This window comes from Capricornis sumatraensis, chromosome 2, assembly GCF_032405125.1.
Source record: "Capricornis sumatraensis isolate serow.1 chromosome 2, serow.2, whole genome shotgun sequence".
Classification (NCBI taxonomy): Eukaryota; Metazoa; Chordata; class Mammalia; order Artiodactyla; family Bovidae; genus Capricornis; species Capricornis sumatraensis.
In genome coordinates, this window is record NC_091070.1 from 166,896,424 (window position 1) to 167,040,602 (window position 144,179).

Below are 144,179 nucleotides of genomic sequence, written 5' to 3' on the forward strand. Positions count from 1 at the left end.
ATGACATTTAAAAATAAAATTATTCTAGGGTAAAAAGAAAGATGGTTAAGTCTCAAAAACATAACATTAAATGAAAAACATCAGTTGCAAAAGGGCACAGTCAGTGTGGTACAACTGGAGTTAATTGTAAGAACACAAATAGCAATGCTACATGTTGTTTATGGTCATATACATATACATTAAATGTATGAAAACTGGAAAAAAGAGCCTGGAAATAGGGCCATCAGAGTAATAAGCCAGATGTTCCAACTGATGAGGTAACACTCCTGCAGGACAACCAGCAATTCTGCTGACAGACAAAACCTTCACTAAACACTGATGATAGAAACAAATAGGGGATGGGAAGAACTGGCTCTGTGAAGCCTGGTGCTCTCTGGTCAATGATTCAAGCTTCCTCACAGGTCTTGGGTGCTCAAACACCACTCCCCACTATGGGTCTGTCTCCCTCTGTGCCATGATGAAAGATCAGGAATCTTTCAGAGAAATTTTGTTCCTGTTGGTCTAAACACTCCATCTAACCATAATTTGGCTGCAGGAAAACACAGTCCCATCCTCCTCTGTTTGGGCCCCTAAGACACTTCTCTCTCTCTGCCCTTCACACACACACATGCACACACACACTTTAGCCCATAGCCTTTAGTCTACCCCTGTGAAATTTCTTCATTCCCCTCCCCGCTTTAGTCTACACCTGTGAAAGTTCTTTGTCTTACCTCTGTCCCCCTAGTTCTTTCACAGTAGACTCTGTGAAACTTTTAGTAGAAGCTGAGTCATCCAAAAAATAGTGCCCCTTCCTTCAAAGAAAGAAAAGAGCTTAATGTCAAACCTTTTCAGAGAAGAAAAAAAAGGAGGTGCTGACACTTTCATTTTAAAGGAATCTGAACACTCATGTCCTGTTGTAAACCTCTTCAGAGCACCTTCATTACCAGTCAGCAAAGAGCCTGCTGGAGCAACCACGGAGAAATGATGTGTGGATAAAATAGGCGGCAGTGAAACTGGAAAGAAGTAGACATATTCAGTAAGTATTTTTTGGAATTGAAACAAATTGCTGCTGAATTTGACAAAGTAAAAGAGCAATGAGGTGAATTATGATGCCATTTCCTATCACAGAAAATTAAGGAAAGTAAGACTTTTTAGAAAAGTTTAATGTTTCATGCCAGACATGTTTCGGTTTTGACACACTTGGTGGAGCTGTCAAGGAAACAGTTGAATATCTGAGGGTAGAGCTCCGAGACAGGCCCATCCTGGTGATATTGATTTGGGGGTTGAAAATATAAAGATGTTTAAAGGCATAGGAACAGATGAGTCACCTAAGAAGAGGTAAAGGAGGGGAGAGGCCCAAGGCCTGAGGAACACCATGCGTGGAGGTCAGGTTCCCTGGTAGCTCAGCTGGTAAAGAATCCACCTTCAATGCAGGAGACTCCAGTTTAATCCTTGGGTTGGAAAGATCCCCTGACAGAGATAGGCTACCTACTCCAGTATTCTTGGGCTTCCCTGGTAGCTCAGGTGGTAAAGAATCCGCCTGCCATGCAGGAGACCTGGGTTCAATCCCTGGGTTGGGAAGATCCCCTGGAGGAGGGCATGGAAACCCACTCCAGTATTCTTCCCTGGAGCATCCCCATGGACATATGAGCCTGGCAGGCTACAGTCCATGGGGTCGCAAAGAGTCGGACACAACTGTACAACTAAGCACAACACCACACATGCTAAAAACACAAAGGCCTGGACAATCACATGTGTTATTCCCATCATTTATTTGGACAAAACTAAAGAGTCTGGCATTTAAAACCCAAAATTTTTGTTGTTTTCATCATAAAAACACTCATCACTTTTTTTCATTAAAAGTTTTTTGAGGACTTCTATTTTGAATATAAGAAATATAAAGTTATGTTAGCTTCACAAATAATTTATTTTTGATCAGTACATGAAATTTTATACATTGTAAGTAGAAATACAGCAAATATTGTTTTTAAACAATATCAAATATAATTTTAATTTCACATATTAATAGATTTCCAAGTTCAATTTCAAAAATACATCTTAAAGTATAAGATATGATTTTTATAAAAGAGAAAAAAATTTCTTTTCAAAAAAATAGAATATTTTACCTGTATATAGTCAATGCTGTATGCATGGCACAAACAGTTCAAAATATAAAATGTTTACCTAAAACTATCCTTCAGAATGTTTTTAATTTATTTTTTTCTATAGCTTGAAAATATTTATGACTGTACATAAGTGTCATGGAGATGTAATGCCTCCAATGAAATAAAGATGTCATTCAACTTTTGCTTGCCCTTCTAGCAGATAACAACCGTGAGTCACTTCTTAGAACTAGATTTTCAGGTAACAGGTAGGGACAGGCTGTGCCACTGGTACACTTCACAATCTTAGAAACATTTTATAATCATGATAAATTACTCTGATAGCTCTTTCAACCTGTGTCAAGAGGATAATAAAAGTGCATTTTACACAGAGCACCAATACTTGGGACTGTGAGTTGAATAGCATCTTCTATCTCTTTACTCACCCACAGCTTGAGTAAAATACTCATCTGTCCTTTTAATCTATTACTTCCTCCAGAATCACAGCATACTATTAGTATCCATATTTTTCAGCTGTATCACAGAGTGAAAGGGTAATCATATGATCATTCTTTTACATCTTTGGTGGATAATTGTGCTCTATTAGAAGAACCATTATTTTGAAAACACCATTTGCAGATGAAATTCATTTTGCTACTATGCTAAGGAGGCAGTAACTGAAGGAAACAGGAAGGCTCTCTCTGGACTTGATGGAGGTCTAGTAACAACAACGAGCTAAATAAAGTGTGCCTCACTTGGAAAATGTCTACCTGTTAAAGGTGTGGGGGAATACTGCAAATTAAACATTATTTGGAAAAATTATCTCTATTTAGCTAAATATCTGTCACATTAGGCTATTGGCTATAGCAGCTCCAAAAAGAGGTTAACTGATTACTTTTACCATTGAATTCTTAAAGAGTTTCACATAGTATAATTATATAACTGTTTATGAAACATCACTGAAACCCAAAATGTACTCATTTGTAATCATCAGAATGTGTAGACCTGGTCAGAGCCAAGCTATGCTCAAGAACCCAATGTTCAAACATCCTTTGATTTTCTCCACAAAAAAAAAAAAAAAAAAAAAAAAAAAGGAGTGAGCTCTCAGTGGCCACTAAACGGTGCTGTTTTGTGTAAAAGGAAAACAAGAATAAAATAAATAAATAAAACAAGAATAAAAATTTTAAGAAGAATAAAACAATCATCCTCCACTATGAAAAAAACGTTCTTTGAGAAAAAACAACAGAGTTCTGAAAATGTTTAGTGGTCCCCAGAAACACGGCACAGTTTAAAAAATGTCTGTGTCATTGTAACAGTAGAAGGTAGCCCCATCTTGTAGACTGTGAGACCTGAAAACCTGTCTTTTTAATGCACTGGGAATTTCACCAAAGGCACAAAAAGAGATATATTTTCAGGTAAGAGAACAAAATGACATAAAGAAACTGACCTTGTTATCAGTTTAGAGGAGAGGTGAGAGAGAACATTTCAAGGCAAAAATCGATTACTAAGAAAGCAACTATGCCCAGCTAAGACCCTTACTGATAAATGCTCATCTAATGTTAACAAGCAAGTTACAGTTGCAATTGTACATGACTGTCAGTACCTTACACTTCAAACTTCTAGAGAGATCATGGTAAGGACAACCACTTTGTAAATGTGAGGTTCCATGAATCACAGGGAATTTGTACCACGTGTCAGCATTCATCCATACCCAAAAGGGAAAGAGAACCAGACAGCATCAATAATAAACAATGCCTCATCATTTCAAATCTAACATCTAGTGCCAAAAAATTTGTTTTGTTTAAACTGAAATATTTCTGTGAACCTCCTAAGTCATCCAATAACTTTCTTATCCCAAAAAATATCAGCTCTTTTATAGTATGTTCTTCTACAAGAAATGGTATTAAGAATTAACAGGTACGTGGGAACCTCCAAAAGAAATTCACTAAACAAGTAGCAACAAATTACTACAGCCTGGGCTGGATCCTATTTCCAAATGATGGGCAAGGGCAGTAAGACAATCCACTTCCTATAAACTATTTTTGTTACATGTTAATGAAAAACAGTTTCTGTGAAGGTTTCAGATCAATGAGATAAAGAATATCAACCTTAAAGAATTAAATGTATGTGAAAAAGAGGGTGGAAGGCAGTAAAACTGAAGTTGCACCAGAAAACAAGTTATCTAAGCATTAACCCAGCATGAAAAGGGAACTAGTTCTGATTTCCTAGAATATACCTCACACAGGTTATTATTTTCGATTACTACGGCAGCTTGTAGCATTTTCCATCTAACACTTTAGAAAAATGCTTGGTCACACCATGCTCTGCCTTATTAAATGATCTATGTTGAAACCATTCATTTCCATTTCCCTTACATCTGTAAAATGTCAAGTAACAGTGATAAGACAGTCATTTACCCTCAATTTTCTCAATAATGTAAGGTTTTAGAGAGAGTGCATTAGAACTCCAAAATAATAGAACATATTTTTCTCAACTTTCCCTTCCTCCTGCATTTTCACTTGGAGGAAATCTATTCTGATAGCATCTCCTTAAAAGTTTAGGAGACTTAAAAGTTTTGCTCTTTAACCACCCCTAAAAATGTCCTCAAACACAGCTATTTTCTGAGTAAACATCTTTCAAAAGAAAAGTTCTACAAAGACTATAAAAAACTTTCTCTGGAATGCTTATAAAGGGTAACATAAGAGTAGGTATGAGTGGAAAATAAATAATGCTGTAAGAACTGCTAAAAAAATTAAATATTAGTGTTTTCTAACCTATCTTCCTCTTTTTCACCTTCTTCTACACATGCAAACACATTTACAACACAATAGATTTCAACAAGTTTAAGAATCAAGAAAGCAATTACAAAGAAGCAAAAAATAAAAGTTAATCAATCCTTGTTTTAATAAAGACAGAAAGTAGGCCATAGACTTTAATAGGCTGTAGGACTCTTCCTCCTCTTACTCAGCAGGTTTAAAAAAAACATGTTACTAGACATCTAGGAGGCATAATTCACATTTCTTGTTCTGAACCCATCCTGTTAAAACTAGTATAACAAAATGAAGACTCTATGAGGCAAACTATGCTGCAATCCTAGTTTTTACTACATTAAGATCTTGCAAAAGAACTACAAAGCTATTGCAATCAACTTTTATGTGAAAAACAAAACATGGCTGTCAATGGGGAACAAAATTATCTAGAAATACTCTCTAAAACTAACTTTTAAAAAGCTTTTGAACGAATATTAAAATTGGTTATATTTGAGGTAATTAATCTTAAGCATACTCCATATACAACTGCATTTAAAAAGTGCCCAAAAATCAAGACTATATTTCAGAAGAATGTATTCATACACATAAAACCAAGCCAGAGTCCATAACAGTGTCTGAAGGCAGATCTTACTTTTTTCTTAAGAAACAATGGTGCATTCTTCCAGAGTCGATCATTCACATCATAATCATTCTTGTTTGGCATCACCAATGACTCCCCAAACATCAAAGACAAATTCATCTGGGAACGCAAAGTCTCCAAGAGTTTCATCAAGTGCCACAGCAAATTCATCTGGATTACCTTTGTCCTTTCCAGCTTCAAACATTGTAGTAGCTATCAAAAATAATTTTTAAAAATTAATGATACATGAAACAGCATCAGAGGACTGAGAAAAAGGGCAACAGGAAAAGCATTTTCTAAAAGTTACACAGATACATATATACATACTTCTAGCACAAATTAAAATAACATGCTATCATCACATATCAAGTTAGCAAAGATGTTTTAAACCATCTATCTTCGGCACCCAGGTTTGCAGCTGCTACCCCAACCTCTCCTCTGTCTTGAAGTCCATCAGATAGGAACTTCTGGTGTTCCTGTGGGTGGAGCAACAATTTCTGAAAGAAAACCCTGTGGTTAACCCAGAGAGGAAACCCAGAGTACTCCCTTCCTCACTTCCCCATAGTAACTAGCTCTTTCTGTCCCCTCTGCCAGTCCCCCACCTGCAACTATGAAAAAAAGACAAAGAATAACAGTTTGGAGAAATCAAGCCAGAGAGAAGCAGGGGGAATCTGTCTACTCATGGAACTGAGGTAGCTCTTTTTGAGTCCATTTCCAGGTTGGGTTAGAAAGTGAAGATGGTGCCCTTGTTCTGTTTTTCTAATGAGTTGCCTGGACATATTTTATGTCTGGGAAACCAGCATCTTCAGGAGTAAACATTCCCACGAGACCTGCACCACCTGGCGGGGATCCCATAAGACTCAGCTGGCTTTTTGTAATTCCTCTAAAGCATTAGCTACCAGAAGAGAGAGTATGGATGCAATTAGGGACTTGGGTGAAAAACAGCTGGGTAAAGGGAAATACCAAAGCCCAGCCTCTTTTTTCCCCCAGGCTAATATTTATATAAGTATACATATATATATATACACATATATATGTATATATATGTATATATGTGTATGTATGTATATATATATATATATATATATATATATATATATATATGGTTGTGCTGGATCTTTATTGCTGCACACAGTCTTTCTCTAGTTGTATTAGCAGGGGCTACTCTTCATTATGGTGAGCAGGCTTCTCATTGCAGTGGTTTCTCTTGTTATAGAGCACAGACTCTAGGCACACGAGTTTCAGTAATTGCAGCATGCAGGCTCAGCAGCTACAGCTCATGGCCTTAGTTGCTCCATGGCACATGAAATCTTTCCAGATCAGAGATCACACTCATGTCCCCAGCATTGGCAGGTAGATTCTTATCTGCTATACCACCAGGGCAGTCCTCAGGTTAAGGTTAAACAAACCAAAGGTTATATGATTTCTATGAATGAGCCAAGAGGTTGTCCTTCCAATTAAAATCCACTAGGTCTCTTAAGGACATTTAAGAACTGTTTTTCATCTCAAACATTTCAGTACTAACATGGGTAGGCTGGGGGAAGGAAAGAGATGTGGCCCATAGAGGAACACCATAATCAGAGCAGAAGTGGGATGTGGATGAGGTGACCTGGGGCAGGGGTCAAAGTCCTAATTAAGTAGGAAGGGCTTCCTCTTGGCTGGACAGCCTGTTATAGGGTGGAGTCCAGGTGTGGTAAGGGGAGCATGGGAGAGGGGATAGGAAGACAGCAGCCACACTGATGAGAGATTGGTTATATACATGGGCACGGATCACATAAGCATATAAAAATTGAATAATGGGAAAGAAGTTTTGTCACTGTCAGAGAAAGATTAACAGGAAAAAGGAGAAAACTAGAATGAACCCTGCTAAATTAGAGTTGTAGAGATCAGTGAAATACGTATTTTTAGAAAGAGATGAAAAACTATAGAGGTAAAGACATGAACACATACATTCCCCAATCCACTGGGAGGGCCTGGGAGAAGCGGCATCCCAGTAGCAATGAGCAGACAAAACACCCAGATCTTGGTTGTTAAATATCATTCTCCACTAAAAAGAATCAGAGTTCCTCAGAGAAATGGCTGATTCCAGGGCTGGAGTAGACAAAGTACAATATGAACCAAGAATATCTCCTCCAGAAACTAATGTCTCCCAAAATAATGGTAGGAACATGTGAAAAGACACAGAAATCAGAACGGAAGAATTCCCATTGACCCAATGAGGGACAATCTGAGCATCAGAATTAGTGATGGTCATAGATTATAATCCTATTGAACAAAACAGGAAACCAAGAATCCATAATGAAGTGATTGGTTGACTGACAAACAGATGGGTAAAAGGTTGGTTGGTTGATTCACAAGGAACAGGATATTTACATAGCTTCAAAATATATCCTCACCAAATACTTATTATGAAGAGGATAACTTTACAGTGGAGAAGCTTAGCAGATACCACCTAAAGAAGTCATCAACATCATAAACAGAACAAATCGAAGTCTTGTGCCTCCAAGTAAAATATAATGAAAAGAACACATCACTACATTTGTGATATTTCTGCCAGAGGTGCAACCTGAATGCTATTATGAAAAAAGAATCCAAAACTGAGGCACATTCTACAAAATAACTGACTTGTACCCCCCAAAAGTATGAAGGTCATAAAAATTAAGGCTGGGAAACTGTTCCAAAGCGACACAAAGAAAAATAACACAGGATTTTGAATGTGCTCTTTTGCTGTAATGAATATTAAGGTACTTGGTGAAATAAGAACAGGATGTGATTAGATGTTAGTAATGTATCAATGTTAATTTCATGATTTGGATAGTTAGTCATTTTAGGGTTAGCTAGGAGAATACCTTTGTTTATAGGAAATACACACTAAAGTATTTGGGGGCAATAGTATGTTGTTCATTTATTCTCAAATGGTTCAAGAGAAAAAAAATTTGTACTGTATAACATTTCTATAAGTTTTGAGATTACCTCAAAAAATATTTTAAGCAATAAAAAGTGAGGGAACATTGAATCTCTTCCCTTCATCATCCCCCCGTCTCTCACCTTGCCTCAGGCTTCAACCATGACCCCAAAGCTTCTCCATTTACCATTAATCTAGAAATACATACTTCAAAAGGGAAGGAGGTCCAGCTGCAGGCAGCTCTGTTCCAACCCAAGGGCCCTGCCAAGTTTCTTAAAACTTTTATGTATTTTTAATGTGCGCCAAGGCTGGCCAGGATATAGTGAAGCAAACACTCAAATATACTGGTGTGGACCTTGATATTAATAAATTTGGCTTTTGAAAAACAGCTTGACAGGTATCTACCTTTGAAAATGTTCACATCCTTTGATCTATTATTACTATTTCCACTTCTGAGAATCTGTATGTTTTCTTCCAGTTTTATTAAGATAAAATTGACATACATTCCTGTACAGGTTTAAGGTACCAGCATAAAAATTTCACTTATATACATTATGAAATGATTACCACAATAAGTTTAGTGAACATCCATCATCTCACGTAGATACCAAAAAGTGGTTTTTTCCTTGTAATGAGAACTCTTAGGGTTTACCCTCTTAGCTTTCATAAACATCTTAGGGCAGTCAGCACGTGTGCATTCCTAGTACTTATCTATCTTACAGCTCAAAGCTTGTATCTTTTAACTACCCTAAGCCAATTCTCCCTCCTCTTACCCTCCACCTCTGGTGGCCACAAATCTGATCTTTTTCCACGAGCTTAGTCTTTGGTATTTGGTTTGTCTTCAGATTCCACACAGAAGTGAGGTCAGACAGTGTTTTTCTTTCTCTGACTTATTTCACTTAGCACGTCTTTAAGTCTCATCCACGTTGTCACAAATGGCAGGATTTCCCTTCTATGGCTGAATAATGTTCCATTGTATATATACCTCAACTTCATTCACCTGCCCGTAGGTACTTAGGTCATTTCCTAAATCTATTTTCTTAGACTGTTGTGAATAATGCTGCTACAAACACAGGGTACAGATATCTCTTCAACACAGTATCTTCATTTTCTTCACATAAGAGAATCTATACTTTTTTTAAAAAATCTTAAAAATAGAAAAAGAATTTAGCATTCATATTTTGTTTTAAAAAAACCTAAGATACAGAATCATTTTTTTATTTAATAAGACACAGGATCATGAAGTCACCTTTAGCATGATGAAATAAGTCACATGAACTATTTTGAAGTAATTTTAAACAATGTTTATAACTTTGCAATAATGTGAGGAAATATTTTTGTTTTAATATTTACTGAAAAAGAAGAACAAAAATTTTATATTATAATCACACTACATTTTTACAAAAATTTCTACATAGCATGGATAAAAAGAGAAGTGTACATTAAAACAATTGTAATAAAAATATTGTTAGAATCTAGGCAATTGCTATGAAGTACTATTTAAAAAGTCTTTTACCCATACTGTATGTTTGAAAATCACCATTATAAAATATTAGGGAGACACACACACAATGTAAGAAAATTTAAAATACAGTAGATAAATCCAAATAGGAGAGAAAGTTTTTGAGTTTTTTTTTTTTTTTTTTTTTTAGCTATGGCCTCTTCGATGCAGTAAAACTATATGCACTCATGGGTACCAGCTGTATTTTAGAAATTATTTCCTATGCCACTGAGAAACACTCTAATGTCTACAAGGAATGCTGCTCTCAATAGTATCACAGTCAAGAAAGGAGGAAAGCAGCCCTCAGAGTGCATTTCCACACAGTGAGAACCAAGTGCTCAGGAAACAGACTCGATACTCCCTGTTCACCTGGCTGTGTCCCTTCACTCCTTAGGCAGTCTTGCCTTGGGTCTTAACCACAGCACTAGCTTCACCCTGGCTGGCTGCAGAGAAGTCCCAAAGCTTTGCTCCATCTCTGACTTCTCTCGCAAGTTTACAGTATCCTTTCTGAATAAAAAGTGCACAAGTCTTCTAGCTTGTGTTCTGTTAGCATCTCAAGCAGCATGTCAAGAAACCAAATGACTTCTCTCTGAATGAACTGCTCCTCCTTCTGTTGCTACCAGCATCATTAACAGTGCGATCATTCTCCCAGTTACCTTTCTGCTCTTGCCTGGGTACCAAACACTGCCTCCCCTTGATTCTATTTCGGCAACCTCTCTAATCTTCACTCCATTCTCACTGCCACCATACTATTTCCTTTATATACATATACATATATGTACATATACATATCATATATATGTGTGTATATGTTATATATGTATATATAAAAAATACACAAACACACACATTGAAGGCTTGTTTTATTCCAGCCTGTGGGCTAAGGATTTAGCAAATAAAAATCTTCTTTTACCCTTGTGACAGTCCTAAAAGGTAGATGTCACCATCGCTTCCATCAGTTTTCTGTTGCTGCTCAGTAAACCACCCCCAACCTTTGTGGCTCACGGTTCTGTGGCTCACAGTTCTGCGGGTTGACTGTGCTCAGCTGGGCGGTTCTCCCTTCGGGTCTCTCCTGTTGTTGCAGTCAACACCAGGAGCTGGAGTTATATGAAGCCTCATCTGGCTTCTTCACTGACATGTCTGAATCTCAGCTGGAATGACTGGAACAGCTGGGGACTGGTGAGCATCTCTCTACCCTGCCTTTTGTTGACGTTATACCATGCTATTTCTTCAATCTCTGGGTCTAGTCACAAACCATCTCTCAGAGGCATTAGATTTCTCTTTCTAAAGGACAGCTCTAATCCTTTTAGGTAATAAGACGAGAGGACCAGGAAGCTCCTCTCCACCTCTGGACTGTGTCATTCACATATATGAAAATATTCCTTTGGTCACAGGTACAATCTTAAAAACTCTACACCCTAGTCTAGCACTCTGATCCGAAGTACCCCCACCTCCCAAATGGCTTACTCCTTTGCACTAATGCTGTACCTTAGAAATCTGACAACTCAAAAAAACCATCTTTCCTCTCCTTCCTACCTTTGCCCAGGACAGCCTCCTCCTAATCCCAGGTCCACCATTAAACTCCTTTGTCTCCCTCAAGGCTCCTTCCTCCATGAAATTCTGGGTCCCCAACTGGTGGAAGTGATATCTGCGTCCCCTAAAGCCTTCTGCCTTCAAAGTGCTATCGTACTTGAATGTGTAGACATATTGCCTGAGATCTTGGCAAAACGCAGATACTGCTTCAGTAGTTCTGCAGTAAGGTCTGAGATTCTGCATTTCCAATGACCCCCAGCTAACGCCAGTCCGTAGACCACACTTTGAGGAATAAGATCTTATAGAGCATATTTAACTTTGCTCTACATTGTCATTATTTTTGTCTACATATCACCCCTATTAAAAAAAAATAAACTCCCAATAGATCTTGAATACTTTAGTCAGCCTTTTATGCCCAGGGGAACTAGTTTGGAATCTTATATACAGTATGTGCTGGTAGATGGGTAGGTACAGAAAGAATCCTTGTAATTACATTTAAAGAATTTTTGCACCTGCACAGTTAGCATGCACTCAAGAAAATGAGGCCCAGAACTCTGATCCTGTAGCCAGGATGTGAAAAAGCAGCCAAAACTTAAAATACTGCAAAAGTAGGGTTCAAGCTCAGAATTTTGTTTAGGCTACAATGCTAAATATTTCTCATAGGGCCTACAGACAGCCTTTATTGACAGTTAGCTGAAGATCATACTGACATATGTGAGATATACAATCTCTTTAAGGAAGAAATAAGATGTACACAAATAAAAGATATAAGGGGAAGGGGACATTCATTTACTTATGACTGATTCATGCTGACATTTGGCAGAAACAAACATAATATTGTAAAACAATTATCCTCCAATTAAAAATAAATAAATATCAATAAAGCAAAAAATAAAAGATATAAGGAAATCTATAGACCATTCAGAAGCAGAAAATAATGGTGCATATGATTGATGCTCTTAAATGCTAGAGGAAACAATGACCAGGATCAGATGTTCGCTGATGGACACTGAATCAATCAGTCTCTCCCTCTTTCTCAGTCTCTCTCTCTCTCTCTCTCTCTCTCTCTCTCTCTCTCTCACACACACACACACACACACACACACACACACACACACAAGCTAAAAGAAACAACTTGCTACATGGTTCTGGTACCTCAAGAAGTTCAGCAGCACTGTCTAGTGCACTGAGCTCAGGAACCTGGACCTGATCTACCCTGACTTGCAATCTCTGATTTGTGTTCCTTAGTCACAAAATGGAAAAAAAGAAAAAAGAAGACGGTTTAAAATGCCCATACAACAACCTTAAAGCCCAAACTGTACAATCTCACTATGTTGGCACAGCAGAAAGAAAAACTCCCATCCTAAATACAGCCCCAGAGTTGGCCAGACCCACTACATGTTTCTACCTTTACTACCACTACCATTATTACTAGTAATAGTTGTTAGTAATCATTGCTAAGAATGATAATAGCTATACCTATTATTCATGATGCGACAGAAACTTTATACATATTTAATGTAATGCCTTGGCAACCCAATAAGGTGGTTTTTTATCATACCCTTTTACAAAGACAAATAAATTATGGTTCAAAGTTCAATAATTTGCCCAATGGCTAAAGCTTCAAAAATGATATCAGGACTCTTACTCCCAGTGGATTCACTATTTTTATGCCTCTTAACAGACATTCAGTCAGTAAACATTTACCAAGTATTTACTCTGGGAGAAGTACTGGGGTAGGAGCTGGGATTAAAAACTGAGCCAGTTATCTGCCTTCCATGAACCCCTGGTCTTGTAGAAGCAAGAAAAGTATCAATTAGGCAGCTTCATGGTTATGTTGGAAATATTGTATGTAATATAATGCTCCATAGATCTTTGCAAAACCTGTATTTTGCTATATATTTTAAAAAAAATTAAGAACAGAGCATGCTCTAAACAAATTATGAATTGTTTGTTAATGTTCATAAATTTGCTATATCTATAAATTATAAACACAGATTTTAAATATGTTTTACAGGAGAAATAAGCTGTTATTATAAAAGATTGAATCTCTGATTTAAGAGAAAAGCAAAAGAAACTTTTTAAAAAGGAAGTAATTTTTAGAAAGTTTTATTACTTTAACATAGTGACAGCTACTAAAATGCTTTTAATCTGTTAACTATATTATATCTGCAATATGCCACAATAATATTTAGCACCTGAATATAACGTAGCCAAAAAAAAAAAATACCATTAAAATGCAGAATTTGTTATACCACATAAAGCAGTTAAGTGCTGACCTCTAGTGGCCTTACAGAGAATATCTTTATATTAATATCGCTACTGAATAATCTTTGCGTGCTAAGTCGCTTCAGTCGTATTCGACTCTTTCAGACCCTATGGACTTTAACCCGCCAGGCTCTTCTGTTCATGGGATTCTCCAGGCAAGTATACTGGAGTGGGTTGCCATGCCCTCCTTCAGAGGATCTTCCCAACCCAGGAATAGAACTCACGTCTCTTACATCTCCTACATCGGTAGGCAGGTTCTTTACTGCTAGCACCTGGGAAGCTGGGAAATCTTGAGGAAAGTGAGGCAGTGAGCTATGGAAATATCAGGAGATGCATGTAACTACGAGCCATAGTTACATAAATATCTGGAGATCTCTGGGACAAAAGTGGTCCAGGAGGAAGTTCAAAGGCCCCACGAAGGATGCTAGCTAACATGTTCTGGTGGTGGTTTAGTCACTAAGTCTTGTGCGACTCTTGCAACCCCATGGAGTGTAGCCTGCCAGGCTCCTCTGTCCATGGAATTCTCCAGGCAAGAATACTGGAGTGGGTTGCCAGTCCCTTCTCCAGGGGATCTTCCCAACCCAGGGATCAAACCCAGGTCCCCCACTTTGTAGGCAGATACTTTACCAGCTGAGCCACCTGGAAATCAAACCTGAGTCTCCTGCATTGGCAGGCAGATTCTTTACCAACTGACCTATGAGGAACACCCTCAATAACCTTTACATCATTATTAATTACAAACCTATTTTGGTGATATAGGTCAATTTATATTTTCCATTTTTAAATACTTGAACATAACTTTTAGATATGATACCACTGCAGGTGAAAAATCTTGGAATCAAAGTCCCAAAACTAAATCTCAGTTCTTAACTTGTTAGCTGATTTTGGACAAGTTACCAAATGTGTCTGAATCTGTCCTCAAATCTAGAAAATGGCACATAGCAGGATTTAGATAAAGGTAAGCGACCACTATTGTTAATTTTAACCATTAAATCTATAACTGTGCCTCTATGTAAGGTCTCCAACACTTAGTTTCCCTAAGAGTTTCCATAAATATCGACCCATTTCAAGCAACTTACATATGTGTCAAACATCAAAAAACAGAGCCAGCATAGAATGTTTAAGGAAAATCTATTTCCAAAATTTCTTTGGCTTTATCTGAGAAGGATGACTTTCTATAGCGTTCATTGCTTTGAATTCACTGAAAAAACAGAAAAGAATTCTAGGAAGAAATGTCATTATCTCTAAATAATATTATCATACACTTCTAAAAGAGCTTTAAAGATTTTACAGGGTTTCCCAGGTGGTGCTAGTGGTAAAGAACCCGCCTGTCAATGCAGGAGACATAAGAGACATGGGTTCGATACCTGGGTGGGGAAGATCTCCAGCATGGCAACCCACTCCAGTATTCTTGCTTGGAGAATCCCATGGACAAAGGAGCCTGGCGGATTACAGTCCATAGGGTCACAAAGAGGCGGACATGACTGAACTGACGTAGCACATAAAAGATTTTACTGGAGAAAATTACTGAGAAACTATCATTCAGATTTCCTTCTGACACATTTCTAGATCTCTTTATAAATTAGAAATCCTAAAATTCTGAATTGCTGGAATGATCTCCAAACTCCTAAACTGGTATCATCAGAACCTACTGTAGTTCCATATACAATTTACACAACTGCCTTAAATAGTCATGAAGAAACTTGCATGACAACTTTCCTTTAAGTTAGGTCAATCCCATATAAGGTCTTAGAGGACTCACAATCTTCCAGAAACCATTTTCTCCAATGGATAACATTCCGAGGCAAGCCACATCAGCTGACATTGGGATGGTTGTAAAATAGATCACAAATTTACAACCAAATGAAGTACTATTCCCTTCCTAGTAGTAGAACACAGTGCTAGTTGCTCAGTCGTGTCTGACTCTTTATGACCCTGCCAGGATGTAGACTGCCAGGCTCCTCTGTCTGTGGAATTCTCCAGGCAAGAATACTGGAGTGGGCAACCATTCCCTTCTCCAGGGGACATTCCCCACCCCAGGGATCGAACCAGAGTCTTCTGCATTGCAAGTATTCTTTACTGACTGCATTGTTTACCAGCTGAGCCACCAGAGGAGCTCTTCGTAAACTCATTCAAATTATTTGCCATTTCCTAATGGAAAATACATACTGGTGCTTTTCTGAGGATAGTGTTTCAGGTTTTAGTCATTTTATTGCCATATTACTTCTTAAAATTTTTAACAAAAGCATATTAACAACTCCAAAATAACATGATATCAATGTAATTTGCATTGACTCAACATTTCTGAAAGCTAAGAAATACTTGGAATACAAACAAGCATATTCATTTGTCTGTTGAATCAGTGTCGCATTTGTGATTCATATTTCATGCTAATCAGATATGAATAACGAGGGAAATTTCTAATTTAACAATGGCTGACATTCTCCAAATAATTACTTTGTTTAAACTTTACCTCCCTAGGTGACTGATCACATTGCTAATCATGTATAATGATAATGACTTTTTGTGTCATTGGAGAATTTGCTACAGATGATTAATTAACTTTATAAAGTGATTACTAGTTAATTTACAAGGAATTTGTGAGAAATGTTTAGTGCCCTGAATTTGTCAAAGTGAAAGAAAATTGATCCTTAAAGTAAGGATCTTAAATTAAGATTCTTTCTTAATTCATCTATAATTATTGTACCATTGCCCAACACTCTTCCCTGTACAATTGTTATTTTAATAACAAAAGATTTATTGTTAAATATAATTTATTTAGCTATGCCAGTAGTCTTGCCTGGAAAATCCCATGGACGGAGGAACCTGGTAGGCTGCCGTCCATGGGGTCGCTAAGAGTCCGGCACGACTGAGCGACTTCACTTTCACTTTTCACTTTCACGCATTGGAGAAGGAAATGGCAACCCACTCCAGTGTTCTTGCCTGGAGAATCCCAGGAACGGGGGAGCCTGGTGGGCTGCCGTCTCTGGGGTCACACAGAGTCGGACATGACTGAAGCGACATAGCAGCAGCAATATACACTTAAGTAGCAATAGGACCTATGCCCAAAATCAAGTTCTAAAGCTGAGCACTGCTTTAAGTTCTCATTTTTGAAAAGTATGGTTCTCCTAAAGCTTATCAAGACCCAGCAACTGATACCCTAATGCCTGAATCTTACAATATTTATACAGAATACAATATGAAAACCTCTTAATTGAATAGAGATATATTATTTTTCTAACATATACTACCTGAGTTTAAGTGGGCTTCCCTGATAGCTCAGTTGGAAAAGAATTGGCCTGCAATGCAGGAGACACCTATTCGATTCCTGGGTCAAGAAGATCTGCTGGAGAAGAGATAGGCTACCCACTCCAGTATTCTTGGGCTTCCCTTGTGGCTCAGCTGGTAAAGAATCTGCCTGCAATGAGGGAGACCTGGGTTCAGTCCCTGGGTTGGGAAGATCCCCTGGAGAAAGGAAAGGCTACCCACTCCAGCATTCTTGCCTGGAGAATTCCATGGACTGTATAGTCTCTGGGGTAGTAAAGCAGAGTTGGACATGACTGAGCAACTTTCACTTCACCTAAGTTTAAGAACATTCACGTCTCTAAATCCCCTTTACTCTCATTGGCAACTTCATTTTATAACTGTTACAGGCCCACATCATTTATGCAAATCTCTATATTTTTCCAAATGCAAACAGGTTGGGAGAAATGTTTTTAAAGCACTTTCTTTCTATAAGGTCATCTCAGCTCTAACTTTGGGTCCGTGTATAGCAGGGAGGTATTATATGCAAATTTTATATTTCTCTTTAAGGAACTAGAAAAGAGTACCCTTTTTTAAAAAATTACATCATCTGTATAGCCAACATAAACTTTGTTTTTAAAGTTCAGATAGGCAGGGAAGAAATTAGGATAAACTCTATAAGAAAAGAGAAGATGAGTAGAAGTAGAAAAGGAAGAATGGATTTTAAACATTCCTAGCTGATGCAGAGTAAAATACTTTACCTGGTAGCAAGTAAATCAAATATTCCAAGTCTTTGACTTTAAAAAATTTATTAAATATCTGATACAAACACACTCATGCCGACACATGCAGATGCAGACAGGTAACAAACCCCACCACTATCATGCTCACTCACTATTTCCCCACCCAGCACCCACTTGCCCTTCTTAAAGGGAACCCTTAATTTATCACCTTGCTTCAACATGGGGAGGGGCCAGGACCTTCACAATCTCAGCCCTTCTACTTCAGAGTCTCTCTTCCACAGACAGAGGCTGTGACCCAGACCTAACCACTTCCTTGGTCTCTGTGACTGGTTCATTTGAGGCAATGAGACAATTCTGAGCATTTTGTTTGAATGACTTGGAAAAGGCCCTCCCCCTCTCCCATTGTGCTTGCCACCAGGAGGATGTAGAGGGTGGAGCCATGACTGTCATTTTGGCTCCATGAGGGGAAAGGTCTGAAGCTGTTAGGGGACACCATGGAGACCTGAAATGAAGCCAGAATTGAGAGAAGAGAACCACATCCTGATGACAGCATGAGAACTCCAGATGTAACCATTTTTGAAGCAGGATTTACCTCTGAACTTTTCAGCCATAAGAACCAAGACAATTTCCCTCCTTTTCCCCTTAAACCAGTTGGAGATTTCTTGAGTTCGTTTCATTTGTTATTTGCAACTGATAGAGTCTTAATAGATAAGTCAAGACTGACATTCTAGTGATGAAATAAGAAATGCACAGAATGCTCAAATGGCCTTGTTAGTCACACACCAAGTGTGTCTGCTTTCTTCATGTGATTCATTGTTCACAAGGTTTCAGTAATCTTATTAAGTGGGTACAAATTCAATATTGTAATAAATATATAATTTATCCATTAAATCTGATGTATTACATACTTTACATATGTCATTTACAAAATTTTTCATACATATTTTTAAATATGTACATATTGTTAAATATGTCCTTACTGTAAAACTCAGACTTAAATTGAAGAAAACCACAAGATCATTCAGGAATGACCTAAAGCAAATTGCTTACGATCATAAACAGGAAGTGACAAACAGATTCAAGAGATTAGATCTGATAGAGTGCCTGATGAACTATGGATGGAAGATCATGACATTGTACAGGAGGCAGTGATCAAGACCATCTCCAAGAAAAGAAATGCAAAAATGCAAATGGTTGTCTGAGGAGGCCTTACAAATAGCTGAGAAAAGAAGAGAAGCAAAGACGAAGAAGCAAAGGAGAAAAGGAAAGATACACCTATTTGAATGCAGAGTTCCAAAGAAAAGCACAGAGAAATAAGAAAGCCCTCCTTAGTAATCAATGCAAAGAAATAGAAGAACACAATAGAATGGAAAAGACTGGAGATATCTTCAAGAAAATTAGAGATACTAACGGAATATTATTATGAACAACCTAGACAGCATATTAAAAAGCAGAGACATTACTTTGCCAACAAAGGTCCATCTAGTCAAAGCCATGGTTTTTCCAGTAGTTATGCATGGATGTGAGAGCTAAACTATAAAGAAAGCTGAGCACAGAAGAATTGATGCTTTTGAACTTTGGTGTTGGAGAAGACTCTTGAGAGTCCCTTGGACTGCAAGGAGATCCAACTAGTCCATCCTAAAGGAGATCAGTCCTGAATATTCATTGGAAGGACTGATGCTGAAGCTGAAACTCAATATTTTGGCCACCTGATGCAAAGAGCTGACTCATTGGAAAAGACCCTGATGCTGGGAAAGATTGAGGGCAGGAAGAGAAGGGGACAACAGAGGATGAGATGGTTGGATGGCATCACCAACTCAATGGACATGGGTTTGGGTAGACTCCTGGAGTTGATGATGGACAGGGAAGCCTGGCATACTGAGGTTCATGGGGTCGCAAAGTCAGACACGACTGAGTGACTGAACTGAACTGAGCGACTGAACTGAACTGAAGGGAATATTTCATGCAAAAATGGGCACAATAAAGGACATAAATGGTATGGACCTAACAGAAGCAGAATACATTAAGAAAAGGTGGCAAGAATACACAGAAGAACTATACAAACAAATCTTCATGATCCAGATAACCACAATGGTATGATCACTGGACTAGAGCCAGACATCCTGGAATGTGAAGTCATGTGGGCCTTAGGAAGCATTCACTATGAACAAAGCTAGTAGAGATGATAAAATTCCAGTTGAGCTATTTCAGATCCTAAAAGAGGAGGCTGTGAAGTGCTGCACTCAATATGCCAGCAAATTTGGAAAACTCAGCAGTGGCCACAGGACTGGAAAAGGTCAGTTTTCATTCCAATGCCAAAGAATATTCAAACTACTGCACAATAGTACTCATCTCACATGCTAGCAAAGTAATGTTCAAAATTCTCCAAGCCAAGTTTCAACAGTATGTGAACCATGAACTTCCAGATGTTCAAGTTAGATTTAGAAAAGGCAGACAAGCAGAGATCAAATGTCTGCTGGATCACTGAAAAAGCAAGAGAGTTCCAGGAAAACATCTACTTCTGCTTTATTGAATATGTCAAAGCCTTTGACTGTGTGGACCACAACAAACTGGAAAATTCTTCAAGAGATGGGAATAGCAGACCACCTGACCTGCCTCCTTTACCAACTGAGCTATCAGGAAAGACAGGCAGAGGAACCAGAGATCAAATTGCCAACATCCACTGGATCATGGAAAAAGCAAGAGAGTTCCAGAAAAACATCAATTTCTGCTTTATTGACTATGCCAAAGCCTTTGACTGTGTGGATCACAATCAACTGTGGAAAATTCTGAGAGAGATGGGAATACGAGACCACCTGACCTGCCTCTTGAGAAATCTGTATGCAGGTCAGGAAGCAACAGTTAGAACTGGACATGGAACAACAGACTGGTTCCAAATAGGAAAAGGAGTACATCAAGGCTGTATATTGTCACCCTGCTTATTTAACTTCTATGCAGAGTACATCATGAGAAACACTGGGCTGGAAGAAACACAAGCTGGAATCAAGATTGCCGGGAGAAATATCAATCACCTCAGATATGCAGATGACACCACCCTTATGGCAGAAAGTGAAGAGGAACTAAAAAGCCTTTTGATGAAAGTGAAAGAGGAGAGTGAAAAAGTTGGCTTAAAGCTCAACATTCAGAAAACGAAGATCATGGCATCCGGTCCCATCACTTCATGGGAAATAGATGGGGAAACGGTGGAAACAGTGTCAGACTTTATTTTGGGGGGCTCCAAAATCACTGTAGATGGTGACTGCAGCCATGAAATTAAAAGATGCTTACTCCTTGGAAGGAAAGTTATGACCAACCTAGATAGTATATTCAAAAGCAGAGATATTACTTAGCTGACTAAGGTCCGTCTAGTCAAGGCTATGGTTTTTCCTGTGGTCTTGTGTGTATGTGAGAGTTGGACTGTGAAGAAGGCTGAGCACCAAAGAATTGATGCGTTTGAAGTGTGGTGCTGGAGAAGACTCTTGAGAGTCCCTTGGACTGCAAGGAGATCCAACCAGTCCATTCTGAAGGAGATCAGCCCTGGGTGTTCATTGGAAGGACTGATGCTAAAGCTGAAACTCCAGTACTTTGGCCACCTCATGCGAAGAGTTGACTCATTGGAAAAGACTCTGATGCTGGGAGGGATTGGGGGCAGGAGGAGAAGGGGATGACAGAGAACGAGATGGCTGAATGGCATCACTGACTCCATGGACATGAGTCTGAGTGAACTCCAGGAGTTGGTGATGGACCGGGAGGCATGGCGTGCTGCGATTCATGGAGTCGCAAAGAATCGGACACGACTGAGTGACTGAACTAAACTGACCTGCCTCCTAAGAAATCTGTATGCAGGTCAGGAAGCAACAGTTAGAACTGGACATGGAACAACAGACTGGTTCCAAATCAGGAAAGAAGTATGTCAAGGAGAACGTATATTGTCAGCCTGCTTATTTAACTTATATGCAGAGTACATCATTAGAAATGCTGGACTGGATGAAGCACAAGCTAGAGTCAAGATTGCCAGGAGAAATATCAATAATCTCAGCTATGCAGATGACACCACCTTTATGGCAGAAACCAAAGTAGAACTAAAGAGCCTCTTGATGAAAGTGAAAGAGGAGAGTAAAAAAGTTGGCTTAAAGCTCAGCATTCAGAAAACTAAGATCATGACATCCAGTCCCATCACTTCATGGAAAACAGATGGGGAAACAATGGAAACAGTGAGAGACTTTATTTTTTTGGGCTCCAAAATCACTGCAGATGGTGACTTTGGCCATAAAATTAAAAGATACTTGCTCTTTGGAAGAAAAGCTATGACCAAACCAGACAGCATATTAAAAAGCAGAGACATTACTTTGCCAACAAAGGTCCAACTAGCCAAAGCTATGGTTTTTCCAGTAGTCATGTATGCATGTGAGATTTGGACTATGAAGAAAGCTGAGCACTGAACAATTTATGTTTTTGAAATGTGGTGTTGGAGAAGACTCTTAGAGTCCCTTGAACTGCAAGGAGAGCCAATCAGTCAATCCTAAAGGAAATCAGTCCTGAATAGTCATTGGAAGGACTGATGCTGAAGCTGAAACTCCAATACTTTGGCCACCTGATGCGAAGAACTGACTCATTGGAAAAGAACCCAATGCTAGGAAAGATTGAAGGCAAGAGGAGAAGGGGATGACAGAGGATGAGATGGTTGGATGGCATCACTGGGTCAATGGATATGAGTTTGAGTAAACTCCAGGAGTTGGTGATGGACAGGGAAACCTGGCGTGCTGCAGTCCATGGGGTCACAAAGAGTTGGACACGACTGAGCGACTGAACTGAACTCAACATATTGTAAATGATCACCACAGTAAATCAAGTTAACATCTATCATCATATATATTATTTAAGTCCATAAAATAAAAAACAGCTTATGCAGGAAATATTATTAATAGATTAAAATCGGAAGTTTAAGAGAGCTATACTACAGACAACCCAATCAAAAAATGGTACAGAAGACCTAAATAGGCATTTCTCTAAAGAAGACAAACAGATGCCCAACAAGTACATGAAAAGATGCTTGACATCACTATCAGAGAAATGCAAATCAAATCTATAATGTAGTGACCCCACTCCAATCAGAACGGCCATCATCAAAAAGTCTACAGATAACAAATGCCAGGAAGGGTGTGAAGGAAATGGAACCCTTCTATACTGTTGGTGAGAATGTAAACTGGTGCAGCCACTGTGGAAAATAATATGGAGGGTCCTTTAAAAACTAACAGTAGAGCTACCATATAACCCAGCAATCCGGAGGGGCAGTCCTAAGATGGCAGAGGAATAGGACTGGGAGACCACTTTCTCTGCAACAAAGTCATCGAAAGATCATTTGAATGCTGAGAAAATTCCACAAAACAACTTCTGAATGCTGGCAGAGGACACCAGGCACCCAGAAAGGCAGCCCGTTTTCTTCAAAAGGAGGTAGGACAAAATATAAAAGATAAAAAGAGAGACAAAAGAGTTAGGGATGGAGACCCGTCCCAGGGAGGGAGTCGTAAAAGAGGAGAAGTTTCCAAACAGCAGGAAACCCTCTCACCGGCGGGTCTGTGGGGAGTTTTGGATTCTCAAAGGGCAACGTAACTGGGAGGAAAAACTAAATAAAACCCACAGATTACATGCCTAACCACAACTCCCAGCAGAGAAGTAGCCCAGATGCTCTCATTCCACCAGCAAGCGGGGGCTGAACAGGGAGTCTCGGGCTGCACTGCTTAGGGTAAGGACAGGGCCTGAATGCCCTGAGGACAATCTGAGGGAGCTAATGTAAGATAGCACCCCGAATTGTGGGATAACCAGAGAGAGAGAAAAAAAAGAGAGAGAGAGTGAGAGAACCTTCCCGGGAAAAGCTCTAGCCTAAGGCACTGCCGGGCAGCTCACAGAACGAAGGACTGAGCAAATACCGGAGGAGAGCTAGCCCAGCCCAGCCCCCACCAGAAGCAGAGAGGCAGGCGGGCGACAGCCTGAGCCGGAAAGGGGCAATCTTGGCCCCAGAGATGGCGTCCTCTACCAAACTCCCAGTTGCTAACCAAGTCTTCCTGGAATCCTGGATGGTTGACATCTGCCAGGAGGGCTGCAGCCAGAGATCAGCTCCCCAGAGGAGACACACAGCACTCATGCAGCACACCCATGAAATCTAGCGGCTGGGATCGAGGAGGTGATAAGACGCACCGCCCAGCTGGGGAGAGTGCACTCACCAAGCACCTGGTCGCCTAAACTGCTCCAACCTGGGAAGGGCACAAAACACCTTTGTGGAGTACCCAAGAACCTGAACCTGAGCAGTTTAGACCTAGGAAATGCACGCAATCCAGGGCCTGCCTTAGACAGTTCCCCTGCAGAGCAACCTGGAGCCTGAGCAGTGTAGACCAGGAAAGCAAACACGCCATGAGTGGGGGCAAACCCAGTGTGGCCCAGACACTGCGAGCACTCCCCACACACACCAGTGATATTTGTTTGCAGTGTTCCTCCCTCCCCACAACACAAATAAACAAGTGAGCCTAAATAAGGGACCACATTTGCCCCCTTGTGTCAGGGTGGAAATTAGACACTGAAGAGACTTGTAAACAGAAGAAGCCAAAATAAACAGAGGGAACCACTTTGGAAGTGACAGGTGCAATGGATTAAAACCCTGCAGTTAGCACTGACTCTATTGGAAGGGGCCTATAGACCTTGAGAAGTATAAGTTGGAACAAGGAACTATCTGAAACTGAACTGACTCCATGCTGCCCACAACAGTTCCAGAGAAATTTCTAGATATATTTTACTATTATCATTTTTTTAATTTTTTAATTTTTTTTACTTTTAAGTCCCTTATTACTCCTTTAATTTTCATTTTTATAACCTACTGTTACCTTGCAGAAAAAAAGACCCTATTTTTAAAGCAAATTTCTTATATATTTTTTTATAATTTTTGTGATTTTTTTTCAATATTGTATTTTTTAGAATCTAACCTCTACTCTAGATTCTTAATCTTTGCTTTTTGATATTTGTTATCAATTTTGTACCTTTAAGAATCCAATCCGCAGTACCCATTTTTACTTAGGAGTATGATTACTGGCTTGATTGCCCTCTCCCCCTTTTGACTCTTCCTTTTCTCCCCCAGGTTATATCTCTATCTCCTCCCTCCCCTTCTCTTCTCTACTTAACTCTGTGAATCTCTTTGGGTATTCTGGGCTGTGGAGAACACTTAGGAAACTGATTGCTGGCTAGATCTGTCTCTCTCCTTTTGACTTCCCCTCTTCTCTTCTTGGTCACCTCTATCTCCTTCCTCCCTCTTCTCTTCTCGGTGTAACTCCATGAACCTCTGGGTGTTCCAGGCTGTGGAGAGCACACAGGGATTTGATTACTGTCTAGATTGCTCTCTCCCCTTTTGATTCCCCCTCTTCTCCACCTGGTCACCTCTATCTCCTTCCTCCCTCTTCTCTTCTCCATGTAACTCTGCAAACATCTCTGGGTGTCCCTCACTGTGGAAAATCTTTTCTCCATTAACCTAGATGTTTAATGATCTGTGCTGTATGGATGGAGAAGTCTTGAGGTTACTATAAGAATAAGACTGAAAGCCAGAGGGAGGAGGCTTAAATCCAAAACTTGAGAACACCAGAAAACTCCTGATTCCAGGGAATATTAATCAATAAGAGCTCATCCAAAAGCCTCCATACCTACACTGAAACCAAGCTCCACCCAAGAGCCAACAAGTTCCAGAACAAGACATACCACGCTAATTCTCCAGCAATGCAGGAACATAGCCCTGAGCTTAAATATACAGACTGCCCAAAGTCAAACCAAACCCATACACACCTCAAAACTCACTACTGGACACTTCATTGCACTCCAGAGAGAAGCGATCCAGCTCCATCCACCAGAACACAGTCTCAAGCTTCCAGAACCAGGAAACCTTGACAAGCCACTCATCCAAACCCACCCACAGGGAGGAACCTCCACAATAAAGAGGAACCACAAACTTCCAGCATACAGAAAGGCCACACCAAACACAGCAATCTAAACAAGATGAAAAGGCAGAGAAATACTCAGCAAGTAAAGGAACATAATAAATGCCCACCGAACCAAACAAAAGAGGAGGAGATAGGGAGTCTACCTGAAAAAGAATTCAAAATAATGATAGTAAAAATGATCCAAAATCTTGAAAACAAAATGGAGTTACAAATAAATAGTCTGGAGACAAGGATTGAGAAGATGCAAGAAATGTTTAACAAGGACCTAGAAGAAATAAAAAAGAGTCAATCAATAATGAATAATGAAATAACTGAGATCAAAAACACTCTGGAGGGAACCAAAAGTAGAATAACTGAGGCAGAAGATAGGATAAATGAGGTGGAAGATAGAATGGTAGAAATAAATGAACCAGAGGGGAAAAAAGAAAAAAGAATTAAAATAAATGAGGACAACCTCAGAGACCTCTGGGACGATGTGAAATGCCCAACATTCGAATCATAGGAGTCCCAGAAAAAGAAGACAGATTACTGTACCCAACAAGGATCTCATTCAAATATGGAGAAAGCAAAAGCTTTAAAGACAAGCAAAAGCTGAGAGAATTCAGCACCACCAAACCAGCTCTTCAACAAATGCTAAAGGACATTCTCAAGACAGGAAACACAGATAAGGTGTATAAACTAGAACCCAAAATAACTAAGTAAATGGCACACTTATCAATAATTACCTTAAACATAAATGGGTTGAATGCCCCAACCAAAAGACAAAGACTGGCTGAATGGATACAAAAACAAGACCCCTATATATGCTGTCTACAAGAGACCCACCTCAAACCAAGGGAAACATACAGGCTGAAAGTGAAGGGCTGGAAAAAGATATTTCACGCAAATGGAGACCAAAAGAAAGCAGGAACAGCAATACTCATATCAGATAAAATAGGCTTTGAAATAAAGGCCATGAAAAGAGATAAAGAAGGACACTACATAATGATCAAAGGATCAATCTAAGAAGAAGAGATAACAGTTATAAATACATATGCACCCAACATAGGAGCACCACAATATGTAAGGCAAATGCTAACAACTGTGAAAGGGGAAATTAACAGTAACACAATAATAGTCAGAGATTTTAATACCCCACTCACACCTATGGATATATCAACTGAACAGAAAATTAGCAAGGAAACACAAAATTTAAATGATACAATTGACCAGTTAGACCTAATCGATATCTATAGGACATTTCACCCCAAAACAATGAATTTCACCTTTTTCTCAAGCACACACAGAACCTTCTCCAGGATAGATCACATCTTCGGCCATAAATCTAGCCTTGGTAAATTTTTAAAAATTGAAATCATACAAAGCATCTTTTCCAATCACAATGCAGTAAGATTAAATGTCAACTACAGGAAAAAATATGTATATTAAAAATACCAACATATGGGATTCATGTTGATGTATGGCAAAACCAATACAATATTGTAAGGTAAAAAAAATTTTTTTTTAATTTAACAAATAAGAATACCAAGATATGGAGGCTAAACAACATGCTTCTGAATAACCAACAAATCACAGAAGAAATTGAAAAGAAATCAAAATATGCATAGAAATGAATGAAAATGAAAACACAACAACCCAAAACCTATGGGACTCAGTAAAAGCAGAGCTAAGGGGAAGGTTCATAGCAATGTAAGCTTACCTTAAGAAATAAGAGAAAAATCAAATAAATAACCTAACTCTACACCTAAAGCAACTAGAAAAGGAAGAAATGAAGAACTTCAGGGTTAGTAGAAGGAAGAAATCATAAAATTTAGGCCAGAAATAAATGCAAAAGAAAGGAGACCATAGCAAAACTCAACAAAGCTAAATGCTGGTTCTTTGAGAAGATAAATAAAATAGACAAGCCATTAGACAAACTCATCAAGAAAATAAGGGAGAAGAATCAAATCAATAAAATTAGAAATGAAAATTGAGAAATCACAACAGTTCAATTCAGTTCAGTCGTTCAGTCGTGTCTGACTCTTTGTGACTCCATGAACCACAGCACACCAGCCCTCCCTGTTCATCACCACCTGCAGAGTCCACCCAAACTCATGTCCATCAAGTCGGTGATGCCATCCAACCATCTCATCCTCTGTCATCCCCTTCTCCTCCTGCCCTCAATCTTTCCCAGCATCAGGGTCTTTTCCAGTGAGTCAACCCTTCGCATCAAGTGGCCAAAGTATTGGAGTTTCAGCTTCAGCATCAGTCCTTCCAATGAACACCCAGGACTGATCTCCTTTAGGATGGACTGGTTGGATCTCCTTGCAGTCCAAGGGACTCTCAAGAGTCTTCTCCAACACCACAGTTCAAAAGCATCAATTCTTCTATGCTCAGCTTTCTTTATAGTCCAACTCTCACATCTATACATAACCACTGGAAAAACCACAGCTTTGACTAGACAGACCTTTGTTGGAAAAGTAATGTCTCTGCTTTTTAATATGCTGTCTAGGTTGGTCATAACTTTCCTCCCAAGGAGTAAATGTCTTTTAATTTCATGGCTGTAATCACCATCTGCAGTGATTTGGGAGTCCAGAAAAATAAAGTCAGCCACTGTTTCCCCAACTATTTTCCATGAAGTGATGGGACCGGATGCCATGATCTTCGTTTTCTGAATGGTGATCTTTAAACCAACTTTTTCACTCTCCTCTTTCACTTTCATCAAGAGACAACACAGAAATACAAAGGATCATAAGAGACTACTATCAGCAACTAATGGCAATAAAATGGACAACTTGGAAGAAATGGACAAATTCTTAGAAAAGTGTAACTTTCCAAAACTGAACCAGGAAAAAATAGAAAATCTTAACAGACCCATCACAAGCATGGAAATCAAAACTGTAATCAGAAATCTTCCAGCAATCAAAAGCCCAGGCTTCACAGCTGAATTCTACCAAAAATTTAGAGAAGAGCTAACACCTATCCTACTCAAACTCTTCCAGAAAATTGCAGAGGAAGGTAAACTTCCAACCTCATTCTATGAGGCCACCATCACCCTAATACCAAAACCAGACAAAGATGCCTTGAAAAAAGAAAACTACAGGCCAATATCACTGATGAACATAGATGCAAAAATCCTTGACAAAATTCTAGCAAATGGAATCCAACAATATATTTAAAAGATCATACATCATGACCAAGTGGGCTTTATCCCAGGGATGCAAGGATTCTTTAATATCTGCAAATCAAGCCTTGTGATATACCACATTAACAAATGGAAAGATAAAAACCATATGATTATCTCAATAGATGCAGAGATAGCTTTTGACAAAATTCAACATCCATTTATGATTAAAAAAAAAAAAGTCCAGAAATCAGGCATAGAAGGAACATACCTCAACATAATAAAGGCCATATATGATAAACCCACAGCAAACATTATCCTCAATGGTGAAAAACTGAAAACATTTCCCCTAAAATCAGGAACAAGGCAAGGGTGCAGACTCTTACCACTACTATTCAACAATTTTGAAAGTTTTAGCCACCGCACTCAGAGAAGAAAAAGAAATAAAAAGGAATCCAGACTGGAAAAGAAGAAGTAAAACTGTCACTGTTTGCAGATAACATCATCCTCTACATAGAAAACCCTAAAGACTCCACAGAAAATTCCTGGAGCTAATCAATGAATATAGTAAAGTTGCAAGATATAAAATTAACACCCAGAAATCCCTTGCATTCCTATACACTAACAATGAGAAAACAGAGAAATTAAGAAAACAATTCCATTCACCATTGCAATGAAAAGAATAAAATACTTAGGAATAAATCTATCTAAAGAAACAAAAGATCTATATATAGAAAACTATAAAACACCTATGAAAGAAATCAAAGATGACACAAATAGATGGAGAAATATACCACGTTCATGGATTGAAAGACTCAATATAGTGAAAATGAGCATACTACCCAAAGCAATCTATAGATTCAATGCAATCTCTATCAAGCTACCAATGGTATTTTTCAGAGAACTAGAACAAATAATCTCACAATTTGTATGGAAATACAAAAAATCTTAAATAACCAAAGCAATCTTGAGAAAGAAGAATGGAACTGGAGGAATAAACCTGCCTGACTCCAGGCTATACTACAAAGCCACAGTCATCAAGACAGTATGGTACTGGCACAAAGACAGAAATATAAATCAATGGAACAAAATAGAAAGCCCAGAGATAAATCCACACACCTATGGACACCTTATCTTCGACAAAGGAGGCAAGAATATACAATGGAGAAAAGACAATCTCTTTAACAATTGGTGCTGGGAAAACTGGTACCACTTGTAAAAGGATGAAACTAGAACACTTTCTAACACCGTACACAAAAATAAACTCAAAACGGATTAAAGAGCTAAACGTAAGACCAGAAACAATTAAAATCCTAGAGGAAAACATAGGCAAAGCACTTTCTGACATAAATCACAGCAGGATCCTCTATGACTCACCTCCCAGAGTAATGGAAATAAAAGCAAAAATAAACAAATGGGAGCTAATTAAACTTAAAAGCTTTTGCACAACGAAGGAAACTACAAGCAGGTTGAAAAGACAGCCTTCAGAATGGGAGAAAATAATAGCAAATGAAGCAACTGAAAAAGAATTAATCTCAAAAATATACAAGCAGCTCCTGCAGCTCAATTCAAGAAAAATAAACAACTCAATCAAAAAATGGGCCAAAGAACTAAACAGACATTTCTCTAAAGAAGACATACGGATGGCTAACAAACACATGAAAAATGCTCAACATCACTCATTATCAGAGAAATGCAAGTCAAAACCACAATGAGGTACCATCTCATGCTGGTCAGAATGGCTGCTATCAAAAAGTCTACAAACAATAAATGCTGGAAGGGTGTAGAGAAAAGGGAACCCTCTTACACTGTTGGTGGGAATGCAAACTAGTTCAGCCACTATGGAGAACAGTGTGGAGATTCCTTAAAAAACTGGAAATAGAACTGCCATATGACCCAGTAATCCCACTGCTGGGCATACACACCAAGGAAACCAGAACTGAAAGAGACACGTGTACCCCAATGTTCATCACAGCACTGTTTATAATAGCCAGGACATGGAAGCAACCTAGATGTCCATCGGCAGATGAACGGATAAGAAAGCTGTGGTACATATACACAATGGAATATTACTCAGCCATTAAAAAGAATGCATTTGAATCAGTTCTAATGAGGTGGATGAAACTGGAGCCTATTATACAGAGTGAAGTAAGTCAGAAAGAAAAACACCAATACAGTATACTAACGCATATATATGGAATTTAGAAAGATGGTAATGATGACCCTATATGCAAGACAGCAAAAGAGACACAGATGTAAAGAACAGTCTTTTGGACTCTGTGGGAGAAGGCGAGTGTGGGATGATTTGAGAGAATAGCATTGAAACATGTAAATTAACATATGTGAAACAGATCACCAGTCCGGGTTCGATGCATAAGACAGGGTGCTCAGGGCTGGTGCACTGGGATGACCCTGAGTGATAAGATGGGTAGGGAGGTGAGAGGGGGGGTTCAGGATGGGGAACACATGTACACCCATGGCTGATTCATGCCAATGTATGGCAAAAATCACTACAATATTGTAAATTAATTAGCCTCCAATTAAAATAAATTGATTTAAAAATAATAAGAACCCAGCAATCAATCCCATTCTGGGCATATATCCAGAAAAGATGAAAACAAAACTCTTTAATTCAAAAAGATACATGCATCCCAGTGTTCATATCAACACTATTTACAATAGCCAAGACACGGAAGCAATCTAAGAGTCCACTGACAGATGAATGGATACAAAAGATGTGCTATGTATATATACATATACACAAACACACACACACAATGTAATACTACTCAGTCATAGAAAAGAATGGTATACTGCCATTTGTAGCAACATGAGTGGAAGTAAGACAGATAAAGAAAAACATGCTAATACCTAGAGACTGGCACATTGAGTGAAATAAGTCAAAGACAAGTATCATATGATATCACTTATAAGTAGAATCTAAAAAGTAATATAAATGAACTAATATACAAAACAGAAACAGATTCAAAGACATAGACAACAAACTTACTGTTAGCAAAGGGGAAAGGGAGGGAGGGACAAATTAGATGTTTGGGATTATCAGATATGCACTACTATATAAAACAGATAAACAACAGGGATTTACTGTAGAGCACAGTGAACTATATTCAATATCTTGTAATAACCTATAATGGAAAATAATCTAAAATATGTATCAATATATAACTGAATCACTCTGCTGTTCATCTAAAACACAATATTTTAAGATCAGCCCTACTTCAATTTTTCAAAAATAGTTAAACATTTTCCTGTAAAAAAAAAAAAAAAACCCTGAGGTTTAGAAAAGTTGACTTGGCTTTCAGGCCTCAAAACTAGTAAGGGATAAGGGCCAAGTGTTTTTTTTACTTTTATATATTATCTTCATTTTCATTATGCTTTTGATCACTCCACAAATACTTTTTACCTTGAAAAGTATATTGACTATAAATGCAAGCAAGACAAAAATAAGCATTAAGTTCCATAAAATTAAGACATATAAGACTTTTTTAAATAGTATAATCTTACCTAAATCGATATCTCGAATTCCCATGTACAATTCAAGAAGATCATCAACCTTTCCAATTGCCTTTTCTTTGGTTTCAGAAGGCTTTATCAAAGAAAAGAGAAATAAGACATTTTTACATGCAATCTCTTGAATGTTGAGGCATACATGGGGGAAATCTGAAGTGGAGCCAGTTCCTGGTTGTGTACGTCAGCTAATTTTAATGGTAATATATCTAGAATGTGCCCTGTAATTCAATACAAATCAATATAGTAAATACTTATTTTTAGTGTTTGTGGTAAGTATTATAGGTTCAAAGAAGAAAAACTGGGAATGCTATCTCCAAGTAGCTAGCAATCTAGAAGGGAGAAGTGAAGTGAAGTGAAGTGAAGTGAAGTGAAGTGAGCTCGCTCAGTCGTGTCCGACTCTTTGCGACCCCATGGACTGTAGCCCACCAGGCTCTTCCATCCATGGGATTCTCCAGGCAAGAATACTGGAGTGGGTTGCCATTTCCTTCTCCAGGGGAACTTCCCAACCCAGGGATTGAACCCGGGTCTCCCACATTGCAGGCAGGCACTTTACCCTCTGAGCCACAGGGGAAGGGAGAGAGATGTGAAAATAAATAGCTATTTAACCACAATAAGGACAATTTGTAAAGGATGTCAAAGGCATAGCAGCATCACAGGGGCAATAAATTTTTTTATTTATTAATTTATTTTTGGCTGTACTGGGTCTTCTTTGCTGTGTGTGGGCTTCATTCGGTGAGGTTCAAGGGCTCAGTAGTTGCAGCTCACGGACCTTAGAATATCGGGTCAGTAGTTGCAACACTCAGGCTTTGTTGCCCCATGGCATGTGGAATCTCCCCAGAGCTGGGATAGAACCCAGGTCCCCTGCATAAGCAGGAAGATTCTTAACCACTGGACCACCAGGGAAGTCCCAGTGGAAGTAAATTTAAATCTCTAAGAGTCCAGGAAGACTTCAGAAAGGTGACTTAAGAACTGTGTTTTCAAAATTAACTGGTGTCAGATAAACCAGGACAAATAGAAGACAATAGAGACATGAAGTCTATGTGAGGTCACAGAGTCTGATAGAAAAGTACAGCAGGTTAAAGGGACTGCAAGATATCCCATGTGATGGGAAATAGAGCGCCAGGCATGACTAGATCTCAAGGGGTCCTGTGTGCCTTGAAAAGGGCAGAGCTCACCCCAAGAGTAAAACATCCTGAACACATACGTCTAATTATTTGTACAGTAGTCCCCCATCCTTATCTGTGGTTTTGCTTTCCTCCTCAGTTACCTCAGTCAACTGAGGTCCAAAAATATTAAGTGGATAACTCCAGAAATAAACAGTTCCTAAGTTTTGAATTGTGTGCCATTGAGTAATATGATAAAACCACACACCATCTGCTCCATCCCAGAAACCATCGACATCATCTGCTCCTAAGATCCAACCTTCCCCATCATCACAGCTAGATGATCCTCCTTCTGATCTAGAGTAAGAAGGCTAATGGTAGCCTAATGCTACATCACAATGCCTGTGTCATTCGCCTCACTCCATCTCATCACGCTGGCATTTTACCATCTCACATCAGCACAAGAAGAGTGAGTCCAGTAAAATAAGAACTTTGAAGAGAGAGACCACGTTCACACAGCTATATTATAGTACATTTTATACTTGCTCTATTTAACTATTAGTTGTCATCAACTTTTACTGTGCCCAATTTATAAATTAAACTTTAACATAGGTATATATGTACAGGAAAAACAGTATACACAGGACTCAGTACTATCCACAATTTCAGGCATCCACTGGGGGGTTTGGAATGTGTCTGCTGTGGATAAGAGGAGACTACTGTATGCATTCTTTATCAATTACATACATAATATGTGTATTAAGGGTACCAAAATATTTTTGTTCTTATTTAGTAAAAATTTCTATGAAAAAAACATGATCACATATATTTTATTGTTCTTTAAAAATCCTGGCTTAATATTTGGTAAAGTCTGGCTCTATGTTTATTTTAATATTTGGGTTTAAATGGCTTCAGAGCTGGGAAAAAAAAAAAAAACTGCCCAAAGATATTAAATGTGCAACCATAGGTACAAACGTTGAATTCAAGATTCAGTTGCAAAAAATTCATAATACTTTAAATACTGCCATAAATATAGGTTGTTTTGTATCTCAAAACTTATTTTAAAATACATTTTACTACACTAAAATTTTATTTTTATTTCCTTGAGGATATTATTACAACTTTCATGTACTTTTATTTATATTAACTAAGCCTTTATAACAATGAGACAAGAGGCATATCATTCTTGACTTATTTACAATGTATTTTGAATAGTCTGTGTAAAGTGACAGGCTAGGCAAAGTAACTTAGGTATTTTATCTTTGCGTTTATCCAGATACATTGCAGGTTATTGCAACAAATATCAGTACTGCTCACACAGAAATGGCCACCAAGATCTTACTATTCTAAACAGCTCTTGATTTCATCATCCCTCTTCCATTCACATTCTGATTGCCTATGTTCAGTCCTAATTTTTTTAATTGAGATATAGTTGACATATACTATTAGTTTCAGGTATACAACATAATGATTTTATATGCGTATATACTGTATAAAAAAATCACCACGGTAAGTCTAGTTATCCATCCCTACACATAGTTTTCTCTTCCTTGTGATGAGAACTTTTAAGCTCTAGTCTCTTAGCAACTTTCAAATATATAATACAGTATTACCAACAATAATCACCAAGCTGTGAGTCCACTCTCAGGACCTACTTATAACTGAAAGTTTGTACCTTCTGACCCCTTTCATCCATTTCACCCAGCCCACCTGCCCAACCCCCTGCCTCAGGCAACAATCAGTCTGCTCTGTTTCTACACAAGGTGCGGTTTGTTTTGTTTGGAATGGGAGAAGGGGAGATAATAAAACTGAGGTCATCCAATATTTGTCTTTCTCTGACATATTACACTATTGTTCAGGTCCATCCACATTCTAAAAATGGCAGGATTTCCTTCTTTTAACTGAATAATACTCCCTTGTCTTTTCTTATGTGCAGAGGTTTCCTAATGGGTCTCCCCACCTGCAATCTTCACCCTCACAAATCTACCCTGTTCAACATTCCATCCCCTAGAACCAAGGGATTTTTCTAAAACACAAAACCAACTTGCTGCTCCCCTTGCAATTTTTAAATAGCCACCCCCCTAACCCTTAGCAATATTTACAGACCCTTCATGCCCTGACCCAGGCCTCTATCTCCAGTCTCAACACCTCCCACCAGATACTTTCAGCAGCCACACTCCAGCCTCATCGACATTTACAAGGTTCCCATACCTATTATCATTTCATGCCCAGAACACTCTTCTCTCCATCTGTGACTAACTCAACTATTTCTTATGGAGGCAACTCTCCCAATTTCCCTTTTTACTGATTCCTAACTACAGCTCATCAGCTAGCCCCTTCCTTGTGACATTACAAAACATTCTGGTTTGTAACAGTTTATTTTCATGCCTCTTCCCTTTAAAGGAAAAACAAGGTTTTTAATCACCTTTGTGTTACCAGCACCTGGACTGTGCCTGTCTCAACAACACACAGCAAGTAACTCATGCAAGTGGAGTATTGTTCAGTTTTCAGAATTTGTTCTAGGTGATAAGCTGCATGGTTTCAAATCTTTACTGTTTGAAATTAAATCATAGGTCATTTGTATCAAATTTAATATTAGTGCCAGACTAGTTTTTTCCCCCCTTTATTATGAGCTATTTTAATTGCCTTATTTTAAGAAACAGGCTATGCAAATAGGAAGAGAGATTTAGAGTTTATCTTGGAATGAATCTTTCCCACCTCCTCAGGCAGATCTTCAGTTATTCTTTTTCATTCCAGCACCTGATACACAGCTGCTGCTCATAAATAAACAGATATGTGTGACCCACATGAACTGTTAGAAGACGGCCCCCCTCCTGAAGTGACATGGAGTTTTTCCTGCTGACTCCAGTTTCTATGCAAGCAGTTTGAAGGTCTGTGCTTTTCCCCTCCCAGCCGCCACTGCAGAGCACAGCTGGGACCCCCAGCTCCTTCCCACCGTCCTTTCACCCTCTTACAGATTCCTTTCTTCCACCTAGATGTGTTCACTTGTTCAATGAACACTTACTGGCCTTCAGCAGTATGCCTGGCAGCAGGCTGGGCACCAAAAAGGTAAAGACTCTGAAATGACCAGAAGTTACTGCCTTGGGTTTTTTCACAAACCTCATCACCTCTCAACTTTCAAAATGCTTCTGGCCCTCCCGGGCCTCTCCGCTGTCACCAGCCTCCATTTTAATCTACTTATTCACCCAAGAACAAGACACCCAACTCAGAATCTTCCTCTGGAGTCCCCAAAACTGACAACATCCTGGTGACTCCAACGTTCAAGAACACAACCTTGGCCTCGTGGTTCCTTAAGTATCTTCTCCAACAAACCATACCCATGACTGACCCTGACATCGTTCCCCACAAACTCTGGATCCTACGATAACAGCCTCCTTACCATTCATTATCTGTCTCACTCTTGTTCTTCAAGCAGCTGGGAGCCCTAGGATAGTATATACACACACAGACACGTCCCTCCCACCTCAGCCAGGCACTCTGGAGCTCAGAGGCCTGCCTGTCCTGCCCTCCCCTACAGGAGAGCTTCATCACTGCTCTTCCTGTGGTGAGCAGGCCTGCCATTTGCCACTCTGAATCCTCACCACTGCTGCCCTCTTCTTCTGCTCTCCTTCCCTCCATTCATCTCTTCTCCTGGTGTTTTTCACTTAAATACTGACCTTCTCATAGACACAGTCAATCAGCAAAACCCTTCCTCCCATCAAGCATAAATGAATCACTCACTAATTCATTAAATTCAAAGATCTGAGCTCCTCTGAAGTGTCAGGCATTGTTCTAGGTGCTGGAGATATGGCAGTGATCAGGACAGATGAGAACAAGACAAGGGACAAAAAGGAAACAAAGATACAATGAGGCCCAACAGGTTCAGCACCTTAGAGAAAATAAAGGGTAAGGAAGTCTGGGCAGAAGGCAGGTGGCAGGAACTGAGATTATATTATGCTCAGAGGTTAGAGAGGGTGGGACAAAGACAGAAATTGAAGGCAGCAAGGGAGTGAGCCATGCCCATAAGCAGGGAGAGCATCAGCCAGACATAATACCTCATACAGAGGTCGTGAGATGGGGATGTATTTAGAGTGTTTGTGGACAGCAAGGAGACTCAAGTGGCTGAAGCAGGGGGAGGCAGGAGGAGAGAGAGATGAGATCAGAGTAGAAACACACAGTCAAATCATGCTGGTCCCTCTGAGGATGTTAGCTCTTTACTCTGAGGGAACCCACTAGAGGATTTCTAACAGATTGTTACAGAAAAGTAACACTCTCATTTGTATTTTCAAAGGATAAGCCTAGTTGCTGTGTGGGTAAAGAGGATAAGAAGGCAAGGGAAAGAGAAAGCAGGAAGCATGAGCTGGTGACCTCAATAGTTGACATGAGCTGTTGGTGCCTTGGGTCAGAGTGGGGGGCCAGAGGTGGGGAGAAGTTGGTCGCTCTGGTCTGCTGTGGAGGTGAATCCACCAGGATTTGCTGATGGAAGGGATGTGGGACACGAAAGAGGAGACCAGATGATTATCAAATGCTTTGCCTGAGGAGACCGGCTTTCATGAACATCATCTTTCACTATCAAAATCTCAAATCTGTTTACTCCTATAGGTAGCTCAGTGACTTTTTCTTAGATCTCAGAGAGCTGTGGCTGATCTAAGTTTTTGAGGCAGTCCTCAAAACTGTATACGCTAGAAAAAATTGACTGTAGGTAGCTGAGGACTGCTGTATCACAATCTCTCCTCACACACTTAGTTTCTGTATTTCCTTCTCAAATGCCTTCAATAACATTCATATAGTCTAAGTAGACAATGAATTAAAGACCATGCCTTAATTAGGATACAAAGTGTTTTACTTAATCTTGTGATTTTACCTTTATTTTCAGCTCTGACAAACATGAATGTTCATGCATTTCCAAGCCAAATAGGGATTAAGTGAACCTAACATACCACTTCCTCCACGGTGGCAGGACCTTTCGATCTCAGACGAAGTGTCTCCCTTCCTGTACCAATCTTTCCTGTTGATGACTTTCCACCTTTTGATCTGGGCTCCATATCTATAAAAATACAATGGATAGGGAAAGGTACACATATTAAGAATTTCAACTGATGGCTATAAAAGCTAATGGAGTTTCAAATTTTTGTACAGTTATTGTGAAATTTTATAAAAGTTATGCCTCCTGATAGAATTTCCCAAAATAAACTCTCCTGTCATCCATTTTTCTCATACAAGAGTCTCTCAAATGATAGAAAGGTATGGGAGATCTGACTACAAAAAGAAAAGGGAATATGTGAAATGTGCTGATGGGAAAGACTGGAAGTTACAAGGAACAAAAATTAAAACAGTTGGTTTTATTGTAAGAGTAAAGAAGTCTATGCGGCATGAAGGCAGAGGTTGGTGTGCAGCTGGACTTCATCAAGGTCATGGAGAAGGGAAAGGGTCGTGCCTTGATAGAAGACAGGGATGGAGGCACCATTATTTGAGGACCTACCTTCTGACTGACACTTTAAATACAAAATCCCACTTAATTCTTACGCTAACCTAAGAGGCAACTTAAAGCCATCACTTTACAGAAAAGGAAATTGAACTCAGTAGTGACTGGAAGTGAAGTTTTAGTCATTCAGTTATGTCTGACTCTTTTCAACACCCTGGACTGCAGCCCGCCAGGCTCTTCTGTCCATGGAATTCTCTAGGCAACAATACTGGAGTGGGTTGCCACTTCCTTCTTCTGGGGATCTTCCCACCCAAGGATCAAACCTGAGTCTCACATTGCAGGCAGATTCTTTACCATCTGAGCCACTAGGGAAGCAACTGGAGCTGGGATTCAAATCCAGGTCTTATGACCCCAGTCTGTATGCTTTCCTCCACAACACTTCACCACCACACCTCTTGGAAGCACAAGGCATACATTCAGAGGTGGATGGATGAGACAGGCAGGGTCCTCAGGAGGCTGGGAACAGGTTCCCAGGAAGGAAGTCCTCTCAGAAGGCAGGAGAGAACAGGGAGCATGATGGAGCAAGAGTTCACGATGGGGCTGCTCCTTTATATGTGTGTGTTTTAGTTTGGTTGCGTTTTTCCAACATGCCAAGAGTCATCCCTCAATATCAGACGGTAACATAAATGAATGAAAGGGCAGAATGGAAATGGAGGATGACTCCCAGGAGGTACCCTATCTAGGCCACTCCAGTGACTGCCTGCCCTGTCAGAAAGTAGACACTACACAGACAGATCTTCTGTTTGCAAAGAAAATGAATACTGTTTGGGGCCAGATTTTTAACTTTTAGCAATTAAATCAAACTGTAAAACAACACAATGACAAAAATAAAAGATTGGTGGATGAGGTCCCAATCACAGGCCACCAGTTTTGAACTCCTGTAGGTATCCCCCAGGTCCTCTTCACTGAGGACTCTGGAGCAGCAGTTTGGGGCAAGGATGGAGGTGGGTGTGGGAAGACACAGCAACCAGCCTGGGAGATAACTGAGCTCCGATGTGGAGTTGCAGGGCAGGCTGTGGTGTGTGAGCGGGTGAGATCTGTACAGAGCACTCAAGGACATCAGGTGGTCTGCACGAATGCATCCTTCCTTATAATCAAGGGTAATTTTTATCTTTAGGAAGCCCTGTTTCACTGTTGGGGATCTACTCCAAGGTGGGTAGGATTTTACATGTTAATTTTAACATGTATTTGAGGACAGAGTCACCAAAACATAGTTTTCCTCTGAGAGTGAAATTATTAAAAATAATAATTGAGGGACTTCCCCAGTGGTTCAGTGGTTAAGACTACACCTTACAATGCAGGGGTGTGGGTTTAATCCCTGGTTGGGGAGTTAAGATCTCACATGCCTTGTGGCCAAAAAGCCAATGTATAAACAGAAGCAATATTGTAACAAATTCAATAAAGACTTCAAAAATGGTCCATATTTTTTTTTAATTTTAATGATCATGTGATACCCAGGACAGTTCCCCTAACCCCAAACCTCTAAATGACAGCTAACAGAGCTCATGCTGATCATGACGGCTTGACAGATGCTCGGGAGACTAGAGCTGTATCAGCAAGCTTACAGCATCTGCCTTGGCAGTCACACTGTGTCCCATCGGAGGAAAGAAAATTAACAGGAGGAAAATGTTCACTCAGCATAGAGTTTCCAACAGAATACCCAAAGAAGAAGGTGCGGTCAGTCACCAGCACTGACCAGGATTTTGCACTGACCAGGCTGGAGTCATGTACAGAGGTATGGCCGTCAAGACAGCCTCAACCTGAATGATACTAACCTCCAAGATAAACAACCTTACACACATCCACTGAGATTTCACCAAGCAACCTACTCCATATAATGTGTCTTCCCATGGAAGTGTCCTGCAGGGTGGGAAATGCTCAGTTAACACCTGTGTTTGGTCTACCACTGCATACACATTTCTGGTTGCAAAGTAATACACAGGCATTCTGACTTATCAACAAGTCTTTTGTAAATTTGGTAAGCATGATATATAACCCCAGAAAATTGCCCAAGTCTGGATACACTGGAGAAACTAAAGATTTCTGGGATGTATGAAGCTAAGGACCCAGGCCCTGGAATGCTGGAACTTCACAGAGGGATTGTCATCCAGGCTTGAGAAGTCAGCCAGCCTCCTTATGTCTCTATGCACCTGGCTCTCACCTGAAACACCAGTACCTAAAAAAGAAAATGTGATGTAGAGTGGAAAAATGGTTTTCTATTTTTTAAAGCCATGGTCTTTCCAGTAGTCATGTATGGATATGAGAGTTGGACCATAAAGAAGGTAGAGTGCCACAGAATTGATGCCTTCAAACAGTGGTGCTGGAGAAGACTCTTGAGAGTCCCCTGGACTGCAAGGAGATCAAACCAGTCAATCCTAAGGGAAATCAACCCTGAATACTCATTGGAAGGACTGATGCTGAAGCCGAACCTCTAATACTTTGGCCACCAGATGCGAAGAGTCAACTCATTGGAAAAGACCCTGATGTTGGGAAAGATTGAGGGCAGAAGGAGAAGTGGGTGACAGAGGATAAGACAGTTGAATGGCATCGCCAACTCGGTGGATGTGAACTTGGGCAAACACCAGGAGATGGTGAGGGATAGGGAGGCGTGGCGAGCTGCAGTCCATGGGGTCGCAAACAGTCAGACATCGCTTGGTGACTGAACAACAACTTTTTAAAGCAGCTTTAAGTGCACAACAAATTGAGAAGACAGAGCTCTCCCATACACGTCTTGCCCCAACATATGCAACACCTCCCCCATGATCAACACTGCCCACCACAGTGGTATATTCGTTACAATCAATGAAACTACACAGACACATCACATCACCTAAAGTTCAGTTTACATCATGGTTCACTCTTGCTGCTGCATATCCCGTGGGTTTGGAAGAATGAATAATGACATGTATTCATCATCACAGTATCGTATAGAGTAGTTTCATTGCCCTAAAAATTCGCTGTGCACTGCCTGTTCACCCCAGGTTGTTTTTTTTTTGTTTGTTTGTTTTTTTGCATCATTATGTTTGTCAAGTCATCTTCGGCTCCAAACTGTTATCTCAAGGCCAACCACTTGGTGGCACCAAAACAAAAGCTGAAATTTTAGTTCTGGCTTAGCGTCCCAAAAGGCAGTTTTTATGGCTGAAGAAACAGAAGCCACGTTCCTCTACCATCCTGATTCAGGGAAGTACATCAACCGGTTTATACATAAAACCAGGCAGGATGGTCCTGTTAGCCTGCAGGGGAAAGAAAAGTTTTGTTTTTTTAATGTTTGTAAATATTGTTAATCTGGCTTACTTCTAGGGCACTGGCCCATCTAAGCTTCTCAAACCACCCAGGCCGAGCCCTAAATCCGCCATTTCACTCCTCATGAATGGATGTGCTTAAGGCCTCTCTTGGGGATGAGCGACAGGAGGAATGCAGTTCACACAGGAGACGCTGGAAATGAGTCTGCAGCTCCAAGGATTCACTAGACTCCGGGCTCCCCCACCCCCACCCCATGTCACCCAGAGCACAGGACACTCACAGCTCCAGGGTGCACAGCAGGCTCCCACAGCTGAGATGGATGTCACCAGGAAGCAGATGTCTCAACTCCCAACCCTTTTGTGGCAATTGTGTCTATTGCTCTAATTATGTAATTTAATTTAAAACTATATGAACTGATGAAAGAAGTATGAAACAAAAGAGTTATTATTACCAGGAAAACTAGGTTAACTGCTTTGGAAAGACTCCAGAAAGGCAAGTTGGGGCAAGGGGGAGGGGCGGGCGGGGGTAAAGGTGTGTGCAAGATGACACTAGGAGATTAGGAAAATATCTTTAAACTTCCAGCATTTCACATATCTGGGTTTTAGATATGAAACGGAACCCACAGATGTGCATTACCATTCTGATCACTAAAGAAAGACAACAGAACTCCAATTTGTGTCCTCTCAGAGTTTTTTACATCTGAAGAGTAGGGAAAGAATGAAGATTTATGTTTTAAATAAAATGCTTATACCTACTTGTAACTTTTTATGATACCATTTTAACTGGCATTGTCAGTAAACAGCCCAGCCCCTGCTACATCATGACATTCAGGGAGAGATGGGGAAATAGAGGAGATGTCTGTCTCTGGTCCCACCCTGAGCCCCAGGGCAAGAGGAGAGCTGACATCAGCCAAGGCCCGCAGAGAACAAGCACACCAAGCTTAGCTCCCCAACCCGCACACGGCGAGTGTGGGGAGGTGGGGCATTCTCCTGCTTTTGCACAGAACTACATCTTGTTCTGTTCCCTTGAGGGCCTGAATTGGCCTGGAGTACAATTCAGAGTAGGCTCAGAGCCCTGATGTCCCTAAGAGGAGGGTACGTACAGACACAGTTGTATCCAACAAGAGATGGACTTCATAATCAGAGACTCTGAGTTAAAACACAGCTACCCATTTACAAATTCTGTGAAGTTAGGAATAAGTTCTCATCTGTAGGGATTCCCTTATAGCTCAGTCAGTAAAGAATTTGCCTGCCATGCCGGAGACCCCAAGTTCAATTCTTGAGTCAGAAAGATCCCCCAAAAAGGGAATGGCTACCCACTCCAGTATTCTTGCCTGGGAAATCTCATGGACAGAGGAGCCTGGCAGGCTACGGTCCATGGGTTCAGAAGAGTCAGACACAACTTAGCAACTAAACCACCACACCTCATCTTCATGTGCACTGAGAACACCAGCTAGACAGAATGCTGTCTAACGCGTTCAGAGGGCTGCCGGGTGAAAGGTGCCATGCCCAGCGGTCCGACTCTCACACTGGGGCGGCTGCTGCTGCACTTGCTTCTGCTGACACATCCACCCTGGAAAGAGAGCCATCTGCTCTTCCCACACCCTCTCCCACAAAACCATTTGCATTGCTTTGCTCAGGACGAGAAACATGCTAAAGTCTCTCTTTGAATGTTCAGAAAGCTATCACTTCAAATACAAAGGTCTCCTTTTCATTCTATCTCCTGTAGAACTGTGATTTTTCTCCCTTCCATTTACAGAAGGGTACAAACAAAAGATGATCCACTACTCTACTCAGATTTTCCAAAGTGGCCCAACTGAATTTAAGCCAAGCCCCTCAGGGGAGCACGGAGCAGTGAGGGCCCTCCAGTGTCCATCTCACTGGACCCTCAATCCCCACTCAAAACATCTCTTATTAAAGTTACATGACACCATGTGGTCAAGTGAGCAGACATATCAACACTCCATCCTGGAAGAGGATATGTACAGCCTCTTCCTCTAACCACCTGTGCAGGTGAACTAAGCTACTTTACCAGATTCACTAATGCATTTCTATAATTTCCAGCTCTGGAGTTACACAGCAACAAAACAGCAGCCAGATGGCAACTCAGGACTTGCAAGACTTTGCAAGTTGTATATGCCAATGACCTTCAGCATTGCAGGCCCAGAAAGGCTTTTTTCCAGTGTTCCCAGAGCTGGCCTGAGTCTTAGGGACTGACTCATATTAACCAGATTCACAAGAACAGATGTCATCACATCACTGTATTAATCATAGGGTCCAAGTGGGCTCCCGTGCTGCCCTCTCATGAGCCAGAAACTGCCTGGGCAAAATGTGTAAGCAAAGACCCAGCCATGAAGGTCCAAGACAGCAAGGCTAAGTGAGGAAAGAGAAGGCAGTGTGCCCCAGACCCCGGGTTCCAAGACTCCAAAAGCAAACAATGGACAGTTGATGTTTTAGAGTCCCTCCCAACTGCGTGACTCTCAGTTTATCAGGCCTCTACCCCTCTTGGGAATAAATCACTTGAAATTTTTTTCCTACCGGGTACCTAAGCTTAGTGAGCATGGCTGACACCGGGGAAAAGGACATGAGCACAAAGGGTAATTCTTATGGGCCAAGGCTGTCAACAGGTAGCTCAGTGGCCCGTGGTCCACAGGCATATTTGCGGAGTGTGCAGTGTTTTCAGACTTTTTAAACTAATTGCCAACTTTTAAAAGTTGGTGATTTCTCATCAAAAATCAAAAGTTAAGTTTCTCTTGGAGGTTGACACATGCCTACAAAACAATAATAACCAGAGCTGACAACTTTACTTTGGGGTCTGCAGCTCTCTGCCCTCCTCTTCAGACACTTGGGCTTCCCTGGTGGCTCAGCTGGTAAAGAAACCATCTGCAATGCGGGAGACCTGGGTTCGACCTGTGCGTTGACAAGATCCCCTGGAGAAGGGAAAGGCTACCCACTCCAGTATTCTGGCCTGGGGGATTCCAGGGGCTCTATAGTCCATGGGATCGCAAAGAGTCGGACACAACTGAGCAACTTTCAATTTCAATTTCAAATTTCATCAAGATATAGAGTTTCTCACTACATATGATTATGAAGCATTACTTGTCATTTCTTATACTAGTGCCAGTCTTAGAGCACACTTTTATTTCAAAGGACTAAATATATACACACATATATATACTATAATTCATCTAGGGACAATAATATGGATCATCTGCGGAAGACAATTTGAAGGTAATGTTGGGACTTCTCAGGCAGTCTAGTGGTTAAGATTTCACCTTCCAATGAAGGAGGTATGGAATCAATCTCCACTATTGGTAAGATCCCACAAGCCTTGCAATAAAAAAACAAACAAACAAAAGCAGGACTTCCCTGGTAGTCCAGCGGTTAAGAATCTCCCTGCCACTGCAAGGGACATGGGTTCAAGCTCTGGTCCAGGAAGATTCCACTGCTGCAGAGCAACTAAGCCAATGAGCCACAACTACTGAAGCCCACGTGCCTAGAGCCAGGGCTTCACAACAAGAGAAGTCACCACAATGAGAAGAGCGAACACCACAGCTAGAGAGTAGCCACCCCGAGCCACCTCGAAGACCTGCTGCAGCCAAAAATAAATAAATACAATTTTAAAGAACAACTTATTAAAAAAAAAGAAGAAGAAGAAGCAATATGGTAACAGATTCCATAAAGACTTTCAAAGACAGTCCACATCAAAAAAAAAATCTTTAAAAAATAAAATAAAGGTGATTTTTTTTCTTTTAAACTGATCATTTACCATGTCCCAGGTACTAGAAATTCTCACAGCTGGTTGCTCCCAGCTTCAGGAATGGGACACACAAATGGAACCTGATTGATCCTGTCTATCACAGTGATGGTTTCAGAGATGGACACATGAACAAAGGTCAGTGAGAAAAAAATCTAAGGGCTTTTGCTAGAAATTCTGAAATAAGAACACTCTCCTTTTCTGTTCTGTGTGAATAAGGAAGCACATGGTCCCAGCCATTGCTGACCACCCATCTTGGGCCACCTTAAGATGACCTATAGATGATGAAGCTGATGCTTCAGGTGGCAGAACAGAAAGGAAGGACAATAAATGGGGTCCTGATCACATTGTATACGCCCTTACATAGAGCCTTGTTGATGCCAGCATCACCCATGGATGGTTGATTTATAAGATTTCCTTTTCTGCATTAGCCAGTTTGATAAGGTTTTCTACCGTCTCCAACTGAAAGATACCTCCCAGATACAGAATTGTGTCTGAGCAATTAAGCAATCCTTCTAAAAAGACCTTCCAGGACTTCCCTGGTGGTCCAGTGGCTAAGACTCTGCACTCCCAATGCAGGGGGCCTAGGTTCAGTCCCTGGTTAAGGAACTAGATCCTGTATGCAACAAGTAAAACCCAGCACAGCAAGATAAATAAACTTTTGTAAAAATAAAAAGAACTTCCAATGTCTGAACTTATACAAACAGCACTGTCCATAAACAGCTCCTGTGCTCCCCTCTCTACCTCCACCCCCACCACACATGCACTCTCTCTCTCTCTCTGAATAGTTGACATAATATCTAGCTTTGCCCCAGAATTTAAAAATTTTAACTGTCCATTCTCTTTTTCTATGTGTCCTTCTTCTCCCCAACATTCCTCATGTCTTTAGAATAGCAATGGGGTTGTTTTTGTTTTGATTCAGCTGGTAGGGTGCTGGTGCAGATAAGAAGGAAAAGGAGATAAGTGCATGCCACATACACAAGGTGGCTATTGGATCAAAGGGCTGGCAACACGTGACCCAACCCTCCGCACCCCACCTTTCCACAAAAAAAAGGCTAAAGAAAGTGACTTAACTGCTCCTCTGATGAGACTTAACAGTGTATGACAAGTGTCAGAAGGGAAATACTATGCCAAAAATCATCTTGTTCTTTTAGATAAGGTGTCACTTGAAAAAAACTCAACCCTATTTTTCACAACTCCCTGAAATTACAGAATGCATCTCTGGGATAATTTTAATCCAGAGGGGACTGTGTTATAAAAAAAAATATTATAAACCTCTAGACTCTAATATTAATACAAAGAATTTTAAAGGATGGCTAAAGTATTTTCATCCTTCTATACTTATTTTATCCATAGGATGATTTTATGGGAATTCAAAAACTGTTCACTTCTATTAGTGGTTTATTACACATCCTTTGACTACGTGGATCACAATAAACTGTGGAAAATTCTGAAAGAGATGGGAATACCAGACCACCTGACCTGCCTCTTGAGAAATCTGTATGCAGGTCAGGAAGCAACAGTTAGAACTGGACAGGGAACAACAGACTGGTTCCAAATAGGAAAAGGAGTACGTCAAGGCTGTATATTGTCACCCTGCTTATTTAACTTCTATGCAGAGTACATCATGAGAAACGCTGGACTGGAAGAAACACAAGCTGGAATCAAGATTGCCGGGAGAAATATCAATAACCTCAGATATGCAGATGACACCACCCTTATGGCAGAAAGTGAAGAGGAACTAAAAAGCCTCTTGATGAAAGTGAAAGAGGAGAGCGAAAAAGTTGGCTTAAAGCTCAACATTCAGAAAACGAAGATCATGGCATCCGGTCCCATCACTTCATGGGAAATAGTTGGGGAAACAGTGGAAACAGTGTCAGACTTTATTTTTTGGGGCTCCAAAATCACTGCAGATGGTGATTGTAGCCATGAAATTAAAAGATGCTTACTCCTTGGAAAAAAGTTATGACCAACCTATATAGCATATTCAAAAGCAGAGACATTACTTTGCCAACTAAGGTCCATCTAGTCAAGGCTATGGTTTTTCCTGTGGTCATGTCTGGATGTGAGAGTTGGACTGTGAAGAAGGCTAAGCGCCGAAGAATTGATGCTTTTGAACTGTGGTGTTGGAGAAGACTCTTGAGAGTCCCTTGGACTGCAAGGAGATCCAACCAGTCCATTCTGAAGATCAGCCCTGGGAGTTCTTTGGAAGGAATGATGATAAAGCTGAAGCTCCAGTACTTTGGCCACCTCATGCGAAGAGTTGACTCATTGGAAAAGACTCTGATGCTGGGAGGGATTGGGGGCAGGAGGAGAAGGGGACGACCCAGGATGAGATGGCTGGATGGCATCACTGACTCAATGGACATGAGTCTGAGTGAACTCCAGGAGTTGGTGATGGACAGGGAGGCCTGGCGTGCTGGGATTCATGGGATCGCAAAGAGTCGGACATGACTGAGCGAATGAACTGAACTGAACTGACCTGACACATATTTTTCCTCCAGCTTTTAAAAAGTTTAGTAGTTGCAAAAACAATCCCACCAATTTAAAAAGTCAATGCAGTATAATCTACCACATTTCTAACATGGAACCACTTAAGATAATACTAAAGAAAACTTTCTAAAAAGAGTATATAGTTAAAAATTATAAAGCCTCTAAAAGCAAAATAATTCTGTTTCTCTACTTCCTAGACTAGGAATCCTAGTCTTTTTTTTTTTTAATAACTGTTTTCTGGTTATAAAAGTTAATAGTTTATATTTAAAATGTGAAATATACAAGAAACCTAAAGGAAAAAGTCAGGCTTTCCAGATGGCACTAATGGTAAAGAATCTGCCTGCCAATGCAGGAGATCGAGATATGGGTTCAATCCCTGGATTGGGACGATTCCCTGGAGTAGGAAGTGGCAACCTACTGCAGTATTCTTGCTTGGAGAATCCCATGGACAGGGGAGCCTAGGAGGCTACAGTCCATGGGGCCACAAGAGTCGCACGCAACTGAGCACATAAAAACAATTCATTCAAAACCCACCGTCTGAGTTAACTGTTAACAATTCAATATATATATACTGCAAGTCACTTTTCTTCTATGTTTAAATATAGTTTTAAAAAGGATATTATTGTACATTGTTTTGTAATTGCCTTTTCACTTAATCTATCAAACATTTTCCTATACATTAAGAGAACTGTTTCTCTGCTTAACTTTTTCTGAAGACACACTCTGACAATTCTGAGTGTAATTTCTAAGATCCATTTCCTACAACTATATGAGAACTCCCATTATACAAATACTGTTATTAATAGAATGTGCATTATTAGAAAAAGAGCAATTTTACCAATGTAACATTACCTTCACACTGTTATACCATATTAAGGAAGACATATCACATATTAGCATCGGTTTTGACCCCTTTGTCTACTGCTATTTTAATGACTAAGCCTACAAACAGCCAAGAACTATTATCTACCTTCCTTCTATTTGTGGTTGTCATTAATTCCAAAGGCTCCTTAAATGTTGTAGTTCTAAGAAATCAATCACTGTTTAGGGTAAGTGAACTGGGTAATACAGATGACAGAGTTTTTCCTATAATAGAATATAATAATTTTACTTTTCATGGATTAAAAACATGAATACTTAATAAATTTTCCTTAATGAGAGTTTATAGCTAGAATAGAAAAGACTGAATATTTAGCCTGGGTCTTTATCCAACTGGGGGCTTCCCTTGTGGCTCAGCTGGTAAAGAATCCACCTGCAATGTGGGAGACCTAGGTTCAATCCCTGGGTTGGGAAGATCCCTTGGAGAAGGGAAAGGCTACCCACTTCAGTATTCTTGCCTGGAAAATTCCATGGACTGTATAGTCCATAGGGTCACAAAGAGTTGGACACAACTGAGTGACTTTCACTTTATCCAGATGAGTCTTTACATGGAAAACACATTTATCAGTTACACCCAGCATTCATCTAACACATCCGCCACACCCCACAAAAGAGAACTTGGCTCCTCATTTATCTTCTCCCGGAGTATCTTTGTGGTAAAAGCCAAAACCCAGGTCTATCTAGATATACGGAGGGCAGAATAAACTCTGGGACATAAAAAGATGATTAAGCAGCATGTTCCAGCCCCCAAATTTGACCTTAAATCTTTGCTCAAAAATACATGAGGGCATCACTGTCACATAAAATGCAGTGTACCTAAAGTTAAACTCTCCCTTTCTCCCAAACCATTACTACATCCAACTGCCCCATTTCCAAATACCACTTTTATCACAGGCTCTGATAATAGAAACCTAGGGTCACATTTGTTTCTTCCAAACACTTGTCTCCTCCCTCTTTTAGCTAAAGAGCATAATCCCACCTCCAACCCCCATTTATGCCCCTGTAATATTATTCAGTCAAATTCCCACTGCTGCCTCCAATCCCAGGCCCTATTATTTCCTCCTGGACAGCTGCAGCAGCCTCTGACATGGCATCTCCTCTAATCAAATACAGCCAACATTCCTCTTCCAGGCTCAATTCCCCAAAGGATTTCATTATTTCATTCTTTGGTTCTAATATCTCAATGATTCCCTGTTATTCTCTCCAACAAGCTCAGGTTCCCCACCTAGTTTCCAGACATGGCTGGAAACTTCTTAACATGGCTTGGAGCTGCTTTTGCAGCCTGATTTGCTGTAGTCCCTCCAAGACTAGGCTGTTTTCCACAGGAAGCCTTCCTTCCTTGTCTGTACTTCCCCTGCCATCTTATAAAGCCAAGTTCAACTGTAATCTTTTTCAACAATCTTCCTCACCTACTAATATCTTTACCCTTTCTTTGTCATTCAGTTGCTAAGGTATGTCCAGCTCTTTGCTCTGAGAGCTCTTAGTTTATTTAGTTCAGTTCAGTCACTCAGTCATGTCCAGCTCTTTGAGATCCCATGGACTGCAGCACTCCAGGCTTCCCCATCTTTCACTATTTCTCAGAGTTTGCTCAAACTCTTGTCCATTGAGTTGATGGTGCCATCCAACTGTCTCATCCTCTGTTGCCCTCTTTCCTTTTGCCTTCAGTCTTTACCTGCACCAGGGTCTTTTCTAATGAGTGGGCTTTTTGCATCAGGTGGCCAAAATATTGGAGCTTCAGCACCAGTCCTTTCAATGAATATTCAGGGTTGATTTTCTTTAGGATTGATTGATTTGATCTCCTTGCAGTCCAAGGGACTCTCAAGAGTCTTCTCCAGCACCACAGTTCAAAAGCATCCATTCTTCAGTGCTCAGTCTTCTTTATGGTCCAACTTACATTCATAAATGGGTACTGGAAAAACCATAGCTTTGACTATACAAACCAACTTAAATCTCTGCAGTGGATTTAAATTTTTGCTCCACAATTCTGGAGAAAAGAATATCAGATGGAATCTGACTAGGAGCCCCTCACTTTACAATCTTGGTGAGAAACTGAGTCTTGGTTTTGCTTTGGAGTCTCCCCCTCTCAGGATCCAAAAGGCTGATGTGGTGCTCAGTCCAACACAGATGTGACCCTAAATCTCAAGGTCCAAGTCAATAGGTCCATGCCCAGGGCACAGACACTCTTTAACCTCAGATTGCAAGGAGACAGCTTTTACAGCTCTGAATTCCCTTTGCAACTCTATCAGGAGTTCTATCACCTCTCATGGGGAGTGGCATGGGAATGAGATGCTGGTAATTTTGGAGTACTTACAGGAGAAAATGAACATATGTCCTTCTACTTCACCATCTTAGAGTTTCACACGCTAGCAAAGTAATGCTCAAAATTCTCCAAGCCAGGCTTCAACAGTATGTGAACTGTGAACTTCCAGAAGTTCAAGCTGGATTTAGAAAAGGCAAAGGAACCAGAGATCAAACTGCCAACATCCACTGGGTCATCAAAAAAGCAAGAGAATTCCAGAAAAACATCTACTTCTGCTTTATTGATTACGCCAAAGTCTTTGACTGTGTGGATCACAACAAACTGTGGAAAATTCTTAAACAGATGGGAATATCAGACCACCTTACCCGCCTTCTGAGAAATCTGTATACAGGTCAAGAAGCAAGAGTTAGAACTGGACTTGGAAAAACAGACTGGTTCCAAATCGAGAAAGGAGTACATCAAGGCTGTATTTTGTCACCCTGCTTACTTAACTTATATGCAGAGCACATCATGAGAAATGCTGGGCTGGATGAAGCACAAGCTGGAATCAAGATTGCTGGGAGAACTACAAATAACCTCAGATATGCAAATGACACAACCCTTATGGCAGAAAATAAAGAAGAACTAAAGGGCCTCTTAATGAAAGTGAAAGAGGAAAGTGAAAATTTGGCTTAAAATTCAACATTCAGAAAACAAAGATCATGGCATCTGGTCCCATCACTTCATGGGAAATAGATGGGGAAACAATGTAAACAGTGACAGACTTTATTGTGGGGGGCTCCAAAATCACTGCAGATGGTGACTTCAGCCATGAAATTAAAAGATGTTTGCTCCTTGGAAGAAAAATTATGACCAACCTAGATAGTATATTAAAAAGCAGAGACATTACTTTGCCAAAAAAGGTCAGTCTAGTCAAGGCTATGGTTTTTCCAGTAGTCATGTATGGATGTGAGAGTTGGACTATAAAGAAAGCTGAGCACTGAAGAATGGATGCTTTTGAACTGTGGTGTTGGAGGAGACTCTTGAGAGTTCCTTGGACTGCAAGGAAATCCAACCAGTCCATCCTAAAGGAAATCAGTCCTAAATATTCACTGAAGGACTGATGCTGAAGCTAAAACTCCAATACTCTGGCCACCTGATGTGAAGAACTGACTCATTTGAAAAGACCCTAGTGCTGGGAAAAATTGAAGTGGGGAGGAAAAGAGGATGACAGGAGATGGTTGGATGGCATCACTAACTCAATGGACATGAGTTTGAATAAGCTACAGGAGTTGGTGATGGACAAGCAAGCCTGGTGTGCTGTAGTCCATGGAGTCGCAAAGAGTCAGACATGACTGAGCTACTGAACTCAACTGGGACACTGGTCTTTGATACTGTTGGGACATGCTAAAGCTATCTGTCCCATGGCTTATTCGTTTAAGGAAATTCTTTCCCAATCTTACCACGTCTCCCAGTCTCCCTCACTCTCAGCCTCAGGACCATTCCCAATCATGGACATATCAGCTCTCAGCTGAACTATGCTTTGTTTAAGTCTGTATTACAGCATATAGATCATATGGTTTGCATTATCTTCTAAGAAAGGGGCTTTTCTGGTGGCTCAGTCAGTCAAGAATCCAACTGCAATGCAGGAGACTCAGGTTCAGTCCCTGGGTTGAGAAGATTCCCTGGAGAAGGAAATGGCAACCCATTCCAATATTCTTGCCTGGGAAATCCCATGGATAGAAGAGCCTGATGGGCTAAAGTCCCTGGAGTGACAAGTGTTGGACACAACTTAGCAACTAAACCACCACCATTAGCACCATTCTCTAACAGACAGTAACACATAATGTTAAGAACAGAAGCCTCAGGAGCAAACAGGAATGGAGTATTCTACTTGCACTAAATGACCTCCAGGAGGTATTAAACTGCCCAAAGCTTCAGTTTACTTATCTGGAAAACCCTCATAGGAACAACACAAGGATTAAGTCAAGCCAGAATAGTAGAAATCCTAGTAGCAAGACTAACATTTATGTAGCACTGTGTGTCAAGCATTATTGTGAGTGATTTACATATATTGACTCATTCAATCCCCACAACACTACATGGATAAGTAAACAGACATAGGGGCTTCTGCAGTGGCTCAGGGGTAAAAGAACCCATCTCCAATGCAGAACAGAGAAGGCAATAACGCCCCACTCCAGTACTCGTGCCTGGAAAATCCCATGGATGGAGGAGCCTGGTGGGCTGCAGTCCCTGGGGTCGCTCAGAGTCGTACAGGACTGAGCGACTTCACTTTCACTTTTCACTTTCATGCATTGGAGAAGGAAATGGCAACCCACTCCAGTGTTCTTGCCTGGAGAATCCCAGGGACAGCAGAGCCTGGTGGGCTGCTGTCTATGGGGTCGCACAGAGTCAGACAAGACTGAAGTGACTTAGCAGCAGCAGCAGCCAATGCAGAAGACTCGTATTGAATCACTGAGTCGGGAAAATCCCCTGGCGAAGGAAATGGCAACCCACTCAGTATTCTTGCCTGGAAAACTCTATGGACAGAGGAGCCTGGCAGGTCACAAAGAGTTGGACAAGACTGAGTGACTAACACTTTCACTTCACTTCGGACAGACATAGAAGGGAATAAGTAAGTAGTCCAAGATCACATAAGAAGTAAGCAGAGATAGGAATATAACCCAAGCAGTCTGGCTCAGAATCTATGCTCTTATTCATTATATCATATTGCTTCTAATATGCTCTTATTCTTTACACCGTATTGCTTCAAATGGTAACTATGACTGCTATTGGTAGAACTGCTTGAGTGTTAATGTATTTGCCTCTTTATGTAAATTGCAAGCTCCTTGAGGAGAATAAAAACATGCTGACTCATCCATAATAAGTGTTATGGAGCTGGCTCTGGAGGCTCGTTGCAGGGTTAGAAGCCTACCTCCCTCCCTCACTAGCCAGCTCTAAAACCTTGGACAGATTGCCTAACCTTTTAGAATGGTTGTAAGGATTAAATTATTTCCAATTTAGAGAGTACTTAGGAAAGTGAATGGCAGCTATGACAATGACATACTGATATATTTCATTATTTGATATGAGATGTGATTTACCATCTGTCCTTCCAGGATACAGGAGAGGGCCAGAGCTTTCAACAAACACTTGCTAATCATCAACTCACCCACTTTGCTTTCCTTGCTTCATGTGGGCTCCTTTTGTTGCTAAAATTACTCCTTACTTCCCTGGCAGTCCAGCGGTTAAGACTTCATGCTCCCAATGCAGGGGGCACAGATTCAATCTCTGGTCAGGGAACTAGATCCCCCAGGCTGCAACTAAATATCCCACATAATGCAACAAAGATCGAAGATCCCTCATGTTGCAACTAAGAGCTGGAGCAGCAAAATAAATAAATAAATAGTTTTCAAAATAAAATAAAATCACTCCTTAAAGAAAGGGCTATATCTTCAAAATAACAGTAATACTAGCAGCTAACTTTTACCAAACACTTCTATGCAGCAGGGACTATTCTACGATTATTTTCATGTGTTTAATCATTTAATCCTCACAGCAGCCCAATGTTGTTGATGCTGTGATCTTTATTTTTGTGGAAGGAAACCAAAACACAGAAAGATTAATTCATCCAATGTCATATTAACACACAGCCCAGATGTGGCAGAGTCTATGGATTTAACTACTTACACTTTGATGTCCCTTTAGTAACATATTCCTTAGTACATATAAAAGTACCGAAAGCACTGTTGCTTGAATAATGTTCACTCGAAATACCATGAATAATAGAAATTATTTTTTAAATGTTTGAAGTGTCTATCTAAAAAGTCATAGTTTCCCTTAATAGCAAATAGACTTAGTCCTTGAAAATGAACACATCCGTTAGGCTGAATCACAAAGATGAGGTCCGAGTTTTCCAGCTGTGAATGACTCAAAGGACTCGGACGTACTTCACATACTGAACATCTTATTCTGATGGGCACACAGCACAGAAATGAGGTCTCTAAAAGAAGACAGAGCCCAGAGATGTGTAACAAAATCTAACCTCAAAACAAAGACTATCAATGCTTTAGGAGGCAAACATTCTTTCAACTCCCTTTTTGTTTTTCAAAACACTTCACAGAAATATTTCAAACCTCCTTCCACAAACCTCTTTCCATAAAGGGCAACAATAACAAAGTAAAGAAATTCTTCAGGATAAGTGAAGTGGAGACTCATCTAAATAAAACTAAATCAAAGTCTCATAATATTTATTAAAGACCTCATAGGAAAATAAACTAGTTGAGCAAGTCTGATCCTAAAGCCAGTTAAATGGAAGAATGAATTTTCATAGCCTTGGGAAACCTAGGTTTATAGGGCAGACTCTGGAGGGTTGAGCTCATTGTGGAGACATGTTCCTTTTCACTGGCAAAAGAGGAAAGTAAGTGAGCTATGCCCTAAAAAAAAAAAAAAATTACCACTAGAGACATTCCAGCCGCTACTTGATAAGGACTGGGAAGGCTGCCATCAGCTCCTAGCTAGAAGGAAAAAAATCTGGATCTGAAAGCAGCTGACCAGGAGAAACCATGTTAGGTATGAATAAGATTTCCCATTAAATTGCAAGGTTTTAACAAGGGAGTCATTTAAACCAGTTGCTACTGTAATACAAAGTGAAAAATAAATAAATATACATATATATATATTATAGTGTGTGTGCGCGCACATGCGTGTGCTTAGTCACTCAGTCATGTCTGACTCTTTGCAACCTCATGGACTGTAGCCCCCCAGGCTCCTCTGTCCATGGGGATTCTCCAGGAAAGAATACTGGAGTGGGTTGCTATGCCCTCCTCCAGGGGATCTTCTCAACCCAGGGACTGAACCCAGGTTTCCTGCATTGCAGGCAGATTCTTTACTGTCTGAGTCACCAGGGAAACCCAAGAATACTGGAGTGGGTAGCCTATCCCCTCTCCGGGAGATCTTCCCAACCCAGGGATCGAACTGGGGACTCCTGCATTGCAGACCACCAGGGAAGCCCATATACATTATATCATGACCCATAAATACATACCTGACTGAAATACACATATATGCATATATGAAAAATTGAAACCAAAACACTTACCTTACTAGGCACAAAGCACTATGAAATTTCCAATTCTATTCTATTTTGTGTTCTCAACACACTGGTTGAGACCTACTAGCTGAAAATAGTGATTTAAACCAGCAGAGGAGATTCTGAGGGTATGTTTTATAATAATAGCCATTATTCCTCCCTCAGAGCCCCACAGCCAAGTCAGGAAAACTGCAATGGCACATCTGTTCTTGGGACAAGTGACTTGCTCCTGAGTGCTTGGGTAAAGGCCAGCCAGACACTGGTTTCTCCATGTCCAGCCATTCCTCACTGTGCTGCCTCTTCTTTCTAGTCCTTAAATGCAGGGTTCGCCCACAGCTTTGGTCTTGTCATTTTTCTCTTATTTCTCTGAGTAACTGGATTTTATTTCCATGGCTTCAAATTACTCAGAAATCCCATCTGTAGGTCCCAATTCTAAATGCTCACCTACTTCTTACAGATTGCCAACTGAATTGCCCCACAGATTTCAAACTCTTAAGACTCAAAATTGCACTGTAAGTACAATCTCTTTTCCCTGTCTCCTCACCCAAATCTTTCTTTTCCAGTTTTCCTCCCCTCAAAGAATGGCAACACACAATCCACACATCTGTGAGTCACAATTTGCGATTTCTTTTCCTATATCTTTATATCCAATGGGTTACCAATTCTACGTTCTTAATATTCAATGGTGATTGGTGCTCCCATGCAGGGGCCCTGGCTTCGATCCCTGGTCAGGGAACTAGACCCCACACGCTACAACTACATATCCCACTGCCACAATGAAGATGGAAGATCCTGCATTCTTCAACTACGACCTGGTGCAAACAAAAAATATTCAGTGGTATGCAGGTAAATGTTTAACAAGCAACCTTCCAAATTAAAAAAAAGTAAGAAGCAGCAGCCCTGACTTGCAGCACTTGCCTATTTCCATGATGTAAACACCCACCCAGGGCCAGTTTCAAGCAACCAACTTGATGCCACTGAACATGGAATTGAAACAGATGGGTATGAATGGTTCCAGCATACTACTGTCTATTCCAAGGAACCATTTCTTATCTCCATACCTACTGGTACTGCCTTAATTCAGGATTTCATCTTTCTTCTTCTCAACACTACAGTCTTTATTGATTTCCTGACCTCTAAATCATGCCCTACCTTCTGACACAGTCTCCAAAATATCTATCTAAAATCCAAGTCTCATTAAGGTTCTCCACTGCCTAACCCCCTAGTGGTTCTCCACTGCCCACTCTTTAGCTGCATTCATAAGGCCCTTAATAATTTGGTCACACTGACTCTTGAGCTTCTTCTCTTGCCACACCACCACTAGAACCTCTATTCTAATCACACCCCCAAACATCATATTCTGAGATATACAACACTGCTCTGTGATTCTGCACATTGCTTATTCTAGTCCTACTTCCTGGGACAGCCTTGTCTAATTTGTTCTCCGAGTCAGCCTCTTAAGATTCAGCTCAAATTCCTTCTCCAGGAAGCTTTTCCTAAACTCCTTGGTTGGTTTAATGTATCCCATCTTTAAGACCTCTAGTACCTTCTGTCACTTCTAACATCCTTTATTGAAATTTTTTGTATCTACCTGTTCCTACTAAATATGAGTTTCTTGAAGGCAAGAACTGGTCTTATTTATGGATATGCCACTTATGTAGTGTGGTAATGGAACACACAGGAGGCTCTCAATAAACAATGACTATTACCCCAGCAAACTTGTACCCTAAGACCATTGTATGCTAATTACTCAATTATTTGTTAAATGAAAACATATCAGTATGTTCTTGCCATCTGCCCAGGGCCAAATAACTGCTAAGACACCCTACCTATACCTTCTATATTGTCAGGAAGTCTAAGATCTACTGCCATAGTAAAAGAACTTGCACTATATTGTCTTTTTTTTTGCTTATTGGCCTCTGCACCTGTTTCGCAGCACTATCACAATGAAAAACCACATATCTTAAACAACAAAAGCTTGCTTTCTTACAGTAAAGGAAGCTAGAAGTCCATTGCCAGGGTCACTTTCTTCTGAGGTCTATCTCCTTGGCTTCCATTTGGCTGTCTTTATGTTCACATGGTATTCTCCCTCTATGCACCTCCATGTCCAAATTTCCTCTTCTTATAAATACACCAGTCATATTGTACCAGGGGCCACTCTGATGACCTCATTTTAACTTAGTCACCACACTAGAGATCCTATCTCCAAATATAATCACATTCTGAGGTACTGGAGACTAGGACTTCAACATACGAATATTAGGGGGACACAATTCCGTCCATAACAGCCTCCTAGACTGTGAGTGCCTCAAAAGGCAGGAGCTATATGTTAAGTCTTCTTTCTTAGTATCTGCCATGCCTAGCAGAGTACCTGGAACACAGCAGATTTTCAAATTATTTGTGGGATATATAAATGAAGGATCTTCCAGGAGTACAGTCCAAATCTATGGAGTGAAGCCCCTTCCAAGTTTGGTGGCCAGCATCAAGAAGAGTTTTAGCCCTTCTCTGAAAGAGAGCTTGATATTGTCATGGTCTCCAGATGGCCATGTACCAAAGAGCCATTTATACAGAACCCAACACTTAGTGGAATAATAAAATCCTTAAGACTGGACACCCAAAGCCAGTTGACAATATTCTGTTTCTCTCCAGACTCATTCTGATACGCTCAGACTGATAGCATCATGCATGGCTAGAATCAAAGTCAAGAGAAAACAAACACTTCTCTACCTAAAAGATGTGTAACAGCTTAAAGAAATGGTTTAAAGGCATGGAAATCTGCCTTTTCCTACCCAAAAAGAAACTTCCTCCCCTTCACTGTTCACCTGTCAGTTAGGTAGCCTGCCTTCTCCACTATCAAGATGGACATATGACCTAATAAACTCCCCCTCCAAGAAATTTGAATCCTAATTGGAGTAACCTAAAGATACATGCTTTGGAGAAGGAAATGGCAACCCACTCTAAGGTTCTTGTCTGGAGAATCCCAGGGACAGGGGAGCCTGGTGGGCTGCCATCTCTGGGGTCGCACAGAGGTGGACATGACTGAAGCGACTTAGCAGCAGCAGCAGCATGAAGGGTTCCTGGTTCATACATCCCTGAAACAGGCTTGGTTCCTACCTTTCCAAGACTTGATTGAACTGTCTTTGTTTCTGAGACCGAACTGATAGTCTCTCCAAAAACTGACATTTCCTAACATTAGAAAGTGCTTATTGTATAGCTCTCAAAGAATCTGGACACATATACGGACCCCAGAAGTGGGGTGTTGGTAGTGGTGAATGTAAAATATGGAAATAGAGTGGGCAGCAAGGAGTCCCTCATCAACGGTTAAGAAGTTGTGCTCATCGTATCAGCTGTGTAAGCACATAGCTGCCGACTACATTATTCCCTCCTGTATTTTGGGACACAGTCCACATGCCTTCCCCGGCTAAACTGTTGGGAAGTTGGTAGGAAAACGTCAAGATAATGGAGTATGTGGCTATTTCTGACAGCTTTTGGTAAAGTCCCAGAAATGACTTAGGTCATCTTAGCTGAAGCTATAAAATTCTGCCTTACCTAGACTGGCCCTTTCTCCTGGTAGGAATCCAAGATGACAGAGAGTCAGAGAATCATGAAGAACTTTAAATTTGAATCAATCCATCAATGAAAATGCTAGAAAAACACAGGCGGGAAGGAAACATAGCAAAAGATAAGATTGGGATGGAGAAAATTGGGCCAAAACTTGTCCCCAAGTACCTCCTGATGTATACTGCCTTCCTGGCAAAGAGCTAAGTGCTGGAAAAAGGTCACAGGATGAGGAACAAACGAATTGCCTTTATCCAAGAGGCAAAAAAGAAAGGCACCAAAATTAAGGGCTCAAAGCTAGGCAGAGAAACAAGTCCTATTCTAAAAGACCCCAGGCTAGAGCCCAGAGGCAAAGATCAATCAACAGAGTGGAAAATGCATATAGACCAGCAGATATAATTTGGGTTAAATTGAGTGACGCTACCTTTGAAACCTTGGAAAACAAAAACTTGTTACTGCTCCCAAATCAATCTCTAGGTACCTGAACCTTTATCACCAGAATGTGAGCTGCCAAAATAACGTAACCTCATTAGGAAAAACCTATTCATTGTCCTTTTCAAATTTGTCCATGGAATTCACATGAAGCAAAGACCAGGTTCAGCCACTGCAGGCATGTAAGGCAGTGAAGTACACCAACTATCTACACATGTGTCTCAAATATTGAAGGAAAACTCTAATCATGGAGCTGCTGCTGCTGCTAAGTCACTTCAGTCGTATCCGACTCTGTGCGACCCCATAGACAGCAGCCCACCAGGCTCCCCCGTCCCTGGGATTCTCCAGGCAAGAACACTGGAGTGGGTTGCCATTTCCTTCTCCAATTCATGAAAGTGAAAAGTGAAAGTGACGTTGCTCGGTCATATCTGACTCTTAGCGACCCCATGGACTGCAGCCTACCAGGCTCCTCCATCCATGGGATTTTCCAGGCAAGAGTACTTGAGTGGGGTGCCATTGCCTTCTCCAAATCATGGAGCAGGAATAGCTAAATACAATGACCTCTGTAACATCCAAGACTATTATCAGCCTAACATCCAACTTAAGGTGTATCAGCAACTCTCTACAAAAAACACAGGGACCACAAAATTTATATGCAGACAAGGAAAAATAGGAAGAGATTAACTCTGGAAAATAGATTATGTGGTAGAGATAAATGTAGAAAGAAGCTATATTACTTGAATTGTTCTAAGAGAAAAACTTAGATTTACAAAGAACCTAAATCAAATACTATTTATCTCAAACTGCTTATGTCCTATCATTCTATATGCTAAGATGTCTGGGAAGCTCGTTACTAAACAAAGCCATTTCAAAAGGAGCTGCTAACATTGTTTACAATAGCCAAGACATGGAAGCAACCTAAATGTCCATCAACAGAGGAATGAATAAAGATATGGTACATATATACAATGAAATATTACCCAACCATTAAAAAGAATGAAATAATGTCATTTGCAGCAACATGGATGGACCTAGAAACTGTCACACTTAGTGAAGTAAGTCAGAGAAAGGGAAATATCATATGACATCCCTTATATGCAGAATCTAAAAAGAAATTATACAAATGACGTTATTTACAAAACAAAAACAGACTTATAAAACAAAGTTATAATTGTCAGGGGAAAGGATTGGGGGGAGAAATAGTTAGGGAGTTTGGGATCAACATGTACACAGTGCTGTATTTAAACTGGATAGCCAACAAGGACCTACTGTATAGCACAGAGAACTCTGCTCAATGTTATGTGGCAGCCCAGATGCGAGAGGAGTTTGGGGGAGAATAGATACGTGTATATGTATGGCTGAGTCCTGTTGCTGTCCACCTGAAACTATCACAACATTGTTAATTGGCTATACTCCAATACAAAATAAAAGGTTTTCTTAAATAAAAAAAAAAAAAAAAAACGAAAAAAGGGAGCTGCTAGATGGAAATCTGAGTGCTGGCCCACCTTCCTCTGTGGTAAGTGAGCTCAGATGCTATAATACACCATGTAGAATCATGGTATCTGCAGCAGTAGTTCCTAGAATGGCCTCTCCAGGAGCAGCAAGGGCATAAGACATCCTTTTCTGACATCTTCTTGGAACTCTGTCTCCCACAAGCAAGGCCACCTATACCACATTTCTATTACATGGCACAGAATCACTTGGAAGCCAGAGACATTTTTAAATTTCATATGGCTAGGATCTGCCCCTTACTTGTTAAGGGTGGGGAAATATAATTGCCCAGACCTGCCACATTCTCTCATCACTGTCATTAACTGCCCTGAGAAACTAGACATTGGAAACAAACTATAAGGAATCTTTATGTTGTGTGATAGACGAAAGAACCTAAGGTAGGTGGAGTCATGGATGAGTAAGGGCAGGCCTAGGATGATTCTGCTGAAGATATTTTAACACTGATGAACACTAGGCCATCATTTGGCTCATTAAAATAGTGCTGTGATTAAGGGTAGTGAGAGAGAGAGGCTGGCACATTTTCCTGTAGATGAGATGGCCCTGGGGGTTTGAACAACAGTTGGAACACAGCTGCCATGGCTAACACCAAGCAAGTACAGATGCCACACCAAAGCAGAAGCAGTTCCCTACCATTCCACGCTGCCAAGTTCAAAATGCCAGTGAAGGAAAAGTATTGAAGGAAGTCTTTAAAATAGACTAGATAGCTACTTTAAATACCAATTCTATGTGTAACTACAGTTTCTGCTACTGAGGTCCTTGAATGACAGTTACTACTGTTTAGAGAGCTCAGTCAAACATCTCCCTGCTCAGCAAGATCAATCAATGCAGTGTGCTGTTCTTCGAGCTTGGAACAAACTCATAGTCACTAGACATTAGACTTTATAACTCCAAATGCCCTTTTAAGAGAATGTTCTTCTAAGCAATTTTTTTCTCCTTTTATGTTTGTTTTCCTTATAAGTACAGTTGTCTATCATTTCCTATGTTCTTAACTGATATCCAAAAGCACATGACACCATATCACAGTACTCATTTCCCTGAGAGAGATAAGCCAAAATGACTTACCGAAGGCCTTCTTAGGCTCTATTAATGTCAAGGTAAAGAGTTCCTCTTTTTTTAGTTCCTTTAACTTCTTAGCAACATCAAAGTGACGCCACCCAACGATATTTTCTCCATTGATAGCTTCAATGTGATCCCCCACACAGATTGTTTTAACTGAATCAATTATGCTGCCATCTTTAATTCTCTGAAAGAAAATTAAGGGTAATAATAAAAAATCACAACATGTAACACTACTTTTCCAGCTCTTAAGACATTATGTATAATATATTGACTAAAACCCATCCATGCAGTTTAATGTTCAGTTAAAGACAGAGAAGACCAAACAACAAAGACAGGCATCCTGCTCCCAAACATTCTTTTTTATCATTCAGAATTCAGCTCCATCAGGTCACCAGCTCCGCTAGCAGCTTTTCCTGACAACTGCCAGCCATTCCTCCAAGATTAGGCAAGGTGCCTAATCTCATGCCTCTATAGTACTTTCTGCTACATGTGCTGAGCTCGAAGCTAAGCACTTTACATTCACGATCTCATTTAACAACCTTTATGAGAGTCTCATGTCTTAGATCAGGAAGATCAAGCAACTTGCCAAGTTCAACAGACCACAGTGCAACTTTCCATTTTCTTGTCGGTCTCCACTTTCCCATGGACAGAGGAGCTTGAAGGGTTACAATCCATAGGCTGGCAAAAGGGTTAGACATGGCTTAGCAACTAAACAACAACAAACTCCACTACTGAACTGTAATATCCTTGGGGATAGAGATGCTCTTATTCACCATTGCATGCTCCATGCCTAGCACAATACCTACCGAAAACTGTTGAATCGTTTCAACATGAGACCCATTGTTACTGTTGTTGCTCAATCACTAAGGCACATTACATCAGAATACAGCTTGAGCTTTTTCTATTGACTACATTCTTTAAAGTTTAGTTACAAAGGCAAGACAAGAATTAGTATAACCTTAACCAAGAAAATTGATATGTAGTAGATAGGTGTAGTCACCACTGGGGAGCCAATGAGAAGGATTTTCATCTACATATCACTTTTATTTATATAGTTCAAGTGAGGAGAACTTAGGACCCAAGTAGAAATGTCAAATTGGTATTTCCTAACTCTATCATAGGTATGTGCATGTGTGCTAAGTCACTTCAGTCCTGTTGACTCTTTATGACCCTGTGGACTGGAGCCCACCAGGCTCCTCTGTCCATGGGATTCTCCACGCAAGAATACCGAAGCAGGTTACCATTCCCTCCTATCACAGGTATGGAAACAATACATCAATAGTGCAGACTTTCAAAATGAGATGTAAAACTCTCTAAGATAATACTAAGAATTTCTGAAAGAATTTTAGGGACAAGAACTTCCAGAAAACTCTGCACAGGTAACAACCCAGCAGAAGATATACAAATTCTTCAACAGCATTGAAGAACATGGCAAAATGCAGGCCACAATCTGCCTTGGGCATCACAAATCCTTTTTGAGAATGACCCAATAGAATTATTAGGGGCTGCTGTTACTGTGTAATAGATCTGTGTGTATTCTGCATTTTAATCAGGTGGAATAACATCTTCTGAGTCAGTAGGGGATTGATCCTTGTGTCCAAGAGTTAAGAGAAAAACTGATCCCATGTACCCTAGCATCTCCATAATATTGTCACAAGAAAAAACAAGTTGTAGAATACTAACCTAGGAAGGCTAGTCATTTTTAATTTTTAAACTTTATTACAATATACCAAGTCTTAAGTAGGTTTCTTTTTTATCACCCAATTTTAAGAACATGGCTATGTTCATTTTAATAACTGTTAAAATGCTTTATGCAAATGATACAATAATGCCAGTTCAAGTGGAAATTATTATCATTGCAAGTAATTATAAAGCAAAAAACCTATAAATTTAATACTCTGACAATATTTTTTTTAGTAAATCCATATTAAACTTACAAGCTACAGAAACAAACAAGGGTAACCACAACACATGGTACCACTCAGTACAATTGGAGTTTCTAAACTGTCATAGAAACATAAGTAAAACTAAAGACTAGAGCTTAAGAAACAAAGAAAAAAATTAATATTTTGTCATCTAACCACTTCTAAATCATTAGAGAATGTGAAAATCTATAACTCATTCTTAATTTTTATTCTAATTTATTTCTTGATACATTCTGAACCCATTTTTCCTTTGATGACCTATATTATACAAATTTCAGCTCCACATATTTTTCATTTTTAAGACTTATTGTTGTTGTTTTATTTACAAAATAAGCATTATAAAAAAACTGAAAGACTTTAAAGACAGCTATGAATCAAACCAGTAAATTAAAGGGTGGAGTAACAGAATATAGGGTAACCAGAGCCTATGAGTAGCCACAGGTAGCCAGATCAGTGTCCAGAGAGTAGAAAGACAATTACCAGAAGTCAGCAGGCAGCAAGGTGAGAATCCAGGTGAGCAAGAGAAAAATCAAAGCATAGGTAATCATCAGAACTAGCAGATAAGAATCTGGGATGAAGAGAGAGGAAAACCAACATAAGAAACTTGGAGAAGGGTATCATAAGGTGAATCATATGTAGAAGCAAAGTGGGAGACACTGATGATATACTATATGGGATACCTGAACCCCAACTTCCTAAGTATAGAATAAAGAATGAGGTAGCAACTGAGACAAGCTTCTGTAATCTATTATACTTTAATAAGCATACCATAACTTGATAGGGGTTAAAAATATTGCTAAAAGTGCTACTCAGGCATAAAGGACTTCAAAGAAAAAAGAGGTATTAATTCTATATTTATATTTACTGAGTCACTTAATATCATTCTCTATAACACTTGGAACTTTCTGTCACCAGGCTTTAGAGTTTGATGCTACAAAATGTAAAGACAACTTTAAATATTTTTTAGAAGATAAGATTTATAATATTATTAAACTTAGAAGTTCCCAAATATTTCAGATCATTATTATATTAACTTCTATCAATTCATCCCATATAATTACCAAACTCTATCTTCTCATCACATATCAGAACTCTAGGATGGCACTCTACCATCCTCAAAGTCTCAAGCATTCATTCAAGGTTGTTTGAGCTGATCTTGCCCTCATGGTGAGCAACTTTGAGTCTCTGCTTTGAGTCTCTGCTACTCTCCAAATACTGTCCTCAAACCTTGTTCATAATAATAAACATTCAAATAAAAATTGTACATAGTTGTTTCATTTTGTCCTAATAAGCCTGGGAGGGAATGTTTAATAGTCCACTAGTGAATGAGAACTCAAAGCACAACAATGAAACGGCTTAATCAAAGCAGCATAGCTGATAAGCAAGCAAACTGGGTTTCAAACAGAGGTAGTATAATTATAAAACATCATGCTCTTTCCTCAAAACACTCCCAGTCAACACAAATCTCAAGACCACATGGCTGGTTAAGAAAGAAAGAAAAGTCAGATGAAGAATCCAAAGTCTTCTGACCTCAAGATTAGAGTTTGAGTTTGTAGTTATCCCAGATGATGTATCTTATCACCTTGATCGTCATTTTACAACACGTAAGTGTATCAGATCAGCACACTGTACACCTTAAATTTACATGGGGTAAAGCTACAAAAAAATGACCTATCATCTTTGAACTCTGATTCTTTTTTTAACAACTCCCACCCTCCTACTTTACTTTTTATTGCCTCTACAAGCTGGTCTTCATCTGTATCAAGGCCTCCAGATCTCAATGCTACCTCTTTTCTCAGATCACCACTTCTCACCACTTATACTCTCACCATACATACCTCTTCTCAGAGATCCTAGCTCCCATCCCAGAACCCCCCACACCTCTGGACCTTGTACATGTCCAACCTTACTAATTATTAGTTCTGGATGGTTAAACAATCAAAATGTTAGAAATAAGTGAATAGTGTATTTCTCAGAGGATCTTGCTAAAATGTGATTTAGTTCTAATAAAGTAAAAGTACCTCAAACCATGAAGATTTCTATATGAAGACATTCTGAAAATGACCATTCTGTGGTTATTTATAAGTAACTTTAATTCAAAGCCAATTAGATTTTCATGTCTTAATTGCATGGTAAAGCCCTTATCTTTATTTTGAATCTAAAACTCTTTTCTTCACTTAAACTAGGAATCAGCAAACAATGGTTCATAGGTCGAGTATGGTCTACAACTTGCTTTTATACAACCGATGAGTTACAAATGGTTTTACATTTTTTAGTGGTCAGGAAAAAATAAAATAATATCTATGACATGTGAAAATTATATAAAATTTGAATTATAGTGTCCATAAATGAGCTTTTACTGGAAGACATCTATGTTTATTGTTTAAGTATTGTATATAACTTTTTGTGCTACAATGTCAAGTTGAGTAGTTGCAACAAAGACTGTATGACCCTAAATTTTAAAGAAGCCTAAAATATTCATTATCTGACCCTTTATAGAAAACGTACCCCAACTCTAGTATTAAACTATTTTAGGAATTTGCAAAGTTAGTTGTAAATATACTCTGATTTTTCTGATTAAGTTATTTATACACTTTTTCCTGTGAAATGTTAACACTTGGATACAAAAGTTACAAATATGTAAGTCTGCTGTCTCTCCACCTGAAGAGGCTCATCTATGAGAACCATGCAGTACTATTTTTTTTCAATTTGTTTTTAATTGGAGGACAATTGCTTTACAATGTTGTGTCGATTTCTGCCATACAACATGAATCAGCCATCAGTATACATATACCCCTCCCTCTTAGACCTCCCTCCCACCCCTCTCATCCAACCCCTCTAGTGTGAGCACCATGCAGTACTATCAAATACATCTCTCTGCCATCAGACTCATCTCCTAATTATGTGATGATTTGCTGTTATTAAGATATTAGCTATCAATTATAGGTACTCTCAAACATTGCAGATGTGTCATTAGTTTATACCCAAATAATCGTATAAAGTAGGTGCTAATATTCCTATCTGAAAGAAGGCATACAATGATTTGTCTAAGGTGTCACCCAGCATGTAAATAAATGGTGGAAACAAGAGTGAAAACAGTCTTGATTCTAAAGCCCATGGTCCTGTGGGCCACACTGCACTGCCTTCTTAATCAGGGACTCCTGCCTCCTTACCCTTGTCTGAATCCCCTTACATCCTCTTACGTCAACCTACTCTGACTTCCAACCACTGCTAAAAGCATATAAGTGCTCATTTCAGCAGCACATACACTAAAATTGGAACCATACAGAGAAGATTAGAATAGCCCCTGAACAAGGATGACATGCAAACTCCTGGAACATTCCACTTTTTCTGCTTATCTTGGCAAATCACACTGGAAGAGTGAGCCAGAAATTAATGAAATTACTTTAAGGAGTGGGGGAAATGAGTAATGGGAGTCAGGGAAGGAATGACATCTATGAATACAACTTTTATTATAGTTTTGACTTTTGAAATCATTTTATGTATTCAGAAAATTAAATCAATGTGAGAGGAAAAACTCAATTCAAAGAGAAGCAAATGGATTCAATAGTATTTCAAATGAATAAAAATTATGGGGTGAAGGGAGGAAGAGCAAGTGAGAACCTATTCCACTTAACTCCTGAAGAGAATACTTTGATCGTATACATGCATTTAAAGACAAAAAGGACATACAAACCTTAAAATCTTTTTAATCTTTTGGCCACACCACACAGCATGTGGGATCTTAGTTCTCCAACCAAGGATTGAATTCGTGCAGTCTTAACCACTGGACCACCAGGGAAGTCCCTACAAATCCTGAACTCTTAATAGGTTTATTTTTCAGAGTACAAATACATAGCAATTCTGAAACTATTTTGTATATATTACAGAACTAAGGAAATGAGTAAATATTTCAATAATTTTGAAAGTAAATATTTCAGTTGGGAAGCCAAGGAAGAACACTGTGAGGCAGGATTAGAACTGGAGGCGTAATTATGAATTCATAATTTCTAAGATACATGTTTTTGAGCCTCTTATATGGCACCTGAAAGGATCTAGAAACAGCGACACACTGGCAGCAATGAATGCATGTAAGCAGCATTCAGATCTCGATTTTGAAATACCAGTTCTCACTGAAAACAAACAAGAGTTCCCTGAAGACATGGCTGATTTCCAGTCTGGAGTAAAGAAGATAAAAGATGAGTTTAGAACATCTTGTTGTACCAGAAAAGAAGAAACTACTCAATAAAATTATGGGAGGCAGGTCAAAAGGATATAGGAGCTGGCTGGGTGGGACTCCTGCAGATCAAACCTCAGGAAATTTGAGCATCAAAATAAACGATGGTAATGAACCCACTGAATGGGAAATCATGTGTCCTATACACACAATACATACAAAAAATGTGTCCTCTACGAAAAATACATAACTACTAAGGACCTACTGTATCTACAGGGAACTCTACTCAATACTCTGTAATGACCTACATGGGAAAAAAATGTAAGAAAGAGTGGATAAATGTGTATGTATAACTGATTCATTTTGCTGTATAGCAGAAACTAGAACAACATTGTAAATCAACTGTACAGCAATAAAAATTAATTTTAAAAAATCATGTCTCCATTGCTAATAGGTGATTTTTTTAAATTAACAACCCACTTGAATATTCTTGCCTGAAAAATCCCATGGACAGAGGAGCTCCATGGGTCACAAAGGGTCAGACATGACTGAGCAATTAAGCATGTACCATATTGCTAATAAATAATTAATAAGTGGCATGCCTTATTAGAATGTTTTAAAGAAATATAGGAAATGATGGAATTATAAAAATCACCATTTTGCAAATGAGTCAGGCAAGACTCATCAATAGATGCTAAATCTGTGGGGTGCAAATAAGAGAACAAGATATAGACATAATCTCAAGGTATCTCCCCAAAAATTATTACAAAGGAAAACATCACTTTACAGTGAATACGACTGGCAGACACTGAGTACACAAGGGACAAAAATTAACATCATGAATATTGAGACAAGCCAATAAAATTCACCTTCTGATATAATACACTGAGGACACAACATCACTTATTTAATTTTCATGCCAAAAATGCATAATAACCTCTTTCACAACATGAAGAGACATCAGAAAAGTCCAAGTTGAGGGACATCCTATAAAAGGCTGAGGAATTGTTCTAGATTAAAGACCACTAAAAAGACATGATAACTAAATAAAATACATGATCCTGGATTGGAATTATACCAGGAAAAATACATTATTAGGACAACTGATAAAACTGCAATATGAACCTTAGATTAGTTTGAGAGTATTGTATCGCTATTAGATTTTCTGAATTTTATAGCTATACTGTAGGTATATTGAAGAGAATATCTTTGTTCTTAGAAACTACATTTTTAAGTTATTAAGAGATATATGTGCTTTCTGCTTATTCCTATGGCTCAGGAAAATTTACCTACAGATATGAGTGTGTTCATATATATATACATGAAAGAGAATGAAGCAAATATGGCAAATGGCAAAATTTTTTTTGAGTAAAGGGTATCATGTGAGTTCTTTGTATTATTACAACTTTCAAGAAGTTTGAAACCATCCCCCCTTAACTTTTAAAAAATCACATCAACCTTTTATGCAGTATGATATTCATTTCTCTTCTAAGTTGAACTATAAGCCAGAGGTTTGGCTTAGACTCCACTTTCTCTTTGACACCATGTTCTGTCTCCACAGGGCTAATGACTAGTACTCTGAGGCAGGCACATGTTTGAAGAGGCATAAAAAAATAGAAACACAGCTCTGGACATCAGAGGCCAAGATCTAAAAAATCCATGCATGTTTGCAAAACTTCCAAGCCTTTCCCTGCTGACATTAGAAAGGCATTGGACCATGTGCCTCATGTCCTGAGCTTCCCCCAGATAATCCCGCATGACTTTCCCAACTCACGGATTTTCCATTTGGTCACCCACTCAAACTTCAGCAGAGTCATATCTTTTGCAGAGCTAAAAATAGCTGTTCTATCAAGTGGGAAGTTAAATAAAGCACTATTTACAGTTAAGAGGATAATTTCCCTAAGGCTATTTTTTTTGAACGATGACGATGCAACAGCAAATCAAGGTTTGGACAAAATAAAAGTATGAAGAAACTTCATCAGTAATTCTTTGATCAGTGGTTAGGACTGCCAGCTCTGGAATCAGATAGCTTGGATTCAAATCCTGAATTTGTCTAGCTGCATAACTTTGTGCAAGCTGCTTAACCATCCCAAACCTGTTTCTATGTCTATAAAATAATAAGATGATAATATAAAATAATAAGTTGATGAACCTCACAGACATGTTGAGCAAAAACCAGAAACAGTAGAGTAAGTAATATGTGATTTCACTTATATGAAGTTCAAGAATAAGCAAAACTATGGTGATAGAGGTTAAACTAATGGCTACCTTTATTGGGGAAGGGTATTGACAGAGAAGGAGAACAAGGAAGCCTTCTAGGTGGTAGAAATGAAATTTCCCTTGCTCTGGGTGGTGTTTACACAGATCTGTGAACATTCATTAAAGGTTTATATCTGTTACACCTCAACAAAAGAGTAATAAAGAGACTTCCCTGGTGGTCCAGGGGCTGACTCCATGCTCCCAAAGCAGGGGCCCCAGGTTTGATCTCCTCAAGGAACTAGATCCCACATGCTGTGACTAATAACCAGAGCAGTCAAATGTTTTTTAAGTAATTAAAAAGGAAACATGGTATTGAATAGAATTGTAGTAAGCATTAAGTGAGAAAATATGCAACTTGCCTGAGACGCATTCAATAATAGTCAGTGTTACAATTACTCATTACAGGGAATCCCCTGGCAGTCCAGTGGTTAGGACCCAGAACTTTCACTACAGGGACTCACAATTTGGGGGAATTAAGATCTCACAAGCCCTGTGCCTCCCCCGAACCCAGAAGAAAAAAAAAAAAACTACTTATTATAATAATAGAATTGTTATTTAAGAGATGAATCTTTTTACCACTGTTCAGTTCTTAAAAGTTTTTCATACCATTTCAAACTTCCTTTTCTTGCCTTTGCAGTTTTATATTGCTCTTTGTATTTAGATAAAGTAATTACAGCTGACCCTTGAACAATGCAGGGGCTAGAGGTGCTGACCCTTTGTTCAATGGAAAGTCCCTGCAACAAAATCCCACCATGTCAGCAGTTCCCCATATTCATAGTTCCACATCCACAGATTTAACCAACCTTAGACTGTTATAGTATAACATTTCCTACTGAACAAAATATGCATATAGATGAACCCAACAGTTCAAATGTGTTGTTCAAGAATCAACTGTACATAGTTTAGAAATTTTTAAACAGCCTTGTTTTAAATAGGTGGCCAAATAAATATGCACTTGGAAATAACACTAAGTCAATGGAAATCAACATGGAAGTCACCAGATGATGAGCTTACAGATGTACAAAAGCCCATATGGATGAGTAGGTACCAGGGCCAGGCTTTCCTCTTCAGTAAATGCAAAATCCTAGAGGAAGTTTAAACTGAAGGGGAAAAAATTCAAGGAAAGGGTAAACAAAAGAATGGTGTCTTTGAAACAGTTTTTAAAGGAAACAGTATCACTCCATCCATTCTTAGTGAATTAGTTCTCACTCTAAAGATCATATCAAACTTTCTTTGACCTGGTAAATTTTCTTAAGTGTTACCCTCAGATAAGTCACACAGTTGTTTTTGTTTTGTTTTGTTTTGTTTAAATACTTACCTTTATAAAAGCATAGCCAGTACCATTATCTGTAATAGTGAGACCAAGTGAATCCTCAGATTTATACACATTCACTTCTTTTTTGGTCCCTTTTATGTGGGCAAATATGAAATCTTCAAGACCTATCTGTGCTCCCAAGAGTTTTCCCATGTCAACTTTAGGTGTGTTTAAAGTGCAATATAAGATCTGCAAAGAGAAAGAAATATTTTAAGTTCAGTTTCCATCAGGAAAACATTCTGATCATTAGTTTACTCAATTAATACTTCAATCTACAATGTCAGTGAAATAGTCTTCAATTTACAATGCCAGCAGTTATATCATTAACATTCAGTTCAGTTCAGTTGGTAGGTGTTGCAAGAGGTAGGTGTTGCAAGAGGGCAGACACACTGAAACCATAATCACAGAAAACTAGTCAATCTAATCACACTAGGACCACAGCCTTGTCTAACTCAATGAAACTAAGCCATGCCCTGTGGGCCCACCCAAGACGGGCGGGCATGGTGGAGAGGTCTGACACAATGTGGTCCACTGGAGAAGGGAATAGCAAACCACTTCAGTATTCTTGCCTTGAGAACCCCATGAACAGTATGAAAAGGCAAAATGATAGGATACTGAAAGAGGAAATCCCCAGGTCAGTAGGTGCCCAATATGCTACTGGAGATCAGTGGAGAAATAACTCCAGAAAGAATGAAGGGATGGAGCCAAAGCAAAAGCAATACCCAGCTGTGGATGTGACTGGTGATAGAAGCAAGGTCCGATGCTGTAAAGAGCAATATTGCATAGGAACCTAAAATGTCAGGTCCATGAGTCAAGGCAAATTGGAAGTGGGCAAACAAGAGATGGCAAGAGTGAACGTCAACATTCTAGGAATCAGCGAACTAAAATGGACTGGAATGGGTGAATTTAACTCAGATGACCATTTTATCTACTACTGCGGGCAGGAATCCCTCAGAAGAAATGGAGTAGCCATCATGGTCAACAGAAGAGTCCAAAATGCAGTACTTGAATGCAATCTCAAAAACAACAGAATGATCTCTGTTCGTTTCCAAGGCAAACCATTCAATATCACAGTAATCCAAGTCTATGCCCCAACCAGTAATGCTGAAGAAGCTGAAGTTGAACAGTTCTATGAAGACCTACAAGAACTTTTAGAACAAAAAAGAAGTCCTTTTCATTATAGGGGGCTGGAATGCAAAAGTAGGAAGTCAAGAAACACCTGGAGTAACAGACAAATTTGGCCTTGGGATGCAGAATGAAGCAGGGCAAAGGCTAGTAAAGTTTTGCCAAGAAAATGGACTGGTCATAGCAAACACCCTCTTCCAACAACACAAGAGAAGGCTCTACACATGGACATCATTAACATTAGGTAATATGAATTGCATGTTTCCTGAGGGCCAGGCTCTGTGTTGAGCAATTTATATCCATTATTATATTTAATCCTCACAACAGCTTTCTAAATACATTATCATCTTCATATTACCAATAAGGAAATTGAGCCTTGGTGAGAGTAAGTTATTTGCCTAAGGTCACAAAGATAGTACTTGTCAGAGCCAGGATTCAAGATCAGTTCTCACCAACTTCAAAGAGATTTACATTGTTTTGTTACCTGTGATTTACAATGCTGACATCAAAGGCCATGTTCCCAAAGGTCATGATATGCATAACACAGTGAAAATAGAGGCAACACTATTTTGGAAAACTCATAAGTTTTTTTTTTAAATAAGGAAAATTTTATTGATCTTGTATTTTTGTGCTTGAGAAAAGTAAATGGTGAATGAAGTCATTTTTTTTTAATTGTTTAAAACATGTCTAAAATGGACCTTGAAGACTAGTCCAATCCCTTGGCTCTAAAAATGGAGGAACTGAGGGCTGGAGAGGCTAATGCAACTTAGATACACAGGATGGTAGAAGCTGTGTGGAGGTTGTAAAGGGACTTCTTATATTTACCAAGTCTTTGTTTGACTTCATTTTCCTTCAAAAATACAATTTATTTTGCTAAAATCTACAATGCTACTCAAGCTTGCCAACCATAATTTCAGTAATTTTTAGGGCCCAACTACAAAATGGAAGAGAAGAAGGAGGGTTAAGAATATGCCACTGGGGACTTGCCTCGTGGTCCAGTGTCTAAGACTGTGATCCCAATGCAGGGGTCACAGGTTCGATTCTTGGTTAGGGAACTACCCATATGCTACAGCTTAAAAGAGTTTGAACACCACAGCTAAAGATCCCTCACATGTAACAAAGGTCAAAGATCCTGTGTGATGCAACTAAGACTTGGTGCAGCCAAATAAATAAATACATATTTTTTTAAAATTTAAAAAGCATGCCATCGGTTTAAAGATTAAGTTCAATAAATATTTACTGAGTATCTTTTGAGTACCAAAGACATTTTAATGCAGATTTTTTATACCAAAATGATTAAGTGAAAAATTGTACCTTTTGTTATCAAGTAATACTTGCCATAGATATTGCCGTTCCTGAGCCTTGCCTCAACTCTCAACTTCCAACCCTCTCTCTACCTCTCCGAGTTTCACACCATTTCTGATTTCCCTGCTTGAGCTTTAAACCGTAAACACCCATAAACCTCTGGGAGCTCAAAAACTGTGCAATTACTACCTGTTAAATGGCTTTTTAAGCCCTATTAAAATATGTCTGAATTGGAACAGCTCTCCCTGCTCTACAGTTAGAGTTCCAGCAAGTTCATCAAAGACCTGATTAAATCCCAGAGGTACATGAAGGAAGCTAGTGATGAGGACAAGGAAGAGGCCACAGGGTACGAAGGATCAGTGCCTGCAAGCAAGAATTGCTGCCCTTGCCCTTTCCTTTTCTCACCCAGGTCTTTGGTGAGCTGTGCTAATAACTGCTGAGCCTTTAACATAACCCTTTTTGTCCCAGTGAGGACATAATACATTTGGCTTTGTAGTTACTCTTTGCAAATATTTGCTGGTGTTAAACTTTTATTATTCAAGATGGAGAGTGACGAGAAGTCATTTAGGATAATAACGGCCCCTATTTCTTACTCCAGTTGTGAAGTCAGTAGTATTCATTAATCCACTAACAAAAATGATTATTAATGGATGAAAAGGAGAAGTAGTATGCATAGAAAACAGCTTTTCTCACTTCCTTTCTCAAAATGATGGAAAGTGAGTAGAAAAGTTTTCTCCTTGTTCTTTTTCCAGTGAATCATTAAATGGTGTTCATAGCAGATCCAACCACCACTAATAAAGCAACTTACTGAGTAGACAGGAAATAAAACATTAAAACATAATGATGATAAAATAGGGTAGGGGAAGAAGCCCCCAAAAGGAAATCCCACACAAAGTGAACATCTAGTTGCTAAGCTGCATCCTTTCTTTCAATCTTTTCACATACTTCACTGCAAAGCAAATACTAGATTTCCTGTTAGGTATAACCCTTCCCCATTATGCTTCCTCCAAGACAGAATTATGTTCCACTCTGGGCAGCCAGCAGTTGGCAGCCAAGGCATCAGGGTTTCTTTCCTGGAAGGAGTAAAGCCATGGAATGGAGTTCCACAGAAGGTTGTGTTGAAAATCAGCAGAAATGTCATGGTCCCTGGGAGGTAGAGGAAGAGCCCTCTGTAGCAGCAGGTAACTGAAACTCTGTGGCTTTAGATTAGTCCCTCAAGGAAAGAAAAAACCCTATCACTCACATGCTCTCAATGCACAACTATCAGTGAATACATCGAATATGTCATAAAGGTCTAGAGATTCAAAGACTCCTCATAGATACTGTATTTTGAACTGAAAAGTAAAAAAGTGATATATGACTCTCTAAATGCTGGCAAGTTCATGCTCATTCATCTACTCACAATCCTCTATTGGACAGGTGCTTTTTTGCCAAGTTCTGTGGTGCATACTAGATGTACAAAGATGACGAGGACCAGCCCTCGTACACAAGAAACTCCCAGGCTAGGCAATGATCCGCTGACATACAGTGGGGCAACATAATCCAGTTACAATATATTAAGAGTCTTAGAGATTTAAACAAAAAAAAAAAAAGGAATCTCATACATATTGTGAACTTTCCTATCTCCATTCAGACATTTCCTTCAATCCAAAATCTAAAAAGCCTGCCACCCATGCACCCACCCTATCCCCAGGTTCTTGTCTATTGAGACTCTGCAGGGACGTGACTGCCTGGGTGGAATCACTCTTTCTACTTCTCTCACATCATTTAAATCTAGCACCTCATTTGAATGTCTGAGTCACCTTCCCTTCAAGTCCAATTGGTGTAACATGTATTTGTCACCCTGACTCAGAGATGAGACCTTAGTCATCTTTCTCTCTCCTATGAAGCTTAACACAGTGCCCTGCTCAGTTGATATCCTAATGGCATTTTCTACACATTCATTTACTTCATTTAATAAAACCAACCTGTGTACTAAGTTTTATTAACCTCATTTTGTGGATGAGAAAATTATGACTTTATCCAATTAGCACTATAATGTTTGATGTCAAAAGAAAGGAGAAAAAAAAATACAAGAAAAGAAACACTGAAGCAGTTATAGAATCAATGCTCCTCTAAGAAATACTCACTTCCAGAGATATAGTAGATAAAAGTCAGGACAACATGGTACTTATCATTTTTTATACTCTCTGGTGAACAAATTAAATCAAAGGAAAATAAACTCAGAGTAAGGTTTATTTTATAAGGAAAATTATCCAACCATTAGAAATACCTTTCTGATGATTTTTACTGTAAAATGAAATCCTAAACATCTTCCGGGGTATCTATATTTGGTGTTTTATCAACACCATTGCCAATTTTCATAAGCTTGATGGAGTACTTATGACTATTTCACTTTCTAAAGCAGTACTACCCAATAGAAATGTAACACAAATGCCATAATTTTAAATTTTCTAAAAAAAATCACATCAACAAAAGACATAGGCGAAACTAATCTATTTTCCTCATATAACCCCATATATCCAAAATATCATTTCAACATCTAATCATTTATTTTTAAAATGAAATTGAGAGTTTACATTTTTAGTAAGTTTTTAAGATCTGATGTATGTTTACCCTTTTGTGTCTGACTCTTTAGGACCCCACAGACTGGGGCTCAGCAGGCTCCTCTGTCCATAGAATTCTCCAGGCAAGAATACTGGAATGGGTTGCAATTTCCTTCTCCAGGGGATCTTCCTGACCCAAGGATCAAACCTGGGTCTCTCGCATCACAGTCAGATTCTTTATCATCTGAGCCACCAGGGAAATCCCTAATTTGGACTAGCCACATTTAAAGTACTCAATATCTATACTTGGCTAGCAGCTACCATTGAGCAGCTTTGTTCTAGAATCCCATGTCTTTAACAATTTTTTTTGTCTTTAATAATTTTATACTTTGTATTTTTCCCATCTCCATATATCTATACATGTTGTTCCCCTGGCCAAAAATACCATGGCTGAAACTCGACTTCTAAATCTAGTCTATATTTATCAAAATCTTCCCCATCCAATAAAGTCTAGCTAAACAACATTTTCTAATAACACCCTAAGCTAATGCTATTACTTCATCTTCTATACACCTATCAAATTTTATATATTTCTTGTGGAACTTACCATGTGCTGCTTTGTAAACTTCTGGCAGGTAGGAATTCATCTTATTGTCATATTTGTCTTACTGCATGCCTGTCACTGATTTATAGCAGAGACAACTTAAGGCAAGGAGAAAGCCACGGCCCTTTGGGGCCAGATGGAGAGCCTAAATTGTTATTGTGCTGGACATCAATATCTACAGTACCCGTTCCCCTGCCCCCTCAAGTTTCATTCCCCATTTTAAGCCATATGATAACTTGGGGATGAGTGACCCCATCCTCGGTTCCATCAGAAATGAATCATGATTAGGTTTAAATCAGTTAATGACTAATTCATAATCCAACTTAGGCCAGTTAGGTACAAAGAAGAGGGACTTTCCTGGTGGTCCAGTAGCTAAGACTCTATACTCCCAAGGCAGGCTGCCCGGGTTTGATGCCTGGTCACAGAACTAGATCTCACATGCTGCAACTGAAGACAGAAGATCCCATATGTCGAAACTAAGACTCAGGGCAGCCAAACAAATAAAATTATTTTTAAAAGATACAAGAAAGGACTTGTTAAGATTTCTGGGGAAGGAATCTTCTTTTCCACAGAAGCTCCTAGAAAGGTATCTCTCCCGCTCTGATGTGACTAACTGCAGCTGTCACTTCAACGTTAGAAGACTGACCCTGGGGACAAAGCTGACACATGCAGAAGGGTAGAGCCTCTAGATCCCATCTCACCTGAAGTCATTCAGCAATGGACACTGGAAGCTGTTACCCCCTTCCCCTCCTAAGGTAATATTCAGATAGCAGGTATAAAGTGCTTCCCTGGTAGCTCAGTCAGGAAAGAATCTGCCTGTGGTGCAGGAGACCCGGCTATGACTCCTGGGTCAAGAAGATCCCCTGGAGAAGGAAATGGCAAAGCACTCCAGTATCCTTGCCCGGAAAATCCCATGGACAGAGGAGCCTGGTGGGTTGTAGTCCATGGGTTGCAAAGAGTTGGACATGACTGAGTGACTTCACTTTTATACCTTCTATGTGTTTTGGAGGAAAATTCCCCTCCTCCGTTACAGACATAAGGCTCAAACTAGTAAAGCAGTGACATAGGAGTAAGCATGTTGCCCAATTCTGGCCAACAGGACATGGGAGGAAGTCCAGGAAGCTTCAGAGAAGTATCTTTTCATTCCTAAGAAGCAAACACAGTAAGACAACCATCCCCTCTGCCCCTGTAGGTACCCTTACCTGTATGCGATCTAGGAACTTCCACCACCACCTTACTACTAACTGAGGAAGAGATCAACACCAAGAAAGGCAAAGATTTGGAGTGAACCTAGGTCCTTGACATTGGTGAGTTGCTCTGATAATCAGCTCTGGCAACCACAGTACCTCTTGTAAGAAAAACAAGTTGTCTTACGCAGTTCAACTAGCTCTGTGCTACTTGTAGCTGAAAAAATCCTATCTGATACACAGTCCTATCCCAGAAGCCAATAATTTCACCAACCAATTCCGGGCTAACAGATTTCTAACTGATAGAATTATTATCCTTTGTGTCTTCATAACTCACAGGGGGCTTTTTTGTTTTGTTTTTGGCCTCACCACACCACTTGTAGGATCTCAGGTTCCCAGCCAGGGACTGAACCTGGGCCGAGGCACTGAAAGCACAGAATCCTGACCACTAGACTATCAGGAACTCCTTCTAACTCACAGTTTAAAAGTTCTTTCTGCTTATCTCATTTTATTCGTAAAAAAAAAAAGAGGCAGCTCTGAGGTCTATGGTGAATTGTGTTTCCTTTAATGCATGGAAGCGTTATGCATTGAAGTGTTATGTAATTGCTATGAACTGAAGTGTTATGCAATGAAATGCTAGGCATTGAAGTGTTATGCATTCTTATCCTATAATTTCATATCCTCTCAAAAGTTTCAGGCACAAAGTGAAGCCTTCCCCTTACTCCAATATCAGCAAAACAGCTATCTAGAAAGGAGCTATGTTATACTTGGAATGGTTATGAAAAAGAAAGAAAAAAATAGAAGTAAACAAAAGAAGGAAACAGTGGGTTAAGGGGTAAAAGACCCACATCTAGTCCCAATTCTGTACTCTCACGAGTTCAGTCATTTGACCTTCTTGGTCTTCATGGACATCCAGGCATTAGTAAAGCTTGGTCTACATCACACAGCTATTACCAAAACTCAGTGAGAGAGTATACATAAAAGTGCTTTTTAAACTAAAAATCTCCAAAGGTTGTTATTAGTATTATCCCTGGAATACAGGTGCTCCTTGAATAATATTTATACCTACGCTTGACAGCTTCTTAAATTGCATTATTTTTCCTGAAAATTAGATTTGCTCCTTTTTAATGTCATAACCAGGATGGATTTCATTTTCTCCCATAAATTACAGTATCCTTTGACTTTTTTTGTTGAGTGTAACTTATGACCATTTTTTTAGCGTGCTTTTATATTTCAATTGCTATTTTTCAGTTCTTATCACATGGTTATGATTATTCACCCTAGAAACTCAATATGGCTAGAATGATAAGAGTCTGAACTACTGTATAGAGCCATTAATATAAAATAATATTACTTTTTCTCTGGTGGTGCCATTATATATTCCATAAGTATGCCTTGTGAATACATTTAAATAAATCATTTGCCATTAGTGTTTCAAAAGATATTCTGGCCCACAAACAGATGACAAATCTCTCCAAAAACACATCAGATTCATTTTCAAAACTCCAGGAAGTCCATTTCCAACTTTTTGTTTAATGCCTTCCTTAAACAGGAACTGAGTTGGCCCAAGATTCCACATGTTCCAAAATCTCTGGAAGAAATTATGGGCTTATATGGCTCGCATTACAGTATTTGGGAATGTGATTTTAAACATAAGCAAACTAAAACAGTTACCTCCTGTGATTATCTAAAATAACAGTGTTACCAAATACTTTAATACAACTACTTTCCTACATCTCAATCTACCAAGAACCTTGCTAACTCTTTATATTTTTTAAAATAAGCATTATAGAAATATCAGCCAATGTCATTACAGAAAATAAAGATGAGAAAGTACATAATAACACTAAACCTAGTAATTAACCATACTTTCATCCAGAGTTAATACCACCATCTTTGTACACAAGAAAACCACTTGGATTATGTTTTCTTTGTTAATGACTAAGGTTCTATCTGGGCTATTCTTGGATAGAACTATTTAGGCTATTATCTAAACCTCACAGACTTTTCCTCAAAAAGAGAAAAAAAAAAAAATACTATGTATTTCCATCTAATCAATTGCCTTTAAAATAGCAGGAATTAAAAACAACCTGCCTGGAAAATCTGATGGACAGAGGAGCTTGGTAGGCTGCAGTCCATGGGGTCGCAAAGAGTCGGACACAACTGAGTGACTTCACTTTCACTTAAAAGCAACCTGAAACTAAGAATAACTATTGAGTAAAAAAGATAACCCACTTATCCTGAGTGCTTGAACAAAAGAAACTATAGCCAAGCCAGAGTGGCAGAATTATATTACTCAAAACTCTTTCCAAAAACTGAGTGTCTTATTCTACATGATTCCCCAAAATATTTGGTAGATGTGTTGTATCAAGGAATTTCTAGAACTCAAACAATTCTTCAGTGACATTCATGACTGGGACACCTGCCCATCCCTCCGAGCTCTACACAGTTTGGAGACTGGCTCCCAGCTCTAGTTAGACCACTGTAAAAGTGAAAGAACTGGGAAGATAAAGGTCTAGAAGAACAAAGTAAATAAAAATTAAGATCTCAGAAACACTAATTGATCACTTATATGTACCAGGCATTTCCACATACTACCTCATTTAATCCTATGACAATTCTATGTGAGAGGCATTACTACACCCATTTTTTACAGATGAGAACATAAGTATTTAGAGAGATAAAAACAGTTTGTGATTAAGTAGTATTTGGTGCACATGTAACTTCAGCCCTGGTTATCCAACCCTAAGCTCTTTCCCCTACAATATTGCCTCTCTCATACCTAATATCTGCACAAAGAGATCCAAGTTACCAATCACTTCCTAAAGCATTAGCTCAGCTAATCCATTAGCTCAATGCATCAGGTCATGAGTGCAGGCATCACTACGCTCTATGCAGAAGGAAAAAAAAGCTCAACACCCCTTATATGATTTGTCTAAGGTCACATAGCTAGTGAATGACAGAGTCAAAACTGGAATTCAGACTTTTGTGCTTTTTCTAAGCCATGATACCATAGCTGTGATGTTAATATAAATTCAACTTTAAACCTAAAACTCCTAGAAGGCAGAGACTAAAAAGTTTTTGCTCTACATGGAGTCAAATACACTGTTTATTTAATAAACCACCCACTTCTTTAAAAGAGTTAAGAAACTTCCCTGATGGTCCAGTGGCTAAAACTCCATGCTCCCAATGCAGGGGGCTTGGGGTTAGATCCCTGGTCAAGGAACTAGATCCTACATGCTGCAACTAAGACCTGGTGCAGCCAAATAAATAAATATAGTTTTTAATTTTTTTTTAATGAGTTAAGGTGGCTTACAAAAAGGAGCTTTTGTAATCAGACTTTAAAAATCAAATGTATTAAAAAATAAAATATCAATCAAAATATTGATATTAACCACCTAATATGTTTGATTTATATCAAAATACTAATACAGGGAATTCCCTGGTGGTCCAGTGGCTAAGACTCCACTCTTCCAGTGCAGGGGGCCCAGGTTCAGTTCCTGGTCAGGGAACTGAGATTCTGCAGGCCGCAACCAAAGATTCTGCATGCTACAACTAAGACCCAACACAGACAAATAATTTTTTTTAATATTAATACATTGTTTGACTTAACATGTCATTTTAAATTATTTCTTCCAGTTAATTTTAAAACTGACCATAACCCAAGGAAATGAATAGAATTAAATAGATATTTAAGATCTGTTATTTTCCCAATATAACACACGTAATAAATTTCTAAAGATTTGTTTTTTTAATATATATCATTTTATAAATACAATATCTTTGCCTTCACCTTGACAATGGCTACAGTCACCTAGAAAAAAGTTTCAGTTTCTCAAAGATATAAAATTGGCAACAAGACAGATATTTAGAAACCTGATACTGTATGCTCTATTTTAGACCTTCATAAGGATATTATACAAAGCCCTGCCTCGAACTATGTAGAACTTTCTATAAATGATTCACTTCTAAATTAGCTGTCCTGGGTCAGCAGTGGCGTCTTAAATAAAAGGTGATTCATCCTTTGTACCATTCTTTCCCTGGTACAATCACTGTTTTTCCCCATTTTTTTTTAATGGACAAAATAATGTGACAAAAATAATTTTATTCCCTACCCCCCAGAAAAGGGAAATCAAGTCACATGTTTTAATCTATGAAATGACTTCCCAGAGTAACCAAAAGAACATTTTCCTTTGTTAATGAAATCTAATCAAAGCAACTATGTTATCAAAGAAAGTAAAAATCTCAAACCAATTCTTGAAACATATGAAAAGGTTAAAAGAACAGCGATAGGTTTTAGTCTTGCCTTTGTGGATATTACATAGACACTAACGCAATGAGTAAGATAAATCAAACATGGGTAGCCATATATATCCATCCTCTTCCACAATATGCTTCAGGTCAGAGGAGATATCTGAGCTTTAGCCTAGTATAATAATGCTGCAAGGTTACATGCCAATTTGAAAGACATCATAAATCACCAATATTCCCCATGTCAGGCGCTGTCTCAAATTCTCCAGGTTTCTAAACCACTTATCCTCTTAAAAGTTTCCTCTTGTTTGACACTTAAGATGCAAGAGAACCTCAAAAGGGAAGGAGAAACTATAATGAGATGTTTTGCATCCACGAATGTAGCAGTTTGTGAGACATTAAATTATAATTATTAGTAAAGAGACCTATGACTAACTTTCCAGTTTACTAAATATACAAACATGAACTATTTTTTGTTTAAATAGCTATTTGATCCCCAATGGGTCCTTAAACAAAATTTTGAAATTTGTTTGGCAAAATGCTCATGTATTACCACATTCATATTAACCAGGAAGCAGACTTGTAACACTTACAATGAAATATCTATGAGGTATGTGATATTTCAAAACCACCCAAGGGAATTAATTCCCTGGCAGTCCAGCGGTTAGGACTCTGTATGTTCACTGCTGAGGGCCCAGGTTCAATTGCTGGTCAGGGGGCTAAAATAAAAGACCACAAGCCCTGCAGCATGGCCAAACAAAAACAAAACAAAAACCCATCCAAATAAATCATGGAAAACTGGAAAGCAAGCATGGGGAGCTTTGAGGGGAGCCACCTCAAAACAGAGTGATGAGGGGATGTGATCCTGACAGAGAGATGAGCGCTTTATGAAGAAAATGGGCCATGCAAGAAACTGTAAACATCTTGAGAGAGAGAAAGATTGCAATTGATTTTTATTCTAAACTAGGACACCTGAAAGACATTAGAAAAATACTGCAGAGTGACAGGGCAAGAGGAGACAAAGGAAAATGTATTATGGGCTCCCTCGATGAGAGGTGACTAAGGGCTGGGGTGAGGGAGTGGAGGCAACTTACTGACCACCCTAGACCCTTAGTCATTAGAAGGCTCGAGATGCGCAGAAAACCTCACCCATGGGTAGGGCCGGTGAGACTCAAGGGAGCGTGTGTGAAGATTCTTCTAGGCTTGGGTTGCTCAATTTTGAGCCACCTCCCACCCCAGGGGTAGAGAGCGCCAAGAAGAGAGACTGGGAAGACATGGAGAGGAGCTGCCAGGAATAGAATCCTGTCATAGCATCGGAGACACTTAGTCACAACCCCAGCTAGAGCCTCTCACCTTTGCTCCAGAGTTGTTTATGACCCGCTCCCACCCCGCCCCCTCACGAAGCAGCTTCTTCCCACCCTCAGCTGGCCAACATTCCTGCCCTTCCTGCCCGTGGGACTCCCGGGACTGGGGCAGAGGGCGGAGTTAGAGAAGAGGGGAGGAGGACCCCGCAGGGCCAGGAAGCTTCCCGAAGAAGCTGGCAGGCTGCTGCAGGGTTCCGTCCTCAACTCCCAAGAATGTGTCACCAAGCCAGAGCCAGGACAGGCAGTACCAGCGTCTCCTGGCTTCAAGCTTGGTGCTGACACTACCTTCACTATCTGCTTCTATTTTTATCCCTACAACCTCCTCTCCCCACTCCGCCCCCAAATGCCTACCATTCAAAGCCTTCCTTACCGCCCAGGAAACTGGCTTGACTTGTGGGTGCTTAATTAGCAAATGAACAATAAACTTTCTCACATCACCTTTTTTTTTTCCTTTTCTATAATTAGAGGGCCTCTGAGTCCTAGTTTACCCCTGTTGTCCCAGAGTAATTATTAATATCTTCCTCTTCACTCTGTGAAGTGTCTGGGTAGGAAATATAAGTTCCCTGGCCATCTATTTATAATACTTCTTCTATTAAGCTGATCAAATAAGCACGCTTCCTTTTCAGGAGGATAAGACCAGACCACATGAGATAAAAGGAAAAACATATGATTTGCATGTTGAAGTAAGGTAATGGTAGAGTTCTTCCTCTATCCTTTAGCACCAAAGTAATCTTACCCAGAAGCTTCTTGGAAGTCAGTGTCCATGATTGAAGCACAATTAAGATTCTATGAGTCTTAACAAGTATGGGGAGAGTTGAAAATGAGCTCTAAGTGTTCTGTGGGAAAACAGAGTAGAATAATTTAGAATTCCACGCTGAGGAAAATTCTGTCACAGGTATGTCTAGAGATATGACAAAAAGAAATATGGGTATTCCTACAGAGTTATTTTTGGCTCAAGAGAAATAAGCATTGATAATACAATGCAAAATAATTCTGAATAAATTAATATATTTAATATTTCAAGTTTAACTGAGATTTTTGTTGACTGAAATAGTTTATTAGGTTTACACTAAACTATTGAAGAAGCCCTTCTCAGAGTCCACGTTAGTTACCATAACATAGAATTCCACACTGAGATAGCTTAGTTTGAGGATCATGTATAGAGACAAACTTTTAAATTTGCTTTCCACACTTTCTGGGATTAGGCAAAAAGTAGGAGAATGAAATTGTACAGGTCTAGAATAGAAAAATTAAAAGGAAAAAATTACAAAAGATTAGTCAAAAATTGCCTAAAAAGCATCTTTTTTGAGGAAAATAAGGAAAGAGAACTAACATTTATTGAATCATTGTTCTAGATACCTAATATGCTATGTCATTCAGTTCTAACAACACTCCTATAGCAGGCATTATTTGTATATTTTCCAGGTTCGATTCCATTACTCAATTTTCCAGGTGAGAAAATTGAAGCTCCTCAGTGGCATCTCTAGGCACCAAACTCAGGGCACACCATCCTACCCAGAAAGCACCTCCCCATTAGACTGACCTAAAGCATTGCTGTCATGCCACCCTGACTATCACAGGATCCTACAAGCCTGTGAAATAGCCACAGCAGATATGTAGCTTTGAGCTATTGCAAAAGCTTGGAATCTCACAAATTAACCATCCATGTTTCACTCCGTATAATTACAATCCTACAAGACTGATCCTAAAACTAAAAATGTAAAACAGGAGGACTTTCTACTGTTTTTCCCTTCCTGTTGCTTTCCCATTTTGCCCACCGCCCCCTCCTTTACTGCCTAGCTTCACCACACAGAGCAAGTGCTTAACCTCAAGCAAACTGGCATAAAGCAATGTTGCCAGTGGGTGGTTGTGAATCGACAGTGGAAAACTGTTTGAAATGTTGTGGGAGCTTTTTTGGTTGTGACAATGATTATGTGACACCACTGGCACTGGGAGAGGTAGAGGATGAGGTAAGGATACTGAATGAACTCTAACCTCAGAGAGATTCAGCTCAGTGAAGAGCTGTTTGGCATTCTGCATGATTTTCTCTCTCTCTCTCTTTTCTTTTTTTTTTTTTCCTTTTTGGCTGTGCTGCATGCAGGATCTAGTTCCCTGACCAGGGGTTGAACCTGGGCCCCCTGCATTGGGAGTACAGAGTCTTAGCTACTGGACCACCAGGGAAGTCCCCTGCATGATTTTCAAATGTCCTACTAGAGATTCATGTCAGGAAGAGAATATATACATAATGATTAAAACCTAGATCCTCTGTGTTACAGATAAAGTAGGCTTTGTTATGAGTTTTCCTGGACTGCAATCACCACGTAAACCAAGGAAAGCCTTTCTTATTTGCATAGAACCTTATCAAGAGTTGTTCATCATCTCAGAAAGTCAAGTCACGGACAGCAGTGTTGTTCATATTATTTGAATTTAACATAAAACATATCAGCTGCTCCTATTATTGTTACATTATATAGTTCTATGAATATCTACAAATATTTAGAGAGCAAAAGATAACATAGAATCAAAATATTCATGTCTTATTCCTATTGTTCTATTCTTTTTAAATTTATATTTATTAGCTATTAAGTATAGATACAAGCAACTGACTGCTTCATTATGTCTTCTAATACAGTTTCCCCAAGTTTTTGCATTGAAATCCATATTTGTTTCTAGCATTACTGTTAAGGAATATATTAATTTTTAAAGTTTTATATACATAGGTAGATGTTATTGTTTAAATATTTATTTCAGGATAAGTGAAAGTGATGCCACAAAATATTTGTTATTACAGGGGAACTTTGGGTCCAGTAAGGTTAAGAACTACTTGTATAAAGGAAAGAGCATGAGCTGGGAGTTTGACAAACATACGATAAAAGATATCTCTTTGGACTACATGATTTGAGCAGTTTATTTTTGTTCTGAGCTACAATTGCCTCACCTATCAATCACAGTCATTTCTGGGGGTGCTGTTAAGAACTGCTTTTTCAGACAAAACAGCACAGGTTAAGTAGTAATGATAGGTGTTCAACAATAACTCCCTTAATGCTCAAGCTGTGCTTCCCTCCCCCACTTACCTTTACAAAAAGGCAGGAAAATTAAGATAGAAAGCAGGAAGTATAAAGAATACAAAAGGAGAAAGGGAGTAACAAATCATGACCAGTACCTAATACTTAACTATACCCAGAACACATTGTTAGTATCAGACGTGAGAAGGTTCAAGTTACATTCTGGCCCTAGATCATGAAGAACAGGTTGTTAATGCCAATCACACAAACACTACTACTTAATGCAATATATGGCTATGCAAATTGTTCCAAGAATGGGTGCAGAATTATCATTTCTTCAATCTTGTTACTGTGTATCCCTTTAAGACCACTTAAAGTTAACACTGTAACTTAAGAACCTGTCACTTTTACAGACTGAAATATAGATCCTAGATTTTAGCCTTTTTTTTTTTAAGGTTGGAACTTTTCCTCTACTGTGCTTTGATTATCTCCATGGAGATTTTCATACAATATCAGATACACTTTCTGGAGTGCTAGTGTTCTTAAGCCTCTTAGCCACTACTAACTGGAGCCAAATACATCCCTAAAAGGCAAATATTCTATCACTGACAAGATCTAAGATCCTTTCTACCCTTTCACTTATCTGTAGAAGCCATAGGACCTCCCTGGTATTAGCCATGTCCAATGGCACCCCACTCCAGTACTCTTGCCTGGAAAATCCCATGGACGGAGGAGCCTGGTAGGCTACAGTCCATGAGGTCGCTAAGAGTCGGACACGACTGAGCGACTTCACTTTCACTTTTCACTTTCATGCATTGGAGAAGGAAATGGCAACCCACTCCAGTGTTCTTGCCTGGAGAATCCCAGGGACGAGGGAGCCTGGTAGGCTACTGTCTATGGGGTTGCAGAGAGTCGGACACAACTGAAGCGACTTAGCAGCAGCAGCAGCAAGCTTCAACTTCCTACTCCACATTTTAATCACCAAAACTTCAGAGTACTCAGTACACCCCAAACAGAAAAGCTAGAGTTTCTAAGACAGTAAGAAAAGAAAGCAGTTTTTGGATCATAATACAGAGAAACAGTGACAGTCATCCATTCTCAGTTGGCTTCCTCTTTTCTTCACCTCAGCAAGTATCTAGCCCAAAAGTACTTATCAGTTGCTTTATTGAATAAACAGTTTCAAGGAACACCTTTAGATGTACACCCAAATTCACAGAAGCATTAATTACAATTGCCAAAAATGGAAACAACCTAAATGTGAACAGATGAAGGTGATGTGGTATGTACGTACAGTGGAATACTACTCAGCCATAAAGAATAAAATTTTGCCACTTCAGCAACATGGATAGACCTGGAGGGTATTACACTACATGAAACAAGTCAGACAGAAAAAAAGAAATGCTATATGATATCACCTATATGTGGACTCTAAAAAAAGTACAATAAACTAGTTAGTAAAGAAAAAAAAAAAAAGAACAGGCTCACAGATACAGAGAACAAACTAGTAGTTACCTATAGAGAGAGGGAAGGAGGGAGAGAAAGATAGGGATAGGGGACTAAGAGGTACAAACTACTATATATAAAAAATAATCTATAAGGATACATTGTAAAACACCAGGAATATAGCCAATATTTTATAATAACTAAAAATGGAATATACCTTAAAAATTGTGAATCACTGTGTTGTATACCTGAAACATAATGCTGTGCATCAACTATACTTCAATTTTTTTAAAAAATGAATACCTCTGGTTGTGTCAGGTGATAGGGGTTTATCATAAGGAGACACAGGGAAGCAAAAGTACAGGAAACATTTTCAGAAGACAGGCTTCTTAGAAATTACTAAAAATTGGCTCATTGCCATTAAAGACACAATGTCAGCTCTCCTGACATGAATGACACTCTGATGGCCCTCTGTGACCCTGAAGAGACTGCAGGGACTCCTGTCATCCCCAGGCTTCAGTGTTAGGTCCACTTTTTTGCTTCTGCTACTACCAACTGTACAGAACAGATATATTGTATGCTCCTAATTTGGTTAAAAGTAGAAAGGAGGTTTACATCCACATAGATATGCATTTACTTTTAACCAAATTAGGAGCATACAAATTAGGTTCCCACTTACCCTCCTCCCCCCAAAAATGTGGATACCCTTTCCACTAAGTACATGTAGTATTTTTTCAATTAAATTAAAAATTGGTTTTAAATAACATTTACTATGTAGCTCCACTGTGGACGTCTGCTTCAGAGAGTTAGTTCTACTTGGAGATTTAGCGAATGAATAAAACAAAACCACAGAAACAATTTTCCTTTGGTGGCCTTTGACCAAACACAGATATGCTCATTAACTGCTGCTGCTGCTGCTAAGTTGCTTCAGTTGTGTCCGACTCTGTGTGACCCCGTAGACGGCAGCCCACCAGGCTCCCCCGTCCCTGGGATTCTCCAGGCAAGAACACTGGAGTGGGTTGCCATTTCCTTCTCCAATGCATGAAAGTGAAAAGTGAAAGGGAAGTCGTTCAGTCTTGTTCGACTCTTAGCGACCCCATGGACTGCAGCCTACCAGGCTCCTCCGTCCATGGGTTTCTCCAGGCAAGAGTACTGGAGTGGGGTGCCATTGCCTTCTCTGGCTCATTAACTAAGAGCCAACAAATGGAAGGGAAGGTAGCTTGTAATTAATAACACTGAAGAGGAGGTAAAGAGATGAGACAGGCTGGATTAGGAATATATCTTATATAATGATTATAGCTCTCATGTTTATATCTAAAAAGTTTCGAGGTAACTACAAAAGAACTTGTGTGCTACCGCAATCCCAAATATTTAAGAAACATATTTGATGTCACAAAAGCAGAAAATGTCTTAGCTCATAAAATTTTATTTGAATACATATTACTATACCTTACTGAATCATATACATGGCATTGTATTTCCCAAGATTTTTATTGAATTTAAAACACTTCATCTTGGTTACCAAAGAGGGAAGATAGGGGAAGGGAAAGGGATAAATTAGGAGTTTGGGTTTAACATACACACACTACTATATATAAAATAATCAATAGGAACCTATGTATAGCATAGGGAATTCTATTCAATACTTTGTGATAACTTATATGGGAAAATAATCTGAAAAAGAAAAGATATATATACACATATAACTAAATTGGGCTTGCCAGGTGGCACAGTGGTTAAGAATCCACCTGCCAATGCAGAAGATGCAAGAGACGCAGGTTTGATTCCTGGATCAGGAAGATCCCCTGAAGTGGGAAATGGCAACCCACTCCAGTATTCTAGCCTGGAAAATTCCATGGACAGGGGAGCCTGGTAGGCTACAGTCCATAGGGTTGCAAAGAGTCGCACACAACTGAGCATGCACGTACACACTCCTCTTTAAAAAACCTTGCCTCTGTCTCCTGTTGGCAGAGCACTCCCTAACCCCTTCTTGTTTTTGCTGTTGCCCAAATCAATTTTTGTTCAAATATACTCAATTTTAATAAGGCTCAGTTTATCTTTTAACAGAGTAAATGGGGAAAGAATCACGGAAATGTTTCCAGGTAAAGGGAAGAACAATAGATAAAAGTCAGAGAACTAAGAACAGTCTCATGTTCTGTACAAGCCGTGGAAGATAGCCGCAATGCCCCTAAATCAAGAAGTCTCGGGCTACATATTCTTCCCAGTGTCCTCTACAACAGGACTCCTTATCTGCTCTTCACCTGCCTTTGTACCACAGGACCTACACTGGACCAGAGACGAGCACTGATCCACAGGCCACCTTTGCCCCACCTGTCCTATACCCTGACTCACCAACAGAAACTAATTCTCAAGCAGTTCAGGTTTGAGACAGAGTGGAACACAAATACAGAGGCCAAAACTCAAAGACACAAAGAGGAGGCAATAAGGGCCTTAAAGGAGCAAAATCAAAGGACGAGAGAAGAGTCAAGAACAGAGTAAGAGGGACTTCCTGCTGGCTCAGTGGATAAGAATCTGCCTGCCAAAGTGGGAGACATGTGTTTGATCCCTGGTCCAGGAAGATTCCACAAGCCACAGGGCAACTAAGCTTGTGCACCACAACTGAGCCCCCGCACCTCAACTATGAAGCCGGAGTGCTATAACTACTGAAGCCCACGCACCTAGACCCTGTGCTCAGTCACAAGAGAAGCCACTGCGATGAGAAGTCCTCACACCACAACGAAGAGTAGCCCACACGCGCCACAACTAGAGAAAGCCTGTGCAAAGCAACAAAGACCCCGCACAGCCAAAACAGATAAAAAGTAGACAGATAAATAAAATTTAAAAATGAAAGAGTAAGAAGTAGGGCGAGAGTGGCCTAGAGGGAAGGTAAAGGACTTGCTCTTGGCTTCCCAGAGTCTAAAGTTACTGCTTTCACCCGGACAAGCATGAGTGATATTCCAGCAGTCTACGGAACTGGACAGTCCAGCTACAGAGGTGATTCTGGGCTTCCTCACCTCCCTGTATGTCCTAACAAATACATACACATTGTCCAAGGTAACCTGAGTGTGTCCATCTCTTACCACCTGCAAGAGACTCCCACGTGCATTCAGGATGTCTGGAGGGGTGGGAGCAGGGGAGGGATGGCAAAGGGGCTACCATCTGTCTGTGAGGTAGCAGAGGCTTGGGGAAGGGTTCAGACTTGATTCTACAGTTGTTTACACACCTACTTCAGAGGATCTCCAGAACACAGAGCAACAATCTTAAACCCATTTCTTATCCTCCTCATAGCAATCTGCTGAGGGTAACATCCCACTTCTCAAAATGAGTTACAGCTCTTGGCGGGGGGGGCGCGGTTGTTTCTTTGTTTTTGCTTGCATTCTTCATATAAAGCCAAGGCTGATGCTCAATAGGCATAGTGAGCACACATAATGATTGTAGTATATTTAGAACTTCTCAGATAGTACTGTACAGTTCCAGAAAATACCATCCTATTTGACTTAAACCAAACTTTTTTAAGAAAACACAGCAAATGAATAGTCAGTTGTGTTTCAACTTGATAAAACACCAGCCAGGGATCATTCCTCTGCTGAAAAACACTTGAGTTATTCTTATTGCCTACGGAATAAACCCTATACAGCTTTAAGGACATTTATAAGCTCACTACTGTCTACATCTTCAGCTTCATCTCCTACTGGATTCATCATCTATTTTTTAAAATTTTTATTGGGGTGTAGTTGATTTACAATGTTGTGTTAGTTTCAGGTGTACAGCAAAATGAATCTGTTTGACATATACATATGTCTTCCATCATCTACTTTTATTTATTAAACTTTAATGGAGCATCTAAGCCATCTAGCAACGCTGAAAATGAGATTTTAAGAAAAAAAAAAATCCTCCCAGCCCTCAGTAAGAGATAGGAAAGTAACTAAATTCAATGTGCTAATGCTATGTTAAAAGATGCAGTTGTGGGTATTAAACATGGCTAGGTTGACAGATTCAACAAGAAGGCTTCTTCAAGGAGGTGACAGTTGAGACTCGAGAGGTGAGTAAGAGCTATCAGAACAAAAAAGTGAGAACATCAAGAGAAAAGGCACAGAGGACTTAAACAGTTAAACATTCTGGACTAAAAAGGTTGTTAGGGCATGAGACTTAAGAACGCACAAGGCAGGACTCTAGACAGGCAGGCCAGACTAGAAAACATTTGGCTGGCGGGGGTTATTTGTAAGTGCCCTGGTCTGAATGTTTATCTTCCCTCCCCTAAAATTCAAACATTGAAATCCTAGTGTCAATAGGTGGGGTTTTTGGGTGTTGCTCAAATTGTGAGGGTGGAGCTCTCTCATAAATGGGATTAGTGCCTGATGACAGAGGCTCCAGAGAGATCCTTAGCCCTTTTCACCAAGTGAGGACACAGAAATGAGGTGCTGGGGATGAACTAGGAAACTGAGCCTGCAGAGGTGACTACACCGGCACCTGATTCCCATCCTCCAGAAGCGTGAGTAATAAGCTTTTGTTTTTTATAAGCTACCCAGTTGGTGTTACTTTTTTATAGCAGCCTGAAAGGAATAAGACAGTAACTGGGAGCCCTGTAGTTTTTTGAGACTGGTATGATCAGAGGATCAATATTAAAATAGAGGATGGGAGTGGGACAGTTCCTGGCAGTCCAGTGGTTAAGACCCCCACTTCCAGTGCAGGGGCAAGGGTTCGATCCCTGGTCTGGGGACTAAGGTCCTACACACTGTGTGGCATGACCAAAAAACTTTCAAAAGAAAAAAATAAAGGATGGGTGGAATCAGGGAAATCATATTCAGGGTGCCCCTTTAGAATCTGCATTGTAATAGGCCACTGTCAATGCCTTCCAGTCAAAAGCCACCAGGAATTCTCATTTCTAGTTTACTGTCCCTTGCCACAAAGGAGACAGCACACCATGGAGAACTGTGGGGAGAGTCTGAGTAGGAGGGTATTAGAAAAGATTTGGGCCTGTGTCAGGTGATGTTAGGGCAGCTTGGACTTGCTGTCAGGAAGTAGGGCCAAATCTATGACTCAATATCCTAGTAAACATACTCAGTTCAGTTCAGTTCAGTCGCTTAGTCGTGTCCGACTCTTTGCGACCCCATGAATCGCAGCATGCCAGGCCTCCCTGTCCATCACCATCTCCCGGAGTTCACTCAGACTCACGTCCATCGAGTCCGTGATGCCATCCAGCCACACAAGGTGGGAAAGGCTGTCAAAAGTAAAGCTGTGGTTGGTAAAAGCAGCTTCAGTCAATTATACTAGTCAAGGCAAGGGGATGTCTGACTATTTTTGTGGTATGGACAATGTTTGCATTTTTGTCTCTGTTCAGACATGATTACAGAGTAGTCTTATTTCTGTCTGACCCATCACAGTCACCCTTCTGATCCTGATGTTCTGTGAAATTATCATGTCCAACATGAAACCATCACGACCTGCCTGCGAGTGTCAGGTCAGCTCCCAGATGTCAGGAGCTGACTTTCTCTTTCTCACACTCTTTCTGCTCAGTGTTGTTGGGATTGCTTCATAATCCTCAGATCTCAATGATAAAGTGCACACCAAACTCCCAATTCCTTCATTTACCTGTGTTTTTACTGTTTTTCCCAGGAGAGCAGTATACAAGTCAATAAGCCCCATTTTGTTCTATCTTCCTAGATTTCTCATATGGGAACCAAAAAGACACTGTTCGACTTGCCAGTTATCTGCATTGCTGGGAAATGATCAAGTTTGCATCACTGTTCACAGTCTCCAGAAAGTGCCACGATGACAGAATATTGACTTCCATAAGGGCTCAGGGCTGGCATCAGCAAGTTGAGAAAAGCAAGCAGTTTCAGTTTCTGGAAGGTTTCACAAGACAGCACCCCATACACTGTAACTTACTTAGCAAGCATTCTACTTACAAACAGATTCCAGCTTTGCAATTTCTGGAATTTGTGGACATGTAAACATTGGATCCAAGTCATTTTTACTTAGCTTCTCAGTCTTTATATTTCACCTTTAGGCTTCCCTGGTGGCTCAGAGGTTAAAGCGTCTGCCTCTAATGCGGGAGACCTGGGTTCGATTCCTGGGTCAGGAAGATCCTCTGGAGAAGGAAATGGCAACCCACTTCAGTATTCTTGCCTCAAGAATCCTATGGATGGAGGATCCTGGTGGGCTACAGTCCACGGGGTCGCGAAGAGTCGGACACAACAGAGCGACTTAACTCAGTCTTCGTATTTCACCCTCTTACTACTACCTAATCAAGATACGAGTGATGCTCCTCATGCCTAACCCCCTCAAAGGCTAGTTTCTTTCCTCACACTATAGTATTAAAAAAAAAAATTAACACATACATAAGATACCAGTATTGTAATCAGCACTAAAGCTTTATGCTAAAGATTCAGGATTTTAAATACCATATTTTCATGAAGAATCTTTTATTCAACATATTTTGAACTCCAACTATATTTCAGGTACAATTCTAGGCCCTTGTGGGCTGTATCAGAAAACAAAATAGACAAAATTCTTTGTGGAGCTTATACTCTAGTATATGGGAAAGGAAAAAGACAAGTTAAATATACATAGGATGTTAGTATCAACGGAGGAAATTAAGTGCTGAAGGGAACAGGAGGTGCTATAATTTAGGAGTTTTGGTCCCTTTTTTTTTAGGGGCGCTGTAATTTTAAATGAAACGATCAGTACCAGTCTCAGTGAGAAGGCGATGTTAGAGCCAACTTAAGTAAGAGCATTCTGGGAATTCTCTGGTGGTCCACTGGTTAGGACTCTGAGCTTTCACTGCTGAGGGTGCAGGTTTGATCCTGGTCAAGGAACTAGGATCCCTCAAACTGGGTGGTATCTGGCCAAGAAAACAAAAACAGAAGAGCATTCTGCTAAGGAGGGCTAGATTCTGGGAAAGAGGGAAAAGCCCTAAGGCTCTAGAGTTCAAGGACTAGCCAGGAGGCCATACTGGCTGGAGCATAAAGAGCAATGATGACAGAGTGGCCCCAGGGCCTGTAACCATCATTGGATGTTGACTTTTGCTCTAAGTAAGATGAGGAGCTATCAGTCTTGAACACAGAAATGAGATAAGAAATGTTATCTCACTGGAGATAGCAACTTTTGAGTTTTGTTATTAAGGAGAAATGGGGTAATAGTGTGAGGGATGGGAGCAGGTGACAAGAAAAAGTTTTTCATTTTTTAAGACAAATAGCATGATTGCATATTGAATATACAGCTTGAAATTAAAAAATCACAATTTTTGCCTTTTCTGCTTCCCAAGTACATTGTTGTATTTGACTGCTTTAAGTATTGAGAGACAAGGGGCTGTATTTGCTTGACCCATTCAATCAACAAATTACTTAGTATTATACATCACATACAAACTAATATAACTAAATCAAAGTTAATCATTTCAGAAATCTTTAGAGGTTTCAGTTTCTGGATATGTAAAGTATTTGACAAAATTTATTTCTTAATAGCTTTCAAATTCACTCTTTTCCTACAATCTTTCCACATAATAGAGAATTAAGAAAACACATCAAGACACAAACTGCTTCTCAAACAATTAGTGGTTCAGATAATCAAAATGCCTTTCAACACGTTTTATGACCACAGCTCAAGAGTGTAGTGACCAACTCAAATGAATCCTGAATATTTTAAAAGATGGTGTTAAACTTTTTGTAAGTGTCCCTGTATTTATGAGTTAACTGTTCTTTTAGATGAGATTTTCTTTTTTCTCTTTACTGAATTGCTCATTTAGCTGTTTAGCAAAATGATATCAGCTGTAAGATTTTTTTTGCATAATTGGCCATCTGTTTCAAGGTAATGATTACAGACTGCACCCTGCAAGCAGCCCATAGCTTTCGTTAGCTTCCTCCTTCAGGAACCAGGAAATAGGTGAAATCCATAATTATCAGATTCACAACAGCCTCTTTCTGAGGCAGTAAGTATTTTTGTGGTTGAGTCTGAGGCTTTACTTGAAAAGATCATTTGTTTAAAAAAGAAGTTTTGCTGGTTTGTATTTGGAATTCAAATGAAGTTACTGAGAATCCCATGGCTGCTATGTAGTGAACTTGGAACCAGGAAACATTTCGAATCCCAACTCCACCCCCATGTCAGTCCCGTGACTCTAGGCAAGCTGCTTGGCTTCTCAGAGCCTCACTTAGCTCAATGGCAAAATGAAAATAATCTTGCCTCAGTGCGATGGCAAGGATGGGATGACCACCATGTAGACTTACATGCCTGGCACAGCTGGAGCACATTATAGACTCCCAATAAATCCGCCTGGATCTGCTACACCTGCCATCAGGTCAGGCCAAAGCCTTCCCTTTCTTCCTTAGGAGAGAAAGTACAGATCTTCAGACAGTGCCATTTGTATCCTTAGAGCCATAGAGAAAAGGCAGGACTTCTGAGATAATCATATAAAAGGGAGAAATTCTTTGGGAGGTTTTCCTCCCCACTGACATCTCAAGCTTATACCACTATTCCTCTTGCTGGGAGGATGGGATAACAAATGGATCTCGCTGGTGTGCATTTTATTGTAATAAATTACTTGTTTCAAAAGTAACTATTGAGGACTTTCCTGATGGTCCAGTGGTTAAGAATTCACCTGCCAATGCAGGAGACATGAATTCCATCCCTGTTCCAAAAAGATCCCACATGCCACAGGGCAACTAAACTTATGTGCTGCAATTATTGAGCCCATGCACTGCAACTACTGAAGCCCATAGCTTGAGCCCATGCCCTGCAACAAGAGAAGCCACCAGAATGAGAAGCCCATGCACCACAACCAGAGAAAGTCGTGCAGCAATGAAGACCCAGCACAGACAAAAATTAATTATTTTTAAAAGTAACTATCAAAATACTTTGACATATACTATGATGATGCATATAGTTTATCCTGAATATACTTAACTCTTTTTAATCCAAATGGAAAACCTGCATTAACGTTGTTTATATACATAAACATACTAACATATGGGGCTTCCCTGGTAGCTCAGATGCAAGGCAGGAGACCCAGATTCGATCCCTGTGTCAGGAAGGTCCTCTGGAAAAGGAAATGGCAACCCACTCCAGTATTCTTGCCTGGGAAATCCCATGGACAGAGGAGCCTAGCAAGCTACAGCCCATGGGGTCACAAAGAGTCAGACACAACTTAATGACAAAACAACAACATACTAAGATATATGCCTAGGGTTACAAAAATTTATGAACTTTGATAAAACACATCAAAATATCCACTGTTTGTCTTGAAATTCTAATGCAAGTCAGCGCATTGGAAACCAAAAATGCTGAACATGGTTGTCAAGCTATTACTGAGACACTCTGGAAAACATGGGAAGCAATATAACCTCATGGAATTTGGAGCCAGGAAAAACCCTGATTTTAGAGACTTCCCTGGAGGTCCAGTAGTTGATTTCACGTTTCTGCTGCAGGAGGTATGGGTTCAATCCCTGGTCAGGAAACTAAGATCCTACATGCCTTGAAGGGCAGCCAAAAAAACAAATTTTGAAAATTTTCTAAACCTCAAAGCATAAGTTTTCTATCTACGAAGCTGAGCTAATAATAATACGTCTCAGGTATTAAGTGGATTGAGTAAAGTCATGCATCTTGAGCTCAAAATAGTAACACATTATGATGATGAAGACTTAATGCAAAGTAAATAAATCTGGAGTCCCTAGTTACAGGAGAGAAGTTTAAAGTTGTCAATTAAGAATGCTAACAGGCTCACTTAGCTTAGAAACCAGAAGTTCCAAGTTTAAATGGCCCAGCCTTTTTGTTATTAGTTATGTGACCATGGCCAAAGGCCAGTCACATTTTACCTCAGCCCCCTCATTTAATTGTTAAGTATTAATGATATTATTAATAGTTACTATATATAAAGCACTGACCATATTCCAACGCAATCTGATGTTTATCTATGCGCTCCAGTCTTCACAATAACCCTTCAAGGTAGAGGCTCTTACCTCTATTTTACAAATGGCTGAAATTGAGAGAAATTAAATTTGTTCAAAGCCACCCAGCTAGTAACTGGTAGAACCTGGATCCACAGCCTGGTTTATCAGTCTCCAAATCCTGTACTTAACTATCCAAATGACCTACCTCTCCTAGAGAAAATCAAAGAACATTACTCCTGCAAGAGTACTTTGTGAACTGAAACATCACAGAATGGGCTTGTGATTTGCTTGTTCCTCAGTGCCTGGGAACCCTGAAAGGTTAGCTTCAATCTCTCTTTCATCTCATCTTGGAATTTTGTCTTTACCTCGATTTCACTTGAGCCAATCTGATAAACAACATTAAAGGATAGACAGCCCAAGACAGTTCTATGTGCTCCCAAGAATTCAGGGCAACAAAATGTTAGTTGCTCAGTTCGTGTCTAACTCTTTGCGACCCCAAGGACCGTAGTCCGTCAGGCTCCTCTGTCCATGGAATTTTCCAGGCAAGAATACTGGAGTGAGTAACCATTCCCTTCTCCAGGGGATCTTTGCCACCCAGGGATGAACCAGGATCTCCTCCCTAAGCAATGAGGGAAGCCTTCAGGGCTTCAAGACCTTGTACTTCTCCTTGAAATGTGGACAAAATACTTTCTTGGACTAACTTCTCACACCTGCATTTGCAGTTAGCTTAAGTATAAAAAGTCACATAAATGTCTCCTGAAACTAGCTATAACAAACTCCAGTTCCTGGCACACATGCCATCAATCTAATTAAGGCAAATTTCAGTCCCCTTTCAAGGATACGGTGTCAAATGTAAAGCTCACCCCTCTGAAATTTCTGTCAACTGGTCCCATGCAGTTCAGTATAACTTTCTTAGTTTTCCACCCTTGGAATAATAATCTTCTTGGAAACACCAAAGTGTTGGTGCTGGACATGACATATGACGGACAAATTGGGGCTCAGTTTGGCATCACCTGGAAGGCATCACCTAGTTTGGCATCACCTAGCCCCTCAATCCTGGAGATCCTCAGCGTGGCCATCTCAGCCCGCCGAGGAAGCAGGAGGGCAAGGTCCAGATAAAGTGAAGGGTGTTAATTTACCAACCAGATCTCAACGCTGGAGAGCCGCTGAAGCTGCTGAATCTGGGGCTACTAGAGCCTATTCATTTGCATGAGGAAGAAAGGTCGTCCCGGGTTTCCCAGAAGCCAGATTGAGCCTGGAGAACGTGACTGTCTCCGGTCCTGGGACTGCTGTTTTCCCTTCCCAGTAAAACCCTCTCGCTCCCCCTGCGGCACTCACGAGGGACTCCCATCCCTTTTCCGACCTCGGAATCGGGGAAGCGCAGCCGGAGCCAATTTTAGCCTGCGCAGTAGGGGTGGTAGATGCTGAGCTTCAGCGCGCGGCGCTTACCTCGGACGGAGGGATCTCAAACACGCCCGCGATCTTGGCATAGAGCTCCTGGATACTGGAGAAATTCTCCACTCTGCCCGTGGCGCTTCCGTGGGCCAGCTGCGTGTGGAAAACCAGCCTGCGAGCGGGCGCCGGAGGGCTGGGCACACTGCGGACAGCCGCATCCGTATGCTCGCCCTCCACCAGTCGGGAGGTCTCCTTGGTGTTGAATTTCTTTTTTCTCCGCAGCCCCAGGGGCATCTTGCCTGGCCGAGGGCGGCGGCCTACCTGCGCTGCCAGCGGGCTGCTGCCTCCTTGGCCGGCCCCCTGGACTTTGTGCCCAGCGGCCCGCCCGCTCGAGGCAGGTGCAACCTGGGCTGAGCCAATAGCAGAGGCCCTTCGGCCGGGCCGGTCTGGTCAGGGGCCCCTCCTCCACTGGGAGGAGCTGCACCTGCAGGCGAAGCGGCCACCAGCTCTCTGGAGGGATCTGCGAGAAGAAAAGTTGGACCTCAGGATAGGGAATGTTGCCTGCCTTTCCAGTTCTACAAAGATCAAGCTATCAGCCTCTGCTGCTGACCCTACCCCTACCCCGTGCCCTGAGGGGAATTCAGGATGTCGTGTCGAAAACAAGGAAGCATTCTGTGCTTTGGAGAGTGTCCCTAGATAGTTAAGATGCATATCTTAAGGAATAATTTCAGTGAACCCAGACTCTTTCATCTTCCCTTACAGAGGAAAATTCTACAGTCGTTAACTTGAAATGTGGTCTTTGTGATTAGCAGTAATCTTTTGATATACCAGTACATGTTTTTATCCAACAGAAACACTCATATATCCTGGCTCCTCCTTACCTCTTCTCAGCAGTCTCTCAGAGCTATCTGAGAGGCTGTCTCCTCAGCTAGAGTAAGGCCCTCAAGTAAAAGTTAACTCAAAACTTTTAGGTTGTGCATGTTCTTCAGTTGATAGCCCACTGCCTCATCTCATCTCCTAGCTTCTTATCCCTCTTTAAAAAATAAAAAGAGTTGGCTCAATTTCTATAAAAGCCTTAGGATGCTGATTCTGCAGAGCACCACATCTTAGGATACGAACATAATGGCCCTTCTGGTGACAGTCATAAACGTGTGGTAGGTGCTCGCATGTTTGCGGCCAGGCCACATGCTTTCATGTCTGTACACAGAGGATAAGAATTTAAGTGGAAGACAATCTCCATCTTTTTTCTCTGTACCATTAGAGGAGGCAATGGCAACCCACTCTAGTACTCTTGCCTGGAAAATCCCATCGACGGAAGAGCCTGGTAGGCTGCAGTTCACGAGGTCGCTAAGAGTCGGACACGACTGAGCGACTTCACTTTCACTTTTCACTTTCATGCATTGGAGAAGGAAATGACAACCCACTCCAGCGTTCTTGCCTGGAGAATCCCAGGGACAGGGGAGCCTGGTGGGCTGCTGTCTATGGGGTCGCACAGAGTTGGACATGACTGATGCGACTTAGCAGCAGCAGCAGGATATACCCTGCAAGGCAGAATTGGAAGGAAAAGTTTTGAGATTAGTACCACATTAGATTCATAGTCACATACCCTCAGCTGAGCCCTCAACAACTCTCAGTAATCCTTGTTACTTTTTCCCGGGTACCTTTCTCTCCCAATCGTTCAGCACTCTACCTAAGTGATTTCTCCACCTCTGCCCTCCTTGGTCTCTGCAGACACCCCTGTCTCATTCTACAGAGGAAACTGAGGCCATTCAATGTGACTCCTGAACTTCCTCAATTCCCAACCCCTTGTCTGTAACTCCACTCACCTCCTTTCTCCAAACTCTGAAGAAATCTCTTCTTTTTTCTTGACCCTTGTTCTGATCTCTTCATTCCTCAAGGGTCTCTATGCTTAAGCTACCAGCTGACTCTTGTCTTTCCCCTCCCCACTTGGTGCCACCCACTGATGGTCAAAAGCCCAAATATTTTACATTGTTTTCAAGTCCTCCACACCTCCACCCCTGCAGTCACCTCTACATTTTCACAACCAAGCAAAACAGCCTTAAATTATGAGCTGCATTTCCTCAATTCCTCTGTACTCTTAGACTCTCTGTGATCAGGCTTTACCCCTACATGTCACTGAAATTGCTCTTACTACGGTCAGCATTTAGTCATCAGATACGATGAACACTTTTTGGTCTTTATCTTACTTCAACTTTATCTGACTGCATTGACCACCTTTATTCTTAAATCATGCCTCTGTTGTGGATTCTGTCTACTGAAATAAAAATGTACAATATGGGAGTTCTGAGTTTCTGTTTTATTTGGAGATTTGCTAAGGACTGAAGAGCACTGAAGAATTGATGCTTTCAAAGTGTGGTCCTGGAGAAGATTCTAACCAGTTAATCCTAAAGGAAATCAGCCCTGAGTATTCATTGCAAGGACTGATGCTGAAACTGAAACTTCAATACTTTGGCCACTTCAATACTTTTCGATACCCTGATGTGGCTGACTCATTGTAAAAGACCCTGATCCAGGGAAGTTTGAGGGCAAGAAGAGAAACAGGTGACAGAGGATGAGATGGTTGGATGGCATCATCAATTCAATGGACAAGGGTTTGAGTAAACTCCGGAGGATAGTGAAGGACAGGGAAGCCTGTCATGCTGCAGTTCATGCGGAGACAAAATGTCAGACACGACTTAGTGACTGAGCAACAACGACAGCCCAGTGTGCGCAGTGTGAAAGCTGAACCATGAAGAAGACTGAGTGCTGAAGATCTGATGCCTTCGAACAGTGGAGAAGACTCTTGAGAGTCCCTCGGACTGCAAGGAGGTCAGACCAGCCAATCCTAAGGGAAATCAACCCTGAATCCTCCTTGGAAGAGCTTATGCTGAAGCTGAAACTCCAGTACTTTGGTAACCTGATGCGAAGAGTTGACTCACTGGAAAAGACCCCGGTGCTAGGAAAAGTTAAAGGCAAAAGGAGAATAGGGCAGCAGAGAATGAGGTAGGTAGATAGCATCACTGACTCAATGGATATGAATTTGAGCAAACTCTGGGAGATAATGGAAGACAGAGGAGCCTGGTGTGCTGCAATCCATGGGGTCACAAAGAGTCAGACGTGAGTTAGTGACTGAACAACAACATAGCCCAAGAGACAGCCTCTTAGATAGCCTGAAGAACTGCTCAGATAAGGGGGGAGGTCAGTGTGTATGTGATTGTGGCAAAGGGGGTAGGTACATGCAAGCAAGCACACATCTCAGTAGAAGGTTGCTGCTAGTCATGTGGAACCTTCATTAATGGTTTTAGTGCTTTTCTAAGTGTGGGAGGATGCAAGAACCCAGGTTTATTAAAAAATTTCCTCTCAAAATATTTGACTATCTGAAGCTTTGTTCTACCAGTGTTCTCAAAGTCTTGCTCTTAATCTGTATCCTGACCTCCTTTCAGGGTGTGTTAAAGGTCAGCAGCTGCAGTGGCTAATAACTCAATTCTAGTTGTGATATCTACAAATCGGTATGAACTCCTCTCTTCTTGAAATCTCTAAGATATCTTGAAATTCCTGCACTTGTCAGGAGGTGTCCTTCGTTATTCACCTGATAAGGCTGCTGGGAACCTAAAAGTTTCCAATTTCTGGAGGGATCAGGTAGAGAGAAAAGACAAATGTTTCAATTCTGCTTATAAGGATTGTTTTTTGTTGTAGTCATTAAGTCCTGTCTGATTCTTTGCGACCTGATGGACTGTAGCCTGCCAGACTCCTCTATCCATGGGATTTTCCAGGAAAGAATACTGGAGTGGGTTGCCATTCCTTCTCCAGGGGATCTTCCCAACCCAGGGATCAAACCCATGTCTCCTGCATTGGCATTCTTTACCACTGAGCCAACTGGGAAGCCCCTTCTTTCCCCTTAACAAAACACATTTTCACTCCTTATATCTTTTACTGAAAATACAACTTCTACTTTTCTTGCATACTGAAATGTTTCCCTTATTATTTCTAGTAGCTTTAATACATATTTTAATTAGAATTCTCAACTCTTGAAAATCAATTTCTAGTGAAAACTAAGAAGTAAGCACTTAGGAACTTTTATATCATCATTCTATACATGGGCAAAATTTTAAATATTATTCATAATGTTTAAAAACATGTGCTTTCTTATAGAAAATGTCCCAGTGTTGCACCAAACATATTTATTAATAGTCCTAAATATCTTTAGTTTCTCTGTAAAAGAAACCCAGTGTTCAGTAATTAATGTTTCAGTATCTTATTTTATTTGAGAATGACCTAGTCAATAAACTTTCATCATTTAACTTAATTTAGTAAAACTTTAAAATTTTAAGTTTCCAAAATCTGAAGAAGCTATTTTTAAGTAGATATGCCTAAAACATAATTACTCCTAAAGAGTTTACCTAAATATTCTTATCTTATTTACATTTAATTTACTTATAAACAATTTCATCATACCAAGTGATTTTTTCTTCCTTATAAATTTTGCACCAGATATAATAAGGTCTTATTTGACTTTTAGTAAACCTAGGTACAATCATACTATTATACTTAATGTTGATAGCTCTAAAGATATGTCTGTATTAAACCAACAAACTTAAACTAACTTTAATAACAAATATTAATTTAATACTGAATGTTTCCCAGTTCATATGAACCTGAAATTCATTTGGGTTGGTTTCTTTTATATTTCTCAGAATTTATGTAAGCACTTAATTTTTGTTAAATCAACTAAATAGAACTCATTTCCAAGTTAATTTTGGTTATACCACCTGGAAGTAGAGACATAACATATCTCTAACATACACACAGACATATATACATCCATGTAGACACAGAGATCTCACAATTTGATTTTAAAACTTAGCTATGAATCAAGTATTACAATACAAAACTCACTAGTTTATAAATAAAAACTGGAATACATTAAGTTTACTCACCTGAATTTTAAAAGGCCTTTCCCTTCTCTTTTTTCTCAGTCTCAGGAGTTGGAGATGGTCTAGGATAAGAGATGAGTTCTTAAGAGCCCTGGTAGAATATACACATTACAAGACCCAAAAAAAGAAATGCAAGTTTCTCCTAGAAGGACTTGTTCTCTTAGGATTAGGATTGTGAAAAGACATTTCATCAAGCTGGCTTTTTTAAACTTAACTGCATAAGCAATAAAAGAGCCCATTTTGACCATTTGAGGGGACAAAATTTCCTTGAATTCTCAATTAAGTTGGTACTTGTAAATATAAGTTTTGTATAACCTGACTTGAGTGTTGGTTGGAGGCTGGCTTTCTGACAAGCCTCATTTAGGAAAGATGTTAGGCCAGTAACCCACCTAGTCAACTAGACCACTCAGTGTCTTTTTGAGAAAATTCCAGTATCTTTCAAATGGAGAGCCTGTTCTATACCTCTAAACAAAACTTTGGTTCATCAACCAATAATTGGAAGATCTAAGAACCAAAAGAGCTTACTCCAATTTGTCTGGACACACCAAGAAGGTAGACACGCACTAGGGGCCCTGTTGGTACAAAGACTCCAGCTCCACACAGAATTCAGGTAGGAGAGGAGTCTGCTCGAGGTCCCTGGTGTCTGTGCTCAGTTGCTTCAGTTGTGTCTGACTCTTTGTGACCCTATGGACTGTAGCCCGCCAGGCTCTTCTGTCTGTGGAATTTTTCAGGCAAGAATACTGCAGTGGGTTGCCACGCCTTCCTCCAGGGGATCTTCCCCCCTCTGCACCCACCCAGGGTTCAAACCTGCCTCTCTTACATCTCCTGCATTGGCAGGCAGGTTCTTTCCACTAGCTCCACCTGGGAAGTCCCTGGTTCCCTTAGTGGTCACCAAAACTATCAGCTGAAATTAAAATACTGAATGTGAGAGCTCTGAGTTTCAGTTTTATTGAGAGATGTAGGACTATAAACCAGGAGACAGCCTCTTGGAGGGCTCTGAGGAACTGCTTAGAAGAGGTAAGGGAGGAGGTCAGGGTATCTGTGATTTTAGCAAAGGGAGTACATACAAGCAGGCACACATCTCAGTAGAAGGTTGCTGCTAGTCATGCAGATCAGATATCTTCATTAATGGTTCTGGTGCTTGTTCAAGTGTGGAAAGATGCAAGAATCCAGGTTCATAGAAAATTCTCCTGAAAATATTTAACTATCTGAATGCTTGTTCTGCCAGTATGTGCCAAAGCACACGTACCTCACCCTGACCTCCTGTCAGGATGTGTTAAAGGTTAGCAGCTGCAGTGACTAATAACTCAAATCTCGTAGAGCCGAATGGTGATCACCCTTCATTAGCTGGCAACTTCACGAGTTGGGGTACCTCTCCTGTCTTTGCTAAGTGCTACCCTCCAGAAACTGTGTTCTGTGAGGCATTTTTTCTTGGCCATCTTGTCTTCCATACTCTTCCTAATTGACCACTTCTAGTCTTCTGATTTCAGTAGATGTTGTTGACCTCCCTTCTAGAACATGCTCTGGATACCCAGGTGGGCCCAAGTCTGGTTCCAAAAATTGCATAGTTTTTTCCCAGGGTCAAGGCAGGCCCAAACCTGATGTGCACAAAGATATGCCTGGGTGGGGTGGGGGGTGGGGGCGGTGGCCCAGGAGCTGCTCTTTGCACACTATGAGGTGGGGGAAGGGGAGGAGCACAGAGCAGAGCTTCAGAGGAATAGAATGGGGTAGGCTTCAGGGATAGACCTGTTTCTCCCCATGTCCCACTACACTCCTCTATGTAACTGGGAACCTCAAATATTGAACCTGACTTTTCAGATCATTATTAAAATGTATTGGTCACAATAGGAAGCTAGAACATACATTATTTGACAGTTTGTTTTTAAGCGATTATTTTTCAGTATGATATGGTATCTGGTCCTCCATGTCCCACATATATGCCTACCCTGACCTCATTTTCCTCCCCAGGTCACTGGACCAAACTCTACCATGAACCAAACCAGATGCCAGAGGAGAAAGAAAGTCTCTGTTGATATTGTCAACATTGCAGATGTCTCCAGGAAAAATTGGAAAAAATGAAAGTTGGGTCTAGAGAGGCTGGAATACCAGCCCACTTAACCCCATCTATTGTACCAGAAATAGTTCTATGCAGAATCACATATTTTAATCACTCAAGAACTGTATTCAAAACTGAAAATATTAATTAGTTGGCATATAAGCCCTTGATGACTCTTCAGTTTTGAACTTGCATGTATGCTCACTTTTTTCTTGTATGGGAAATTGTCGACCTAACCACATAGTTTCTTGAGGGTAGAAAACACATTTCGTATTCCGTTTTGGTATCCTTTCCAGATTTTCACATACCTTTGTATATGTAATAATATCAGTAAATATGACTGGCTATAATAAACTGATCTTTGTTCCTATCTAAGATAAATGATTATCTACAACTAATCAAAAATATTGTATTTGCTTTATATCTAGGCTTACATTTCAACTTAGGTTATCAATCTGTATTTCCACTCAGTAGCATTTATATGTTTCTAGCCCAAGAATGAATGAGTCACAAAAAAAATTCTAGGATTAAATTAATATAAACTTACATGTCTGCCAAAAGCAATAATATTACCTTGTTTGAAAGAAAAGGTGTAGTCATCAAATGAATCATAAGACAAATTTACTAACTTGTTTTTGTTTTTCCCAGGAAATATAACCTCTACTTACATGTAACATTAGGAATTCTGAAGAACACACACTGCCCACCAAAACACACACTGCCCAGCCTCCTCAACACCCTTCCCTTCCCCGACCCCAGTTATATATGTATCCAGTAAGCAAATACTTGGGAGAAAATAAATGCAGGATTTGTTAAACCATATGCAGTTTTCCCTGGAACTAAAGATAGTGTGTTTTATAGTTGCATGGCAACAATGAACAACTGAAGATGACAAGTAGGCACAGAAATAACCCTTATTTAGCTGAAATCCAGATAAATCCTTGTAGGAATAATTGGAAATAGAGAACTAGAAAGTGGGAAGAAGAAAAGAAGGCAAAGTAATACAGTGGGATGAATAAAGTTAATAATAAGTAGATGTTCACTGAGCACCCACTGTGTGCCTGGCATAGTGTCCACTATATTACACACATCATCTCATCCATGGACACTTAGAGAAAATCCTCTGGGTTGGAATCCAACTTACTCTGCATCTCCAAGGTTATGGTAAATAAAAGAGTAAAGAAACAAAAATGATGTGAACAGTAAACTAAATTAACATAAGTCCTTCTATAATAATATAAATATTAAAAAGCTGTGTAGGATTTAGAAAATCTCATTCAGAAGTCACATATTTTAATCATTCAAGAACTATATTCAAAACTGAAAATAGTAATTAGTTGGCATATAAGCCCTTGATGACTCCTCAGAGGTGGCCAAATAATTTCCTTTACACAGAATCCAAAATAGTATTTAGAACAAAGACTGTTTAGAGTAACAAATATTTTTAATGAAAACAATAACTAAGTAACCTTTGAATGTGAGCTTGTTAAGACATAGCAAAGGCAAAACAAGTAATTTTTCTTAGGAAAAATTATCTCACGTAAGAGTAGAAATTCTGGAGCAGTTATATGTCAAAAATATGAAATCTGAGGTTGGTCTACTATCCATTTGCTGGGGGGAAAGGTAACAGATTGTAAGCACCTGATAGTCATTAGTGGTGATGAGATAATTGTCCCCAACTGTTCCATGTTTAATTTGAAATGCATGCAAATAACAGGTTCTCAAACATGGCCAAATATTTTTCATACTGTTCCTCAATCTTACTGGAAAAATTACAGTAGTAAATGTTATCCAGAAATATTTTGCCATGCTTGATGATTAAAATTAGAATACTGAACTTACCCAGAAAACTTTAAAACTATAATTTTATCTGATAGTTCGATTTTTGGCTCAGCAGTAAAGAATCCACCTGCCAGGCAGGAGATGTGGGTTTGATCCCTGGATTGGGAATATCCCCCAAAGAAGGAAGTGGCAATTTACTCCAATATTCTTGCCTGGAGAATCCCATGGACAGAAGAACTTGGTGTGCTACAGTCCATGGGTTACAAAGAGTCAGACATGATTTCAAGACTGAGCATGCACACACACATGCTATTAAACAGAAATGATATGGTGATACTGGGGCCAAGTAAAGACTAGTTAGGAAAAAACACAAGCCTGAATCTGCACAGTATTGCTGGCACCGGCCAGAAATGGAAAGCTAATTCATGATGTTCCACTTTGGGTGGCCCTGAAACACTTCTTGAAGGGAAATCCCCTCAGTGTGCAGAAATTTAGGCTGCTCATTTGATTGTCCACTTTGCATGGAGAGAAAAATGCCCTGGTATCTACTTAGGCCACATTCTCCTGGATAGTCTTCAGTTCAGTTCACTCACTGTCGTGTCCAGCTCTTTGCAACTCCATGGACTGCAGCAAACCAGGCTTCCCTGTCCATCAACAACTCCCGGAGGTTACTCAAACCAATGTCCATCGAGTCGGTGATGTCCATCTAATAATCTCATCCTCTGTTGTCCCCTTCTCCTCCTGCTTGCAATCTTTCCCAGCATCAGGGTCTTTTCCAATGAGTCAGTTCTTCCCATGAGGTGGCCAAAGTACCAGAGCTTCCTTCAGCTTTAGCATCAGTCCTTCCAATGAATATTCAGGACTGATTTCCTTTAGGATGGACTGGTTGGATCTCCTTGCAGTCCAACGGACTCTCAAGAGTCTTCTCCAACACCACAGTTCAAAAGCATCAATTCTTCAGCACTCAATTTTCTGGATGCTCCAACTCTCACATCCATACATGACTACTAGAAAAAACTTAGCCTTGACTAGACAGACCATTGTTGCCAAAGTAATGTCTCTGCTTTTTAATATGCTGTATACGTTGGTCATAGCTTTTCTTCCCAGGAGCAAGCATCTTTTAATTTCATGACTGCAGTCACCATCTGCACTGATTTTGGAGCCCAAGAAAATAGTCTGTCACTGTTTCCCCATCTATTTGCCATGAAGTGATTGGACCAGATGCCATGATCTTAGTTTTTGAATACTGAGTTTGTTTGTTTTTTTTTTTTTGAATACTGAGTTTTAAGCCAGCTTTTTCACTCCGCTGTTTCACTTTCATCAAGAGGCTCTTTAGTTCCTCTTCGATTTCTGCCATAAGGGTGGTGTCATCTGCTTATCTGGGGTAATTGATATTTCTCCTGGCAATCTTGATTCCAGTTTGTGCTTCATCCAGCCTGGCATTTCATATGATGTACTCTGCATATAAGTTAAAATAGACAGGATGAAAATATATAGCCTTGACATACTCCTTTCCTGATTTGGAACCAATCTGTTGTTCCATGTCCAGTTCTAATTGTTGCTTCTTGACTTGCATACAGATTTCTCAGAAGGCAGGTCATGTGTATTCCCATGTCTTGTATTCCCATCTCTTGAAGAATTTTCCACAGTTTGTTGTGATCCACACAGTCAAAGGCTTTGGTGTAGTCAATAAAGAAGAAGTAGATGTTTTTCTGGAATGCTCTTGCTTTTTTGATGATCCAATGGATGTTGGCAATTTGATCTCTGGTTTCTCTGCCTTTTCTAAAACCAGCTTGAACATCTGGAATTTCACAGTTCATGTACTGTTGAAGCCTGGCTTGGAGAATTTTGAGCATTACTTTGCTAGCATGTGAGATGAATGCAATTGTGTGGTAGTTTGAGCATTTTTTGACATTGCCTTTCTTTGGGATTGGAATGAAAATTGACCTTTTCCAGTCCTGTGGCCACTGCTGCGTTTTCCAAATTTGCTGGCATATTGAGTGCAGCACTTTCACAGCATCATCTTTTAGGATTTGAAATAGCACAACTGGAATTCCATCACCTCCACTAGCTTTGTTTGTAGTGTTGCTTCCTAAGGCCCACTTGACTTCACATTCCAGGATGTCTGGCTCTAGGTGTGTGATCACCCCATCATGATTATCTGGGTCATGAAGATCTTTTTTGTATAGTTCTTTTGTGTATTCTTGCCACCTCTTCTTAATATTTTCTGCTTCTGTTAGGCCCATATCCTTGCTCTCCTTTATTGTGCACATATTGCATAAAATGTTCCCTTGGTATCTCTAATTTTCTTGAAGAGATCTCTAGTCTTTCCATTCTTGTTTTCCTCTACTTCTTTGCATTGGTCACTGAGGAAGGCTGTCTTACCTCTCCTTGCTATTCTTTGGAACTCTACACTCAAATGGGTACATCTTTCCTTTCCTCCTTTGCCTTTTGCTTCTCTTCTTTACTCAGCTATTTGTAAGGCCTCCTCAGACAACCATTTTGCCTTTTTGTATTTCTTTTTCTTGGGGATGGTCTTGATCACCGCCTCTTGTCATGAACCTCTTCTCATGATCGCTGTCATGAACCTCCATCCATAGTTCTCCAGGTCTTCTGCCTATCAGATCTAATCCTTTAAATCTATTTGTGACTTCCACTGTATAATCATAAGGGATTTTATTTAGGTCATAACTGAATGGTTGAGTGGTTTTCCCTACTTTCTTCAATTTAATTCTGAATTTGGCAATAAGGAGCTCATGATCTGAGCCACAGTCAACTCCTGCTCTTGTTTTTGCTGACTGTATAGAGCCTCTCCATCTTTGGCTGCAAAGAATATAATCTATCTGATTTTGGTATTGACCACCTGGTGATGTCCTTGTGTAGAGTCTTCTCTTATGATGTTGGAAGAGGGTTTGCTATGACCAGTGTGTTCTCTTGGCAAAACTTTGTTAGCCTTTGACCTGCTTCATTTTGTACTCCAAGGCCAAATTTGCCTGTTACTCCAGGTATCTCTTGACTTCCTACTTTTGCATTCCAGCCCCCTACAATGAAAAGGACATCTTTTGGGGGTGTTAGTTCTAGAAGGTCTTATAGGTCTTCATAGAACCATTCAACTTCAGCTTCTTCAGCATTACTGGTTGGGGCATAGACTTGGATGACTGTGATACTGAATAATTTGCCTTGGAAACCAACAGAGATTATTCTGTTGTTTTTGAGATTGTATCCAAGTACTTCATTTCAGACTCTTTTGTGTGACTATGATGACTACTCCATTTCTTCTAAGGGATTCTTGCCCACAGTAGTAGATATAATGGTCATCTGAATTAAATTCACCCATTCCAGTCCATCTTAGTTTGCTGATTCCTAAAGTGTTGATGTTCACTCCTGCCATCTCCTGTTTGACCACTTCCAATTTGCCTTGATTCATGGACCTTGATTGAGGACTCACGCATCCTCAAACAGATAATTGAGAATAATTTTTAAACATCAAGGTCTTTTCTCCTAATGGTTTACACTGTTTATCAGTAGCTGACATGCAGATGCATTGTTTGATATATTAAAATTATCTTTATTAATAAATATAGTCTCTTCAGCAGAAAAAATTCTTTGAAAAGACTTAATGGGGGAAATAATGTAAGGTCAATTGGTATAGAAAGGTTGAAACCAAGAGTAAAAAATAAATTGCTTCTACCATAAAATACTCATGTTTTTTTAAAACTTTTGATGTAAATCTTTTCTGTACTTTTATTTTTATTTTCAAAAAGTAAGAATTTAAAATTCCAAAAATGTGCCGAAATGTTATCTCCTATATATGAATCAGCAGCCTAAGAGCTATAGAACCATATGTCCTTTAAATTCTTCATTTGTAAAACTTCAGCCAAATATAAATTTTTAACTTACTCTAATTTAAAATGTATTGGTAAACTTTTCTTTTAATATCATCCTGTCCATAACTAGTATTCTTTATATATTATCCTATTCTATGAGGAAGAAATAAATATTCTCCATTTGCAAACAGGCAAAACAAGCCTGAAAAGAAATTTGATTGAGACTCTATAGCCTGAAAGCCAGGATCAGAGGTCAACACCTTGACATTTTCTAGTTCCATTTTCTTTTCTTGACATTATCTTCTGCCTCTTGGGTATGAATTAGGAAACATTATATTAGCACTGTTTGAAAATTAGGTTATAAATCTTAAATGTATTTTTCTTCTTTTCAGGAAGGTCCCTGTGTTTCAGGACTTTTATAATTATTACTCCTTTTTCCTTAAATGCTCTCCTACCAGGTCTTGGACAGCCGCCCCCTTTGCGTCATTGAGGTGTGAGTACAAAAGTCACTCTTCACAAAGAGGAAATCTTTGGTGGCACTGTTCTTTATTTACCAGTCAGTTTCTATCCCTCTTTTTTTTTCCTTAATGCTTATCATCATCCAAAAAATACATTATTTTAAAATGTTTTTATTTTTAGCTTCCATGATTAGAACATAAGGTCTTTAGTGATAGGACTGTATCCTTCACGTCTGCAACAGTGATGTACATACCACATGCTCAGTAAAGACTTGTCTAATAACTAAATGGCTTTTTAAAATAAAATGATAAATGAATTTTATTTCGGTACTTTGAAAATTTTTAAATGAAAACAATATGTACTAATAAAAAATAAATTTTAAAAATAAATAAATAAAAATAAAATTTAGAGAATTTGAAAGCAACAGTATATAAACAATAAACTCCTTAGAAATCATGAATTTGAATTTTTTTTTAAAAGGTAAGCATGTGCTCCAGCTCAGACTGAGCTGGGGCTCCAGACACAGTGCTCACTGGATGCTCCCATCCTGCAACCTCCTTCCTCCTGCTCCCCCTGCCCACCCCTCCTCCCCTCGCTCCTTTCCTCCAGCTCAAGTTCCCTGTTGCCTGAACCCAGAGCTGAAATCTGATGGAACCACCACAATGTTTGCTTCTAGATTCCTGGTTTCCCAGATGAAATACCCAAGGCAGCACTGCTGATCAACCAAGGTAAGGATGGTCTGTTGAATAAATGATACTGTGACAACTGGTTGAAAGTGAAAAGTAAATGTGTTAGTCCAGGCTCCTCTGTCCCTGGGATTCTCTAGGCAAGAATACTGGAGAGGGTAGCCATTCCCTTCTCCAGGGGATCTTCCTGGAGATCCCTCTTTGCAGGCAGATTCTTTACTGTATGAGCCAGCAAGGAATATTCAGGTAGAAATAATGAAACTGGAGGCCTGCTTCATACCATACAGAAAAAGTACTTCTAGGTAGATTAATATTTTTAAAACGTTAAAAACTTTTTAAAAAATATTAAGAAGATCTTTTGGACTTTAGGGTAGGTAAAGATTTCTGAAGACACAAAAAGTCCAGATTATAGAAGTGATTGAGAAACTAGATTACATTAAAAATTAAGAGTTTCTATTCACCAAATAATGCCATGAAGAAAACCCAGAAGACAAACCACAACCTTGAAAGACATATTTGCAAACACATCTAATCAACGAGCTTCTCTGGTGGCTCAGATGGTAAAGCGTCTGCCTGCAATAAGGAAGACGCGGGTTCGATCCCGGGGTTGGGTAGATCTCCTGGAGAAGGAAACGGCAACCCACTCCAGTACTCTTGCCTGGAGAATCCCACGGACGGAGGAGCCTGGTAGGCTACAGTCCATGTGTCGCAAAGAGTCGGACACGACAGAGCAACTTCACTTTCACTTTTCAATTAATATACAGAATATACAGAACTACAGTAAGAAAACAGAAATAACCCAATAAAAAATGAAAAAGTCAGGGACAGTCATTTCATTTCACCAAAGAGAGAACACCACTGAGCAGTAAGCAGGTGAGAAGCTGCTCACTCATCGGTAGTCAAGGAAATGCAAAAGAACAGGATGAGATGCTGTTTTTACATTCAGTTTAAAAGAGCTCTGACAATATGATTTTAACTACTTTGGAGAACAGAAATTATCATGTGAACTTGGACACATCCTAAGATATGTCTTTTTTCTTCAGGGTATTTACCCTAAAGAAATTTCTGCACATGTGTACTGAGGGCAGTGGACAAGGATTTTCTCAGCAGTGTTGTACAAGGTAAGCAAGACCCAAAGACAACCCAAATATCCATCTTTGGTAGGTGGTGTGTGCTTATACAGTGGAATAGTATTCTGCAATAAAAACGAACTCCAGTTCCAGGAAATGAAACGGATAAATCTCAAAGAAATGTTGCTGCTGCTGCTGGTGCTAAGTTGCTTCATTCATGTCCGACTCTGTGTGACCCCATAGAGGGCAGTCCACCAGGCTCCTCCATCCATGGGATTTTCCAGGCAAGAGTACTGGAGTGGGGTGCCATTGCCTTCTCTGCAAAGACATGTTAAGCGACAGCAAAACACAGAAGGAAATATGAATCTCACCATGGAACACTGAAAAACATACAAACCAACTATATTGTTAGGAATACAGAAGAAAGTATACCAAAAGCCAGAAAAAGATTATTGTAAAATCAGGTCACTGGTTACCTGTAAGGGAGGGAAGAGGTTAGTGCTGGAAAGGGTACACAGGGTGCTTTGGGGTCCTAGAAATGTTCTAATAATTTTTTTGGCTTGCTGGTATAAGGGATCTTAGTTCCCTGACCAGAGATTGAACCCACACCCGCTACAGTGGAAGCACAGAGTCTTAACCACTGGACCACCATGGAAGTCTCCAGTGTTCTAATTCTTGACTTGGGAGGAAAAACAAGCTAGATTCTGTGTGCGCTAAAGGCTAGCACACTGCTCACATTTCCTGGAGGAGACTTAGGTAGCCACACCTAGTTGTAAGGGAGGCTGGCTTTGTAGTCTAGCTGTCTGTGTCCACTGCTCCCACCCTCAGGTCCAGAACAGCACCTGACATTTGAGCAGACACCAGTCAAAATGTGTTGAATGAATACTGGCTGTGTGACTCTGGACAAGTAAATCAACCTCTAAAGACATTTGTCCTGTCTCTTACTTAATGCCATGTGATTTTAAACACAGGTCATTATAAAACAACTCTCTGACTATAAATGTAGCATGTGCTCTGTGAAGAAAATTTTTTTAATTGAAAAATTAAAATGAAGGCAACAGTTATCCTTAATCCCACCATCTCAAAGTTTTCACTGTTATACATTTTGATTATTTTTTCTCCAGTCTTTGTTCTTCCTTTTCTAAATTTATATTTATTTATTTGGCTATGCCTGGTCTTAGTTGTGGCATGCAGGATCTTCAGTCTTTGTTGCTGCACATGGGGTCTTTAGTTGCAGCATGTGGGATCTAGTTCCCTGATCAGGGATTGAACTTGGGGCCCCTGCATTGGGAGCATGTAATCTTTAACTACTGGACCACCAGGGAAGTTGCTCCAGTCTTTTTCTATAGATACATTATAGATAGCATCATGCTGCTGCTGCTGCTGCTAAGTCGCTTCAGTCATGTCCAACTCTGTTCGACCCCATAGAGGGCAGCCCACCAGGCTCCCCCATCCCTGGGATTCTCCAGGCAAGAACATTGGAGTGGGTTTCCATTTTCTTCTCCAATGCATGAAAGTGAAAAGTGAAAGTGAAGTCACTCAGTCATGTCTGACTCTTAGCGACCTTGTGAACTGCAGCCTACCAGGCTCCTCCATCCATGGGATTTTCCAAGCAATAGTACTGGAGTGGGGTGCCATTGCCTTCTCTGAGATAGCATCATACCCTAATTTTTAAAATTTGACCTGCTGCAAAAAAGAATTTGAAAAGAAAAATTGGAAGTCATCACTCCGTAATTTTCCTTCTTAGAAAAACAATATTTTCAAGTGTCCTAGGACTTAGAGATTGTTTTACTAAACCATTTATTTTATCAATGAGGACACTTGAAGCAGAGAAGTTAAACCACCCGCCCAAGGTCACAATGTTAGTTATTAGTAAAACCTGATGCCTAATAGTATTCTTCCCACCAATGTTTTGCTTTCCTTCATTAGTGGATCATATTTTAAATAGACCACCCTCTAGTGCTATATTATTATGCAGTTTATTTCAGCCTACACTTCAGAAGTAAACAAAAAATTACTTATTAAAAAAAAGAATAAAGGCACATTCATAGTCTTTCTCCAAAGATATTTGTTAAAATACATCATTACTAGCTTAGGCATCTTAAAAATTGCACTAATCAGTTCAGTTCAGTTCAGTTCAGTACAGTCCCTCAGTCGTGTCCTACTCTTTGTGACCCCATGAATCGCAGCACGCCAGGTCTCCCTGTCCATCATCATCTCCTGGAGTTCACTCAGACTCAGGTCCATCGAGTCAGTGATGCCCTCCAGCCATCTCATCCTTGGTCGTCCCCTTCTCCTCCTGTCCCCAATCCCTCCCAGCATCAGAGTCTTTTCCAGTGAGTCAACTCTTCACATGAGGTGAAGAGAAATCCCAGGGCTGTTCTTCAGAATAGACTGGTTGGATCTCCTTGCAGTCCAAGGGACTCTCAAGAGTCTTCTCCAACACCACAGTTCAAAAGCATCAATTCTTCGGTGCTCAGCCTTCTTCACAGTCCAACTCTCATCCATACACATGACCACAGGAAAAACCATAGCCTTGACTAGATGGACCTTAGTCGGCAAAGTAATGTCTCTGCTTTTGAATATGCTATCTAGGTTGGTCATAACTTTTCTTCCAAGGAGTAAGCGTCTTTTAATTTCATGGCTGCAATCACCTTCTGCAGTGATTTTGGAGCCCCCAAAAATAAAGTCTGACACTGTTTCCACTGTTTCCCCATCTATTTCCCATGAAGTGATGGGACCAGATGCCATGATCTTCGTTTTCTGAATGTTGAGCTTTAGGCCAACATTTTCACTCTCCTCTTTCACTTTCATCAAGAGGCTTTTTAGTTCCTCTTCACTTTCTGCCATAAGGGTGGTGTCATCTGCATATCTGAGGTGATTGATATTTCTCCCGGCAATCTTGATTCCAGCTTGTGTTTCTTCCAGTCCAGCGTTTCTCATGATGTACTCTGCATATAAGTTAAATAAGCAGGGTGACAATATACAGCCTTGACGTACTCCTTTTCCTGTTTGGAACCAGTCTGTTGTTCCATGTCCAGTTCTAACTGCTGCTTCCTGACCTGCATACAGATTTCTCAAGAGGCAGGTCAGGTGGTCTGGTATTCCCATCTCTTTCACAATTTTCCACAGTTTCTTGTGATCCACACAGTCAAAGGCTTTGCCATAGTCAATAAAGCAGAAGTAGATGTTTTTCTGGAACTCTCTTGCTTTTTCCATGATTCAGCAATGTTGGCAATTAGATCTCTGGTTCCTCTGCCTTTTCTAAAACCAGCTTGAACGTCAGAGAGTTCACGGTTCATGTATTCCTAAAGCCTGGCTTGGAGAATTTTGAGCATTACTTTACTAGCATGTGAGATGAGTGCAATTGTGTGGTAGTTTGAGCATTCTTTGGCATTGCCTTTCTTTGGGATTGGAATGAAAACTGACCTTTTCCAGTCCTGTGGCCACTGGTGAATTTTCCAAATTTGCTGGCATATTGCGTGCAGCACTTTCACAGCATCATCTTTCAGGTCTGAAACAGCTCCACTGGAATTCCATCACCTCCATTAGCTTTGTTCATAGCTAGTGTTCCAAGGCCCACTTGACTTCACGTTCCAGGATGTCTGGCTCTAGATGAGTGATCACACCATCATGATTATCTGGGTCATGAAGATCTTTTTTGTACAGTTCTTCCATGTATTCTTGCCACCTCTTCTTAATATCTTCTGCTTCTGTTAGGTCCAGACCATTTCTGTCCTTTATCGAGCCTGTCTTTGCATGACATGTTCTCTTGGTATCTGTAATTTAAAAATTGCACTAATACAAGCAACTAAAACATATTATAAGCAACTACCAATCACCCTTATAAGAAGCTTTTAAAAATCTATTAGGATTTAAAACTTATGAGGCTCTGGTGGTATGAGACAGTAATGATCTGCTCCACAGATCCACTCCCCAATGAAACTGGTGAAAATTATTTTTTAAAACAACTATTTAAAGTCTCTGGAAATTGTTCTAATGGCCTATAGCACATAAAGAAAGAAACATTTATTCAAGGAAAGCCACTACAATTTTATAAGAATAGTGAGAATCTGATATTTGAACCATGACCCACACTACCCCTCCCTCTTCCAACTCAGTGAGATGGAAATTCCACTCCAGACCACCACAGCCAAGAAAACCCTGTTCCTCCAATGGGAGGAATTATAACCCAGTCAGAGGATTATCTTCCTAGGAAGTCAGGACGCAAGTATTTCTCATACTGTCCTGTTATCTGTTGCTAAGGCTAAGTTCTGAGTGCGTGCAAGGGAGAGTTGGGGGCTTCCCTGGTCGCTCAGTGGTAAAGAATCTGCCTGTAATGGAGAAAATGCAGGAGACATGGGTTCTATCCCTGGTTGGGAAGATCCCCTGGAGGAGGGCATGGCAGCCCACTCCAGTGTTCTTGCCTGGAGAATCTCCAAGGACAGAGGAGCCTGGAGGGCTACAGTACATAGGGGTCACAAAGAATTAGACATGACTGAAGTGACTTAACATACACACACAAGGGAGAGTTGAGGGATCGATTCTTCTACTCTCTAATTAGGATGAAGGCTCTACCTTGGGAATGGCACAGCTGAGAAGCCTGGAGCCTTCAATGCCATTACAGTGCTTGGCAGAGTTTCCATGCTGGGAGAGACGAGCTGAGGAGATCTGGTGTCACTCTCAAATTGTCCCCACCACAGCAGCACTCATCTCCGAAAGCTGGGGTGTCACTCAGAAAGACTGGAAATATTGTTCCTACCTGCCATTATTAGTTTGCCTGAGAGAGAAAAGAGACAAGTGAGAGGAAGCCTCCTGGGGTCAGAACAAATCTCAGACAAGATTTCAGTACTATTCTTTTAAAGGAATCTGATTGGATCAGTTTGTGGAGCACTTTATGGCCCAAGGGTGTTGTGTCAGTCAGCAATGTAACCTCAGGGTGTGGTCAGGGAGACAAAGCCTTACTAAAACCACTGTCAACCCAGGGTGACTGAGCATATTCAAGTCTGCTTCCTTTGAAGAGCAATAACAAAGGCTTTCCATCACAAGGGAAGCTAAACTTCCCTAAATTATTCAGCCAGTCTCTAAACATGCAAATATTGTTGTTTAGTTGCTAATCCATGTATGACTCTTTTGCATCCCCATAGACTGTAGCCCACCAGGCTCCGCTGTCCATGTCCATGGTATTTTCCAGGCAAGAATACTGGAGTGGGTTGCCATTTCCTTCTCCAGAGGATCTTCTCAACCTGGGACCAAACCCTCTCCTTCTGCATTGCAGATAGATTCTTTACCATTGAGCCACGTGGGAAGCCTGCAAACATAAATAACAAGTCCAAAAAGAAAGTGGGGACCAGTACCTAGAGTTGCCTGAAAATGCTTAATTTCAAAAAATAAATAACAATAACAATTTCAAAAAACAGATAAATACCTCCATCAGAAAGTAAGAAGGCATAAGAACTGCATGTGAAGCAACCAGATGTTGGGTTTAACAGACAAAAATTTCAAAGCAGCCATTATAAATATTTTCAAAGAACAAAAGAAAACCATAATTAATTATAAAAGATATGATGATCATGTCTCATCAAATAGAGAATGTTAATACAGAGAACTTATGAAAAACAAACAAATGGAAATTCTAGAGCTAAAATGACAATAACTGGAAATAATTCACGACAGGGGCTCAACAGTAGATCTGAACTGGCAGGAGGAAAAAAATTAGCAAACTTGAAGATAGGTTGATAAAGATATAATTCAATAGAATAGAGAGAATGAAGAAAGAACAGACAGAAAAAAGAATGAACGAAAATGAGCAGAGCCTCAAGAAATGTGGAACACCACTAAATTCATGGTGGACTTTCCTGGTGGCTCATACAGTAAAGCATCTGCCTACAAAGTGGGAGACCTGAGTTCAATCCCTGGGTTGGGAAGATCTCCTGGAGAAGGAAATGGCAACTCACTCCAGTATTCTTGCCTGGAAAATCCCATGGACAGAGGTACCTGGTAGGCTATAGTCCATGGGATCGTAAAGAGTCAGACACGACTGAGTGGCTTCACTTTCTCTTTCATGCAATGCTGGGGAACCAAAAGGAGAAGAGAGAGAGAAAAAAGAAGAAAAAAAAAATTTTTTTAATAATGGCTGGAACCTTCTCAAATTTATTGAAAAATATTAGTCTATATAGCCATGAAAGTCAACAAACTCCACATAGGATAAGCATAGAGATCTATAGACATCATAGTAAAAATGCTGACGGTCAATGACAAGGAGAAAATCTTGAATGGAACAAGAGACTACTTGTTGTCATCATTTATGAAGGAACCTCAATAAAATCAGTTTACTTATAACTGGAAATAAGGGAGACCAGAGGCAGTGGGATAAGATATCAAAATTGCTCAAAGAAAAAAATCTGTCAACCAAGAATTCTGTATTCAGCAGGACTATCTTTCAAAAATGAAGGCAAAATAAGGACATTCCCAGGTAAATCAAAACTGAGAGAATCTGTTGACAGTGGACCCACATCATAAGAAACACTAACAGAAGATCTTAAGGCTGAAAGCAAATGGCCTCACAGAGTAATTCAAATCCACATGAACAAACAAAGAGCCCTGGATGAGGTAATTATGTAATTATAAAAGACAATGCAGATCATATTTCTTCTCCTTTCTTTCTCTTGACTGATTTAGGAAGCAATTGTATAAAACGAGTATGTAATATATCGACCATAACATAAAAATGTAGTATATTTGTAGAATATCTGCCAATAACACCACAAAGGTGAGAACAGTGTTGTACTGGAGAAATTATAAATACTAAACCAGTCTTGTATTCCTAAAATAAATCCCACTTGGTCCATCATGTATACCTTCTTCAAGCATAATGAGAATAAACTTATATAAGCCAGCAACTAAATTTTTTTCTGAAATCCTTCCAAATTTTAATGAATTGTAATTTAGTAGTAACAGATTTCAGTGATTCTGGTGTTTGCCAATTAAAATACATATTTTCCCCCAAGAGTTATGTCAGAAATCTTCAGAAGAGGAAATCTCTGTACCAAGCATGCCTAGGGCCAAGTCAAATAGGTCAATGAGTTGTTCTACCTTGTGGAGTGATCTTCAGGTCTGCTGTATGGACTTACTAACCCTCAAGTTCTTTGTGTCTCAGCACAGAAGGAATTCAGCAAGAGGCAAAGTAGTAGGCAAGAAATAGATTAATTAATATAGGATGCTTGTAAGAGATGCAAGCAGACAGGCGAGGGAACTCTGTCAAGCAGCAACTAATTTTTAAATAATACTAAGGTCTGGTAGTTCAGCTGGTAAAGAATCTGCCTGCAATGCAGGAGACTGCAGTTCAATTCCTGGGTTGGGAATTCCCCTAGAAAAGGGATAGGTTACTCATTCCAGTATTCCTGGGCTTCCCTGGTGGCCCAGACAGTAAAGAATCTGCTTGCAATGTGGGAGACCTGGATTCAATTCCTGGGTTGGGAAGATCCCCTGAAGGAGGGCATGGCAACCCACTCCAGGTATTCTTGCCTGGAGAATCCCCATGGACAGAGGAGCCTGGCAGGCTACAGTCCGTGGGGTCACAAAGAGTTGGACACAACTGAGCCACTAAGCACAGCACACAAGGCCCCTCTGGGCTTCCCTGGTGGCACAGTGTGTAAAGAAACCACCTGCAGTTCAGAAGACTGGAGTTCAATCCCTGGGTGGGGGAAGATCCCCTGGAGAAGGAAATGGCAGTCCACTCCAGTATTTTTGCCTGGGAAATCCCTTGGACAAGAGAAGCCTGGCGGGCTACAGTCCATGGGTCACCAAGAGTCAGACACAACTTAGTGACTAAACCACCACCCCTACCACCAAGGACCCATTATCAGTTAAGGGTTCCACTTCTAACTTCTGAAAAATTTCCTTCAAGAATTATGAGTCAAATATTTTTGGGAAAAAAAGACATAAAATGTTTAACTAGTCCTATTGTAAAATTACTACTCTGAAGTGGGCTGTGCCAATGCTCATGTTTGCTTTATTAAGTGAGAGAGTGTAATTTTTAAAAGCTAGAGTGAAATATAATTTCCCCAGTTGAGAGGGTTACGTTTCTGAAAGCATTTGGTAGGAAAGCAATTAGCTAAGAAATTTAGTTCTGTTCAGTTCAGTCGCTCAGTCGTGTCTGACCCTTTGCGACCCCATGAATCGCAGCACGCCAGCCCTCCCAGTCCAACACCAACTCCTGGAGTTCACTCAGACTCACGTCCATCGAGTCAGTGATGCCATCCAGCCATCTGATCCTCTGTCGTCCCCTTCTCCTCCTGCCCCCAATCCCTCCCAGCATCAGAGCCTTTTCCAATGAGTCACCTCTTCGTGTGAGGTGGCCAAAGTACTGGAGTTTCAGCTTTAGCATCAGTCCTTCCAAAGAAATCCCAGGGCTGATCTCCTTCAGAACAGACTGGTTGGATCTCCTTGCAGTCCAAGGGACTCTCAAGAGTCTTCTCCAACACCACAGTTCAAACGCATCAATTCTTCAGCGCTCAGCCTTCTTCACAGTCCAACTCTCATCCATACATGACCACAGGAAAAACCATAGCCTTGACTAGATGGACCTTAGTCGGCAAAGTAATGTCTCTGCTTTTGAATATACTATCTAGGTTGGTCATAACTTTTCTTCCAAGGAGTAAGTGTCTTTTAATTTCATGGCTGCAGTCACCATCTGCAGTGATTTTGGAGCCCCCAAAATAAAGTCTGACACTGTTTCTACTGTTTCCCCATCTATTTCCCATGAAGTGATGGGACCAGATGCCATGATCTTCGTTTTCTGAATGCTGAGCTTTAGGCCAACATTTTCACTCTCCTCTTTCACTTTCATTAAGAGGCTTTTTAGTTCCTCTTCACTTTCTGCCATAAGGGTGGTGTCATCTGCATATCTGAGGTGATTGATATTTCTCCCGGCAATCTTGATTCCAGCTTGTGTTTCTTCCAGTCCAGCGTTTCTCATGATGTACTCTGCATAGAAGTTAAATAAGCAGGGTGACAATATACAGCCTTGACGTACTCCTTTTCCTGTTTGGAACCAGTCTGTTGTTCCATGTCCAGTTCTAACTGCTGCTTCCTGACCTGCATACAGATTTCTCAAGAGGCAGGTCAGGTGGTCTGGTATTCCCATCTCTTTCACAATTTTCCAGTTTCTTGTGATCCACACAGTCAAAGGCTTTGCCATAGTCAATAAAGCGGAAGTAGATGTTTTTCTGGAACTCTCTTGCTTTTTCCATGATCCAGCGGATGTTGGCAATTAGATCTCTGGTTCCTCTGCCTTTTCTAAAACCAGCTTGAACATCAGAGAGTTCACGGTTCACTTATTGCCAAAGCCTGGCTTGGAGAATTTTGAGCATTATGAAAAACAAAAAAAAGCTTTAGGCAGAACCCTAAGATGTCAGATTTTTATTTTTCATCTTTCTTTTCTTGGATTTGAGACTTTAAAATCCAAACTTGAAAATACTGGTGTCCCTTTCTATTGTAGTTTATGCTTCCTTACCCCTAGTTCTGCCCCACCCTCACCAAAAGCAAAGCAAGTTCATTACAGAAAAATCAGAAAATCTAAATAAGGTAAAGAGGAATCACACATCCACACACACAAAGAGGAAACACACACACAAACAGGAAATGTGCGTGTACACACACACACATTTTCAATACAGATGCAAAGGCAGAGACTGACCCTGGCTGTGTGGGTCACACCCAGGCACCTGCTGGCCACCCTACGGTTTGTAACTGACCTTGTGTTTTTAACGACCTCTCAAACAGGAACCTCTGATGGCTCCAAACTTTTCTCCCCATAAACACCACAAAACAGGAACAACTTGCTTAAAGAAACAGAAACGACCCCACCTAAAGTTTCTGAAGAGATGGACAAAAATGCACACACACACACACACACCTGCCGCCCTCCACTGAGGATATCACACAGAAATACAGACCCTCAGAAGCCCCAGCCTGGGCATATGGGTTTCCAACCAAATTGTCATCATATTCGAGGGGTTCTTAGATTAATGTTTTTCTAGGAACTGTGACGTGGGGAAGGTGGATTGGCACCCCAGCCCCAGCAGCCAGGCCCTCTGATGAGGCCCAGCACTCGCCCTTCCTCTCGCCAGTGAATCTGCCTGGCCAGAGCCAGGCTCAGCCACTGCAAGGCAAGGGCCTGGGGGCTGCCCTAGGAGGGGCTGTGAATATGTAGGATGGGGTGGGTGAGAAGAGGGGATCCCATGTACCAAAGGGCATGAAGAGCCCTTGAGAAGAGAGGCCAGGGAAATGGGGTCACCAGAGGCGGGTTGGTCAATGTGTATGTTCCTGGGAGTCGGGGGAACTCAACCAGAGGGACAAGGCGGTGCAGGAGGTGGGGGGCTGTGGCCCGGAGATGGCACCCAGTCCTATGGAGGGTGGGGAGGAGGTCCGCCCAGAGGAGAGCGTGGTTCTCCTGAGCAGGGGGTGTGGGGCTGCCCAGGAGTGGGGCACATTTTGACAGGCCTGGAATGGGAGAGATTTGAATGAGGTGGGTGGGGGATCTAGGTTAGGGTGGTGGCTGCACCCAGAAGTCAGTTTTAATGCTAACTAAAATGATGGTTCAAGCTGATTCCTGATGTTCAAGCTGGTTTTAGATAAGGCAGAGGAACCAGAGATCTAATTGCCAACATCCGCTGGATTGTGGAAAAAGCAAGAGAGTTCCAGAAAAACATCTACTTCTGCTTTATTGACTATGGCAAAGCCTTTGACTGTGTGGATCACAAGAAACTGTGGAAAATTGTGAAAGAGATGGGAATACCAGACCACCTGACCTGCCTCTTGAGAAATCTGTATGCAGGTCAGGAAGCAACAGTTAGAACTGGACATGGAACAACAGACTGGTTCCAAACAGGAAAAGGAGTACGTCAAGGCTGTATATTGTCACCCTGCTTATTTAACTTCTATGCAGAGTACATCATGAGAAACGCTGGACTGGAAGAAACACAAGCTGGAATCAAGATTGCCGGGAGAAATATCAATCACCTCAGATATGCAGATGACACCACCCTTATGGCAGAAAGTAAAGGGGAACGAAAAAGCCTCTTGATGAAAGTGAAAAAGGAGAGTGAAAATGTTGGCCTAAAGCTCAACATTCAGAAAACGAAGATCATGGCATCTGGTCCCATCACTTCATGGGAAATAATAGATGGGGAAACAGTAGAAACAGTGTCAGACTTTATTTTGGGGGCTCCAAAATCACTGCAGATGGTGACTGCAGCCATGAAATTAAAAGATGTTTGCTCCTTGGAAGAAAAGTTATGACCAACCTAGATAGTATATTCAAAAGCAGAGACATTACTTTGCCGACTAAGGTCTGTCTAGTCAAGGCTATGGTTTTTCCAGTGGTCATGTATGGATGTGAGAGTTGGACTGTGAAGAAGGCTGAGCGCTGAAGAATTGATGCTTTTGAACTGTGGTGTTGGAGAAGACTCTTGAGAGTCCCTTGGACTGCAAGGAGATCCAACCAGTCCATTCTGAAGATCAGCGCTGGGATTTCTTTGGAAGGAATGATGCTAAAGCTGAAACTCCAGTACTTTGGCCACCTCACACGAAGAGGTGACTCATTGGAAAAGACTCTGATGCTGGGAGGGATTGGGGACAGGAGGAGAAGGGGACGACAGAGGATCAGATGGCTGGATGGCATCACTGACTCGATGGACCTGAGTCTAAGTGAACTCCAGGAGTTGGTGATGGATCGGGAGGCCTGGCGTGCTGCGATTCATGGGGTCGCAGAGTCAGACACGTCTGAGCGACTGAACTGAACTGAAAATGATGTTTATATTATATAAAAAGTGATATTTATATTTTTAATTAGTAATGAATATGGTTTACCATCCCTTGCTTTCTAGAAACTTCTCAGGATCTCTCATTCTCACAGTTTCCATAAGATGCTTGCAAATTTATTTTTACTGTGTTTAAAGAAGGCAATTAATAAAAAGAAACCTACCCTCATTCCAAAAGTTTCATATTTTCCAAGTTTTAGGATTCTCAGTTAATCCCATTTCTTGAACCCCTTCATTCCCAGTCCCAGATATGAAAAATATACACTTGAGATTAAAAACCCTGTGCAAACTTTAATCTATTAGATAAACAAAACTAAATATTTCTCAAGCTCTTCTCTAACACAGACCTCCTACTATAATTTAATACAGGAGTACTTCTGGTCCAAGTTTTTTATCTTCATCTCAGTGACATCCCTTTAACAGAAACAGGAGTAGAGTTGTTTGCCTCTGTTTTATTTCTCATGTTTAAGGGTGCATCCAAAACTGACATAAATCTCCAGTTTTCTTTTCCTAAATCTCCAATTTCTTCTTTATAAGAATGGCTAAGAACTACATTTACATAAACTGAGAATTCCCTGGCAGACCAGTGGTTATGACTCAGTGCTTTCACAGCCCATAGGCTGGGGTTTCATCCCAGGTCAAGATCCAGCAAGACATGTGGTGGGGCCAAAAGAAAAAATAAAAGAACTACATTCACAAAACCCCAAACTCTAATAGCTACAGAGATGATGTACTAAATTTTAGTTGTAGGATAGATAATATTTTATCTATTAGCTTACTAAGATCCACAATACTTTCAGAACTATTCCAGGTATCCAAGAACCTGGTTTAATGTAAAGAGAACCTTTTAAAATCAAAAGTACCTTCATAAGATAAGCAAGTAAGAAAACTTTAAAACTCTACTTCTACATTAAGTCAACACTCAACAAATGAAAATTGGGCACTTACTACATATGAAGGCATTACTGACACCCTTTAAGGTCCAGGAGATACTGATATACCGTTTTGTTTTGTTTTTTTTTTTTGGCCTGTGCTGCGCATTTTGTGGGATCTTAGTCCTCTGATGAGGGATTGAACCTAGGGCCTGGGCAGTGACAGCGCACAGTCCTAACCACTGGACCACCTGGGTATCCCCGATAAACTGTATTTATATAGCAATAACAATTAATTTTTTTTTACTATTAGAATAATTCTGTACTTTAACAAATACTCTTTAATCCAAAGATCATTCATCTATCTAATCTACAAATCATTTAACTTGGGAGAAAATGCTTAATCAAGAAAATAATGACAGTGGGTTTAAAATAGAAACCATGCCTACCAATCTCACTGATGCTTTTCAGCTCTTATCTCTTTAGCTGTGAGAAAATTTCCATGATGTTCACACTTCCTTAAGGAGTTTTAACTGTCATTTAGAGAAAGTTATAAAGGAATCATTTATAAATTAATGGAATAATATGCATGATTATGAGTTCTCTGACATTGTCAAGCATTTTCCATTTGCAATTAAAGTGTATGGTTATCCCCACCAATTTTATTCTTGGGTATATACCCAAGAAAATTAAAAAATTATGTACAGAAAAAGTGGTACAAAAATGTTCAGAGTTGTATTATTCATTATAGCCAAAAAGTGGAAATAACCTAAATGCCCATCAATTAATGAATGGATAAACAGAATGTAGTATATCCAAACAACAGAATATTATTCGGCCATAAAACAAGAAACGAAGTACTGAATGATACAACACGGGTGTATCTTGAAAACATTATGCTAAGTGAAAGAAACAAACAAAAAAGCCAAGTATTGTTTAATCCCACTTATAAGAAATGTCCAGAATAGATGAATCCATAGAAGTAGAAAGTAGATTAGTGTTTGCCAGGGGCTGGAGGAATGGGAAGTGAGTGCTAATGGTTATGTGGTTTCTTTTTAGGGTGATGTAAATGTTCTGAAATTATAAAGTGGCTATATAAGGTGAATATACGAAAACAACTGGATTGTGTACTTTAAAATGGCAAACTTTTTAGCATGAGAATTATATCTCAATAAAGCTGTAAAGTATATGGTGATTAAAACCTATGTTTTGAATTTCTAAAAGAAGACCATATTCTGCTACAAGGTGATAGGGTCCAATAAACCTTGTATACCAATTATCCTGAAAATTTCTTTTGAACCAAAATCTTTGTTTCAAAATATCATTCTTACTATAGCTATAAAACAGAAAACAATAATTTTTTAAATGTAAATATATTTAAAAAATTAAAACACCTAAGAAATGCAATCTATACATATGAAAAAGTAAAATATTTATATGCATAGCAAGTAGTAGCAACATCATTCATAAGCAGCAGTTAGTGTTTATTTTCCCCATATTTTGGTTTAACACCATAGTGGTAGTTTATTCTTTTTAAGGAAATTGCATATGGTACATATAGCATATTATGAGTAAGTTATAGAAGACTGTGTAATTGGAAAATTAATTCCAAGTAACAATATTTCCTCTAAAAACACGTTTATTATCAAACAAATTATCCTTAACTAACGGACAATAAAATGTACCTATAATTTATTAAGTCCAAGATATATAGTTAATTTGCATAAAATTATATGTGGCATTTTAAAAACAACCTATTTCTAAAATATCAGTAATTCAGGCAATTGGGATTTCCACAGGAGATAAATTGCCATTAATTTCCTTTTTATGAAGAAAAGGTCTGTCTTAAGAACATTATGTTATTAAGAAATGCTACAGCATACTTTAAAAATCAAAATGGTGAAATATATGTATTAGGATACTCTTTTATGGGTACCAGCCCTATAGCAGCATTTCATATGATTTTAATCTAGTTAACCAGATTTCCAAGTAACTTGGGTTCTTCTTTACTAGAAGTACCTATCACATGTATAGTTTAGTTAAGAATTTAAATTTCCATTATAAACGAGAAGCTATCACACTTACAGTGTAAATATATACGAAATAAAGTACTTGGATAGCCTGGTACTTTATTAGAAATACATCTATTAACTCCACAGAAATGAATTTTACATGTACGCAAAATACTAAAAAATTCTGACTTGGGAGAAATGAAATAAAATACATTGAGTGGTTTTCTCTTCATCTCTAACTGCAAAAATCCCTTTTGCCTTTTTATTTGACCCGTCTCTATTCATGCAATGTAATGAACCCTCAAAATAATTTACATGTCTTTATACAGAATTCACATCTACATCAGTAAATGGCCAGTCCTTTTATATTTTCAGTGCCTTATCAAAATATGGTTAACAAAGTTTTTCATTCTATGAGGCAGGAAGATGTTTCCTAAGTACTTCTTTGGACGATGAGGATATAGTATCCGGGAAGGAAACCTCAAATTCTATTAGAAGGTCACCACGTTGGTCAGGATTTTTCGGGAATGGTAGCCCATATCCAATAATTCTTCGCCTCATTCCAGGTTTCACAATATCATTTATTGTCATAGGTATGGTTCTTCCATCCATGGTTGGCACATTAATTGAGCAGCCGCACAATGCCTAAAATGAACCAAATAAAATTAACAAACTTCAAAATATAAAAGTCTAAACCAGCTGTAAAGAATGATTCTAAGGTAAAGTTTTAACTTCCAAAAGAATATCAATAATTTTAAGACTTTTTCCCCCATTAGAAAGTCCCTTCAGGACACACAAAATCAGATAGTTTACAAAAGAAGGAAAGGAGAAGGGGAAGGAAAGGAAAAGGAAAAAGGAAAAGAGGAGGAAAGAATGTCTTTCACATTGTCCTAGAATGAAATGAATTGTTTGAGGCTGCTATTACAACATTCAAGTTGCAAGGATGGAATGGGAGAAGAGAAGAGGGAGAGATTAAGAACCAGAAAGAAAAAGATAGGAGCAACTACATACTTCTCCAGAGTGAAAACGTTAGTACAATATATTTATTGTTTTAGTCAGTAAATATTTACTGAGTACCGTATATGCCATATATTTCTGCTAGATGCTGAACATATAGGGACCATGAACACAGACCCTACCTCAAGGAATGCACAAAGAATTCAGAAGCAAACCAGTAATTATAACTTTACAGTATAAAGCTGTCAGAGAAGTATGTGTAGAATTCTTGTCTGAGACAAAGGGCACCCAATGTACTCCCTTAGCTTCTGGGAATACAGATTGCTTGAGGTAAGCACTGGACCATTAGTAAGTGTTGAGGTAGAGCAAGGAACAGCAGTGTTCCATAGAGGACAACTCAGACAAAGACAGAGGTACACAAGATAATAATATATCAAACTTAGGGAAATGTATACACATGTATGGGTAGAAATTAGATTAAAAACAATCTGTTAGTTTAAGCTAAAGAGTTTAGACTTTATGGTAGATGCTCTATGAAGTTATTTAAGAATTTTAAGCAGGGAACTGACATGGGCATATTTGCAGGATTATAATCCAATTTGAGAAACAGTGCCTAAAAGTAGAATAAATACAAACTAATGTATTAAAGCAGTACCCTCGTAACTTATTTTGTCTTTTAATGCCTTGTTTGTTATATAATTATTAACTCAAGTTAACAACTTTGGAAGAAATCTTATACATGGACTAAGGTAATGAGATTACAATGCAGATTTGACAAACTGCAAAATCAAAGTACAGATAATCCATACTAGGTAGGCCTCATAGTATATAATCTCGTTAGCACTTAAAACCGGCATTTAAATTGTTAGTATAAATAACTAAACTTAGAAAATATTATCCACAAAAGAGGCAAAATAAGTAGTACTACTTTAGAGGATTCTTATGAAAATTGTAAGAATGCTTGTGCAGTAAACATTAATGTTTGCTATTATTTAGATAAATTCCCAAAGATTACATGCATAATTCTGTTTGGTTTCAGAATCCGATATCCTACTAACTTACCTCTCGTAAACTAATTTTAGCAGTATAAATTATATTTGACCCATCCCTTTTGAATTTGGGGTGATCTTTATCTTTAATGACAAAAACAATGTCTGCTGGAATACTAGTTGGTGTTTCATCTCCTTCCCTTGGAAAAGTAATTTTGGTGCCTTCTTTCCACCCTTTTTTAATCTCGATGGTGAGAATTTTGTCCTCAGTTCTGTAACTCCTCCCATCAGGGTTTAACCTCTTCCGAGAAATCTTCATTCGTTTGGTACAACCACTATATATTTCTTCAAGTGATACTCTAAGTTCATGAATAACTGGAGGATCTTGTTTGAGGCGGGATGGCCCCACAGAATTCCTGTCTCTCGGATATCCATTCATGCTGAATCCAAAGGCGCCAAAAGGATCTCCATCTACTTCCATTTCATCAGAATCTCTACCACCACCCATCCGTCTTCCAAAGAAAATTTCAAAGGGGTTGGAACCTCCAAAAAATGCTGCAAATGTGGCATGAGGATCACCATGAAAGGTGTACCGGAAGATACCTCCTTGTCCATCAGTACCTCCTGCTCCTCCTTTCAACCCTAAATGAGAAGATAAGCATGGTTAGAAAAATACTTACAACTCTTGAAAGTTAAACTTTTAAAAATTATATTACTCATAAACTTTGGCTAACTTCGGTTGCTACTTATTAATATTGGTCAGAAATGCCATTATAACTAAATACAAAACAGCCATATAACTACCAATCATTCCACCCTAAGTTAAATTTTTAGCTTTCAAATTCTTTCTCCAAATCCCCATCTTTAACAATAATTTATTTCCAACTCTTTGTTCCATGCAAAAAAAAAAAGAAAATAAATAAAAATTGGAAACCTCTTATAAGCTACTGGTTTGATGATCTAAAGTATATAAATTTAGGTTTTTAAAAAATGTCATTCAAGGGGTGGAGGGAGGGAAGGATTGGGAGTTTGGGATTAGCAGATGCAAACTACGATATATAGGATGGATAAACAACAAGGTCCTATTGTATAACACAGAAACTATATTCAATATCCTGTGACAAACCATAATGGAAAAGAATATGTACATGTATAACTGAATTACTTTGCTGCATAGCAGAAATTAATACAACACTGTAAATCAACTATATTTTAAATATAATTTTAAAAATAGCAAAGAAAAAAAAGATGTCAATCAAAAGGTCTTCAGTAATCAATGGAAACAAAATATATAACCTAAATCTTTGAGCACCATCATTATCAGTGAACACAAATCAGTGATGTAAAATGTCATATTCAAAATAACTATCTTTATTTCAGATCATCTTTCACTGCTTAAGAATTAAAATAGACCTCATTCATGGCAGAAAGGGAAAAAATTCCATTAACAAAATTTTAGACACTAAAATTACTATCCACATCCTAAATAATGAAATTTTTACCTAGGCATATCACATGATAGCATTAATTTCAACAGCATGTAAAAAGAAAACTGAAATCATGAGCTGTAAACCCTTTTGACCTGTAAGACCTTTGGGCTGGTTATTTTTGTCTATTATGGACAACCTGCTTCCTACACCAAGACTCTTTGATCCTGTTCCCTAAGACTCAACTAAGCAATTAGTAGTTCACAAGAAATAACATGTTTGAAATAGCATTTTCTACTACATAGTGACAAAAGATTCTACTAAAACCTATAAAACAACAATATAGTGATTTTCTAAGGGATCAATAGTGACAAGGATTTATATCATTACAGTCTCAGCAAAGTTTCTGGATGATCCTTATGGGTATTCCTGACCAAGGAGACAAGCAGGAACAGAACCTAAAAATTATAAAACTGTAAAAAAAAAAAAAAAAAACCAAGAGAATTAAACTAAGAGGTTCAGATATGTTCATCAGTGAGTAATTTGAGGGCAGGAAATACATTTTATTCTTTTTTGCACTGTTCATGCATACAGTTCTGAAAATGACGGCCACTCATGTTTGCAGAATAAAGGGAAGAACTAATTCTTAAAGTGTTCGAAAGAAACACTAAAATGTGTGCACGGTGTCAAGACAGAGAAAAGGCAGAAACAAAAACAATATAAAGTATAATTACACATACACATATGAGAAATTTAATAGTAAAAAACTCTACTGAAGTCACTCAGCATGCTTTCCCAGAGAGTTTAAAATTTTTTATTCTATTTGGCATCTTTCACTCAGGATATGCCTTGTAGAAAACAATGACAAGGATAAGTAGGACAAGAACTTTTAACAAACAGCTCATTCAAAACTCTTTTCTCTAAATTTTAGTGGTATAGTTATAACTCCAAATGTTAAAAAAAGCTAGTGGCAGATTTTTTTTTTTTTAATGATAGAATATGTGTATAACTCAAGGTCATTACCAATGTGATTAAACCAATACTAAATTATTTCAATCACTCTATCTTTCATCCCACAGAGTATAATGATTTAACAGAGTTCATAAAGTAAACTGAGTAAACTAGCCTGCCCAACTGAACCCTTTACAAGACAAAATCTAAATGTTTTGGATGTATAATGGATTCATGAAAAGAAAGAATTACATTTTGTTATTACATCATGGGTTTGGCTTTTCCCTAAAAGCCCTTTGCCAAAAATGGTAACTCAATCAGGATTACTGAGTCCCTGAGAAGATTCACACACTGTCTGAACTGACATTCATCAAAGATAACAAACAGCCTCCAATAAAGCTTTGACACTAAATAGTCAACTGTGTACTACTGTGACTGAGAAAATCCTACCAAAATTCACACTAATATAACATGAATTATTATGCAAGTATCACTTGCGCTGCCCAGCACTTGAACAAGCCTGTCATCAACTATACAGTCAAGTTTTCACTACGTACATTTTGATTGCTCATGGAAAATTTTAGTATGCAGCTAGACTACCTATGCTATCCAAAATTTTTTCTAAACACCATCATCACTTCGTGTGAGCAATAAATGTACCCCAGAGTCAACATTTACTTATGTTGTACCAAGACTGCTATTATTTAAAACACAAGCAACCAAACAATTTGCAATCAAAAAAAAAATTATGTGTCTGGGATATTATTCATAACAATGATATCCATTTAATTAGTTGATTAAAGTTTATTAAAAGCAGCAGCACTGGAGAAAAATTAGGACTTCAAGGAAAAAAATTATATGACTTTAATAACTTCTTTTAAGGAGATCTAATATGTAAAACTGGAGAAGGCAATGGCACCCCACTCCAGTACTCTTGCCTGGAAAATCCCATGGACGGAGGAGCCTGGTAGGCTGCATTCCATAGGGTCGCTAAGAGTTGGACATGACTGAGCGACTTCACTTTCACTTTTCACTTTCATACATTGGAGAAGGAAATGGCAACCCACTCCAGTGTTCTTGCCTGGAGAATCCCAGGGACGGGGGAGCCTGGTGGGCTGCTGTCTCTGGGGTCGCACAGAGTCGGACACGACTGAAGCGACATAGCAGCAGCAGCAGCAATATGTAAAAATCCAAATTTATAACAACACTTAGAGTTAACTAGCACAATGAGATTCTTTAAAGTTTTGATTCATAGAAATCCAATTTACTTTTTTAAATATATAGTAGATTGTTAATTAACTATATAAAAAACAGAAGCAGCAAACTAGTATAAAGATTAATAGCTAGTATAAAGATTAATGTACTAAACACAGATTTGATTATATAAATACTATCTTTCAGTATTTAAATTTTAAGTTATTGAGTGAAACAAACAATAAAAGGAAGATATGAAGAGAAAGAAATGTTAGAAAACTAGGCTACTATAAGGATGTGTTACTGAAAATCTGTTTTTAAGTCTTCTAATATGAAATTCTGTTGACATTCACAGAACAATTCAGAACTAAACCTAAAACTTTGGAGGAGAAATTAGATCAAAATCCGATTTCAAGTTTCAGTAGTCCTGTTTTTTGTTTTCAAATTATTCAACTATGGAGAAATGTCTCTATTATAAAACAATTTTATTTATTCCATACTACAAAAGTAACCCATTGTAAATATACCATTGGTCTTAGTCAAGTTATAGAACTGTGCACCCATCACCACAATCCAGTTATAAAACATTTCCATCAACCCAAAGAGTATTTTCATTTCTATTTGGAGTTAATCCTTGCTACCACCTCTAGCTCTAGGCAACCACTGACCTGTTTTGTCTATAAATTTGCCTTTTCCATGCATTTCATATAAATGGAATAATAGAATATGTAGTCATTTACATATGACTTATAATGTTTGAGGTTATTTCATTTACAAAGCATGTTTTATTAACTCAGTCCTTTTAATTGCTAAGTTGTGTGTGTGTATACATATATACCACACTTCATTTATCCATTTACTAAAAGATGATACTTTTGGATATTTTCATTTGGGGCCATCACAAATGATGCTGCTATGAATACTCAAGTACATGTCTTTGTGTGGACCTGTATTTTCATTTCTCTTTTATAGATTCCCAGGAGTGGAAATGCTGGGTCATATGGTAAATTTAAAACATCTCTTTTTTTATCCAGCTTTTTTAAAACCCAGCATTTAAAACTGTGGATATTAGACATTTTAAAAACACAAATATACTGGGATCACTGGCTCTCTTAGGTCCTAAATATATAAATTTAGCATGTTTAACTCATACAATTCTCAGTTCATGGTTTATTCCCACAGCTTCAGGTTGTAAAGAAGAATATAATAATTCAGGGGGGAAAGTGTACCAGGTAAATTAGCGTTTTGTTACTTCTAGAGAAACACAGAGGGCTATGCAACCAGGCCTGCAAGCACAAACAGATCAATGACAGGCAAAGAAACAAAAATATTTTTCCACGTTTTAACAGTATACTTAATGAGATATTTTGAATAAAGGATAAATAATTATAATGCTTTTCTGTAAAGGAAAAATAATTTCTAAAACATAATAAAATAACTTTCATTTTAACTGTATTTTAAAGTAATATAAGTAGAAAATAGTATTTCTGAATAATATATTTCAATGCTTTAAAAAACTTATTCTTCCCTCACTATTACTTCTATTGCTTATATCAATTATCTAAAAGATTTGGGGTACAGAGATGATCCTGTTTTAGTTTTTTAAAAATTCACTTCACTGATGACGCTCAGTAAAAATCAAACTGGAGAAATATAACTCAAGAAAAACACTATTAAGAGGTAATGTTAGGCCGAGAAAAATGTATCATTTGGTGACATGAAAATTCTGAAGATAAATATCCTTAGAAACACTGAATCTTATGGTTTAGTTATAGACAGATTTGGGCTGTTAGTGAGGTGTGGATTAAATCAATGGATATTTGCTTTTTCATGGGAATTCATAGTGTTATACCGTGTTTGTAGATTTATTTACAAAATAACTTCTTCAGAAAGAGTAGTATATAGCTAGTAGTATCTGAGAATCCTGCTTAGCTTTTGAGATGAAAGAAATCATAGTATTTTGAGTACAGCCATAAGGAACCAGCAGGACTGAACTGCCCACTACTTGCTTTTTTCAATCTTTACTTTGCAGGAACCTGACACTGCAGGTCCTCATAGCAGCAGAAACTGCAATTTGGGGCAACTCAGATCAAAAAGAAAAAGCATAACAAGAAAAAAAAAAAACCCTCTATACAATTACCCTAAATTTAACTTTTTAACTCAAAATACACAGTTACCACTTCAGTGTATTTTAAGATAGATTTTTAATTAGGGAAATTTAACATTAAATGCAATAAAGCAAAAACAAAGTTTTCATAACTACAATGAATGATTTTAAAATAATATTTGGGGAAAAAATTAGTAATAACTTAATCCTGATATAAAAAGTTGAAATTATAGAACTTGTAAAAATTAAAATGTTCTTGTTGCTGTTAATTAGCAATTTTAAATCGTCTTACTTTACAGCTACATTTATATGGTGATGATGGACAATTTAAAATCCAGAATGAGAAAAGGATAATCTTACATTTTACTCCCATTTACTGTATTCAACTAGTTTCAGATCTCACAATTCAAGAAACAAAGTGTGGCAGGGAGAGGAAAGGGAAGTTATCATGCCTTCCTCTACACCTAGATAGTAAAATTTCAAAAGAAATAATGTTATCTTAAAGTAAATCAGTCATTGTTCTAAGAAGGTGGCCATTTTAGGTCAAAAATTGCATTTCTGAGATCTCATTTTCTTGGCACACAATTAGTGTTTACAATTAAGCTAAAAACTTGTTCTGGTATTTTATGACATCAGGAAAATTCTTTCCTCTCCAGGCAGAATGCCAAAAACAACTACAGCTAAATGCCTGGGCCTTCGGCTTCTCAGAGAGAAGATTCTGTCCTGTTTAATTTAAACTAGCTTTGCCATAAGAAAAAAGGCAAAAAACTTCTTTTGTTTTCGTGAATAAAATATAAACTACCCAGAGTTTGAACTGCCAATCTTAAGATTTTAAATGACTGAAGAATCTTTATTGGCTCTGGCAGAAAATTCATTAGAAAAAAAAAAAAAAAAAAACAGGTTGCATAAGACTTTTGACACAATTTCTTAATGAGTATGGGAATTTAAGGTTTCTTTTCAAATACAATGTTAACAGTACAAATCTAATGGCAGAACATATATATTGCACAAAATGTCAAAATCCAAAAAAGGACAAACAAGTACATTTCATTCATAGCTATGTAACATTCATTCATATGATCAGGGATGAAATCTTGCTTTTATCCATTATTTGTCTTTCTACTTTTGAAATGTCAGAGAATTTAATAACCAGAATGCTGATAGAGAAAAAAGAGAGACAGAAAGATATACACTGAACTCTTACCTTCCTCCCCAAACTGATCATATATTTCTCTCTTTTTAGGATCACTCAATACTTCATAAGCTTCTGCGACCTCTTTAAATTTTTCCTCTGCCTGAGGAGATTTGTTCTTGTCCGGATGAAATCTGAGGGCTTGTTTTCGGTAAGCCTTTTTAATATCTTCATCTGAAGCTCCTTTTTCAATTCCCAAAATGCAATAATAGTCTTTCCCCATTTCGAGTGCCTTGAAATGAACTTAGATTTCCCTTTGTGAAAGAAAACAGCGTCCCCAGTCTTAGCAATACAATGACTCTAAGAAAAATAAACCAAGCTGGGTATTTTAAAAGTTAAAGCAAATCAGCAATTCAGCTTCGCTGTCTTAAGGCAGCAAGCAGACAGCGCCTCAGTATTTAATTCCTTCCCCAACGGCTCACTTACAGATAAATATACACTACACGGGAGACGGCCTCCTTCTAGATCCTCCCATTTTCACTACGTGTCTCTGCACTTTCTAGAACAGCAAATGCTACAGGACGTCACTTCCCCAGCTGCCTCTAGTACCGAGCTAGGTTTTCTCCTCCTCCACGATTAACTATTCATTTTCCTTCTGGCTCTACCATACTTGTTTCCTTTTTAAGAGGCCAAGTGGATTAAGAAACCAGTATTTCAGCATAGAATATCATAACTACACATTTACTTACTCCATTCTAAATGAAAAAGCAATAAAATAAATCATTATAGCCATTAAGTATCTTATTAAAGTTTGATATATACAAATAAAAATACTTGCTATTTTAACTTCAAGTCATTCAAATTAAGATATACAGTATCAAAATATGGTTTACATTAAAATTGTCAAATAATGTGTCATTTTCAAAACTCCTAGGGTCTGCAACCAGAAATGCCAGGAATTTCACATTGTAAAAGGCTATATATCATAAGTATCAAAAGCAACATTTTAAAATAAGTAAAGGACTTAAATATGTCTTTAACTCATGATTTTAATGTTTTGTGGGTTTTTTTGTAGTATGCAAGAGTTAATAGTTCAGGCAGACTAATACTTGTGAAAGCTTCATATCTGATTTAGTCACTTCAACTAAAACAGAATGAGATCCACCCTCCTCATTCCTAGGGTCACTATTTAAAGAATTTTTGTGTTGCTTCCGGAAAGACAGGAAAAAGTATCAGGTTTCAGGCAGTAAAAACTCACGTTTAAGACTTTAACTGGATCAGCTTAGAATCTGGATATGCTATTTACAAGGTATAATATGAGAAATTTTTTCTTCTTTTAAAAACACACTTTCCCTAATTATAAACACTCATTGAAGATTTTGGAAAACACGGAAAGAAAAAAGAAAAAATGTTTTTAATCTTAAAAAACTTCCTATCTTATGACTTTAGGTAATTTCAATAAATGTCAGTATATTTCCTTCTAATTCTTTCTTTTCCTATGAATATTTATGGTTATTTTCTGTAGTTTTCTGTTTTTTATTTAAAAAAGTTTATGTCATATATCATTTATACACTATTTTGATGCCTGCTTTTCTAATATATATTTTGGATATTTATAAGAAATATTTTCAGTGTGTATAACTCATCTTTTATCTTCTACATAGTTTCTTCATCTTTTCAAAGCTGTTCCTAGTTCTAATATTGGAAAGATGGACTGATAAGAAAATATCAAAAGAATTGCACAGAGCACTGTATTTAAATATCTTCTGTAAAATGAAAAGAAAAAAGAGCATTTACGAGAAAAACTAAATGTATATATATGTGTAGAGGATAATGAAAAGGCGGTGATCATGTTAACCTTTAACAATATGGGAACCCCTACTCTATAAACCAAGCAGCCTTATGAAAATGATTCAGCAATTCTTTCATAATGTTCATCTTTGTGCATTTTAACAGCTAAGATTTACTATTTCTCAAAACTCTACTTTAAAAACACCTTGGTATAGAAAAGTATATCTATCTAGCCTACTTACAGGTTACAGAGGTTTGTAAGCTATTCAGCAAAAATTTTCAGTACCACCAAGGAATACTCCACGTCAAAAGATAGACTTTCCAAGTCCAAAAAACTTGGCGGAAAATGCTAAGATTAAAAGCCACCTTAAGACTCTTACTTTTTAGAGAAGCATATTGCAATTTGGAATCCAGTGCAAGGATCAGCACTGAGAGTAGAATAAAAATATAACAAAAGTCATGTATTCTAGAATTAGTTTCTAAGAAAAGTCCATTAAATATTCATTATCAAAGAACACTGGTATAGCAGTATAAAAAGTATTAAATTGTTCTGGAGGGCAATTCTGGGAACTAAAAAAAAAAAAAACAGATTCTTATCTGATCCAATCATTTTCAGAGAGCTAGAAATATTATCAGGAATTGACATATTAAATGATTTTAGAAGCCAGACTACTAGATCTTTCACATTTCTGAAAGATGCATTACATATCAACAAATGGAAAGAAATCTGACTTATCACGCAGAGAGAAGGGTGATAAACGATTTTCATATTTTTTCAAATAGCATAAATAACAAAAGGATTAGAGTAGTAGTGTTGAAATGCAAGAATTTACCAACTTGGAATTCCAAGTTAATAAGGAGGCAATTATAAGACTTTAAATGAAAAAATTCTAACTAGGTTTTGTTAAAATAAGCAGTATAAATAATTCTTTCCAACATTTGGCAACGGTTTATTTAAAATGATTTTAGAAGCACTATAAATATCATACCTGGAAATTTGTCCTTAGAAAATAATAAGAAAAATTATATATACAAATATACCCACAGCAATTACACACGAGGGTAATAAATCAATGTGGTTATTATTAAACTACATAGGACTTGAGAAACATTTTATTCTTACATTTACTTTTTCAGACTGAGTTGTCTCTTCTACCACTTAAGAGCTGAAAATCCATTACACAATCACTTTGAATTTTCTTCATCCACGTTTGTTTGAGATGAATGTGGGTTGTTTTTTCTTTTGGGGGGGGTGTGGTATAAGAGCAGTTGTTTCCCTGTAAATAATTATCATGACAAAATAGAGTGTGTAAAAGGAAAAGTAATGGCAGCCTGTAGGGTAAATGAAGCAGAGATGTAAACAACATTCATTTAATAAATGTATTTTTAAAAGTAAAAATAAAAACCAAAAAAATTACATAATAAGTCTATTTGAAACACTTTAGAAATTACATAAATCACTGCTTATTTGATTTGATAGGTATGTGTATATGTGTTAGAAAACATGAAGAGAACAAAACTAACAAAAAGCATACATTTTTCCTTTAATTTAAGGATCTATTTTTAACAAAGATATGAAATTAGAATTTGTGGTTTTTTATTTTTACTTTTTTTATTTTACTTTTATTTTTACTACTCAAACATTGATGAGATTATTCCATGAAAACACAATTTTCTTCCTATTAAAAGAAAATGATAAACACTGAGATTCTTTAATGGTTGCAGTTTACAAGGTCAAGTTCTTATGCTAGGGTAGAGGTCGTTCCTCTCTAACCGAAGGACAGTTTTTTAAATAAATGATTTTAATTTTTTCAACCATATCATAAAACTTTATATTTATTATTTTGTTTACAAAAGTTAATAGCAACAAAGCTTTTGTGCTTAATAATAAATCTGAGGGGAGCCAAGGGCCAGAATTAAGTAAATATTCTAATGACATTACATTTTATTTTTAATAGATTTAACAAAGTTCCCTTCTTGGAATTATACTTTAATAATAAATACAGAGAAATTATTTTTTACAGAAGTATTTTTATTTGATAATCACAATTTAAATATTAAATATGTTTAGATAATGAGAGCTAAAGGTAGTATTTTACCTACCAAAAATGTTTATAACTAATCATTCAACTGATACCATCTTTACCTTCTACTTTGGCTAGATGATAAGAAAACAAGTTTTATTTCTCCAACTCACAAACCATTTCAGTTTTTAGTAAATACAGAGAAAGAGAGTATGCCTTCTAAAGTCTCAGATTAAAGTACTATTAAAATTTAGATCATCACTGAAATACTTGAAGACAAATGATTTCTAACAGTTTACTGATATTCCTGCTGAAAACTTCTGTTAATATTTAATTATTTAATTCTTTAACTCAGTACATTCAAACCTGAAATTTCTCATCTAGTATTAATGTTAGTAAATTATGACTGCCATTCCCTGATGCTTCTTATCCAAGAATAAGTAAACCAAGTCTCTTTTATACCTTGTTAACAGTGTTTGCGATATTTGAATAGGGGCTATAAAATCTGCTAAGGTGCATCAGGGAATATTGATAGTGTAGTGGTTAAAAGCACAGACTCTGGACTTAGACTACCTGTATTAGAATCCTGGCGATACCACCTACTGGTTGTGTGGCCTTGGACTTAACCTCTCTGAGCTTCAAGTTTCCTTATCTGTAAAACAGGATTGATATTACTACTTACTTCAAAGGGCTGGGGGGAGGATTAAATGAAATAAATGTGTGATGTACTTAAATGTGACTGGCAAATAATGATGTCCATGGAAGTGTTAGCTACTATTATGGTGAGAGTGATCTTATCATATGAACCAGAAGAATTTTTTCCCAGAAAAATGATCACTGTAACATGTGTACAATACCCTTATTTACAAGCACACGTATCCACTCACACAAAAGCTATCCAACTAAGAAGAAACGGCCTTTTCCAAATATTCCAGTTAATATTTTCTACTTACTCATCTTGACTATGTTTAAATTTTTAAATTATCTTAAATCATTTTGTTATAGGTGGCATTCATTGTGTTCAAATACACTGTATTTCAAATACAGTAATTAAGACAGTATGGTGCTGGTGAAAGAACAATAGATCAGAAAAGGCAAGCAGATCAATAAAACAGAATAGGGAGCCAAAAAATAGACTCATATATAGTCAACTTATCTTTGACAAAGGAAC

The 144,179-nt window shown here is 39.2% G+C and overlaps 2 protein-coding genes and 2 non-coding genes across 6 annotated transcripts; 1 reads left to right on the plus strand and 3 right to left on the minus strand.

Annotated features, from left to right (window-relative positions):
• Positions 1-5,538: 5,538 nt before the first annotated feature.
• GIPC2 (GIPC PDZ domain containing family member 2) lies at positions 5,539-101,207 on the minus strand. The gene is made up of 6 exons (XM_068966298.1): positions 100,968-101,207; positions 72,808-72,993; positions 63,132-63,312; positions 38,321-38,427; positions 32,272-32,353; positions 5,539-5,684 (listed from the first exon to the last, which is right to left on the minus strand). Exons 1-6 carry the CDS (start codon positions 101,205-101,207, stop codon positions 5,539-5,541), a joined length of 942 nt encoding a protein of 313 aa, XP_068822399.1.
• On the plus strand, positions 68,299-68,405 carry LOC138074664 (U6 spliceosomal RNA). The gene has a single exon (XR_011144493.1). It is a non-coding gene; the product is annotated as a U6 spliceosomal RNA (small nuclear RNA).
• TRNAG-CCC (transfer RNA glycine (anticodon CCC)) lies at positions 87,295-87,367 on the minus strand. Its single transcript has one exon. It is a non-coding gene; the product is annotated as a tRNA-Gly (tRNA).
• A 28,722-nt stretch (positions 101,208-129,929) lies between the features above and the next one.
• On the minus strand, positions 129,930-142,231 carry DNAJB4 (DnaJ heat shock protein family (Hsp40) member B4). 3 transcript variants are annotated; one of them, XM_068964191.1, is made up of 4 exons: positions 142,108-142,231; positions 139,266-139,507; positions 132,456-133,024; positions 129,930-131,081 (listed from the first exon to the last, which is right to left on the minus strand). In XM_068964191.1, exons 2-4 carry the CDS (start codon positions 139,474-139,476, stop codon positions 130,848-130,850), a joined length of 1,014 nt encoding a protein of 337 aa, XP_068820292.1. In that variant the 5' UTR covers positions 139,477-139,507; positions 142,108-142,231; the 3' UTR covers positions 129,930-130,847. The 3 variants fall into 3 exon arrangements, with proteins under 3 accessions (XP_068820292.1, XP_068820291.1, XP_068820293.1); XM_068964190.1 differs by lacking the exon at positions 142,108-142,231 and having other exon boundaries at positions 139,266-139,725; XM_068964192.1 differs by lacking the exons at positions 139,266-139,507; positions 142,108-142,231 and adding an exon at positions 139,680-139,709.
• Positions 142,232-144,179: the final 1,948 nt, after the last annotated feature.

Excerpts from the sequence above, each read along its gene's own strand:
- GIPC2 (XM_068966298.1), bottom strand. The coding sequence starts at position 101,207 with ATGCCCCTGGGGCTGCGGAGAAAAAAGAAATTCAACACCAAGGAGACC. Across the intron at positions 63,313-72,807 it reads CTGGCTATGCTTTTATAAAG|AGAATTAAAGATGGCAGCAT; the intron begins GTAAGTATTTAA and ends ATTTTCTTTCAG. Across the intron at positions 38,428-63,131 it reads AGAGCCTAAGAAGGCCTTCG|ATATGGAGCCCAGATCAAAA; the intron begins GTAAGTCATTTT and ends GTATTTTTATAG.
- DNAJB4 (XM_068964191.1), bottom strand. The coding sequence starts at position 139,476 with ATGGGGAAAGACTATTATTGCATTTTGGGAATTGAAAAAGGAGCTTCA. Across the intron at positions 133,025-139,265 it reads TGATCAGTTTGGGGAGGAAG|GGTTGAAAGGAGGAGCAGGA; the intron begins GTAAGAGTTCAG and ends CTTCTCATTTAG. Across the intron at positions 131,082-132,455 it reads CTAAAATTAGTTTACGAGAG|GCATTGTGCGGCTGCTCAAT; the intron begins GTAAGTTAGTAG and ends GGTTCATTTTAG.